The 144,179-nt window shown below is 45.3% G+C and overlaps 2 protein-coding genes and 1 non-coding gene across 4 annotated transcripts; all 3 read right to left on the bottom strand.

Annotated features, from left to right (window-relative positions):
- Nucleotides 1-48,438: 48,438 nt before the first annotated feature.
- C7BH15orf32 (chromosome 7b C15orf32 homolog) lies at nucleotides 48,439-49,831 on the bottom strand. The gene is given in 5 exon segments (XM_025391977.1): nucleotides 48,439-48,563; nucleotides 48,993-49,151; nucleotides 49,154-49,222; nucleotides 49,225-49,275; nucleotides 49,278-49,831. Coding segments are annotated over 5 exon segments (468 nt in total). The 5' UTR covers nucleotides 49,342-49,831.
- Nucleotides 49,832-52,743: 2,912 nt separating this feature from the next.
- ST8SIA2 (ST8 alpha-N-acetyl-neuraminide alpha-2,8-sialyltransferase 2) lies at nucleotides 52,744-128,341 on the bottom strand. 2 transcript variants are annotated; one of them, XM_025391975.1, is made up of 6 exons: nucleotides 128,013-128,341; nucleotides 91,336-91,398; nucleotides 87,088-87,216; nucleotides 82,876-83,133; nucleotides 76,560-76,853; nucleotides 52,744-57,365 (listed from the first exon to the last, which is right to left on the bottom strand). In XM_025391975.1, the coding sequence occupies exons 1-6, from the start codon at nucleotides 128,108-128,110 to the stop codon at nucleotides 57,080-57,082; spliced, it is 1,128 nt and encodes a 375-aa protein (XP_025247760.1). In that variant the 5' UTR covers nucleotides 128,111-128,341; the 3' UTR covers nucleotides 52,744-57,079. The 2 variants fall into 2 exon arrangements, with proteins under 2 accessions (XP_025247760.1, XP_025247761.1); XM_025391976.1 differs by lacking the exon at nucleotides 91,336-91,398 and having other exon boundaries at nucleotides 128,013-128,282.
- LOC112629628 lies at nucleotides 104,674-104,804 on the bottom strand. The gene has a single exon (XR_003120713.1). It is a non-coding gene; the product is annotated as a small nucleolar RNA U109 (small nucleolar RNA).
- Nucleotides 128,342-144,179: the final 15,838 nt, after the last annotated feature.

The raw sequence follows: 144,179 nt of genomic DNA, 5'->3' as shown, positions 1-144,179 counted from the left end.
TCTTTGCTAGAGGCTGCATGACATCTAGAGTTGTGAAGTCAGCTCTACTGGTGAGGAAACAATTGCTGACCTGGAGATTCAGAGCAGAATGATGAAAAACAGCTGTGATTTAACCAGCTGTGCCTGGAACGTCCTACCTCTGGACTCAATGCAAGATCATCAATGCCTTTATCTGATTTTTGTGCTACCTACTCCTACAGCATCCTGTCTGATAACAGGAATTATAACAACAATAATGTAACATTTGGCCAGCTGTGGTGGCTCATGCCTGTAATCCCAGCACTGTGGGAGGCCGAGGCGGCAGATCATGAGTTCAGGAGATTGATACCATCTTGGCTAACATGGCAAAACCCCGTTTCTACTAAAAAATACAAAACAAAACAAAACAAAAATTAGCTGGGTGTAGAGGCGGGTGTCTGTAGTCCCAGCTACTCGGGAGGCTGAGGCTGGAGAATGGTATGAACCTGGGAGGTGGAGCTTGCAGTGAGCTGTGATCATGCCACTGAACTCCTGCCTGGGTGATAGAGCAAGACTCTGTCTCAAAAAAAATAAAAAATAGATTTTAGGGCAAAGCAAGATGGCTGAATAGGAACAGCTACAGTCTTCAGCTCTCAGCGCGAGCGACACAGAAGACAGGTGATTTCTGCATTTTTTTTTTTTTTTTTTTTTTTGAGACAGAGTCTCACTCTGCTGCCCAGGCTGGAGTGCAGTGGCCGGATCTCAGCTCACTGCAAGCTCCGCCTCCCGGGTTCACGCCATTCTCCTGCCTCAGCCTCCCGAGTAGTTGGGACTACAGGCGCCTGCCACCGTGCCCGGCTAGTTTTTTGTATTTTTTAGTAGAGACAGGGTTTCACCGTGTTAGCCAGGATGGTCTCGATCTCCTGACCTCGTGATCCGCCCGTCTTGGCCTCCCAAAGTGCTGGGATTACAGGCTTGAGCCACCGCGCCCAGCCGATTTCTGCATTTTCAACTGAGGTACCAGCTTCATCTCACTAGGGCATGCCAGACAATCGGTGCTGGTCAGCTGCTGCAGCCCAACCAGCCAGAGCTGAAGCAGGGCGAGGCATCCCCTCACCTGGGAAGCACAAGGGGGAAGGGAATCCCTTGTCCTAGCCAGGGGAACTGAGACACACAACACCTGGAAAATCGGGAAACTCCCACCCCAATACTGTGCTTTACCAAGGTTCTTAGCAAATGGCACACCAGGAGATTATATCCCACACCTGGCCAGGAGGGTCCCACGCCCACGGAACCTCCCTCCTTGCTAGCACAACAGTCTGCCATCTAACGGCAAGGCAGCAGCGAGGCTGGGGGAGGGGTGCCCACCATTGCTGAGGCTTAAGTAAGTAAACAAAGCTGCTGGGAAGCTCGAACTGGGTGGAGCCCACAGCAGCTCAAGGAGGCCTGCCTGTCTCTGTAGACTCCACCTCTGGGGACAGGGCACAGCTAAACAACAACAACAAAAAGCAGCAGAAACCCCTGCAGATGCAAACGACCCTGTCTGACAGCTTTGAAGAAAGCAGTGGATCTCCCAACATGGAGGCTGAGATCTGAGAACGGACAGACTTCCTGCTCAAGTGGGTCCCTGACCCCTGAGTAGCCTAACTGGAAGACATCCCCCACTAGGGGCAGACAGACACCCCACACCTCACACGGCTGAGTACACCCCTGAGACGAAGATTCCAAAGCAAGAATCAGACAGGTACACTCGCTGTTCAGCAATATTCTATCTTCTGCAGCCTCTGTTGCTGATACCCAGGCAAACAGGGTCTGGAGTGGACCTCAAGCAATCTCCAACAGACCTACAGCTGAGGGTCCTGACTGTTAGAAGGAAAACTAACAAACAGGAAGGACACCCACACCAAAACCCCATCAGTACATCACCATCATCAAAGACCAAAGGCAGATAAAACCACAAAGATGGGGAAAAAGCAGGGCAGAAAAGCTGGAAATTCAAAAAATAAGAGCGCATCTCCCCCTCCAAAGGAACGCAGCTCATCGCCAGCAACAGATCAAAGCTGGATGGAGAATGACTTTGACCAGTTGAGAGAAGAAGGCTTCAGTCCATCAAACTTCTCAGAGCTAAAGGAGGAATTATGTACCCAGCACAAAGAAACTAAAAATCTTGAAAAAAGAATGGAAGAATGGATAACCAGAATAATCAATGCAGAGAAGGCCATAAACAAACTGACAGAGATGAAAACCATGACACGAGAAATACGTGACAAATGCACAAGCTTCAGTAACTGACTCGATCAACTGGAAGAAAGAGTATCAGCGATTGAGGATCAAAAGAATGAAATGAAGCGAGAAGAGAAGTCTAAAGAAAAAAGAGGAAAAAGAAATGAACAAAGCCTTCAATAAGTATGGGATTATGTGAAAAGATCAAATCTACGTCTGATTGGGGTACCTGAAAGTGAGGGGGAAAATGGAATCAAGTTGGAAAACACTCTTCAGGATATCATCCAGGAGAACTTCCCCAACCTAGTAAGGCAGGGCAACGTTCAAATTCAGGAAATACAGAGAATGCCACAAAGATACTCCTCGAGAAGAGCAACTCCAAGACACATAATTGTCAGATTTACCAGAGTCGAAATGAAGGAAAAACTGTTAAGGGCAGCCAGAGAGAAAGGTCAGGTTACCCACAAAGGGAAGCCCATCAGACTAACAGCAGATCTCTCGGCAGAAACTCTATAAGCCAGAAGACAGTAGGGGCCAATATTCAACATTCTTAAAGAAAAGAATTTTAAACCCAGAATTTCATATCCAGCCAAACTAAGTTTCATAAGTGAAGGAGAAATAAAATCCTTTACAGATAAGCAAATGCTTAGAGATTTTGTCACCACCAGGCCTGCCTTACAAGAGACCCTGAAGGAAGCACTAAACATGGAAAGGAACAACCGATACCAGCCATTGCAAAAACATGCCAAAATGTAAAGACCATCGATGCTAGGAAGAAATTGTGTCAACTAACGAGTAAAATAACCAGTTAATATCATAATGACAGGATCAAGTTCACACATAACAGTATTAACCTTAAATGTAAATAGAGTAAATGGTCCAATTAAAAGACACAGACTGGCAAACTGGATAAAGAATCAAGAACCATCAGTTCGCTGTATTCAGGAGACCCATCTCACATGCAGAGACACACATAGGCTCAAAATAAAGGGATGGAGGAAGATTTACCAAGCAAATGGAGACAAAAAAGAGCAGAGGTTGCAATCCTAGTCTCTGATAAAACAGACTTTAAACCATCAAAGATCAAAAGAGACAAAGAAGGCCATTACATAATGGTAAAGGGATCAATTCAACAGGAAGAGCTAACTATCCTAAATATATATGCACCCAATATAGGAGCACCCAGATTCATAAAGCAAGTCCTTAGAGACTTACAAAGAGACTTAGACTCCCATACAATAATAATGGGAGACTTCAACACCCCATTGTCAACATTAGACAGATCAATGAGACAGAAAGTTAACAAGGATATCCAGGAATTGAACTCATCTCTGCACCAAGTGGACCTAATAGACATCTACAGAACTCTCCACCCCAAATCAACAGAATATACATTCTTCTCAGCACCACATTGCACTTATTCCAAAATTGACCACATAGTTGGAAGTAAAGCACTCCTCAGCAAATGTACAAGAACAGAAATTATAACAAACTGTCTCTCAGACCACAGTGTGATCAAACTAGAACTCAGGGGTAAGAAACTCAATCAAAACCGCTCAACTACATGGAAACTGAACAACTTGCTCCTGAATGACTACTGGGTACATAACGAAATGAAGGCAGAAATAAAGATGTTTTTTGAAACCAATGAGAACAAAGATACAACATACCACAATCTCTGGGACACAGTTAAAGCAGTGTGTAGAGGGAAATTTATAGCACTAAATGCCAACAAGAGAAAGCTGGAAAGATCTAAAATTGACACTCTAACATCACAATTAAAAGAACTAGAGAAGCAAGAGCAAACACATTCAAAAGTTAGCAGAAGGCAAGAAATAACTAAGATCAGAGCAGAACTGAAGGAGATAGAGACACAATAAACCCTCCAAAAAATCAATGAATCCAGGAGTTGGTTTTTTGAAAAGATCAACAAAATTGAGAGACTGCTAACAAGACTAATAAAGAAGAAAAGAGAGAAGAATCAAATAGATGCAATAAAAAATGATAAAGGGGATACCACCACCGACCCCACAGAAATACAAACTACCATCAGAGAATATTATAAACACCTCTATGCAAATAAACTAGAAAATCTAGAAGAAATGGATAATTTCCTGGACACTTACACTCTCCCAAGACTAAACCAGGAAGAAGTTGAATCCCGGAAGAGACCAACAGCAGGCTCTGAAATCGAGGCAATAATTAATAGCCTACCAACCAAAAAAAGTCCAGGACCAGACAGATTCACAGCCAAATTCTACCAGAGGTACAAGGAGAAGCTGGTACCATTCCTTCTGAAACTATTCCAATCAACAGAAAAAGAGGGAATCCTGCCTAACTCATTTTATGAGGCCAACATCATCCTGATACCAAAGCCTGGCAGAGACACAACCAAAAAAGAGAATTTTAGACCAATATCCCTGATGAACATCGATGTAAAAAACCTCAATGAAATACTGGCAAACCGAATCCAGCAGCACATCACAAAGCTTATCCACCATGATCAAGTGGGCTTCACCCTGGGATGCAAGGCTGGTTCAACATTCGCAAATCAATAAACGTAATTCAGCATATAAACAGAACCAAAGACAAAAACCACATGATTATCTCAATAGATGCAGAAAAGGCCTTTGACAAAATTCAACAGCCCTTCATGATAAAAACTCTCAATAAATTCGATATTGATGGAACGTATCTCAAAATAATAAGAGCTATTTATGGCAAACCCATAGCCAATATCATACTAAATGGACAAAAACTGGAAGCATTCCCTTTGAAAACTGGCACAAGACAGGGATGCCCTCTCTCACCACTCCTATTCAACATAGTGTTGGAAGTTCTGGTTAGGGCAATCATGCAAGAGAAAGAAATCAAGGGTATTCAGTTAGGAAAAGAAGAAGTCAAATTGTCCCTGTTTGCAGATGACATGATTGTATATTTAGAAAACCCCATCGTCTCAGCCCAAAATCTCCTTAAGCTGATAAGTAACTTCAGCAAAGTCTCAGGATACAAAATCAATGGGCAAAAATCACAAGCATTCTTATACACCAGTAACAGACAAACAGACAGTCAAATCATGAATGAATTTCCATTCACAATTGCTTCAAAGAGAATAAAATACCTAGGAATCCAACTTACAAGGGATGTAAAGGACGTCTTCAAGGAGAACTACAAACCACTGCTCAGTGAAATAAAAGAGGACACAAACAAATGGAAGAACATACCATGCTCATGGTTAGGAAGAATCAATATCATGAAAATGGCCATACTGCTCAAGGTAACTTACAGATTCAATGCCATCCCCATCAAGCTACCAATGAGTTTCTTCACAGAATTGGAAAAAACTGCTTTAAAGTTCATATGGAACCAAAAAAGAGCCCGCATTGCCAAGACAATCCTAAGTCAAAAAACAAAGCTGGAGGCATCACACTACCTGACTTCAAACTACACTACAAGGCTACAGTAACCAAAACAGTATGGTACTGGTACCAAAACAGAGATATAGACCAGTGGAACAGAACAGAGCCCTCAGAAATAATACCACACATCTACAGCCATCTGATCTTTGACAAACCTGAGAGAAACAAGAAATGGGGAAAGGATTCCCTATTTAATAAATGGTGCTGGGAAAATTGGCTAGCCATAAGTAGAAAGCTGAAACTGGATCCTTTCCTTACTCCTTATACCAAAATTAATTCAAGATGGATTAGAGACTTAAATGTTTGACCTAATACCATCAAAACCCTAGAAGAAAACCTAGGTAATACCATTCAGGACATAGGCATGGGCAAGGACTTCATATCTAAAACACCAAAACCAATGGCAACAAAAGCCAAAATGGACAAATGGGATCTAATTAAACTAAAGAGCTTCTGCACAGCAAAAGAAACTACCATCAGAGTGAACAGGCAACCTACAGAATGGGAGAAAATTTTTGCAACCTACTCATCTGACAAAGGGCTAATATCCAGAACCTACAAAGAACTCAAACAAATTTACAAGAAAAAACCACACAACCCCATCAAAAAGTGGGCAAAGGATATGAACAGACATTTTTCAAAAGAAGACATGCATACAACCTACAGACACATGAAAAAATGCTCTACATCACTGGCCATCAGAGAAATGCAAATGAAAACCACAATGAGATACCATCTCACACCAGTTAGAATGGCAATCATTAAAAAGTCAGGAAACAACAGGTGCTGGAGAGGATGTGGAGAAATAGGAACAGTTTTACACTGTTGGTGGGACTGTAAACTACTTCAACCATTGTGGAAAACAGTATGGCGATTCCTCAAGGATCTAGAACTAGAAGTACCATATGACCCAGCCATCCCATTACTGGGTATATACCCAAAGGATTATAAATCATGCTGCTATAAAGACACATGCACACGTATGTTTATTGCGGCACTATTCACAATAGCAAAGACTTGGAATCAACCCAAATGTCCATCAGTGAGAGACTGGATTAAGAAAATGTGGCACATATACACCATGGAGTACTATGCAGCCATTAAAAAGGATGAGTTTGTATCCTTTGTAGGGACATGGATGCAGCTGGAAACCATCATTCTCAGCAAACTATCGCAAGAACAGAAAACCAAACACCGCATGTTCTCACTCATAGGTGGGAACTGAACAATGAGATCATTTGGACTCAGGAAGGGGAACATCACACACCGGGGCCTATTATGGGGGATGGGGGGAGGGATTGCATTGGGAGTTATACCTAATGTAAATGACTAGTTGATGGGTGCTGACGAGTTGATGGGTGCAGCACACCAACATGGCACAAGTATACATATGTAACTAACCTGCACATTATGCACATGTACCCTAGAACTTAAAATATAATAATAAAAAAAGAAAATAAATAATAAATAAATAAATAAATAAAAAATAAAAGTAACATTCGTTGAGTATGTAATATACGCTAGAAACTCTTCATAGATGATCACATTTAATTTTCACAACAATACTATGACACAAGTATTATTATTTCCATTTTACAGATGAGGAAACCAAGGTGAAGAGAGGGTACATAATGCAAGGGCACATAGTGTAACGGAGGCAGGATTTGAACTTAGAGATATGTGATTAACCCCTACACTAGACTGGCTTTCATTGAATTACCATCTTGAAGCTGTCCTCATAGGGTTAACAAGAATTCCGGATGTAAATATATTTATAATTAAGCTCGAATCCGGTTGCAATTTGACCCACTTGCTTGTAACTAGATACTGACCATTTGTAACTAGATACTGACCGTAGTTCCTATAGACAGGATTGCTGAGATGAGAATCCTAAGACTTTTGTTTTAGATAGATACGATTTCTGATCTTACATTCATAAGGCTTTTGCTTAAGAATTGCTTAAGATGTGTTTTGAGATCCAGAATTCCAGTGAAATAGCTGACACCAACTAGTTTGAAGACCCCACAGAGGAGTGGAATCAGCATGAGAATAGAGTTTCTTCATCTCCCCATCCCGTGACTTCACCCTATACTCTTCAACCAATCACAGTTTGCGGACCTATCTCCACACTTCTGGCCACTCCAAAACACTTAAAAACCTTAACCCCAAACTCCACAGGGAGATGGATTGGAGGTTTACTCACAGCTCCTCATTCGGAGGCCCTGCGATTAAACCTCTTTCTCTGCTGCAACCTGGTGCCTGGCCATGGTATTGCCGTGGTATTTACTTGCCATGCATATCAGGCAACAGACCTATTATGGTTACAGTCTGGAAATCCTTCTCCCCCACTTCCCCTTGTCATTTTGTATTACTCTGCTCTCCTCTACCCCTTCTTACATCCCTGATTGTATTAGTCCGTGTTCACACTGTTATAAAGAACTACTTGAGCCTGGGTTATTTATAAAGAAAAGAGGTTTGACTCATAGTTCTGCATGGCTGGGGAGGCCTCAGGAAAACAATTATCATGGTAAAAGGTGAAGGGGAAGCAAGACAGGTCTTACACGATGGCAGGAGAGAGAGAGAGGGGTGGAGGGGAAGTGCCACACTTTTAAACCATCAGATCTTGTGAGAACTTATTCACTATCATGAGAACAGCATGGGGGAAACTGCCCCCATGATCCAATTACCTCCCAGCAGGTCCCTCCCTTGACATATCGGGATTGCCATTTGAGATGAGATTTGGGTGGGGACACAGAACTAAGCCATATCACTGCTCTAGCCTAGGGACATGCCAAGTGTCCAAAGAGACCTTCACTCAGTGTTCACTCTGCCAAACCATTTTTCTGCTAATATTGACCACCTTCTTGGTAAATGAGTGAGAGAACAGGAAGTCTTATCTTACCACCTGTTTTGTCAGTTCTTCCTGAAATGAATAAGCTATTTCCACTGGGTAAGTAACCTCAGTTCTTAGGCCCTTGGGCACAGAATAGATGTTTCCTCCTTGGAAGAAGGATATCAAATTTATTATTTGAGAGGAAGGAATGCTTGGAATCTCTTCCTTCTTTTGAGGCACTGGATTGAGAAGGATCCTTACTCTCTTATCAGCTAGTCATGCCTGCAGAAGGCTTGGGTGAGATGGAGGGTGTGTGCTATGTGTTTGTCATTCTTGCCGTGGCAAATAAAGAGACATTAAACTCAACAGAGAAAGGGACTTTATTTCTAGATTGAGTGGCAGTGGAGGGTTCTACCTTTAAGTTAACTTGGCTTTGAATATCACCCCATGGGTGAAAAAGAAAACGTGTGATGTAAATGGTAAGGAAGAAACACCTGTGTGAGGTGGTTTTCCAAATCTCTTGGCATCCTAATTGTAGGGTTAAATTGGTGGAGAAGCCCTGTTCCCATAGGTTAAAAGTAAATTTAAAATTAGTCCAAATTAAATGGCCACAGATTCATGATCAAATGGTTTTCATTTAATGAGATTTTAATATATAGCATCTATATCTATAAATGTGATTTTTTAAGATTTTGTTTATTTATTTATTTTGAGATGGAGTCTGGCTCTATTGCCCAGGCTGGAGTGCAGTGGTACAATCTCAGCTCACTGCAACCTCCGCCTCCCAGGCTCAAGCGATTCTCCTGCCTCAGCCTCCTGAGTAGCTGGGATTACAGGCATGCGCCAGCATACCTGGCTAATTTTTGTGTTTTTAGTAGAGATGGGATTTCACCATGTTGGCTAGGCTGGTCTCAAACTCCTGACCTCAGGTGATCTGCCCACTTTGGCCTCCCAAAGTGCTGGGATTACAGGCGTGAGACACCGTGCCTGGCCTTTATCTATAAATGTTATTTTTAAACGAATGCATTCTGTGAGTAGAGGCTTAGAAGAAAAATGGATCAATAGTTTAGCGCAGTCATTGGATTTCAATAGAAATCCTCTCCAACTCCTGCCTGTATTACCGTTCCCAGTTCTCAGCGCCGTCTTTGAAGCTGTCTTTGTTTTACTTGTGGTCACAGGGAGTTATTGGCTCCTTTGTTCACCAGGAATATGAGACTCACTGTGGTCATTCCTGTGGGAACAGCTTCATCAGAAGCTTGTCTGGAGAAACTCCAAGAATGTGGTGTACTTCAGTGTCCTCAAAGTGTGCTTCTTGATGGGGGTGGGTGGGCTGGCCACTGGAGGTTGGGTGGTTTTCCCAAGCCTCACAACAGTGTGCTCTTAATGAATTACAACTGCTCCCATTTTGCTGCCATCAGGTTTTAGTGTACTTGTCAAAGAAGCACAGTGTCCCCCAAGGCTTGTCCAAAAAAGCAAAAAACAAACAAAAAAACCCAAAAACAAACAAACAAACAAACAAAATGCTCCAACCTGTTTTTCTATTTCTTTCTTTGATTCCCTTTCTGCTCAAACGATCTTGGCAAGATTATGAAATAACCGGTACTTTTCTTTCCAGCTTTTCTTTGCTGCATTCTATTTGCTCTCTGTGGAAACTCCCAAAAAAATCCATGGGGAGCTTTCCATTTTTGAGCACTTCCTAAGATTCAGGCCTGCTTGGGCAATTTATATTCATATTAGCACTCATTTAAGTTCTCTCAGTAAGTTTCTATGCTATTTTAAAGAGGAGGGAAACTGAGGCTCAGGGAGGTTAAGTAACTTTGCAGTTTCCTCCTATTCAACTCAGGTCTGAAATCGTCTCTGTGGCATGTCCTCCCCAGGCTGCCTCTTGCCTGCTCTGAGGCCCCTGATTTCTCCTCCTGCCCCCTACAGCGTCTGCTTTCCGCAGGCTAGATCTTCCTAGCCATTATCCTTTGTTCCCTTGGTTTTCTATTCCATCATTTCCCCTGATGGCAGAGTGCTGCCTCTTTAAAATACAAATCCAATCACACTCTCCCCTGGCATAAAATTATGTATAGTTCCCTATTGCTTTCCAAGAATCCAAGCCCAGCCTTTCTTGGCCTGGCCTGGCTTTTGCCCTTTACACTCCCTGCCCATTGCTCTCTCTCTCTCTCTCTCTCTCTCTCTCTCCCCCCCTCCCTCATCCCCACCAGTTACATTCATCCTTGTGCTTTGCACAGAATTACTGGCAGCACCTAGCACTCCCTCGCTTCTCTTTTACCAGCATTCCTTTGCTCATAATATTATCTCCTGCCTAAAATGAGCAAGTTTCTACCCATCCTTCCACCCAAGAGTCACTGCTCCCAGGAACCATTCTCATTCCAGGTGCCCAGCTGCCATAGGCCATACTGTGCAGGACTCCCTTACAGCAGGACAGCCAGGTCTCTGACCTGGGCTTGGTGCTGCAGATTCCCCTCCTCCAGCTGAGCCCCTGCCCACTTAGCACCTCTACCCCCTCATCTAAACCACAACCTGGCTGTCAGGATTCAGGAATTATCTGCCCAAATGGACCCAACCTGTTTTCAGGGCCTGAGAAGTCAGGCTGTGCACTCTGAGGTCAGAGAGACGGCCAAGTGGGGGTCACTTTAGGTAGAGAAGTTCTTCGTATGAACGGAGCTTGGACTTACAGACTGGATTGGACACAAATGTGCATTTGAGACCTTTTTCTGATGTCTCATGAAGCCACGGTGGGAACAGAAAGGGGTGAAGCTGGGACTAAAAACACCCCTTTTCTTGGCACTACAAACATTACATATGTCCCATCCTTACCACTGGGCTTCTTTTCCTTTTTCTTGAGAAGGGACACTACAACCTGAGGTGGAACCTTGTTACAAGCTGCACTGGAAGAATTCTGGGGGTCAGACTAAAGAGGAGCATCTAGAGCCAGGAGTTTTATTGTGTTTGAGAAAGAGTTAAGTCTGGAGTGGAAGGCCAGTCTTGGGTGGGGTTAGTCAGAACGCATGGTCAAAAGACAGTGCCTTTGAATTATTGTCAGTGCCATGAGACTTTCAAGTGGCACTTCAGAAGGTTGAGTTGAGGGCCACATCTTGCCAGGGCCTTTTGCTGAGTGCTACACCATGGAAAATCACCCCCTCAACTGCCTGTGCTCACTTCCCATGGCTGAAGCAGATATATCCCCTGCCAATACACTTTAAGAGGGACAGTGACAAGCTGGAACTTTCCAGAGTAAAGCCAACAGGAGTCTGGGTGTGTGCCATAGAAGGAGCTGGAGATGTTTGCTTGGAAGAGGAGACCCAGTGGGCAGGGCAATTATCTTCAAATCAATGTTATATATAATTCAGATGGTGAAATACTACTTAAATAACTGGTCAAAGAGTTCATGATGCACTGTGAATTCAAAGAAGCAATTTGCAGAATAGTATGCTTACTGTGTTCTCATATTTTGTTTAAAAATGTTAACAAATATATATGTGTGTGTGTGTATGTTATCTATCTATCATCTATCATGTATCTATGTATCTATATATGTATGTATGTATCTATCTATCTCTCTGTGCACCCATTGGATATAATGTTTCAGAAGTAGAACAGTTTATAAAACTCAGTTTTTCAGTTTATGAAAATGAATTTCTTAAACCTCTACATCTAAACAAAACCAGACTCTCCTTTTCTATGAGGTAAACCTGTAATCTTGCAATCACAGGGCACTTATTTCATTTCTGGCCTTAACTTTTATCTTTTGGGGGGAAATGCCAGTTAATTGTCTCTCACCTTGACACTCTCTCCATCACGTGGCATCTGGGTGCAGGTGGACTGTGTGTCTGTTTAAGGAGTTTCTCTGCTGGCTCAGTTCTGGGTGTCCTGGTGCTGGTCTCAGGATGGGAGGTGCCAACCTTCTTGATTTAAATGGACCGGGGAATGGTGTCTGTGCCTGTGCAGTGGTCTCTGCTAGGTGAAACATGCAGATTTCCTTCGTCACTTTGACTGCATGTTGAATTCCTATTGTCGATGCCTCTCAGAGGTGCCTCGTTGGCCACTTTTGGCCTCCAACAGTGTTGTGTGTGGCACTGCTAGCTTACTCTTGTGCCTTAGATAATCATTGACCCCTTGGGATGATCAAGAGAAACTGAGTCCTTTTTCATGGCCCTTGGACCTCAGGGAACTGATGGTTATTGATGTGATAGGGCAGAGTAGTCAACTCTCTCATACTTACTGGCGAGGGAGGCACTTAGGTGAGACTTCTGCATTAAAAACTCTGAAATCAAGGTTAACGCACAAGTTCCCTACATTTGGAATCACCTCTAATCTCAAGGGAGAGTCTTCTGATCCACCACTAAGGAAGGCGGGAGAGGCACGTGGCTCTTACTCTTCCTTTTCCAATCAGTAACTCCACCACCACCGTCACCACTGTATATACAGTATCACACTGTAGGAATTTATTGCAATACACCCAGGAACATGTAGGCTGTTTCCTCTTTTGTTTATTACAAGTAGTGCTCTTAAACATGTCTCCTGAGGTACATATGCAAGAGTTTCTCCAGGGCTATTATACAGTAAAGAATTTGTCTGGTCTTTGTTCCCGGTTCCCAGCACAGAGCTTCAAAAACTCTTGGCAATTCCTGAGTGATAGGAGTGTCTTTGTTATGGTAATGGAGTGACTCGGAGTGGATTCTTACACAGCTTCAGGATGGAGCTGGTCATCAAAAAGATTAAGCATTAGAGGGTTGGGGCTTTCAGCTGCCTGAGCTCTTGGGAGAGATAGGGGGCTGGAGACTGAGTTCAATCACCTTGCCGATGGTTCAATCAAACTTGCCTGTGTAATGAAACCTCAGTAAAAACTCAGGACAAAGAAGGTCAGTGGAGTTTCCTGGTTGGTGTGCTGGGAGGGTGGTGTGCCCTGACTCACAAGGAGAGGGCATAAGATCTGAGTGTGGGTCAGGGTCCCAGACCCTCCCTATGCATATTTATTTTATTATAAATAAAACTATAATTGTAAGTATAATGCTCTTAGTGAGTTCTGTAAGTTATTATTACAAATTATTGAACCCGAGGGGGGCCACTGGGAACTCTCCAATTTATAATCACTTGATCAGAAGTGTATGTGGCATCTGAATGGAGGGTAGTCCAGTGGAGAACTTTGCCCTTGGCCTGTGGGGTTTGCACAGACTCTGGGTGGTTAGTGTCAGAACTGTATTGCAGTACACCCAGCTGGGAGAGAAACAGCGCAGGGTATACACCTAGGAGTGGAATTGCTGCCATGTTGTTTTCCAAAGTGATTGACCAATTCACACCCTGATCAGTGCAGTGTAAGTGTTCAGTTAATTCCTCCTTGCTCTTGACAAATGGTTGGCTTTCTAATTTATGCCAGTCTGGTGACTCAAATGACTTTTTCATTGTAATTTTACTTTGAATTTCCCTTTTTCCTAAAGAGATCAAATATCTTTTCTTATGTTTATTGCATTCAGGTTTCCTCTTTTATAAGAAGCTTATCTGTTTTCCTTATTTTTTTATTAGATTGTCTTTTTCTTATTGATTATATATATATTACTTTCTGTCTTTTCACTTTGATTTTGATGCCTTTTGAATAATTGTAATATAGTAGTATTATTCATCTTTTTCTACATGATTTATGCTTTCTAGGTCTCGTATAAGAAATAAATCCTTACCCTCAAAGTCTTAAATTTCTTTTTCTGTATTTTGTTCTTAAATTAAAATTTTGTTCTTCACACTTGTGTTTAATCTCTATGGAATTAATTTTTCTGCATTATATAAGGTAAGGGGCCAATTTTATTTGTTTCTATATAAATAACCAATTACTCTAGCACCACTTATTGATTAGTTCTCCTTTGCTACTGAAATGTTAGGTCTGTAATAAACCAATTTTTTGTATGTGAGAAAGTTTACTGATGGCTATTCTATTTCACTGGTCCATTTGCTCATTTTGTGCTAATACCATACTGACTTCATTGGCACCTGCTAAGATAAATTATTCAAATTCATTCTAATGTCTTAGTTATTTTCAGCCCTTTGTTCTTCCATATATACATACTGGAATCAACTTAGCAAGGTCTATTAAAATAAAAATTTTGAAATTTTAATTAGAATTTTATTTATTCTGAAGGTTAGTTTGGGGATAATTGACCATTATATGATATTAAGCCTCTCAATCCATTAATATGGTAAGGCTCTCAATCTATTTATTCTTTTATAACTTTCAATATAGGTCTTGCACAATTTTTATTAAATTTATTCTTAGATACTCTATATTGATTTTTGTTGTTTAAAATTATGTACTGTTATAAATTATATTAATTTGTCAGTAATGAACACTCAGAAAACTTTTTTGACACACAAGTAGAACTACAATAAACATCTCCATGTATATTCCTTACAGACCTTCATAAGAGTATATTTGGGATCTATCCCTGGGAGTGGAATTGTAGGCTCATGAGGAATGCATATTCCTAATTTGATGAAGCTATCCCAAAGGTACTTCTGAACAGTTCTCACCAGCTACTAGTACATGGGGTTTCTGTGTCTCCACTTCTCCAACACTTGACCCTAGCCACATTCCTATTTTTTGCCAATCTAATAGGTGTAAAGGGATATCTCACTGTTATTTTAATTTGCTTTTCTTTGATTCCTGATGAATTTGAGCATCTCTTCATATACTTATTAGTTTTTTCTCTTGTAAAATGTATTAAAATATTTTTGCTCACTTTTGGGTTTCTGTTTTTTTTTTTCTTTGTGATTTGCAGTAATTGTATAGTCTAGATATTATTTCCTTGTTGATTTTAGTCATTGCAAAGATCTTCTAATCTTCTTTCTATTGTCCTAAATTAAACAGACATCTTTCATTTTGATGTAATTAATTTAATCATTTTTTGCCTTATAAGTTATATTTTTGAAAATGTTTAAAAAATCCTTCCTTTGCCTCTATTATGATCACAAAAATGTTCTGAATTTTGTGAAATTAATTTTATATTTATATTACCTTTCATATTTAGGCCTTTAATTAATCAGAAATCCACCTTTGCTTACAGTTATAGGTTTAAATTCAGTTCTAATGGCCCCTTCTTTCTAAATTGATTCATGGTATCACCTTTGTGACATACTCAATTTCGATACACACCCATGCACATGCATATATACATAGGTTTGGCTCAAACCTATAGGTTTTACTCTCCATCTTCTTCCATTGGTCTGTTTATATATTCTTTCTCCACTACAAAAATGTTTCTATTATTATATTAATATGGTTTTGTGTACTGTCTTACTATCTGTTAGGAAAAGATCCTTTATTTTGTAAAGGTTTTTGTGTTGACATGTGTTTTATTTCTTTTAAATAAATATCCAGGAGTAGGACTTCTGGATTGCAAGCAAATGTATATTTAACTTTATACAACACTGCCAGAGCTTTTTCCAAAGTTGCCATACCATTTTGCATTCCCACTAGCAGTGCATGAGAGCTCCAGTTGCTCCATATCCTTGTCAGCACTTGATATTGTCAATTGTTTTAAGTTTAGCCATTGTAATGAGTGTGGAGTGTTTGTGACATGTATTTTCAATTCAATTATTATATTTTTCATTTCTAGAAGTTCTATTTATGCTTTTTTTCAAATCTGCTTAATTATTTTTAGATACACTTGCTCCTTACTTATCTCTCCTTTACTTTTTTCCCTTTAGATTTTATTCATTTGTTTTTAACAGACTTTAGTTTTAAGAGCAGTTTTAGGTTCACAGCAAAATTGTACAGAGTTCCCATACTCCCCCTGCCCTCACACATGCACAGCGTCTCTATCATCAACATCCTACATCAGAGTTGTACATTTGTTACAATCAACAAACCTACACTGGCACATCATTATCAGCCAAAGCCCATAGTTTACAAGAGTTCACTTTTAGTGTTGTACATTGCACGGGTTTTGAAAAATATATAATAACATGTATCTGCCATTACCATACCATACCGAATAGTTTCACTGCCCTAAAGATCCTCTGTGCTCTGCCTATTCATCCCTTCCTCCTCTAACCCCTGGCAACAACTAATCATGTTACTGTCTCTATATTTTTGCCTTCTTCAAAATATCATACAGTTGGAATCATACAGCATGTAGCCTTTTTAGTTTGCCTTCTTTCACTTAGTAATATACATTTAAGCCTCCCTTACTTTCAAAAAAACATATCAAATCTGCTTTATATTCTGTGTCTGATAACTCAGTAGCTACCATGTTTACATGTTTCATTCTGCTGTCTATTTTTCATCTGGCTTTGGTTCATGACTTCCTGTTGATTGTGAACTCGTATTTCATGGAACTTTATCTGAAGAAATGTTTTGAGGGCTGTGTTGAAGATGACTTCCTTCAGATAGGGAAGCCATTGTTTGTTGTCAGGTGTCTGGGGGAACTACCAACCCAGGAGTATTTGAAACTGTCATCTGGAGGTTTTTAAAAATCAGCCAGGTAGTTTGAATTCGGCCTGTGCCTGCATGAGTATGATTCGAGATTGTAGACTCTCGAGCGAGACTATTTTCTCTTCTACTCACCACAAAAGTTTGAGACAGACAATTTTCTTTGAAATTCTTGGAGAAGTAGGATTATTTCTAGATCATTTTTTTTTTTTTTTTTTGAGATGGAGTCTCACTCTATCACCCAGGCTGGAGTACAGTGGCCCGATCTCAGCTCACTGCAAGTTCCACCTCCTGGGTTTATGCCATTCTCCTGCCTCAGCCTCCCGAGTAGCTGGGACTACAGGCGCCCACCACCACGCCAGCTAATTTTTTTTTTTTTTTTTTTTTGTATTTTTAGTAGAGACGGGGTTTCACAGTGTTAGCTAGGATGGTCTCAAACTCCTGACCTCGTGATCTGCCCGCCTCGGCCTCCCAGAGTGTTGGGATTACAGGTGTGAGCCACCGCGCCTGGCTCTAGATCACTTTTACGTGGAGGGTGTAGCGTTTAGTGTCCCAGCTTTTTGTTGGGGGTCTCCTGTCACATTTCCCATTTCGAAGAGCCCCTCAAGTTTGCTCTGCTATCAGGAAATATGGGAAGGAAATCAGATTGGGCAGGCAACTAACACTGTCCACTACAAAACACTATCTTAAATTAAAATGTCATTAAGGTAATGAATGTAAAAAGTAAGGGCAAAGGAACAGGAACAAAATCCTTACAGGTTTACCTGAAGACATGGTGTGAGTTGACTCTAAGGCCTCTTTCTGCATTAAGATTCAGACATCGTTTTCTCATTCTAGAAATGTTCCTTGTGCTTTTGGCAGTATGCCTGTAGAGGTCAACTAGCAAAGCATTTAATTTACCTTCTTTAAAAAATAAAACTATATAATAAATACATATATAAATGTATATGTTAATTCCTGCCATATTTCTAATAGTACACTAATAATATAGAATATATACTATATAATATATATTATATATATTTACTACATATAATGTATCATATATAGAATATATATACTACATATAATATATTATATATTATTAGTGTCAACATAATTACATTACAAATATTTTATGAATATATTATATGATAATATTATATCATTAACACAGAATATATTAATATATTATATGTTATATTTATCATATTCATATTAGTATTGTAATATATTAATATATAACATATTAATATATGCATAATATATAATATACCATAATGTATAATTTCTCATAATAATTCTATTTAATATATTATAATATAAAAACTGCATTATATTGTAATAGTGTTAATACTGTATTATGATATATAGTATATATATTATACTATTAGTGTGCTGTTAGAAATATGGCAGAAATGAACACACTCCAACTCTGATGTGAACAAATATCCAGGAGTGTCAGTTCTTGCCGGTACTGACAGAGACTGGGGGCTCTTTCCCCGTAACGATGCTCTGTAAGCATTCTTGGTTTCTTTCTTCTTGCTGTCTGATGAATTCATTAGGATAAATTACTGGAAGCAAAATCACAGGAGGAAATGCATGCTGATTTAAAATCTGGAGAGGTATTACCTAATTTTTATTCAGGTACTCTGTCACTAGCAGAGTGTGAGAGTTCTTTTTCTCTCATACCCTAGCCAACACTGGATATCATACAAAAAAAAAATCTCTTGCACAGTCTCTAGTAATCATGTAAGAGTTCTTATAAATTAGTTCTATCTCTCATCTATAAATATCCAACCAAAATCAATGTTCAAACATCTACTGGGCCAGTTTTTCTTCTCTCAAATGTTTTCTCCACTCTCTTCAATTTTGAAAGATGGTGTTTGGGTATGGTGAAGAAGCTATGTGATTTCATGGCAAAGCGCCTGGTTAATGGAGGGGAACTTTTGCCCCTGGATTCTTGCTGACTTTCCTGCAGAAGGTCTTTGTCCTGCCTGCTCCTTGGGCATCCTACTGGCATCTGCTACTTACCTCTGCCACAGGTGGGGTTTAGTTCTTCCCTTACCTGCACTGGCTAGGCTCCATCTAGGTTCTTGTTGCAGATCTTGAGCCTTGGTCACATTTTCCTTCCGGCCCCTGGATTAGGCCTTCCTCTCTGCAATGCTGGCCTTCCCTGGGCTCACCTTACCCCTTCCAACTGTCGTCTCACTTTGGACCTGCCAATTGTCATCCTGCACTCCCCAGTGGTAAGTGAGTGTGAGGGTTGTGGTGGCCTTCTCACTGGGGAAATATCTTCAAAGTGTCCCAACCTATATACACTTGGGCTAGGTAGATAAACTTCCCTGCACAGATATCCATCACTCCAAAATTTCTTCTGTGAATATATATCTATGGAAGGATTGGAGTTGGGGAACCTTCTCTCTCCTCTCTTCATGTTTCCAGGTGGTGGGACCTCCATTAAAGTTACACTCCAGTTTTTCTCTGATGCCTCACTTAATCCTCTGGACTAGAGGGGTTTGGAGAAGAAGGTGGGCCTGTGAAGCTCTGCAGCTCCTCCTCCTTGGGATCTGCAGTTTGCTTTGGGTTTTCTTGCTGTGAGCTTTACAAGAATAGGCTGTGGTACTGTTGAGGGAGCCTGTGTTTGTTCGATGCTGCCTGGGGCTGGGTAGGCAAGGTAATGAGTTGTGAGGTTCTGTATTGGGAAGCCCATAGTATTCTTTCCTTTCTTTCTCTCCCTCTCCTTCATATATTGTTTAATTCCCTATGGGTGATCATTAAGTTGTTTCCATGTTTTACTACTAAAACATGCTGCTTTGTAAACATTTTTGTACATATTTTTTTTTCCTGCTTCTCCGATAAACTAGTTAGGATGAATTACTAGAAGCAGAATTGCAGGGTCAATGTAAGCTAATTTTAAATTTGAGAGGTATTATCTAATTTTTCTTCAGTTATTCTCTGATCGGTACACTGTGGGAGTTCCTCTTTCTCCATACCCAGCCAACACTGCTTATAATTAATGTTTTTTTTTAAAAAAAACTTTGCTCATCTGCTAGCTGAAATATTGTTTTAATTTCCATTCGTTTTATTACTAGTGAAGTTGAACATCTCTTTAAATTTGCTTTTCTTCTTTAATTTCCTTGTGCATGTTCTTTGCAAATTTTTCCATTAGGGTGGTTTTTCCTTCTCCTTTGATTTGTGCGAGCTATTTTTATGTTAGGGACCTCAATCCTTTGTTGGTGGCAGATTAGTGTAGTGGTGGAGAGCTTGGGTTCTCCAGATGTGATTTTGGACTAAGTTACTTAAACTCTGTCTTCACTTTTTCATCTCTAAATTAATGCATATTTCATCAATATGAAATTTCACTGCTTTCTCTCACCCCCCAACCCGCCCCCATCTCAACTGTGCCCCTCCAGGGAGAGCTGGAAGAGGCAGTATTGGTAGCAGCCTAGAGAAATGGGTGGCTTATGTAACAGCAACTTATTCAGAGAGCAGGAATCGTAAGAGAAGAACCTGACCAAGTTTTGGAGGACAGATGTAAAGACAGAAGGTTGAGAGCAGCTGCTCCACTCTGTGGGATATGGGGAAGATAGATGGACTAAACATAGTTTTTGTTTGTTTGTTTGTTTGTTTTCCCTAAAGAATATATTTTTTTCCCGGATACTATAATCTTCCTTTTGCAGACTCTGACCCGTCCCTTTGCCCCTTAGAAACTATTTATTAAATAAAGTTATTTTTTTCTGAGCTTTGATTCAGAACTGTATTTCTTTAGTATCTACCTCTGTGTGGCACCAGATTTAAAGAAGCAAGAAGGCTCACTGGACTAGGCTGTTCAACTTGGCACATGGGGTAGATGAGACTCATGAGGTTCATGCTGCAAGTATTTCCCCCAATCTGTCATCAGTCTTTTTCCTACGTGTATGGCATTGTGCTATTTGGAAAAAAAAATTGTTTTAGTTTTAAATACTTAAAAACAATGTTTATTATGCTTGTGTCAGGATGCATTTGTCTGTAGGTAACAGAAGGCAACACAGAGGGGTTTAACCGATAACCAAATGTGTTGTCTCATTTAAAAGGAACTCTAGCGGTCAGGGGCCTCAGACAAAGGACTCAGATCTTTCCATCTTTCTGCTTCGTCTTTCAGAGTATTGGTGACATCTTAAGGCTGATTCTTCTTGTGGCTGCCTGCCAGTAACAGTCAGGGCTCCATTCCCCCTTGCTCATGTTTGGGGGAAATAGAAGAGGAATCTGGCTTGTCCTGTCGCTCTCTTTTAAGAGAAGAAAGTTTTCTTCCAAAAAACTCTCATTAAACATCTCACTGTGTCTCAGATGGTGTCGGCATCTTATCCCTGAAGCTGTCATTGGACAAAAAGAGGGGATTTCTGCACTTGCCTTAAACCAGGGGCGCTCAAAATGTAGTCTGCAGACCAGCAGCAACAGCCCCATTTTGAAATGAAAATTCTCAGGTCCCCACCCCAGACCTGCTGAATCAGAAACACTAAGAATGAGAAATTTCTGGTGGTTCTGATGCCTGCTCAAGTTTGAGATTCTCTGGTTCAGAACCCACTGCTGGAGCTGGGTGAATTTATACCCCTTGAATCACACCGGCTGCTCAAGGGAGAGATGAACAGCTAAACACAGCTGAGGTTCTGCAGGGAGGAGTGGAGAAACGTACACTCTGTTGGAAGGTATCAACAATGTCTGCTATGTAGGACAAATGATCCCTAAGTTAAAGGCCAGATGACATTTTAATCCTAATTTATTTTTCTTTCAACTTTTATTTTAGAATTGAGGGTAGATGTGCAGGTTTGTTATAAAACATAGATATATTGTGTGATGCTGAGGTTTGGAGTACAAACGATTTTGTCACCCAGGTGGTGAGCATAGTACCCAATAGGTGGTTTTAAAATTCTCACCCTCTTCACACCCTCCACCCTCAAGTAAGCACTGGGGTCTCTTGTTCCCCTCTTTGTGTCTATGTGTACTCAACATTTAGTTCCCACTTATAAGTAAGAACATGTATTTGGTTTTCTGTTCCTGTGTTAATTCACTTCACATGATGGCCTCCAGCACTATCTGTGTTGCTGCAAAGAACATGATCTCATTCTTTTTTATGGATGTGTAGTATTCCATGGTGTATATGTACCACATTTTCTTTATCCAGTCCACTGTTGGTGGACATCTAGGTTGATTCCATGTCTTTGCTATTGTGATAAGTGCTGCAGTGAACATATTCATGCATGTTTCTTTATGGTAAAAATAGATATTTGTATATTTTTGAGTATATGCCCAGTAATGGGATTGCTGGGTCAAATGATAGTTCTGTTTTAAGTTTTCTGAGAATCTCCAAACTCTTTTCACAGTGGTTGAACTAATTTATGCTCCCACCAGCAGTGTATAAGTATTTGAAGGTCCATTTTCAATTTTGATAGCTATTTGTAAATTGTCCCCCAGTGGAGTGGCACTGCTTTACACTCTTACCAAGAATGTATGAGAATTCCTGTTTTCCCACAACCCATACCTCATCAACTCTGGGTGTTACCACACTTCTAGATCTTTGCTTATCTGATAAGCAAAACTATTATTGCTTCAATGTGCATTTATTCATTTCTTATCATTTAAATTGGCTTTTACTCATTTGTGAGGAAAGTTGGGCAATTTTTCATGTTTTATTATGCTTAAAATTCATTTTTATATATTTTTATAGAGACTGGCCACAGAGATATTTATATTTATGTTGTTTCCTTGAAGGCTTCTGGCTTCAGCGTCATGCAAAGAAAAGCCTTCTCAACTTTGGGGTTTTAAAGTGATGCTCTAACAGAAAAAAGATTAAATAAAGCATTTCTGGAGTGATAAAGAAGGTCAAGGTGGTTCCATTTGCAAGCATTTGGCTTGTTCAGAACTTTTCAGGAATGCGTGTCTTGGGTGTAGAGTGGCAGAAGTGTATTTCTTTCCCATCGGGATGCTTGGTTAAAATGGTTGTTCACCCTTCCATTGAACAATTACGAACAGCTCCAATTTCAGCTTCTGGTGAAGGCTGGAGCTCCCTGTCTGAAGGGCGAGGTCGGGGCTCTGGTGGAAGCCCCTGTAGGATGCCCCCCTCTCTCCTGATGTTGTTTGCCACCCATTCCTATGGCCTCGTCGATCCTCTGTAGGTAGCTTCCAAATACCAGCTCCTCTGGGTCTTGTTAAAATCCTTTATCAATGCCCATCTTTCTTAGCAGGGGTGACCTTTAACTCAGCTTTGCTGTCACTACCTGACTTGGATAACCTCCAAAGGAAGGTTGCCATGGCGATCCAGCATTCAGCTCAAGCAAATCTGGCTTCTGTATCTTATTAAATGTTCCCTAAAAAGGAAATCACACCGAGACACGGAAGACGAGGTCATTCGCATGGAGCCATAATGTTCTGTCACCCTCTCCCCCTCCCCAATTATCAGCCTGTCCTCTGCCATGAGTTGAGTCATTATCCCTCTTCTCCTTTTCCTAATCTCAGTTGTCATGGAGAGTGCTTAAATTTTAGGGGGCGGGAGGGGGTATGGTTATGGCAAATGTCAATCTGCCTTTCAAAAGACATTTTTATAGCTCAAATCTAACACCACTGGCAAATGTCAGAAGTGGGTGCATAATGAGGTTGTGTTAGAGATGCTGATTGGATGGATGGATATGCTTTTCTTCTTTTTATTGTGGCGTTTTCTCCCTTTTCCTGGGGACGCTGTTTTCACCATGACTCTCATTAAATTGAGAGATAATCTCCTTTAAACTACAAGCTCAGTGCTCCTTGCTCTGGGAGAGCAGCTGGAATGTACAATTGCTGCTGGTGGCTTTCAGAAGGTTATTTTGTATTCACCCCGTGATTAAAAGAAGAGAGGAGAAGGCAGGCAATATGGGCACCCACAGAGTTTGTGGGAGGGTGGACCCGGCTTTCAGTCCTTTGGTGATGGTTAGCCTGGTGAAAGGGACAATCGGGTATCAGGGAGGATAAAGCCACTCTTGGAAAGAGTAGGGGCTGCAGTCAGTCCTTGGGCACATCAGTGGCCTTGACCTCTAGAGGCGGAGCCCCACATCTGCTCTGGGTGGAGAGGAGCCTGACCAGTGGGCAGTGCAGGGGAGGTAGAGGAGGGGGCTCTGCTGGGTGGGGGCCTTACCTCCTTCTGGAAGGTGGTCCCCATTGTATTTTTCTGCTGGGGCTGCCTTAATAATGTATTGCAGTCTGAGAGCCACCACAACAGAAATGTATTGTCTCTCAGTTCTGGAGGTTGCAAGTCTGGGATTGTGGTATCAGCAGGGTTAGTTCCTTCTGGGACCCCTCTCTCCCTGGCTTGTAGGAGACCATCTTCTCCCTGTGTCCCACATGGGCTTTCCCAGGCATGCCCATGTGCTAATCTCCTTTCTTTTTTCTTTTTTTGAGGCAGAGTCTCGCTCTGTCGCCCAGGCTGGAGTGCAGTGGTACAATTTCAGCTCACTGCAACCTCTGCCTCCCGGATTCAAGTGATTCTCCTGCTTCAGCCTCCTGAGTAGCTGGGACAACAGGCGCCCACCACCATGCTTGGCTAATTTTTGTATTTTTTTAGTAAAGACAGGGTTTCACCATATTGGCCAGGTTGCTCTCGAACTCCTGACGTTGTGATCTGCCTGCCTCGGCCTCCCAAAATGCTGAGATTACAGGCGTGACCCATTGCACCTGGCCTCCTAACCTCCTTTCTTACACGGTCACCAGTCAGATTGGATTAGGGCCCACTCTAGTGGCTTCATTTTTACCTTAACCATCTCTTTAAAGGCTCAGTCTCCAAATACAGTTCTATTCTGATATATTGGGGGGGTAGGAGTTAGGGTTAGGTTAGAGCTTTGGCAGAACACAATTCTGCCTGTAATTCCTTTTTCTTTTTTTTTTTTTTTTGAGACGGAGTCTCGCTCTGTCGCCCAGGCTGGAGTGCAGTGGCCGGATCTCAGCTCACTGCAAGCTCCGCCTCCCGGGTTCACGCCATTCTCCTGCCTCAGCCTCCCGAGTAGCTGGGACTACAGGTGCCTGCCACCTCGCCCGGCTATTTTTTTGTATTTTTTATTAGAGACGGGGTTTCACCGTGTTAGCCAGGATGGTCTCGATCTCCTGACCTCGTGATCCACCTGTCTCAGCCTCCCAAAGTGCTGGGATTACAGGCTTGAGCCACCGTGCCCGGCTCTGCCTGTAATTCCTAACTGCTTCTGCCCAGCCCTCTGTTCTGGGCCACTCTTGGCCCCATGCTGTATTTGAGGGGAATAGCCAGAAGTCTGTTCTGCAAGCATGCCTCAGCATTGTGCAAAACCAAACAGTGTCTGGGACTTCACATTTACTAGATGTCGGCTGCTGTCAAGATGAAATGCCAATAACATTTGATGTTCAACTAACACAATAATCTGCTGTTAAAAATGTAATAAAATATAATATTCTAATAAAATAATAAAAGTTGTCGGTTCGATCACTTGTTATAGTATCTCCTAGCCCTCTGTTCTTCTCTTCTGCTGCACTCCCTAGAGCCATAATACACTGCTTGTAGAATGATTAGGTTATTGCTCCCCATTTCCACTTGATTAGAAGCTTCATCCAGGCAACATCCAGGCCTGTTTTCCTCATCCTGTGTTTGGATCCCCTTGCACGGGGCCTGGTACATAGTGGGTGCTCAAAGGTACATGGTGGATCAATGGAGTGATATGCATTCTTATTTCTTCCTCTAGGAGGGAATGAATGACCACTTGCATCAGACACTTTTTTGACAAGTCAGTGTCCAGCTTCCACACATATCTGGAAAATCTACCCACAAACACCAAAGGGGCCTTCAGTTGAGGTTGAGTCCATCTCATCCAGCAGTCTGCCCTGACCCCAGAACTCAACACTGGTCCTTCCTTTTTTCTTTCATTTCCAGTTTAAAGACATTTCATTTCCTGTTATTTTTTAATTGGAAAATAGTAACTGTACATATTCATGGGGTGTAGTTATTGTACCCCATCTATTGAAATAATGATATTTCAGTACACATAATGTATAGTGATCAGATCAGGGTAATCAGCTTATCCATCATCTCAAACATTTACCATTTGTCTGTGTTGGGAACATTTGCTATCCTCCTTCTAGTTATTTGAACCTATGTAGTATATTATCGTTAGCTCTCGTCATCCTGCAGTGGTATGGAGCCCTTGGATCTACTCCTCCTACCTAGCTGTAAGGTTGTATCCTTCCCCCGATTTTCTAAAGGACCAGCACAAACATTGATCTGTTTACAAAACATCACCAAGGTTTGAAGAAATTACACAAAAGAAAATGAGACCTTAAAACTGACCCTGGGGTTTCCTTTCCATCAAAGCCCATCTCTGCTGTGGGCCCACAGCGCTTCTCACCTGCCGTCATCCTCATAGCAGTCTTTTTCCTGAGTCCAAGTTATGAAGCCTTGCCCTCCACAACTGAGTCAGCTTTGTGTTCTCATGCCCTCAGCCTCACTCCCACACACCTCACCTCTATTATAGAGCCCCCAAGCCCCTGTGGGCTTGTCTGGGCCAGGTTGGAGCTAGCAAAAATCAGCTAGCCTCAAAATCCTTTTTGGAGAGATGTCCCTGACCCTGTGGGAGTGATCGCCTTTGCCTTGATTCTACCCCGAGGTCAGCATCCCAGTGCACCATGCGCATCTAGTTGCTCATCAGGCCCAGCACGCCTGCCTCAGGACACCTGCATAGGGGCTTAGTCCTTGCCCTATAAGAGAGCCACCAGAGTGGCCTCTACTCGCGGCATGGGAGGGAGACTTCCCCCAAGGAAAACCACAGTGTCTCCCCCAGAGCCCCTGGAAAGAAATGCCTTGGTCTTTGGCTTCATGTATCGGAGCATCAGAAATACTGGGTTCGGTGCCAGAGATGCCTATATTGTAGCTCTTCTTATCCATAACTTGGGACCAAGGTGACACTCTGAGACACTAGTGGACAGTGACTTGGCCAAGGGAGGTAAGATTGCTCAGTGAGGAGTGGCTGGCACAGAAATGGCATCAGTCTCTGATGCTTATCTGGGTGACCCAGAATATGTACCGAGAAGCCCACCGATAGGCTAAGTGGAGTAGGGAGAAAGAGAGGGTTCCAGAGTCGGCCCCAGGTGGTCACTACACTTCCCATCCCCTTCCCTTCACTCCACAAACCTGGGATAAAATCAGTGCCGCTGGGTCATATCAGAAAGACAGGGCTTCCCCGAGGACAGAGGTGGTGGAAGCCCATTCCTCTGCCTCCCCTAGGCCTGCCTGCCTGGAAAGAGGGCTGAGGAACCGGGCTGAGGTGAAGCTGGTACTTGTGGTGATGGAACAGATTGAATTCTCCACGTCGCTCTCTCTCACTGTGTGCTAGGCACTACACTAGGGATTCCACACAAGTTTCCATCCAGGTCTTATGGGCACCTGTGAGTTTACAAATAGATCAATGGGAGCTTCTGGGAGGCCCAGATCACACTGCTGGGTTGAATCATGGCTAGAAGTTGAACCCAGATCTCCTGACTCCAAACCTCACCTCTCGATGACTCCCACTTCTTCACCACTCTCTCTCCTAGTGGGCAGGGCCTTGGGGAGAAGGTGCTCCTGTGTGGTTTTGAAAATCTCACACCTGAGAGTTGATGACTGAAGAAATATTTTAAAAGTATTCATAGCATCAGTAGCAGCCAACTCAACTCTCTGAGTCGCTGGAAGGAACCTAGAATTCTTGGGGCTTCCCTCCTGAGCACATGGTGAAAAAAGCCGGCAGCTGTAAGGATGGTAAGCTCCTTAGGAGCTCAGCACAGAAATGGCCAGGAGCTGTGGGGAAGGCCAGCCCTGCCTGCATGGGGAGGGTATTCTTTCCAAAAGTACCTGCTCTTCCTCCAGGTCACCTGCTGCTTTCTAAGGAAGGATCCCATGCTGTTCCCACCTTGACCATGGGCTTCCCTGTCTCCAACTCTCTCAAGCTCGGCTCACTTTCCAAGGAGGGTGGACAACAGACCACACCACCTTGGGCTGCTGCAGGGTGGTCACTGGGAGACTGGTGTCGTGTTTTTAAAAGGTGTTAACTGTTTTTGTCCCTTGATAATTCCTGCCTTTGCCTCCCATACACTACCATGATTATCCTGCATCCCACAGCAGCAACAAATCACATCCAATAAAACAAAACCAATGAGTGGGGAAGCCTGCCTGAGCCTCTGCCTGTGGGGTCCCACTGGTGACTGTGTTTCAGGAAAGGGCAAGAATCCCAGGCAAGCATCAAGAGTGGAACCTGGAAGCTGGGTGAGACAACAACCAGCCCCACCCCAAACCCCAGAAGAGCAGAGGAAGAATCTTTCATCAAGGCATGGGAGCAGGGGAGAGCAGCCTGCAGGGCATAAAGGAAAGGAATGAAGGTGGTGTTGGTAAACGTCTAAGTTGACAGCTGACATCAAGGACCCGATGGTGCCCCTGCAGTGGCACCACCTAAGTCTCAGAGTTTAGATGTAGTCACTGGGAGGCGAGAGAATCCTGCACTGACCGAGGAAGACCTTTCTCTAGCCCAGTGGAGATGGCCCCAAATAGAAATAAACTTGAGTTATGGAAAGAGGAGGCAAGTCTTATTACCCACACACTGAACTGGGGACTATGATTCATGTCAGCCACACATGTTACAAGATTTAAAGGTCCTTCCTTCAGGCAGGAGAATGCTGGGCTTGTTTGCAGAATGGATGTGGGAAAGAGGGGAGGGGCCAGTTCCAAATCTGGAAGTGTGTGTATTGGGGCGGGGGGCGGTGAATACAGGCTTATAGAGGGCAAGGGCAGAGTGGGGGCGGGGAGGAATCATATGGCCAGAGGACACTGTTTGACCTCTTGTCCCAAGGAAGGGAGTGAGGAGGCAGGGATCAATGTCTGAGCATAGAGAAAGTTTTCCAGGACATGGGCTCTGTTGCCAATTTTCCTTTAGAGGCAAGAGCTGGCTCCCAGCCTGGGCAAGCAGGCCCCTCTCCCTGGGACCATGCTCAGCCCAGCAGGGTATCCTTGACTTCACATAGCTCTTTACTTATGCACCCTGGAACTTGCCCACACTGGCACTTGCTGGGCCAGCTGCTGACAAATAGCTCCTCAGTGAAGAGCTCTGATGTGTGTGCTCTGAGATCAGGGAACCAGAAAGAAATTGTGCTAAGCCTCACACTGGGTGTGGAAATGAAGACAGAGAAGAAACCAAAGGAAAACAAACAAACAAAAAGAACCTTCAAAAATGTCCCTGATTCACCTTTTCAAGAAATCCATATGTTATTGTTTTACTTAGAATAGATACTAGAAAACTAAATAGAATCTTCTTTTAATTTCCTGATACGTTTCATCCCCATCCTGAAAGTGGCAGAAGGCACAAAGCAAGCAGATGTGACGACTTCATGACCTCCTTCCAATCAAGCAATAAACAAGGCACAGTCCCTGTGCACATGCCTTGTGGTCTGCTACAAAAGAAAGGCCACTTCTGTCTGAAGGGCTCCACTAATTCTTTCTCTTGGAAATGATTCAGGCTTGGGTTCCCTTGACCTCCACCATATGTGATTATCTAGGCTGGTATAGTTTGCTTAATGTGTGCAATTATAAAAATGGCTCTTGTTACCAATAAGCCTGGTAGCATTCCACAATTCTGCTTCCAAGCAAGAAATACGCGTCCATGACTCTGAGTCTGGCAGGACATTTACAGATGGAAGGTGAAAAATGGGTCTAAAACAGCAAATTTCCAACAATGGTGCATTCATCCCTTAAATTTCTTAGATTTTTCAGGGTTTCTCCTTACGGGGAGAAGAAGAGCCATGAGTCTCCCCCACCGCCACCTCCCTGCCTCATGCTCTCTTCAAATGAAGGAATTCTGTTTGCTAATTTCATTTGGGGAAAAATAAAATAGGTTGCCAAAATAGTCTTGAAAACCATGTAACTAAGACAACCAAGAATGGTTCGTTAGAAGCACGAAGCCTTCACTCCATATGGAAAAATGGGCAGTATGGGATTTTGGGTACATTTTGGACTTAATCACTGCTGTCTTGATCAGAGTTATGTAATAAGATGTTAAGAAACCCAGTGTGAAGATCATAATTTTAAGCTCGGTCCCATCCAGATGGGAATGGTGCCATCAAGGTCCATGCAGGGTCTTGCCCTCTTCTTTGAATAAGGGTCATGCCTGGGGAGTAGTTGCTTTTCCGGGCAGCCCCACTTTGGGCTCACTGGCACTTCAAACAGCAGGCAAGGCCAGCTTATCCAGAGATGCCACAGCTCAGGTGGGTGTTCAAAGGGACAGCCATGCCAACATTTCCTCTTTAATCTCCGCATGGGCTGTGGGGCAGGAACACCGGCGTGAACATCCTTGGCTGCCCCTTTCTGTCTTCATGACCTTGACAGCTTACTCTTTGAACTCCAGCTTCTTCATCTGTAAAGTAGGGAGGACAGTGCCAATCTCATGAAGGGACTGTAAGAATGAACTCGGACAACTGGTGTGTCACGTGTAGTGTGATGCATGGCACAGAGCGGACGCTTACTGCTTTGCAACATCTCCATCACCATCATCATCATCATCAGGAACTCAGGAATGGGTAGGGTGTAGTTCAGTGACTGAGCAGTAGCTGGGGCTGCACGTGTGTCCTTTGTGATATTTCAGTGCAACATGTGGCCTGGAGGCACAGTGCAATCAATCTAGGATGAACTCCAAGTTCTCTAGTTCTTTCTTCATTTGGGAAGGGTCAGGTCTCCTGCCCACTGGGCCTGCTGATGTCAAGTGTCCCTTGGAGATTAACTGGAAGGGCATGAACTGGTCTTCCACTCACAAGATAACCACATGAGGCAGTTTTAAAAAGAGCATCTCCTTGAATTCTCCCTCCCATCCTAGACTTGGGGTATCAAAGCAGGATCGGCTGTGTCTAGTGTTGTGAACCCCTTGAAGTCTGGCTTGTTAAAGAAGTCGAAATGCTTAATGGATTTCCTGGGGGGAATGGCTCAAAATAACTTAACAGAGGGTAGCTTGAAAGATGGAAAAAAGGCATTTTGTTCCTCAAGGAGACTGTCAAATATTCAGTCCAAACACCCCCGTAACTAATTCATTACTTTGCACCAAGCAGACATCTTTTAAATTAGGCAGAATACAAATGAGTCTTGTTTTGTGCCATTAATTTCAATGGTTTTACACAATATTTGAATCACTGGCTTTTCTTCTCCTTTGGAGGCAGACCAAATCAGGCTGAATCTACTTGCATTAAAAGCCATTCATGGGACCCAGCCAGCCCCATTCTGCAGATGGAACGCCATATGTTTTGGCTCACCCCCCCATATGGAATAGTAATATGCAATCCAGGAATAGAATGCGCTATTTCTTTACATCTGCATTCCCGGTCACCTCCAACCCACAAGCACTTTCCATTCTGGACAGAGGTAGGCAAATTAGTCAGAAAAAGATTCAGAAAGATGCCAAGCATCTAAACGGATGGTTTTGTTAATTCTGGTTCCTTCTAGACTCAAGACCTTAAATGTAATAAGCTCCAAAAGTTTAGTGCTCTATGATATGGTATTTGTTAAGTATTCCATTTTCACTTTTCCAGGAATATGTTTGGCCTTTTAACTTGAAAGCATAATATTTGACTTTTTGCTATGGTTCTGGAGGCTCTAGAAATTGTGAGTTAAGTAGTCCATGCAAAGGCATTTGAACTTGATTTGATATTTTTGGGGAAGATCTCAGGATGGAAGAGCAGGAGCATTGTGGCTCAGGAGATATTCTGTTAAAAATTGGCATCTGGTCACATCTACAACTAGAATAAGGCTTCAGTTTTTGAAAAGACTTGATGGGAAGGATGGGCCAAAGGTAAGTAAGAGGCAAGGGCTCCTTCTCCCATTAATTCAGGGTGGGGTGGTTGAAAGAGCACTGAACTGGGAGTCTGGTCTTTGTTGTTGACCAGCAGCGTGACCTGGAGCACACTGCTATGATATGATAGGAACATGATATAATGATGTTCCTCACCAATAAAATAAAGGAACTAGGTAGAACTGGTGATGGCAAGTAGATTTTATCCCTCATGCCATCTTGCATTGGTGGGTACCATTGAGGCTAGGCTCAGAGGCAGGGTGGTGAGATGAATTAATGATTGCCATGAATATGGGGTTTGAGAAGAGTGTGCTCCCCACTTATCCAGTTCAGAATAGAATGTGTCCAAGGTCCCTTCTGGCAACACCATTTTTCAAACTATGATTCAGTTACTTCAGCAGTTGACCTTAAGAAGCCTGGACACTATTTGGAAACCTCTTAATGACTGAGGAAGGGCATTTCAGCTTCCACATCACTCTGTCACACTAGGAGAGCCTCTGTAAAAAAACTCCTATATCCATCTGTCCATTGCTGTGAAGTTTTGCTTCCTGGCTAGGGAAGAGTTCTAGCAACAGACTGTTCAATGTCATGAAAACACAGATGCTGCTAATCTGGAATTCTGGTTTTAATGCAGTTGTAAACCAGAGGCGAGGGGCAGATAATGGAATTTCATTTAGTTTTCAGATTGCCAAGATGTGGCTCACATTTCTTGCAGTTCTCTTAAGTTTTAATCAGCTATAATAATGGCTCCTAAGTTACCAAATATCTATTTTCTGGACCTTAGAGATTGTGCTCTAAGAAATTTGGCTTCTGAGATTGCCTGACCTTTATAAACTGTCACTGTAACAGCATGTTAAAAAGAGACTCTCTGCTTCGCTTTTAGGCAAGATGACCAAGGCCAAGATCTAAAACACTGCAGGCACGTACCCTCACATTTCAAAGCTTGCTAAGCATCTATGCAGGACTTGCCAATGGGGATGACCTAAATCCAGTGTCCTGACCCTTAGACTGTCACCCATCTCAGCGTAAAACCATCAAAATTGGCGACTGGAAAGGGAGGAGATTTGGGGAGAGAGTTGCTAGTATGTGGTATGATTTGCTATTAAAACATAGCCCTAATCTATGCAAACGAAGGGGGGGCAAACGAAGTGAGAGGGGAGGCAAACGAAGTGAGAGAAGCCATTGGAAGGGCCACCTGGAAAGCTAGAGAGGCATCCATGGATTGAGCAGCCTGGAGTCTGACACGTCTCAGATCTACAGACAATTTTTCAGGCTGAGGCACCAGGGCTGGGAGAACTGGGGCTGCTGGGAGGCAATGTTGTGAATTTCCTCTGAGTCGAATGGTCATGAGGGGGAGACTTGGCCTGGTGGTGCCTTGAAAGGGACTTTGCCAAAGAAGTTCAACTGGAAAGATAATGAGACCCTAGCAGAGAGCATCTCCGAAGCGTGACTTCTGAGTTCCCAGAAGCCAACAACTGGAATTGTTAAGTGGCCAGTTAGAGGAGGCATCTGCCATAACTAGATGCATAGGAGGAGAAGGTGGAGCTATGAGAGAGAAAAATGGAGTCTTCCTTTCCTTTTCCACTCTCTCACACTCAGGCTTGAAGGCAGCAAAGATTAGAAGGATGGAAAACAATCTAAATTCATTCACCTATTAATAGTTTATTCCTTTTGATTGCTGGGTAATATTTTATTGTATTACTATTTCACAATTTGATTATTCATCCTTCTGTTGATAATGATGTGGATCGTTTCCAGTTTGGGGCTATTAGGAATAATGCTGCTATGAATGTTCATGTACAAGTCATTGTGAGAACGTATGTTTTCTTTTCTCTTGATTAAATTCCTAGGAGGAGAACTGATGGCTGACAGAGTAACTGTATGTTAACTTATTAATATGAGGAACATGCCGTTTGTTTTTCTGTATTGTTTCATTTCAGTACATATGCTGACAAAGTGAGCACTGCTTGGTTATTTTTGACTGGATGCCACTCATTTTCTGGAAAACTTATTTGTGAGAAGTCTTTTTTGGGCTAGGATGAAAGTGTCTTCCTCTGGAGAATGTTCACTTTGGCTTTTGCAAGGGGCTTTAGCAGCCCAGGATCACTTTCAACTACATTTATGGCTGGAAGTTTATTTTGGACTATCTGTGTGATGAACATCTGGGCTGAAAATTTACATATATGCCAGCTTTTGGTCATGATTGCTCCAAGAGGACTTCTAGATTTTTATCCCCTGCTTTGTTGAGTGCCAGAGCACCTGTCCTTGCAGACCCCTGGGTATAAATGGAAACTTTATGGAATGGATTTCTTCCTAGTCCTCTCTTATCCTGGTAGTGTAATGTTTGTTATCTCACAAAAGGAAAACTTAATTTCACTCAGTTTGGCGATGCCTTTTGTCAAAACTGACCTCAGTGTTCAATTTACCTCCCTAGATTTCTGCTTTCATTTAGGTTTTGGATGGGACATTCATTACACTCCCATTAGTGTTTTTATGTTTGTAAGATGTTTTAAATATTTTATCTAGCACTTTTAGTTGTGTTCAGAAAACTTCTCCAGATAAAAGGTATATTCCCAGATAAAAGGTATATCAGTCTTTTTTCATCCATTTTGCTGGACACTTTGTGAGCTATTTTTTAAAAATTAAAAATTAATTTATTTCTGTTCTGAATTATTTTTTTCAGTTATTTATTTGATACTTATATTTCTCCCCTTACTTTTCTCCACTTTCTTTTGGAACTATAATTATTTGGATGATAGACCTCCTATATTGATCTTAGTCTTTTTGCCCTATTTTCTGGGAGAATTCTTCAATTTTTTTTCAAGTGCTTCTATGGAATTTTATTTTTTGCTATTATATTTTTAATGATAAGAGCTCTTTTTTGTTCTGTGAATGCAGTTTTCTTTTTTATAGCATTTTTGGTCATATCTCTTGAGGGAAATACTTTATTTTACTTCATTGAAATATTTAATCTCAATGCTTAATCTTCTCTTGATTAATCTTTGTTCTTCCAAGCTGCCATCTTCGACTTGTTCTAGCCTTTATTTTTTATATTAGAGACTTTTCTCAGAACTCTGGTGATCCTCGAGTACTCATTTAACATTATGCACCAAAATGATGACTAAAAATTCTGTGTGTGTGTGTGTGGTTTTGTGTTAGCAAGGAAAGACTAGACTTATGTTTTGAAATAAACAACAACCAATTCTCAGTGGTTTAACAAAGTAAAGGTTAGTTTCTCACACAGCATATCTAGTGATGTTTTCTGTAGAACTCTACTCCACACTCAGGGGACCAGGTTCATGGAGATGCCATCATTTTATAGTTGCTTCATTTGGACCATGCAGTCTCTTTGGGCACCTCAGCAGGGACAGCCAGACAATTGTATACTTGTTCTTATATGTTCCAGTCCATGCCACTTCTGCCTACAGTCAGCTGGTCATATCAAGTTACAGGTAGGCTCCACCTAACTGCAAGTGGGTTGGGAAATGTGGAGTTGCAAATGGAATGCTTATTAACCACTGCTGCCTTTGCCACAAGCTTGCTTTCTTTCTCTTTTTCTTTCTTTTCTTTCTTTTCTTTCTTTCTTTCTTTCTTTCTTTCTTTCTTTCTTTCTTTCTTTCTTTCTTTCTTTCTTTCTTTCTTTCTTTCTCTTTCTTTCTTTCTTTCTTTCTTTCTTTCTTTCTTTCTTTCTTTCTTTCTCTTTCTTTCTCTTTCTTTCTTTCTTTCTTTCATTTTTTTCTATGAGCTTCAGTATACAGTGATCTGGCTGGCTTCTGGTATCAGTATCTTAATGGTTTTTCCTCTTGAGCTGCTCAGAAGCCTTAAAAAAAGTCTCTTCTAATTGCTTACCAAGAAGGTGAGTCCTGGAAACCAAAGTTTTGGAAGCTGAGATGGGAAAGAAGGATAGAATCTGGGTGGCGATGGGGGCTCTATCAGCATTCAGTATGGACATAGTCATTCAGCCCCTGTTTTCAGTTGGTGCTCTTGTTCTATACCTGTCCCTAGTGTTCACAGTTTTTTGGCTTTAGCCTTTCCAATGTTGGGCGTGTGAGAAGTCATCTTCCAGTTTCCCAGAGGGGAGAGGCAACCTGAAGGCCTAATTGCTCCTTTAAAGTCTTTTAATCAGTTTTTCTGCTTTTAGTCTCATCTTCATCCTCACATTCATGGGCACCTGGTGCCACCTTTCCTGAAGCCAGCTTACAACGTAGCCAAGTCAGTTCCCACTCATCCATCTGCTTTTTTTCTTCCAAATGTCTCTTCTTGTTTTCTCTCCAATTCTTTATGTGCCAGTGGATTTGTATTCCTTTTTATCGTTTTAATGGGGGTTCTGGAGGAAGTAGAGGTAAGTGGATGCTTTCCATCCCCATCTTTATACAGTCCCGCTCCCACAGTTCTTAGAAATTGGCTTTTTAGTTGGATGACTATGACTGGAATCCTACATATATCTTATCATTTAAAATTGTTTTTACTTGGAACTTGGAACAGTTTTGTACCACTGCTATTCATGACGCAAAAAAAAAAAAAAAAGCATTTTTTATTCACCCTATATTCCTCCTCATTAGTGAGGGTGATAAGCATATTTCTTAGCTTTGAAGCATTTTTGTAGATGACAGATCATGGTCAGTTGGAGGAAGCTTCATCGAAGAGGAGTATTGAAAGGAGAAAGGTAGTTTTCTTTTTCATCATCCAAAACAAAAATTTATCCACCAACTATCCCCTCAACACCTAAAACTGTTGTACTGTGACTCTGCTACCATAAGCCTTAGAATGTGAAAGAATAGTCTACCATGGCTTTATCATGGACTTTTTCAACTCAGAAGAGGCATTTTGTTGCTTAATGTTTAATAATTTCTTAATTTTTTAAAAAAAATTTATTTTTTTAGATGTTTAATATCTGTATACATACTACAATTTAGCTAATCCAAGAACAATGGTAGAACCTGCCTTGTTTCATATACGTGTGTGTGTGTGTGTGTGTGTGTATTTTTTGAATCAAGACATAATTGTACACATTTATAGGGTACATATGATATTTTGCTACATACATGTAATGCATAATGATCAAATCAAATAATTAGGATATCTATCACTTCAAACATTTATCATTTCTTTGTGTTGGGAACATTCCAAATCTTCTCTCCTAGCTGTTTTGAAATATATAATAAATTATTATTAACTGTAGTCACCCTACTGTGCTATTGAACACTAGAACTGGTTTCTTCTATCTAACTGCATTTTCATACCCTTTAATCAACCTCTCTTCATTCCTCCCTCCTCTCCACCCTTCCCAGCCTCAGGCAACCATCATTTTACTCTCTACCACCACTTTTTTAGTTCCCCTATATAAGTAAGAACATGTGATATTTATCTTTCTGTGCCTAGCTTGTTTTACTTTAACATGTGATCTTCAGTTCCATCCATGTTGCTGCAAATGACAAGATTTCATTTTTTTTTTTTTATGGCTGAATGACATTTCATTGTGTATACATACCACATTTTCTTTATCCATTCATATGTCCATAGACACTTAGGTTGATGTCATATCTTAGCTATTGTGAATAGTGCTGCAATAAACATGGGTGTGCAGCTATCTCTTTGATATACTAATTTCCTTTCATTTTAATATGTACCCAGCAGTGGGATTGCTGGATCATATGGTAGGTCTATTTTTGTTTTTTTGAGGAACCTCCATACTGTTTTCCATAATGGATGTTCTAATTTACATTCCCACCAACAGTGTGCTAGCATTCCCCTTTCTCTGCATCCTCGCCAGCTTTTATTTTTTGTCTTTTTGATAATAGCCGTGTTAATTGGGGTGAGACAATATCTCATTATGGTTTTGATTTGCATTTCCCTTATTTAGTGATATTGAGCATTTTTCTTTCTTCTTTTTCTTTTTGAGAGAGGGTCTCACTCTGTTGCCCAGGCTGGAGTGTAGTGCTGCAGTCACAACTCACTTGTAACCTTGAACTCCTGGGCTCAAGTGATCTTCCTGCTTCAGCCTCCCAAGTGGCTAGGACTATAGGTGTGCACCGCCATGCCTGGCTAAACATTTTTTCATATGCTCGTCAGCCACTTGGATGTCCTTTTTTGAAAAATCTATATTCAGCTAACATTCCATGGTGTACATACACCACATATTTTAATAGAATTATTTGTTTTTTTTTTACTATTGAGTTGTGTGCATTCCTTATATATTCTGGTATATATAAATTGTTTATGTATTCTTGGATGGATAGTTTGCAAATATTTTCTCCCATTCTGTAGGCTATCTCTTCACCCTGTTTATTGTTTCCTTTGTTGTGCAGAAGCTTTTTACAAATGTATTTATTTTTTAATTTTATTTTTCTTTTTTGAGACAGAGCCTTGCTCTGTTGCCTAGGCTGGAGGGCAGTGGCACGATCATGGCTCACTGCAGCAGCCTCGACTTCCCCGGCTCAAGCTGCTCTCTCACCTCAGCCTCCTGAGTTACCACAGGCACATGCCACCACACCCAGCTGATGTTTTCTACTTTTTTTTTTTGGAGAGATGGGAGTCTCACTATGTTGCCTGGGCTGGTCTTGAACTCCTGGGCTCAGGTGATCCTCTAGCCTCAGCCTTCCAAAGTGCTGGAATTTCAGATGTGAGCCACTGCACCAGGCCAGAAACTTCTTAGCTTGATATAATCCCATTTGTTTTGGTTGCCTGTGCTTTCAAGGTCTTATACACACAGAAATATTCTGTTCTGGCCAATGTCCTGAAGTGTTTCCCCAATCTTTTCTTCTAGTAGTTTCAAACTTTCAGGTCTTATATTTAAGTTTTTAATCCATTTTGATTTGATTTTTGTATATGGTGAGAAATATGGATCTAGTTTCATTCTTTTGCATATGGATATCCAGTTTCCTCAGCACCATTTATTGAAGAGACTGTCCTTTCCCTAGTGTATTGTCTTGGCACCTTTGTAAAAAATGGATTGGCTGTAAATGTGTGGATTTATTTCTGAATTCTCTATTTTACTTCATTGGTCTATAGGCTTGTTTTTATGTTAGTACCATGCTGTTTTGGTTACTGTAGTTTGTAGTAAACTTAAAGTCAAGTAGTGTTTCCAGCTTTGTTCTTTTTGCTCAGGATGCTTTAGCTATTCGGGTCTTTTGTGGTTCCAAATGAATATTAGGATTGTTTTTTCTATTTCTGTGAAGAATGTCATTGGTATCTTAGTAGAGATTGTACTGAATCTGTAGATCACTTTAGAAGTATGAACTTTTTAACAATATTAATTCTTGCAATCCATGAGCATGGAATATCTTTCAATTCTTGTGAGTGCTCTCTTCCACTTTTTTTTTTTTTAATCATGTTTTATACTTTTCATTATAGAGATCTTTTACTTCTTTGGTTAAATTTATTCCTAAGTGTTTTAATATACTATTTTTGTAGCTGTCGTAAATGAGATTGCTTTCTTGATTTATTTTTCAGGTTGTTAACTGTTGGGGTATAGAAATGCTACTAATTTTTGTATGCTGATTTTGTAACTTGAAAAATCACTTTACTGAACTTGTTTATCCATTCTAACAGTTTTTTGGTGGAGTCTTTAGATTTTTCTAAATGTGATGTTACATCATGTATGAACAAGGATAATTTGACTTCTTCCTTTCCAATTTAGATGCTTTGATTTATTTAAAGCTTGATGAAAGCCAAGTTGGTCTTCCTTATAAAGAGTCATAAGAGACCCCATTTCAGAAACACATTGCAATGTAGCTAATATTTCACATGGAGAATATGGCAGAATAAATGGAGATGTCAGGGGAGTGTATTGGGACACAGGGACAGTATGTCGAGATTGTAGCCTGGGATAGGCTCTCACAGGCTTCATTGTGTCTGCAGTAGAAGTGTGTCATTGTTTTGCTTTCCAAAGGGAGGACAAACACAATGCTTTGTGCTTGGGATTTGACTTCTGAACCCTGGTATAATGTTGAGAAGATTATTGGGACTCAGTTAACCCACGCCAATGTTAAGTCTACTCTAGGTGTATGTTAGGCATCTTGGACCTACCCCCTATATACACATATGTGAGAACATTTGACATTATTTAATCCTCTGGTATAGAGCCAAGGCCTTTTGAGTTAAGCCCTGGTGGCAGTGACTAGTGCCATGCATAGGAATCAAGGGCCAGAATTATAAATCCAGAACAGTTCTCCTTGCTATCTAAATCAGTTTCCTGCCTTTAGAACATCCAGGTTTGAGTCTAGCCTATGATTGAGTGTTTCCCTGGGAAACCCCATAGCAATTCCAGAATAGAAATCATGTTGCTCTCAAAATTCTCTCTCAGGACTGGTAAGGGCAATGCCTTACTCAAAAGCAGGCAGGGCTCCTCTTTGTGCCCCAGCTTCTAGACACTCGCATTGTTCATGCTATTTTAAAATAGGCTGAGTTCAAAGTCAACAGCCAGTACAGCCAGAAGTATGGCTAGTGTGTCCCATGGAAGAGTGAACCCAGAGATGAGCTCCGTTGGTGTCTATGCTGTTGAGTGTGAGGTTATAAGAACTGATAAAACAATACCATGTCGTTATGTGTCGTTATGTCTTGATTTCACCTGCTTCATCTTTCATGAGTCTTAATGATTGTCATGCCAACTTACTAAATACTTTTGAAAAGTCATAACTTTGTAGAATGGCCTTCTGTGCTGTCCTCTTCCATGACCTCCAAATAGTGGTGGTAGACCCTGGGTGAATACTCCTGTTAATACCTCCCTCCAACCCCGTACATTTCTTGTTAACAGAGAGGCAAATTGTGGAGCACCTCACTGTTTTGAGTGCTGCATTTCTTCCTGTCATTCATCTCTTCCTGTAGTCAGGAGTGAGCGCTGGCTTAGGACTTCATCACACATCCTTAATTCCCATGGACAGGGTGAGTAAGAATTATTCCTTTGTTTGGGATGGAAAACCAAGTCTCCTGGAGACTGTAAGAACTTTGGTGGGATTCTGGCTGAAGACATCATGAGATGCTTAGACTCTGCTCTTCATGTCAAAGAAAAATTCTTTTCTCTCCAAGCCAGAATAAAAAAATACTGGGTCCTGTTTTCTTGGCTTGGTTATCTATGAAGCTGCTACTGCTTTTCTTCTCAACCTCTCTTCTCTGTCTAGTTTGACTCCATGAGATAATGGCAAGAGACTTCTATTGTCCCTGAGGAAGACAAGGAGAAAGCTGATCAGCACCTCAGTGGCCTCTGAAGTTGATAATAATCCTGGGAAACCCCATAGTATTTCCTGAAAGACCAGACTGGTGACTAGCCAACTTTCAACGGCCATCTGCAGAGCTTCTGAAGAGGCACCTGGGAAGTTAGAGCCAGAGCCTTGCCAGGACTCCTCCTCTGTGCTCTAGCTTGAAGATTAACAATGTGAAGTTGAGAGTAGGCAAAAAATGTCATGCTCACAGACAGCACCAGACAACTAGGGCTCAGTTGCAGTTGGTGTTAGAGACATGCAGTGCCAGCATCAGGACCATCTGGGAAAGAACATCTAGAGAGCAGGAGACATAGCTGTATGGAAATGCTGAGAAATAAGGACACCCAAACTGCAGCCCCTGGATTGGGAGAAATTTGTCCTTGGAGATGCACTGCAGGAAGGACATGATAGGTTGTGGAAGTTTCCTAGACTATTGCATGAAGCAGGGCAGTGTTGTGGAAAGAGCATGGGCTCAGAAATCTGACTCATGATCCGTGGTTGGTTGTGCGTCCCTGGACAAATTACCTAAGAAGTCTGAGCTCTATTGCCTCATGTGAAAAATGTGGGTAATATATATAAATCTGCTCACTGTTCACAATAGCAAAGACTTGGAACCAATCCAAACGCCCATAAATGATAGACTGGATAAAGAAAATGTGGCACATACACACCGTGGAATACTATGAAACCATAAAAAGGGTGAGTCTATGTCCTTTTCAGGGACATGGATGAAGCTGGAAACCAATATTCTCAGCAAACTAACAGAGGAACAGAAAACCAACCTCCGCATGTTCTCACTCATAAGTGGGAGTTGAACAATGAGAACACATGGACTCAGGGAGGGGAACAACACACACTGGGGCCTGTCTGGGGGTGGGAGGTTAGGGGAGGGATAGCATTAGGAGAAATACTTAATGTAGATGATGGGTTGATGGGTGCAGCAAACCACCATGGCACATGTATACCTATGTAACAAACCTGCACATTCTGCACATGTACCCCAGAACTTAAAGTATAATTTTTTAAAAAATCAAATTTTTTATATATATATATATAAAGCTGTTAACATAGTGCTTAGAGAATTGTGGACCCCTGATGTACTGGATTTAGGAAACTAACATTCATTGCCACTCCCTTCAAAGCTCTTTGCCGCATTTATGTGGTTGGAATTCTGGGAACTGTTGCATTTCCTGGCATCCCATACCAGCAAGGCTCTGATTTGGACTTCACCAATGGGAGGCACCCATGCATGATTTGAAAAGTAGAAGAACAACAGAGGTCTTCCTTATTCCTGCAACAGGATAGAGAATCACCTGGGCATCAGGAAACAGTAGACCTGCTGGAGGTTTCGCCAGTGGCTTACGGGACCTCCTGCTACAGTTTACCCTCTTTGGGGTGGTGAGATACACAGGCTCTGGTGGCAGCTTCCTGAGGTTCCTGTATGCTCTAATTTCCTGAAATTAGTGGTAGTTTTTTCTGACTTTCATTCTCTTAGTTCATCCAACAATGTGGTAAGCCTCTAATTCTCTGCATTAAACCCTTTTTTTAAAAAAAATACTTGAAGAAGTTTCTGTTTTCCTGACTGAATCTTACTAACATATCTACATAATAAAATGCAAAAAAAAAAAAATGCAAAAAAAAGTGAGAATGAGTCTTCTTATATTTTCTTAGTAAGAAAGAGAAACATTTGAATATCTGAAAGATAGACTCTGGGGACTCTAATTGGAACAACTGAGGTTGCTGTAAGAATGGGGAAGACTTGGCTCACGTTTAGCTAGGAGAGCTCGAGGAATAAAGGATGGGAAATCATAGGCATCTTGGTAAGAAGTGAGATTTCAAAATATCTATAGATATTACCTATATTATCTTTATCTTATTTATAATCTTATTTATAAATGAGATAATTAAAGAAATATTTATCTTTCCCTGCTGCTGGACAAGGGATTCTTAACAGCGGAATGATCTCGAGCAGAATAAATTGAACAAAGAAAAATGTAACCCAAATGGAAAAATGATCTTCCTAGTGCTGATGCACACGAGACTGTAGCTGGAGAAGAGATGATTGAAATAAAGAGATTTACTCCATAATAGACGTGCATCCATATGACCTGTGGGGAGAGGAAGAAACCTATAATCTCAACAAAATGATAGCTTTTTAATGTTTTGCTGGACAAACATCCTGACCCGTTTTAAATGAATGTTATCCAAATCCCATTCAACTAGCCTTTTTGGAGTTTGCTAAATTATACAATTTGTCTTCCCCTTATCTGTAGAGAAGCATGAAACCCCTCCTCCTGTCCAGACCACAAGGCACTTCTCAGAGAGGGTCTTAGGTTGTACCCTGGCATAATAGAAAGCCCATAATTTTGATACATTCAGCAATGTGATTGTCAATCGGCTCCTGCTTGTGAATGTTCCCTTCGCCTCCTTCTTCCATGCAGGTTTTAGGTAAAGGACAAGCCTTATTTTAAACTCTGAGTCTTTATCTTATTTTCTACACAAAATCAATCAAGATAAGGGAGCAAATAAGAAGAGAGACTTCATCAAGTAACAGGGATGTGTCTTTTCCATTATCAGTTGATGGTTACTCAGATTGGGGTTGAGAGAAGCAATTTCAGTGTTACGTACTATCAAGTTGGTTCCTCATATCTGAGCTTTTATTTTTCTTGGAGACTTGAATGCCTTTCCTTCTGCACTAACACCAGCTGGAATGGAGTGCCTAGGCATTGGGGCCCAGGAAATTCCTGTCTTTATCCATCTGGACTGCACCAGGAATGGTTTCTTTGGAGGCTCCCGGAGAAGAGCCAGGGGTCAGCCACTCTGGGGTCCACTTGGTGTGTGGGGTCAGAGAGAAGAATCACAAGCAGACATGAGCTCGGGGAGGTTATGGCAGGGTGAGCCCAAGACGGGCAGGCAAATGAAGCCGCTGCATCTGAACCCTGGGCACAGTGAAGCTCATGGCTGAGGAAATGAGAAGGAGCAGACTCCGTGCCTGGGAAGATGGGAGGGCCATCTTGGACGTAGTCAGAGGAGCTTGTGGTTGCTGGGTTGGGCTCTGACTTTTGTGTGTCTTTTATTAGTGACCGTGGATTCCCATGCCAGGCTGCCAGTCATGACTTAAGGGTATCCAGCTCCCTCTAATGCCTACTTTTTCTGTAGGCAAATTTAGTTTTACTGAAATCTACTGTTGGGTAGATTTGATGATAAAAGCTATTATTTTGGAGGAAGCATGTATATTAGGACAAGTAATGAACACGTATTTGTTTAGAAATGATTTAAGCGGGTTGTAAAGGAATAATGTTATTTTTATATGTGTGTGGGCATAGTTCTGTTATGTTGGTAGAATTAAAATTGTTAAGTAAATCAAGAGAGTGGGTCTCATTCTATAAGGACTAGGAGAAAGTGATGTGATGAAGAGAGGGGAGCCACGGAGCAAGGCCATGGGTGAGGAGACCCAAAGCACAGGTGGATGTTGAAAGTGGAACAGAAGTTGCAGCTGAGAATATGCCAGGCAGCCCCCACCCCATGCTGGTGGTTGTGGTTAGAGACAGTGCCAGGCCCCACTTGCTTAGCTCAGTGATCTATGGAGAAGCCACCACTTTCATCCTCAGCTCCCCATTTCTGTCCAGTTCGACTCCAACAGGAGGGTGGCTGGAAACATCCATCCTCCCCAAGAAATACCAGGAGAAAACTGATCTGCATCTCAATTGCTTATGCAATTGACAGTATAGGAAACTATAGCATTCCCTCAATGGCTGGCCTGGTAACTGGTATTACAATCAGGAGATCCATAAACAAACCATGAAAACTATGATTAGAAGTGGAGCATGGAGGTCTCATTATACCCTGGGGGAAGGTGAAGAGGAAAGAGAATGAAGGCATGAAGGGGTGGACTTGGGTTGGACAAAAACAAGGTGAGACTGCAGGTCTCAACGTTGACTGTGTGGGCACCTGCCTCTCCCTCCTCTGGCATTGCTGAGACCATTATCCACAAATCAAGGGCCTCGTGAATCAAGGTGGCCTCACCCGGGGCATCATCACGACCTAGTAGGGAGGCTGGGCGATGGTAGCAAGGCTTATTTCCCTAGTGGCTTTTGTAAATTGGCCAGGGTTGGCAGCGGTGTGATAGCTAGCAGCTTGAATGCTTCTTCTGTTCCTTGCTGCCACTGAAGAGGGTGGAGATTTCCCAGAAGGGTAGGCCAGAGAGTCAACATCCCACTATCAAAATCCCACTCATTCTTCAAGGTCCAGCCCATCTATCACCTTCTCTGTGAATCCTCTGAATGCCCCCAGTTGGTTGGATTGGCATTTCTTCTTTATTTCATTCTGTCATTGGCTGTGCATAATTGTTCCCCCCTTAGATTTGAGCTTCCTGAGGCAGGGACTGTGTGTCCTACAATGTCCACAGCAGGGCGTAGTTCATTGCTGGCTCTCAGTGGTGTCTCTGAAGCTGGATGAATGAATGGAAGCACATACTCTTTGACACACACATGGAGACCTCTTCTTGACCTGTTCTTATTGAGATCTATTGGGTGGCGCATTGGTGTAGGTTGTGTACTATGCATGTGTACTATGCATGTGTACTAAACTTCACAGCCCTGGAGCTGGAAGGGTGCCAAGCTTTGGATATGGGGTTATGAGGGTCAGAGTGTCCCAGCCTTCACTCTTCCCCTGCAGTCCATGTGTCTGTAGAGGAAAGGAGAGCTCCCTTCATGGACACATGAACTACATTCCTAAGGCGTATTTCAAAGTTCTGCTTCCATTTGGCAGTAAAGATGATCCTAGATAGAATGGATAAGTTAAGGAGGAAGGCATTGAAATGGGTGAGTTGGAGAACTAGCAGCAAGTATTCAAAGGCTACTGTCTCCTCTGTGAAGCTTCCCCTGAAGTGTCCTCTCTTGTGTAAGCTCCTGCAAGCAGAGTTCCGGGCTCCTTTCTCTCTGTGCTCCCTCTCTCTACACAGCAGTGTGCCCATTGTTCTACAACAGCTCTTACAGTGCTCTCCTATGTGTCTGCTCCCTCTCCCCCTCCTACCACTGCACTGCGAGCCCCTGCAGGAGAAAACACAGGGTGTTCATATGCCAGGACATCTAGTGGACACACCCTCATGTTTCTTATGAATGGGCGAAGAAATCCCCTCGAAATTCATAGGTTGAAATCCCAGCCCCCAGTGTGATAGTATTACGAGGTGTTAGGAGGTGGGGAAATAATTACATCATGAGGGTGGGGCTTTCTTGAATGAGATTGGTGACTTTGTAAGAAGAGACCACCAGAGCTTGCCTCTGTCTCTCTGCTTTCTGCCATGGGAGAATATGGCAAGAAGATGGGTATCTGCAAGCCAAGAAACAAACTCTCACCAAGAACTGAACCTGCTGGTACTCTGATGTTGGACTTTCCAGCTTCCAGAACTGTGAGAAATAAATGTTTGTTGTTAAGCCACCAAGTCGATGGTATATTTGTTATAGCAGCCTAAACTGACTAAGATGGAGATGAATGAATGAACGAATGAATAGGCTTCAATTGCTGTATAGATTAGGGAGGCAGAGATTCCTAGAAGCAAGTTTCAACCTGAGTTTGATCCCTGTTCTGCCACTTACTAGCTATGTGACAAGCCATGGGCCTTGTCCATCAAATAGAGATAAATAATACCAGCTTCACATGGGGTGGTGGAGGAATGAACAGCCTAATCAAAGTGCTCGATGCCATGGCTGGCACACAGCACTCAACAAGTGGAAGGTATGATGGCTGGCTACTTGACTCATTTAGGGTGCTGCAGGAACACAAAGCCATTTCAACATTAAATGAGGTGCTGACATTAAATTGAGGGTGCTCTCTGTTCTATTGCTATGCTCCTAACTGCAGCTCTCAGGTAGAGGGAGACAGAGAAATGTACCTATTTTGTTCAGGCCTAGAAACTGAGGCCTGGGGAGCCCACTCGTTGAGTAGCCAAAGATGAAAGATTTTAGTAAACTGGAAAGCATTCATCCATTCATTCAGGAGGGATTCATTCATTATTGGGCACCTACTGCATGCCAGGCCATGCCTGCTTGCTTCAACAGTGAAGAAGGCAGGCTGAGCTAAGTAGAAACAGCAAAACTTACCACAAACTGGTCCTTGCCCCCTTGGCCCGAGAAAGCAGCCCCAGAGGAGAAGCAATGAGTTGCCAAGCATCTAATGCTCTGAGTGGGTGAAGAACTTAAGGCTCCTTATCTGGTTTAATCACAAGAGCAACCCAGTCCAGGAAGCTTTTAATTTCCACTTTACTCATCATTGAGTGGCTGGATCCACTCTGCTGGGTCAGGAAGCTGAGGAGGCAGAGGTAGGGCCTGGGCCATCTGAGGTCCCCTATTTTCCCTGATGCTGCAAAGGAGGGCCTGATACCCCTTCCCTGCAGTAACCCAGCCTGATGCAAACATTTAATTTCAAGGCAAGCTGTTGGAGCAAGGGTGCCGATTAGGTCAGCTGGTAGCGTCTTGCAGCATTCAAGGACGATGCCCCACACTTTTGCAGCCCATTTCGCACTCCTGCTCTTCATTCATTTGTTCTGTCCTCTGCTTTGTTGGTTTCACTTCTCACTTCCAGGCTGGCCTCTGCCAGAGAGCGATTCCACATTTTCCCAGCAGCCTGGCCGCCTACCATCTCATTCTCAGACACTGAGCCAAGTGGCCCCGTGTGTGCAAAGAAGCATGCTCAGCTTCCCTGGCAAATTCAAAAGGCAGCCGCAGCAGCCATGGGCCCAGGGCTATGCAGCCAGAGCCTGTCGCTGGTGCTGCACTAGGAGCATTCCCACTGGGTGGACCTGGGTGACAGCTGGCGTTGGAGAGGCGCTGGCAGCTGAGCCGGGTGTGGGGACAGCAACTGTGGGAACTGGCTGGATCACTCACCTACGAAGTCTAATGCCATGGGTTTGGCTTGATCTCAGGCCTCAGTTTCTAGACCTGAGCCAAACAGGTAAATTTCTCTGTCTTCCTGTACCTGAAAGCTGCAGTTAGGATCATAGTGATAGAACAGACTGCACCCCTAAATTAATGTCAGCACCTCATTTAATGTTGGCACGGCTTTGTGTTTCTGCAACACCCTGAGTCGAGTAGTGAGCTACCGTCCATTAGTTGAATGTCTGCGGTGTGTCAGCCACTGCACTGAGCACTTTGACTAGACAGCTCCTTCCTCCATCACCCCCTCTGAAGCTGGTGTTATTTATGTCCATTTTATGACCTTCATCAGCTTCAGTGGCAGCAGATCAAGGTCAAGCTTAGAGGCTTCCTTCACCACTCTGGAACCTGAGGGCTTGAGTTTAAATCCCAGCTCAACCACTTCTTAGGTTTTTGGCCTTGGGCAAGTTTATCAACCTCTTGCTTCAGTTTCCTCCTCTGCAGAGTGAGAATAATAATAATGTCAACCTCAAATGGGTAGCTATGAGAATTAAATGACTTAGCCCACGTAAAGCATCTAGTTAGTGCTCAGTGAACATGTCCTGCTCTTTTCTGGTCATCCTCTGACCCTCTTTCTGTTTCTGTCATCCTCTGGCCCTTCACTGTGTACCTCTCAGAGGCTATTCAAGGTGAGGGTTTGCTCATTACCAGTCCTGGCTGACTCTCATAAGATGCCTCTTCCAGTGCCTCTCTATGCTTCCGCAGTTGAATTTGTAATCTGTACGCACATGAGCTACACAGAATATCTGCTTTGGGTCAAGGATGTGTCCATGGAAAACAAGAGAGGAAAGCCAGTCACCCAAAGTAGCTGCCACGGAAACACCAATGCAGTGAGGCTCCGGTGTCCTGCCCAGTGGTCCAAATGCCCAAATCGGCCACCTGGCCCCTAGTTTCTTGCCTGGAGAACCTGGGAGCATGGGTGATATGCAAAGTATTTACCAACACAGAGGGACCCGAACCAATCAGAATGGACCTTGGCCACAGTGCTGGAGCACGGGGCACATGGAGGGCTTAGAGCCATGGCTCTTGACCACCTGGCAAGGAAGCATTTGAACAATTGGCATTGCTACACAGGTGTGCTCTGGGTCTGTATCTGCTTTGCCAGTGGGAAGAGCCAGGGTGCAGCAGTAGCCTATGAGGAGTCTGGGCTACAGGAAGCTGAGTTCCGTCTTCCTGTCACTCCTGAGTGCAGGCTCACTTTTGACAAGATGGTTGAAGGTTGATAGAATTAAGTGGCCTTCAGGCCTTTTGAGCTGAGGTGGTGTTAAAAATGTTGGCTTCAGCATCAAACCATCCACTCGTGAACTTTGGCATCTTAAATGAGTCTTTAATTTCTGAGAACCTTGGTTGTTTGATTGTAAAATGGGTGCAACCCCCCAACAAGGGTTAGTATACAAAGCATCTCACACAGGGTTCAGACACATGGCCTCCTTCTCCTCTTGGGGAAATCTTGGTGTTCTTCCTATTAGGTGGGACCCCTTCCCACTCTGAGGGTCAGCTGGGTGCAAGTCTTCCTTTGAAGCATTCACACTTGTTCTTTTGTTCATGCAGCAGGAGTTTATAAAGTGCCTACTCTATGCCAGGCACAGTTCTAGTGGTCAGGAATGCCTCAGTGAACACGCCAGACAAGGCCCCTGTCCTCACAGAGCGTGGAAGGGGAAGTAGAGAACATGCTAGACAGGCCTTTCCTCCCACTGCAAGCATGCAGCAATCCAGAGGCCTGGATGCCACTAACACAACGGCAGTGGCAACAAAACCCACCAGACAAAACAGAGCCTAACTTGGAATCAGGGAAGGAAACTCTCAGAAGCCAGAAGCAAAAGAAAGACTTCACACCACGGGCCTGAGAGGGGCTGCCATGGAAGTGGTCACAGAAGTTCAGGAACTGGGTCTGGGTCAGTGGTTCCCAGCTGGGGCTGCACCTCTGCGTGACCTGGGGAGCTTCAGGAGATGCCTGGACCATACGCCAGACCAAGGAATCAGACTTCCTGAAGGCCAGGCATAGGTTTCAGGAGGTTTTAAAGCTCTTCCAGTGGTTCCAATGTCCAGCTGTGCTTGTAAAGGTCTTTGGGGTGGGGCTAGGGGGTGGGGTTCTGAAGCCTGCACAACCTTGTGTAAGGCAAGGCTCATGAAATTCTCTGAGCGGGTCAAATGGGGACTGGAAAAATTCCACCCACTAGCTCAGCTAATGGGTAAAAATGCTGGGCATTTATCTGGAGCTGCAGAGGGTACAGTGTCACCCTTGGGAAATTCAAAGCTGGCCTGTGCCTATTGAGAGCACCAGGGATATGGTCACATTGCTGGTCTATTGCCAGCACCCCAAGCAGAGTCATCAACAATTACTTTGGAGGATGGCCACTTCCACCTTCCAGGGCATAGGTGACCGCTGTGGAAAACAAGTCCCCCTGGAACATCCGAGAAGGGCAGGCAGACCATAAACTAGTGAGCAGATATGTCATTGTTTCTCAGTTCTGACCGTGAGCCAGGAAGATGTCCATGATCAGCTTCTAGAGATGTTGATTAAACTTGTGTGGAGTGTGGCCTTAGCATTGGGATCTTTTAGGAGGGTTCTTGGGGTTGAGAACTACGAAACAAATGAGACAATTTGGTTTATGAAGACCACCCAGCAGGATAATGTGTCATATAATAGAAAGTAATTAGCTGAGGGAGACCAGGAGCAGGCTCCCCAGGAGGTGACATTCAATTTGAAGCATGAAAGATGAGGCAGAGGGGGCAGACAAGGAGCTGGGAAGCATATTTCTAGGCAGAGGGCACAACAAATGCAAAGGCTGTGACACTAGAATGACAGGGAGCCAGAGGGAGGAGGGCTCAAGGTCTTGGAAGCCATGGTAAGATGCTTGGAATTTTCTTGCAAGGATGAAGGAAAGCCACTGAGGGTTTAAGCAGGGCAATGATGTGATCTGATGTTGGACAAACAGAATCCTGAAAACTCATAGCTGCATACATTTCATTTGCTTTATAACACTGAGTATCCCCACTCCCTCTACCCAATTTCTCCATCTACCTTGTCCTATATTTGCGTTTTTGCAATAACTCCATATGGGAGGTCGGTAGCTGTCTTCTCCATTTTACAGATGGAAAAATACCAGAGCCAAGTCTCATTTGTGCCCTCTAGGTTCTTGTGCGGCAGGCTTTCAGATTATCTGGTAGTCCTTCCAGAGCTCCTGCCCAGAGATGGGGCACTTGTGAACAAAGATGCAGTTAACCTGTTCCGCTGTTGTTATTACAGTGAGTTATATTTTTGCCCACCTTGGCCACTGGAATGAGAATGCAGTAAAACAGCTTGCCCCAGAGTGGTCTTCCCTGCAACACACAACTTCTCTTAAGCATTCATGATTCTGAGGGCCCAGTCATCCCTTCATTGACTTTGTCCAGCAGCTCCACCATTACAGTCTCATTTTAGATAATAAAGACACTTGGAAACAAATTGAAAGGGCGTTTTCCTGCACCAATCCCACTTGACTTGCCTCAGTATGCTGCATGGAGGGCTGCACTCCCCCCGTGACTGCCTGGACCCATCATGCTAGGGTCCATGTGGGTTGCACGGCAGTCCTCCCACTTCTTGGCCATTGGGTCCTCATTTTCTATTAATTCTTTAAGGGATGGCCACTCATAGCTGGTGCTGGGTCAGTTTTGGAGAACGCTCTTAAATATTTAAAAATGTTGTCATGGCTGGAGAACTTGAGATCTTTGTTGACACGGTTCTTGGAAGCCCATAGTAGCCCCATTTCCCATCCCCCAGGTTCTAGGGAAAGGTGGCTGAAGAAGTGGTGAGGAAGACTGAGAAAGGCCACAAGGGAACTTTAATGCTCTTTGTTGGGTGGTTCTATTGGGCTTTGGCTGCAGACAACTAGGATGATTCTAGAGAAACTACGATCTGGGGCTGGATGGCTCAGTGGACTGTATATGGAAATTGCCCTATCACCTGGATTGCTAAGAATAGAAATTACATTACCCCCATCATAAATCCCCAAACAACTAAGATATTGCTTCTAGATGGTAACCACGGAAACATCCCATTGTTGTGGATGACCTGCCACCAGAACAAAAGCCTGTTTTTGTTCTGCTTCCATGAGGAGTGGCATAGAATGCTCCCCACTCCCCCCCTTTCCTGCTATCTTACAGCATTCCTCCGGGTCAGGGCTCAGGGACCCAAGAAGAAGGGATGCCACTCAGCTCTCTGGGCTCACTCTCCTCCTGGTGAATGCCAAGGGAAGAGCCCTGAAGACAGGAAGCAAAGAGTGGAGATAAAGATGAGAAGAGATGACATTCGGCAGTGTTGGTGAGAGACAGAGGCTGGGGCAGACTGTCAGTGTCACTGGGGATACCATTAAGGACATTCATGAGGCCGTATGCTTGTCTGGAGTCCCATCTGACTGGCATCAGTAAACATCCCTCTTCCATTCCTTCTGGAAAGGGAGCCTTAATTAGGCATGAAGAGGTTTATCAAATGGCAGCCCCTTGGAGTTGTTGGTCTCCCTGCCATCTGGAAGGATGGTTTCCTATCCTGCAACAAACAGCAGTGGGAATGATTGATGGGGTCCTACAGCTCCACCTCCCAGGCCTCGTAAAACCCAAATGGCTTTTGTCCTTCCCAGAAAGGAGCGAGATTTTGCCTGTGTTGATGGGGTTCATGCTGAGGTCTGCCGGGTCTCTGTGTCTAGGCCTCTGCATAGGGCTAGTTTTCAGTTTACAGTGACCCCACCACAAAGATGAACAGAAAAAGCACTGAAGTAAGGATGAGAAGACCTGGGTGGACATTCTACCAGGAAGCTATGAGGCTTCATGCAGGTTTTTGGCCTCAGTTTTACGACCTATACAATGGGGATAATGACTTCTGCTTTGGTCCAACCCACATGATTTTTCAGAGGTTCTTGTGACATTATAGATGCACAATGACTTCATTAACTAAAAGCCCTCTACAGGCATTAAGGATTTAATCCAACAAACATTTATTGAGCAACTGCTGTGTGCTATGCACCACGCCTAGTGCTGTGATAGATACAGATGAATAAAACACAGTCCCTGCCCTTGGCGAGCTTACAGTCTAAGAACAGTCATAGGACAAGTGCACAAATAACTATAATACAAGGCAGAATATGGTAAGTGCCATGAGAAAGGTACAAATAAAGTGCTACGGTGGTTCAGCAGAGGGAGAGAGCCCAGTGGTTGGTAGATCAGGGAGGGCTTCATGAAGGACGTGGTTTCCGCATGGGCTTTGAAGGGAAGAAAAGGGAGCATTCCAGGGGATGGGAACAGCAAGACCAAAGGCACAGAGACAGTAAAACGCAGGCACCCTTTCCAGGAAAAACAACTTTCCTAGGCTGACCAGGGGAGGGTGGAAAGGAAGAGTGGGGCCTTATCCGGTGGTCTGGAATGTCAGAATAGAGAACTGTACATTTGTTCATGGGCCGGGGAAACTTTTAAAGATTTGTGTGCAACGGGAGAGAAAAATCACTGTGCATGTTCAGGGTGGACTGGACAATGTGTCAGCGTGCACAGAGGTAATCTGGGAGATGAGACTGTTGCTGAAGTAGTCCACGTGACAAGTAAAGAGGTGAGGTTAGAGTTAGTGGGAAGAATTAGCAAGGCAGGACATGGGAGAATAGTCGAAGATAACGTCAGCATCTCAGACTGGGTGGCTGATGGGATCACGGGTCTTTTAGTAGAAAATGGAGGGATTGTGGGGGAAGGGGACACAGATGATCCACTTGGCTTCTGACGTGTTGAGTTGATGGTGCTGCTGTGGGAGCAGATGGGGTGAGTGTCCCCCGAGCGGGTACAATCCCAGCCTAGAGCTCAGGAGAGGGCTGGGTTGCAGAGAAGGGTTGGGGCAGGGGCAGCTTAGGGAGGTGCAGCCCGGTCTGAAGGCAGGTGTGAGGTTGCTGATGGAGAGTGCAGAGGGACCGAGGAGAGGATGCCAGTGTAAGGCATGTCCACATGGTGGGGCAAGGAGAAGAGAGGGGGATACTGGTCAGATCTACCTTGATTCCTTTGTCAATCAAAGTAGGGGTGTCAATAAATAAATCACAAATAAATAAATAAATAAATATATAAATAAATACATGGCTGAGAGGGATTGGGAAAGAAGGAGTTAAAAAACACAAGAACGTGGCATTCTGGGTGCCAAGGGGCCAGGGAGCGTCCAGGAGGGGTCGCTGCAGAGCCAAGTGGCCTGGAGAACTGGGAGATGAGAGGGGCAACGTGGAGGCGCTGGGACACTGCTGCCAGGAGCTGGGAGGAAGCTGAGAGGCATCAAGAGGAAGGGCAGCCGTGGGTGCTGGAGGCCCTTCCCGGGGCTGGTGGAGGTAAGGGAAGAGGCTGCAGGAGCCAGTCCAGGTGGAGTGAGCGTGTGCTAATGGGCAGAGGTGACAGAGGTGGAGGAGAGAGGGTGAGGGTGTACAGGAAACGTAACTGGTGGGGACGATGTTGTCTCAGAAAGGGGAAGGAGAAGAGAAGAGATTTTAAGGGCAGATCTCATTTCAGAAGGCTCCGTCTCTTCCATGAATAGAATGATGGGGGCCCTTTGGGGCTTGAGGCAAATGGAGGTCAGAACCACTTGGGTGGCTGATGGCAGGCGAACCGGGCATCTGACAGGTGGCAGGAGGTGACAGAGGGGTGCCTGTCAGCAGTGAGGGCCGGCTGAGGCTGGAGGCCCATTCTCCCGGGATGCCTGTGACTCTGCAGTTACAGCAACGGATCTGGGGGTTGGGTACAGGCTGTGTGACTCCCTGGGGCCACCCAAGGCCAGCTGGCCCACACCAGGAACTGCAGTGGAGGCTCAAATTGAACTCCGAATGGGCAGGGAAGGACAATTGGCCCCTGACTGTGCATGCCCAGATGGAGAAGGGCAATGAGCCAGGGAAAGCCAAGGCCCCTGGAGCTCTGCCATCACATGGCCAGGCCATTTTGGCAGTGCAGGACTCAAGCCAAGTCAGGGAACGGTGTACATGTTGATTGTCCTGGGGTCTCTAACCTTTCTCCAGAGAGAACCTGAAGGCAGGGTGGAAGGACTCCTTGCTCTCCAGCTCACATCAGCTTCAATTTTAGGAGCCATGACTAAGATAGGCAGAAAGAAAACCATGTTCTGGTCCCCCAAAGAGTTCTGGCCCTTTGACTCCCCTGCAAATGGATGGTGGGGTGCTGGCTTGGTGGATAGAGCTCAGGGCCAACTCCAGAACCTGACATGTGGGTTCCCCGCAGCGCTTACCATGAAACATTCTGGAATCCACCGAGGCCCTGCTGGAAATTCTACCTGCTCCCCGGGACACTTCAAGCTTTAGAAATTAAATGTCTTCTAGGGTCTTTGAGATCCTCAAGATGAAAGGCTCTGGAGATGTATAAAATATGGTACTAATTATTTCCACCGCCTGTGAGGAGTTCGAAACCACTCAGTTCCCACAGAGGCTATTAGGGCTGTTGCTTTTTAAAATATTCATTTTATAATGCAAATCCCCAATCACAGACTTCAAGCAACAACAAGGGAAAATGCAGAGATATATCACCTTCCTCACGGTTTTGGGCTGGAGTGTTCTTGTGTAAGGTTAATGGTTCTGCCGCCTCCACTCCCTTCCCGTCAACCATTAATTTAGAGCCAAGGTCCTGTTCTGCATTGCTGTTGATTAATTACATCCGGTCTCATATGCTTAGGAGCAGGTCTTGATTACTTTTCTTAACTCCCTTCACCTTCAAGATAGTAGTTTTTTACTTATCTTTCAAATATGTTTTAAAACACTGTTATCCATCAGGTAAAGGAATACAACTAACAATCAAGTCGGCTATTTCTCTACATGAGACCTGTGATTCCAGCTCCTAAGTTGTAGGCATCAAGCCTAGATTTCCCTGGGAGATTATGTCCACTATTTGGAACTGCATTTGGCTTCGGGTATTTTTTTTTAAAAATCTTAAATATTAATCTCAATAGGGGGAAAAGGATTTTGCAAAATTCTAAAATTGCTTCTGTGAGAAGAGGGGGTGCCTAGAGGTGGGGTGGACATTGGAACCTCTCCCTGCAGAGTTGAAAACCTCACTGTTGGAGCTTGGTGTGGGCTAATGTGACCATCAGGGTAGGAAAGTGACAAGAAAGTGACATTGACACAGCAGTCTGGCTGCAAAGGCCCTGCAGAGTGCAGAATGCAGAAGGCAAACAGAGAGTGGTTGCAGGGACATGGAGCTGGATGCTGAACATCCTTTCAGGTCTCACACTCTGGGGCTCTGTGAAGCACCCAAAAAGGCAATCATATATATTTTAAGAAGGATGGCATTTATCTTGACAGCACCCTTTCAAGCTCTCATTGTGGCTTCCCTGGTGGCAGAGGGGACAGTACAGTCCCTCGTGACATTCTAACAGGGTGAGACAGAGACTAACCCAGAGGGTGAAATCCCAGGGTCTCTTTCTCCTCTGTGGACTCACATTGCTTTAAAAAACACCCAAAGCAACTAGATTTTAGACACTCTCCTGCCTTATTCTAGTGGGCCCTTAGCAGGAGGTCTTGATTTTTCAAAAACATGATTCGGAACATTACTCCTCTTCAGTGTCATCTGCTTGCTTCACCCAAAGTTCTTGGTGGTTCTTGCTAGGCCAGAACATGAACCATCCATTGTGTCTCCTCCAGCCTTCTCTCTGTAGTCATGGAGGCCTGTCTGAAACATGTGAGTCAGTCGTGTTGTCCCTTGGGCAGTCAAACTCTAAGTTCTTGGAACGAGGCCCTCTGTGCCGATGAGGGCCTTGGCTTCCTTGTGCTCCTTTGTCTGGTTGAACTCTCCAACCTCCCTCTCCTCCGTGAATAGCACCCACTTTAGACTGGGTCAAGTGTCCCCTCTGGGCCTCGGCTCTCCCCGAATCCACATATCCCAGAGGCTTGGGGCAGCTGACAACAGGTGGCTCTCCATTCATCCATGAGCCCAAAGATCCCTCCAAGCCAGGAGGCAGTTTGTCATCCAAAGTCATGGGACTGGCTTCTTTTCATGTCAAGTCCTTCCACCCCCAAAGATGGATTGAGTCTCAATCTGGTTCAGGTGGGTTCTCCACACCTTCTTCCTGTGGCCTATCTGCCTAATGCTAGATGAACACCACACAGTTATAAATACTCAGGTCAATATATATATGCAGGTATAGATATATATATTCTGGTCACTGTTTTACACTTTAACAAAGAAAACCACTAGCCTGCTTGTTCTATTGTTTGTGCCACCCCGACTCCCATCTGCCTGTGGTGTAGCTGGCAGGAAATGTGAGCCACTGAGTCCTATGGGGCGCCCACCCTACGTGGCCCCATCACACTGGCCGACAGTCAGTTTCAAAGCCCCCTGCTCATGTAGGCTCTTGAGGGCCTTAAACTCCAAGGGCATGGTGTGGGGGCTGGCCTGGGAGGTGTAGCCGTACTTGAGGCTGTCATAATAGTGGTACTTGACTGGGTTCTGGTTCTGATCCAGCGGAAAGGGCCAGAAGCCATAGAGGTAGATTTGGTTGCAGAAACGTGTGGCCAGGGTATACATCAAGAGGCCGGTGGTGGGTCTTTTGATGTGGACTTTGTTGGTCAGCCAGTATCTGGAAAAAAGAACAAGTAGAAAAAAAAAAAGAAACATGAGTTTGTGAGTCATCCCTTCCAGGAAGACAAACATTTTATCCTGCCCAGCAGGCTGCCTTCTACCACTCCAGGAATCATAGGGACCGATCCAGCCACATATCCCTGGTTCCCTCCACAGAGGACTGACAAGCACATGAAGCAACTGAACTGTTCCTTAGCCTGGGTGCGGTCACAGACATAAGTTTATGAAATTCTCAAAACAAACCTGTTGTGGGTACAGATGCAGAAATGGGGCTCTGAGGTGAAAAGTGGCTTGCACAAGTTACCTGGGTAGAAAGGGGCAGCACTTGACTTGAACTCAGGCCTGTGGACAGCTCAAGCAGGAGTTGGCAACCTTTTTCTGTAAGGGGATAGATGATCAATATTTTTGGCTTTTGGGCCACAACGATCCCAATACTACTTGACCATTGTGTAGCTATAGCATGAAAGGGCCACAGACAACACACATGGGTGTGGCCAGGCTTGGCCCTCGAGCAGCAGTTTGCTGACCTCGGAGAAAACACTGGCTCTTGCGTGGTGCCTGCTGCCTTTCTGAGGGTCGCATGGGGTGTCCCCTTGCAGATCTGCATTCCTGACTCCATCCTTGCCTCCTGAGCGTCTTCAGATTTCCTTGCTGTCCCTGCCGCAGGACTCCCTCTCTGATACCCATCTCTGACTGCGGGTGAAAACCCTGGGGGCCCTGGACACTGGTTTGCCATGCAAGGCTGGGTTCTGCCCACTCTCTTTCTTCTAAAGACCGCTCACTACATCTTGGTGTATCCACCTCTGACACAGAGTCCCTGCTTCCTGCCTCAAGTCTTCTGTCAAAGGGTTATAAGAGGAAACACAGAGAAGTGAAGAGAGCAGGGTGCAGGGTGCACCTTAGCCAAGAATGCAGTGAGGAAGAGACTATGTCCATTCCACGGACTAGGAAACAGGCTCGGAGAGGGTAACTCAAGACCTGAGTGTTAGTGACAGTTCGGCCACCAACTATCTGTGTGCCTTTGAGCAAGCCACATCTCTCTGCTGAACCTAATGTTCCACATTTATGCAATGATGAGGCACAGTCTAGGTGATCTCTAAGATATCCTCCAGGTCCCAACATTCCAAGAAAATCTAGAAGTTTCTCCCAAAGTGGGAAAACATCCATTCTACTTGTCATCGTCTTACTTTCCATCGCAGTTATTCTCCCTCTGGGACTCAGAACGCATGCTCATGTGTGGTCAAATGTCTTTATTTCTAGTAAAAGCTTCCACTTACCCTAGGCTGAATCCCTTAAAAGGCAATGTGTATGCCTTGGTGGGAAGACATTTTCCTTACCACAAATTTCTTACCATTGTGTCTCTAGACCAGACACAATTCACATCTTCCTGTCCTCAAGCAAACTCCATGGTTTCCCTCCCTAACTAAAACAAAGGCCAGCATGGTTTCTGTTGACATCTCTGCAGAGATGCATGTGACTGTATTATCAAACTCACCCATTAAATTCAGGCCAGAAGTAAAGATATGTTAGAGAAAACATTTACATATTGCTGAAAGATGAAACTGTTTAATATGATTCAGTGCTTTTAGCTGAAATGTTGGGGTGGAGGGACAGGTTTTCTAGAAGCCCAAACACTTCTTGTTTTTGCAAAATTGTTCCTTTTACAGCTCGTAAAAGGAAACCCAAAAAATATCCCAGAGTGTCGACCTTAAATCCTTTTTGTTTGTGTGTTTGTAGGAGGTTTTAACCTGTGAATCAGACGAGGTTATAGATTACCAATAATCTATGTAAGTTCAGTGAGTCACCTAATCATGTAACATTTGATGAAATAAAATGCATTTCCAGAATCCTCATTCTCACACCCCCCCATCCCGACTATGGGGCTGGCATGACTTGAATCTCCCCTTCGACACTGCTGATGAAGGCTGTGGTCCTAGGTGGCCAGAATCAGAGTGAACACGATTCTCCCGGGCATGGCAGGAGCCTCCTGGGTGGCCCCTAGACAACCGCAGTTGTTTCATAACCCTGTCCTTCGAAGACCCCTTTCCTCGCACTTTCTCTGATTTCATCCTGTCTGGACCAAGAAACTTCCTGGCAGCTGAATTTTCCAACTGGAAACCCGAGGGAGGGACAAAGGCAGACACAGAACAGGGCAATGGCTCTGGCTGGTAACGGCAAACACAGCGCAGTTGAAAAATAACAGAAGCAAGTGTTTGTGGACACTGAGATCTTCGTCATTTCTTCCCTGCGCTCTCTCTCAGAAGTCTCTGCGGGGGCAGCCCATCACCGTGATCTGTCCTCCACCTAGTGGCCCCCCAGGCATTTCTCTGAAATCTCTCCCTGCTCCATATACAATCCAAGTTCCATAGTTCAGAAAGTCTGCAAGACCTGGCCCCTGCCACCCGCCAGCTTCAGCTCCCACCAACACTTGCACCCTCCCCAGAAGGTCTGACCTGCAGATACCACAGCACTGTGCTGTTTCCTAGTGCCTCCTGCTACCACGGCTCAGATCGAGACTCCTTTGAGCTTTCGCCTACCTCTGAGTTGTGCTAAGTATGTCCCTCTGGGCACCCATTGAGACCTGCGTGCCAGGGGTTGAGGTGTGCATGCCTGCCTTACACACTGAGCTGCGGAGTCCTGGAAAGTTATCTCTCCTGCTGTCTCTGTGCTAAGGCTCATGACGGCTGAAGAAGTGGATGGTTATTTTAGAATGGGAAAGGATGCTTCCCAGAAGAGGTATGTGTGTTTGGCGCTTTTTCCTCTTATATTTGTGATTCCAGGGGAACACAGCCAATTTTCTATGGGGTGGGTAGAGGGCTGGGGTGGGGTGGTACCAGTCTCCAAGAAGTTCTGGGAATGTGAGGGGCAGACTGTGGGCGGGGTGTCCCCCGGCTATGTACAGAACTGGTGCCACTCTCAAGAACTCCCAAGATGTCTCGGAGTTTTTAAGAGGCTGTGTTGCGATCAGGGTTATTAGATAACTGGCCCATGTCTCCACTTTGCTCTGAGCTCTGGGCTAAATGTCTCATTTGAAAGGCCCATTTCATGCCCCATTCTCTCTCTCCAAACCTTCCTAACCACACTCCACAGCGTCTCCCTTCCCTCTGTATCACCCAGCTGAGATATGGGCCTCTCTCAGCATCTTACCCTCACCTACCACTTTACAGGGTGTCCTCGACTCAGGCCCACACTTCAGACCCAGGTTCCACACAGGGCATGAGGACTGAGCAACCCGCCCAGATGGCAAGGGGTAGAGCCAGGTCCTCCTTTGAGGCCTTCTGACCCCAAGTCCTTGTTCTTTCACCTTCCCGAAGCAGACCCAACAGATAGGTGGGTGGCTAGGAATGTGGTTGGTCTGATGTGATTGTCCTGGGACTACCCCACATGGCCATCTGCTTAGTCATCAGCTAATATGTAGGAGGCAGGAGGGATGGTGCTGGTTTGGGGATGTTTGATGCTGAGCTTGGGGTTTTCTGGATAAGGAGCCCTTGCCTAGACCACCTCAGCACCATCTATGCTCAATCGGAAGCCCAAGCCAAGCTTGGGAGGCTCTGAGGGGCAAAAGCAGGGGGACTGTAAAGAGGAGAAGAATCCCAGAAGGGCAGCAGCTGATGCTGGGATCCTCCCACACGCCCCTGCAAAGTATTCATGCACCTTGGCTAAACTACATCCCGTATTGGGGAGCTCACCCCCTCCTAAACTAGCCCATTGCATTTTCAGCTCTAATGCAGAAGTTCTCAACCTACGCTGCACACTGGAATCACCTGGAGCCTTAAAAGCTGCCTGGATCTCACTATCATGTGTGGCCTAGACCCTGGGATTCCCACAGCCTCCCCCAGTAATTCAAATGTGCAGCTATGCCTAAGAACTCCTGTGATGACTGGTAGGTGGTTCTGCCAAAAGGACCCAAAAATGAGATATATTTAGAGAAAAAGAAGAAATGTCAGGACTATAGCCATAGAGTTTTAAAGGTGATTGGGACTGAGGAGCTCAGTTAGTTCAGCAGCCTTGCAGGGGATGTGACTGAGTGAGCGGGGATTTGGGACATGTGTAAGAAAAACGAACACCCAGCCTCAGTGTTGTGAAGGCAATAGGGAATGGTGAGGACTGGGGCATCGTGACAGGTAGCCAGTCTTACTGTTGTTGAGTATGGTGGTCCCAGATCTTCAGGTTTTTTTTCGAGTATTAGAAATTGGGATTTTTATGCAAATTCTCCAAATTTTTAAATGTTGGCAACTAATTAAAATTTTACTTTGAAAGGCTGAGGCAGGCGGATCACCTGAGGCCAGGAATTGGCTTGGCCAACATGGTGAAACCCTGTCTCTACTAAAAAAAAAAAATTAGCTGGGCGTGGTGGCACACACCTGTAATCCTAGCTACTTGGGAGGCTGAGGCAGGAGAATCGCTTGAACCTGGGAGGTGGAGGTTGCAGTGAGACAAGACATGCCATTGCCCTCCAGCCTGGGTGACAAGAGTGAGACTCCATCTCAAAAACAAAACAACACCATGAGAAGCCTTACTGGGTGATCCCACAGGCCATGTCTGTGTGGTGAATGCATGGGCCTCCTAAACTGAACTTGTCCTCTTCTGTCATTTTAGAGACAAACACGTGGGAGTCCACTGTGACTTGCTTGAGAAGAGACAAGCTTCTCAAATGGCTGGTTAGACAGCCATTTTGGATAAAACACAGGGGTCTGAGGGGCCTGATTCTTGAGCATTTTTCACCCCATGGCAACTCCCCAGGCTAGGAATAAGCTGGCTGCAGCTGTGGGCTGACATTACCCAGGGATCGTGGAGCCACCACGGTGTCCCCGCATGAAACAGCCCCCCGATGTTTACTTCCTAAGTGAATTCAAGCCCTAACACAGGCCAGATAAACAATGGTTTGTTTATTTTCTGATCGCAAGGTCTTAGTAGGGGAAGGCTTTCAGAAATGAATTTCTTTTCAGGCCATCAATGCTATGCCCAGAAAGGAGGAGACAGGAATCGAATCGGCGATGAAACATCCAAGTGGCCCATAGGTGCTTCTGAGGTTACTCAGGCATCTGCTGGGCCTCCACACGTGCTGGGTGCTCCCCTAGATGCCTTTCCCCACTGATCCCTGTGGTGAACTCTCTTTCCCAACTCCAGAAACTAAGCACGTGCATCCTATCTTCCTGGAAATATTCCCTTTGTTCTACCGTCATCTCCCCAGTCAGACTGAGTTAACCACCTCCAGCTGATTACCATCAGCTTTGTTTCTACTTCTCTTATTGTGCTTAGCAACCGAAGCTGAAAATTCATTACTGTGCTATTTCATGGCACCTCCTCCTATCAAGGCTCAGATCAACACTCCTTTGCACTTTTGCCCTGTCTCTGGGCAGCTGTGGTCACCTGCGCACCAGTGTTTTCCCCTGGCTACAGTCTTATGCATTGTGCACACTCACCTTTCCCGCTGAGCTGTGGGCTCCTGGGAAGGTCGTCGCTGCTGCCTCTGTGCTAAGGGCCTCGAGAACCATGACTGCAGAAGTGAATGGTCATTTTAGAGTTGGAAGGGATGCTTTCCAGAAAAGGAACATGAAACTGTACTGTGGTCTCCCCAAGCACAGGGACCACAGCTTACACCCCTTTGTAGTAGGATTCAAAGGCGTCTTGCTCAGTGCCTGCTGGGTCCAAAGCACTGTTGCAGAGACAACAGCACTCAACAAACATCTCCCGGCTTCTCTGACTGGGCTGGGGTCAAGTGACTAGTTCTGGCCCGATAGGCTGCGACAAAAACAATGTGTCCTTTCCTGGTTGGTGTTCAAGAGCAGGCTCCTCCCACTTTCTCTTCCCCTGCCTTGGAGAACTTCAAAGTCTCCTGGTCAGAAGATGTCAGCCTAAGATGGAAGAATCCTAGGTCCCCGAATCGCTGATTGGAAGAGAGCCCCTGCCAGCTCACATCAGAGTTTGTGAGAGTGAGAAATAAACTTCTGTTGTGCTAAAGTGCTGGAGTTTCAGGGTGTGTTACTGTAGCATAGCCTAGGATTGATCATCCTGACTTCTGTTGCACTCAGCAAACATTTGACTCAAATGGAATTGAAAAATGGGAAGATGTAGGTAAGAAGAAAGGAGGAAGCCAGCAGTGCATGCAGCTTAGTAACTGTGGCCAGCTGGGACGGGAATAGAAACGCCCAACCTCTCAGATCTGGGGCCAGTCTTTTCACCCAGAATTGTTAACTGGAAAAGGTGTTAGCAAATGAGGCTCCGGAATGAATCCAGAGCTCAGTGGCACAGAGGGACCCATTTATTTCGGATTCTGCCTCCACGGGTAAACAAGAACTCCTGAGTGATGTCTGACAGGGACACGGGAGCGCCACTTAACGAGCAGCTTGTAATAGAAGCTGACTGAGTTACACAGGAACAAATCACTCTCGATTTCCTTTCTGTCTCCTCCATTGCTTGGGCCAATTTAGAGACTGTGTGCATGGCCGACTTGTAGACTATTCCTTTCCTTACGATAACAGCTGGGTGTTAAAACACAAACTAATTAATTTTGCCTTCCCAAATGAGGTTAGCTGGGTGCATCCGGGACGTTGTATTGACAATGCACCTTTAATATCCCAGTCTTGAGATTTTAATTAGAAGGCAAAGTAATCTCAAAGAAGGCAGTAATTATTTTTCAAATTGGCTACCCCAATTGCCATGACAATTAAGCACTGTATTTTATGAGCATGGACAGCAATCAATGAGGATCGCCAAAATCATCTCCAAAGCACATTCGTCTTTTTCCCTGGGTTCCTGGGCTGGGTACGTGGAAAGAATAGTGGCTGTCACTGTTGGAAAAGGGGACCAAGAGGGCTTTCTCCAAGAAGCTAAAAGCACTGTGGGATAAAGCTGATGATGTCCCTAAGAAGCAGGAATGCCTCACAGGTGGTCATCAAGGGAGACTCAGTGATGCTTTGTGCAAGATCAGCAGCAAAGCGGGGAACAGAACTTTCGGTCTCCTGGTCTCCTGTGCTCTGCTTTGGCAGCCTCAGCCCTGATCCAGGGGCCCTACAGCCCACGGCTGTCCTTTCCTTGGGAACACTGTTGAGGGCTCTGGTGTGCTGTAGGATATCTCAGAATGAGACGCCATCTCTGCAGTATTGGAGAGCTGAGGCTTTCGTCTCCGAATTTGGGGCTGTTGGGAAAGGTTGGTCGGGTCATGAAGATGCTGAGTCTAATTCCAGTTTCCCAGGCCTCCGTGCCTGCCTAAGCCAACACTGTTGCTCAAACAAGTCAGGCTAGCCTCAAATATGGACATGCCACTGAAAACTCTCGAACGACTCCCAGAGTCCACAGGATAAAACCTGATGGCCTCCATTGGGCTTGTGAGGCCCTTGGGATCTGGGCCTGCACATCTCTCCCAGTACCCAGTGTGCACAGCCACATTGCCACGAGGAACATCTTGGTTTCTTCCACGACACCTCCTATGTGGTCCTGGCTAGCAGTCCCTTCTTAAGATCTTGGCTTTGAAGCCACTTCCTGCAGGAAGCCTCCTGGACCTCCCTGGATGGTTTTGTGTCCGGTATGTTGTTCTTCCCCTATCACAGCACCTATCACGCTACCCTGGAATTACTTGTCTACCTGTCTTTTCCTTCTCTACAGTTTTAAATTCTATAAGCAAGCGGACTGACTTCCTGCTTCTGTATAACTCCAGATCCTAGCATGGCACATGTATAAAGTGGGCAGTTCACAAATCTTTAATAAAGCAGTGAATGAAAAGCAGCAAGCAGAGGCTAGAGGCTCATTCTGGGGACATTATCAGGAGAGATAAATTACCGCAGCTTCACTGCAAGCCCTTCTTGGCAGCTGCCAGGACTGCACATGGGAAAGGCAGGCTCACACCGTCCTAGACAGCAAGTTACCAAAAGAAAGGAGAAAAGTATGGCACTGGGGGTTTTTTGGCAGGCCCTGCCAGGAGTGGTGAGACTGCTGCTCATGCCCAGGTATCACCTCTGTTCCCTGTGGCCCAGCAGGGGCTCCAGCAAGACCATTTCTTGGGGGCTTAAGCCTTCTGGCTGGATTCTGGAGTTTCAATTGACGCCACTCCAAAGAAACAATTATATTCAATCTCATTCATAATCAAAGGAATCCAATTTCAAACAACAATCAGATACCATTTTTCACTGGATTGGTAAATATAACTAATGTTGATAATACACCCGTTGGTGAGGTTAAGAGAAAACAGGTATTTTCAATAATTGTAGGTGAGGGTGTGAATCAATACCTACCTCTAGGGAGGGTAATTGGCAGTAACTATACAAATTAACAATGCAAATTGGCAAAGACTTCTAAAAAGCAAACCTATAGATGTGCATATGTTTGCAGATATCAGCACAAGGGTGATCAATGTAGCATTGATTATACTGGCAAAAAATTGGAAACACCCTCAAAGCCCACCAATGGCTTCTGCTTACATAAATTATGATCTGGACACACAGTGGACTGCCAGGCAGCTGTGAAGGAGAACGAGGTGGTGTGTGTTGATATGGAATACTTTCCAGAATTTAACAAGGTGCAGTACTTAAAACGTGTTCCGTATGTGTAAAAAGGGGGTATTTTTGGAAGGCTCCACACACAGAAAGCCGGTTTAACCCGTTGCTTCTGTGGAGGAAGACAGGGGGCGCGGAGTGGAGTTTGCTTTTTACTTTAAATCTTTTAATCCAATTTGGATTTCTTTTCACTGTATTTAAAAAGAAATTGGAGAGAGAGAGGATCCATTACACACAAATGCCAGTAGCCACCTATGCCTTAATACCACAGCCCTCCCTCCTTTTCTCTTCCATGGAGCACACTTCCAAAAAGGTGAATCTAGTTCACCTCACCCTCTGTCAACCGGAGGAGACTGGGACCAGCACGGGGAAGGGACCAGCCCTAGGGACACACTCTCTGGATTGCCACGGTCCTGTCTGGGAGGAGCCACCAGCAACCTGTGCTGGTCTCTCCCTATCTTTTTGCACCTTGCTTACTCTTTTCTCACCTTGGGCCCTCAAGTCTTTGCAGCAGGGCTTACTTTGCTGACCTGGCCCCTCTGGCCGTGGCCAGAGGCAAGCTGAATCAGTGCCATCCTAAAGCCTTAATTAGGCTCCTGGTGCCTAATTAAGCACCAATTCACAGGCCTTGTCTGCACCAGGGCCAGTGGGCTGCTTTCCTGCCTGAGGAGCCACCTTCACTGTGGGTTGCAGCCTCCTTCTATGTTGTAATTAAATTAGACCCATTCACCACCAGCTGCCTGAGGCCATACTCAATTGCCATGGTGTCCTTCCACTCCATTGCTCACCTTCCTAGCCAACAGCCAGCCAGGGCTCCGTGCCACCCCACAGGCAAGCAGAGCCAGGGGCCCCTGGGTGAGCTGCTCAGGTTGGGGCCCCTGAAGCCCGCCTTGTTGGCACCAGAGGCTGGACCCTGGCAGCTGCTGGTGAGAGCGGAAGGATAGGCATTCTGCTTGGGTTTCAGAAACATGCCCCCCTCTCCCTGCTCACTGCCTCAGATGGGCAGAAATTTTGTGAGTACACTGTGGGGGCAGAGACTCAGATGTGTTGAATGAGAGAGTCTCAGCGTGGGAAGGGAGGCCATCTAACCCAGCTGTTATGGGTTGAATTTCTCCTTTCCACCAAACTCATAAGTTGATGTTTTAACCCCCAGTACCTTGGAATGTGACTGTATTTGGAGGGAGGGTATTCACAGAGGTAATCAAGTTAAAATTAGGTCATTGGGTGGGCCTTAATCCAATATAACGGACGTCCTTGCAAAGAGGGCGGATTTGGAAACAGGCATACAGGTAGAAGGCCATGGGAACAAGAAGATGGCCATCTATAAGCCAAGGTGAGAGGCCTGGTGCAGATCCTTCCCTCACAGCCCTCAGATGGGACCAACCACGCTGACCCCTGAGTTTTGAACTTCCACCCTCCAGAACTACGAGATAATATATTCTGTTGGTTAAGCCACCCAGTCTGTGAGACGTTGTTATGGTATCCCTGATTAGCGAGCTAATCTGCCAACTCTGTATGGCAGGGATTTCCTCTCCACCATCCCAGTAATGGGGGGTTCGCTGCTGCCTGAACATCTCCAAAGATACTGAATTCACCACCTCCTAAGAGGCAGCCAAGCCCATTTCAGATGATCTTATTTGTTGGAATATTCTTTTCAAAGTCTGGATGGAATCTGGCTTCCTCCCCCAACCCTAGTTCTACACCTGGAGCCTCACAGACCAAATCTATGAGCCACTGGAGGGCAGGAGCCTTGTTTTATTGACGTTTTTATTCCCCCAGCACAGGCCTGGAGCCTATTGGTGCTTAATGAGTATTTGCCGAGTAAATGAAACTCTTGTTCCTTGGAGCCTTCTCTCTCAAAACCTCTCAGCTTCCAAATTTCTCTGCCACCGTGGCCCCTCTCTGGCCTCGCACCTAAAGAAAAATGTGATTCTCTAAGTGGGATCTGGCCAGGCAGAGAAAAGCAAGGCCATCACCAACCTCCCTGACTCCTAGAGATGCTATGCATTCATTGTTGTGACCCAAGACCACGTTATCCTTTTGAGCAACCACACACCCACCGATGGTTGGTGCTGTTCATCTCTCTGTACTTGTACACATGTTTTGAACCTAAGTATGGAATCTTGCATTTGTCCATGTCAAATTTTTTCCTCTTTGGTTGATTTGGTTCTAATTCTGAGACCCTAAATATGGAGAATCCCCCAAAAGTCACATCACCAGTGAATGTGCTAAGCAGACCACTGATGCTGTCATTTAAGTTATTGGTAAAAATGGGGACAGAGACCAAGCCCGGTGGCTGGTTCAGAGAGGTCTCTCTGTGGTCCACATTAATCTAATTAATTAGCATCCTTTGGGTGTCAATGGTCAGCAGATAGTGGTTAAACTATCTGTCAAGGATACAAGGAAGTCACAGTGCAGATAGTAGAGATCACTGACGCCTATATATGTGGATTTAAAATTCCAGCTTCCTTCCTCTCATCTGCAATTTACAGAAGGGCAGGCCTTCTGTTTTGGTTTCAGAAACATGCTCCCCTTTCCCTGCTCACTGCCTCAGATAGGCAGAAATTTCATAAGTACACTGTGAGGGCAGAGACTCAGATGTGTTGAATGAGAGAATCTCAGCGTGGGAAGGGAGGCCATCTAACCCAGCTGTTATGGGTTGAATTTCCCCTTTCCCCCAAACTCATATGTTTGATGTTCTATAAATTCCAACTGGGCAATTTACTTTGCATTTCTGACCCTTAGTTACCTTATGAATAGAAAGGAGAGGAAAATAATATCTATTTTATCAGGTTGTTCCGAGAAGTTAACATTTGTCCCATTCAATTCCCTAAACTGTTCGTCAAGTTCAAGTTGCCCATGAAATGCTTTGTCAAGGTAGCTGACTTATGTCCAGATGTGAAATGACTATACTGATTCCTGGTCTACCTGTCCGCTGCCTGCCTCACAAAAGAACATCAGAACAGTGTGCCCAGGTATCTTCCAGTTTTACGTCTCCATCTTTAAGCATTCATCAGCCATAAGACTGATAACCTATTTGAAACTCTGGCTTGGTGTTGACATTAAGCTCACCGTTGTCCATCCTTTCCTCATGTTTAGAAAATTGGGACAGAGATTGCCTGATTCTCTTCTCTAATTCTGCATGATTTGGAGAAGATCATGGCCAGCTTGCTCAGTGGTCTGACTGCAAGTTTGCCCCTGGGAGGTTCATTGGTTTTGACTCTGTGGATAGCAGTTGTTCTCAAACTTATGCTGTGCAACCAGATTACTTGGAGCACAGTTGAAACACACATTGTTGGGTCCCACTCCTAGAGTTTCTGATTCACCAGGTCTGGGGTGGGCCTGAGAATTTGCATCTCTAACAAGTTCCCAGTGATGCTGATGCTGCTGGTCTGGGGACCATGAATGTTAAGAATCACTGCTTTAGAGCAGGAAAGTGGGACTGTCAGTAAAGAACCCAAAGGCCCTGTTCTCCTATCCAAGTAAAAGACTCATCTTTGCTGAAAAAACAGATATAGGAGTTGAGGAGTTCATTATACGTTTGCCCTTCATAGCCCCAATGCCATCTGCTCCTAACCCTTTGGTTCTTACTTGAAATATAAAAAGACTTTTCTGTTTTTCTTAATATTTGCATAAACTCAAACCCATCCTGACTTTGGCCTTCCTGACATGATTCTCCAGGGTGCCATCACTATTTCCTAGTTATGTGTAATGGGGGCAAATGGATAGTGATCAGGAGGATCAGGAGCAGGGAGGAGACCTGGATCTGTCCCTAACCAGCCATGGGACCTTGTGCAAGTTACTCCTTAAGGCTCAGTTTTCCTATCTTTAAAACAGGGATAATGGCAGTAGTCCTCTAGTGACACGAGATAATGCTTAGCATGGCATGCGGCATGTAAGCATTCACTACGGTAATATGTACCCCTCAGCTGTTTTCCTACATATCCTGTTGCAAGCCATTGAGAGTGGCATGAGGTGTGACTGCATTTCTGAGCCTTTCTGAGTCACCACCCAAGGATGCCTGCTTTTCTTCTGGGGGGAAAAAAAAAAAAAAAAAAAGCCTTTGTTGTGAATGGGCAGCCAAGCAAATTAAGAAGAGCGAAACCAAAGGCACATTCAAGGGCAAGTGGCATGGAGAGCCTCAACTGGGGTTTCAGCACAACTGTGTCATGCCCAGGTGCTGGCTGGTGTTTGATGGGATGCTGAGGACCTCTGACCTTTCAGCTTGTTCTCCCTGATAAGGCGCTGCCCCAGGCTCTGAACAACTGCAGTGTGCACGTGTAGCCTTGATGCGCTGCTACCTGCTGTTGTCTTCTAACACCCCTTCTCCAGTGTGGCAACTCCTGGCCCACTCAGCTCATTGCCATCTGTCTCTAGCCCAGTACTAAATGAGTGCAAATTTCTGCTGCACCTGGTGCACAACATTAGAGTGAGACAGTGCAGTTCAGTTCTCAGTTGTGCCACTTAAATGCTGGGTGGCCTCATACAAATGACCTAACTTGTCCGAGCTTAAGTTCCTCTTTTGCAAAATGAAGGTAACAAAATGAAGGTAACAAGTTAACATTTGTCCCCTTCGATTCCCTAAACTGTCCGTCAAGTCCAAGTTGCCCATGAAATGCTTTGTCAGGGTAGCTGACTTATGTCCAGATGTGAAATGACTATACTGACCCCTGGTTACTGCCCTAAAAGTGAATTCTCATTTGAAATTCCCACCAGCAAAGCAGAAGGGTTCCTATTTCTCCACATCCTCATCAACACTTGTTATTTTCTGTGTGTGCGTATGTGTGTTTACTAATAGCCATGCTAGAGGGTATGAAGTGATATCTCATTGATATGGTTTGGATCTGTGTCCCCATCAAATCTCATGTCGAATTTTGTAACTCCTAATGTTGGAGGTGGGACCGGTGGGAGGTGATTGGATCATCAGGGACAGTTTCTTGGGAATGGGTTAGCACCATCCAATGGATGCTGTCCTCATGATAATGAGTGAGTTCTCTTAAGATCCAGTTGTTTAAAAGTGTACAGCACCTCCCTGTCTCTCTTGCTCCTGCCATGTGAGATGCCTCACTCTCCCTTTGCCTTCTGTCAGAACTGGAAGCTTCCTAAGATCTCCCCAGAAGCCAAAGCCACTATGATTCCTGGAGAGCCTACAGAACTGTGAGCCAATTAAACCTCTTTTCTTTACAGATTACCCAGTCTCAGGTATTTCTTTACAGCAGTGTGAGAATGTACTAATACATTTATGTACTTAATTTGTATTTCCCTTATGATCAGTGGAGCATCTTGCCCTGTACTTATTGGCCATTTGAATATTTTCTTTGGAGAAATGTCTATTCCAAGTCTTTTGCCCATTTTCAAATTGAGTTATTTGGATTTTCTGTTGTTGAGTTGTAAGAGTTCTTCACATATCCTGGATGTTAATCCCTTATCAGGTATAGTATTTGTAAATCTTTTCTCTAATTATATGAGCTGTGTTGATACACTGTCCTTTGACACACAAATGTTTTACATGTCTAGGTAGTCCAATTTATCTATTCTTTTCTTTCATTGCCTGTACTTTTGGTGTCATACTTAAAAGACCATTGGCAAACACAAGGTGATGAAAAATTTCTTGTAAGTTTTCTTCTAAGAGCGAATTTCTTCTAAGTGAAATGTATAATTAACAATGCTTTAAATGCAGACAACCTACAGAACAGAAGAAAATATTCACAAACTATGCATCTGACAAAGGTCTAATATCCAGAATCTATAGGGAACTTAAACAACTCAACAAGCATAAAACAACCCCATTAAAAAATCGGCAAAAGACATGAACAGCCAATTCTCAAAAGAAGACAAATAAGTGGCTAAGAAATACCTGAAAAAATGCTGCTCATTGTGAATCATCAGAGAAATGCAAACCAAAACCACAATGAGATACCATGTTATACCAGTCAGAATGGCTACTATTAAAACGTCAAAAAACAACAGATGTTGGTGAGGATGTGGAGAAAGAGCATGCTTATATATTGCTGGTGGGACTGTAAATTAGTTCAGCCACTGTGAAAAGCGGTTTGGAGATTTTGCAAAGAAAGAAGAACTACCATTCCACCCAGCAATCCCATTACTGGATAAGTATCCAAAAGAAAACAAATCATTCTACCAAAAGACACATGCACTGGCATGTTCATAGCAGCACTATTCATAATAGCAAGGACATGGAATCAACCTAGGTGCCCAGCAATAGTGGATTGGATAAAAAAAAATGTGGTACATACACACCATATTAACAATACCCATTCACAAGAAACCCTCCCCGATGATCTAATAACTAGAGGCCGTAATCCTAAGTGAATTAACACAGGAATAGAAAACCAGATGCCACATGTTCTCACTTATAAGTGGGAGCTAAACATTGGGTATTCATGGACATAAAGATGGCAACAATAGACACTGGAGAAGAAGGGAATGGGGAAAGGGTTGAAAAACTGTTGGGTACTAAGCTTAGTACCTGGGTGGTGGGATCATTTGTATCACAGACCTCAGCATCATTTAATATACCCAGGTAACAAACTTGCAGAGGTACCCCCTGAATATAAAATAAAAGTTGAAAAGGAAAAAAAATCATTAAAATAGTAAATTTTATGTTATGTATATTTTATCACAATAAAAGTTTATTCATACCTCCCCCATATACCCTATAGACAGGGGGTTTATTGGGCAACACATCTTAACATAGCAAAAAAGATTATTTTGCAAACTGCAGTCCATTATTGGGACTTCAAGGTAAAGAACTCATGAGTGGCTGGTTTGACTTAGTCCACTGCTCTGACTACTACAGAGTCCTGTCTTAAATTCAGCCTATTGCACTTTCCTTCTCACAAGGAGGAAAGTCCCTGGAACTCTTGAGTCCATAGGACAAGTCTTATGTCTTTCCCACATTGTAGCTCTCCAAGTGGCAGGTGGCAGCTGCCACAATCACAGTAGCCATGATTGATTGATTACATGTATACCCTGTGGGGCTCTGGGGGAAGGGGGAAGGCAGGTGATACAACCAAGCCAGTCATGGAGCTGGGGTCTGGACCTTTTGGAGGTATCGCTACTGCCAAAGCCAATGGTTTTGATGCTAGGCCACAGTGCCTCTTGGCCGGATTCCTCCTCAACCTTCCTCTCTACAATCCCTTGGTCTTTTCTTGTGTGACTTTGTACTGCATCCCTCCCCAGCCCATTCTTCCACTTGCAGTGAACACCAGGTAAAGTCCCACCAAGGCAAGGGCTAAGAACACATGCTTCCTACCTTTTCATTGGTGTCCTATTAGACCCAGCACCCTACAAGGTCCAATGGCCCCACGGAGGGAGAGGATCATTGGCAGAAATCCATTCCAAACCCCCTTCTCCCCTTCTTTTCCCCCTACTAAAAGCAGAGGCTAACCTCACCCATCTCTCCTGCAGTATTTCCTCCTGGGGGCTCCTGCAACTGAAGATGCTGCAGTCTCAGGATGAACAGCCTGTTTGTTTAAAGGGTTTATTACTGGTGCTTAATGCTATTTTGACAGATAAAAGTGAGTCAATTATAGCTGGAAATAGCTCTGGCTGCATCAGTTTCTTCCAGGTGGTTGCCCATTCCCCATTCAAGGGACTTTTTCTCTCCTTAACAAAAGGCAGTGTTTCTCCTCTTATCCCCAAGGACTTCAGGACCATCTCAAGAGTTTCCTCCTTCTAGGAAGAAACAATATTTAATATTTAAACAGTTCATGAGAAGAGGGTTGCCACTGCAGACCTACTCTGACAGGGATGAAGTGAAAAGATGGTCCTGACAGGCCAACCTCCAGGATAAATTATGTAGCCCCGTTGAGCTCCGTGTCCATATAGGTATCATTCTGGCTCCATCAGACACACATGTGGCTGCTCCTTATTGAATGTCTCTCTAGGGCTTTCTTGGGGGCAACGGGTTTTCCCCGTTGATACCCATCTTAATGATGCCAGTGTTGGTCACAGGCTTGGGTGACCACAGTCACCTTCATGAGGACAAGAATCCTTTGTGGGTGGCTCAGAAGGCTTCCCAAGGTCACACTGAGTTATGCTAAGGCCCCAGTGAAGAGCATCCTAATGCCCCTCAGTCAGTGGGGAGTCTGTACACTGGGCGCTCTCATGTCCCTGCTGATCTGCCATATGGTTGGATGGGCAATTGGGTATAGGGCCTGACCCCAAGCTGGGAGGTCAGGAGTGTGGTAGGGTATATATTTGTAACAGGCATCTCATACTTCATATGCTCAAGAAAGAACTTCCTTCCGCAATGCCCCCAAACATGTGTGGGCTTTTCTAAGCTCTTCTATCACAGAATATGGCACTGCCATATTAAGCTTGTTTGCTTGGGCTTGTTTGCTCAAACTCTAATTCTAAGAGTCATCCTGGATTTTTCTCTTTCTCTCCCCCATTATGGTCCTTAAATAGAATCCACCAGTAAATCCTGCTGCCTTTACCTCCAAATTTTATAGCAAATCTGACCAACTCTTAGCTATCCCACGCCATAATCCTAGTCTAAGCCATCATTATTTCTTGCCAGAGCTATTGCAACAGCTTCCCAACAAATATTCCAGCTTTCATTCTTGCTGGAGGGATCTTTTAAGATACAACTCAGATCTTCTGCCTCACCTCCTTCACTGCCCCTCAAACTTAGAATCAAATCCAAACTCTTTACCATGGCCCACAAACATATGTGCATTCTAGTTCCTATCTCTCTCACTAACATCATCTCCTCCCCTTTCTCCTTGTTCACTCTGTTTCAACCACATTTGTCTCTTGGTTAAACCTTGAGCACACCCTCCCACCTCAAGGCCTTTGCACTTAAGGTTCCCTCCACCTGGAAGGTTCCTACCCCAGATCTGCACATGGCTGGTGCTGTTTCATCCCTTGAGACTTAGCTCAAACCAACTTCTTTCCAGAGAAGACTTTCCTGATAGCACTATTTAAAAGTATCTTATTTATTTGTTTACCTGTAATTTATCTTTCCCTATAAGAAAACATAATTGTTAATGAGATCTGGGACTTTATTTTATTCACTACCATATCTTAGTGTCTAGAACAGAGCCTGGCACATAGTAAGCACTCAATAAATATAGGCGGAATGAATGTGTGTAGGTTTTAAAACGCATCTACAAATTGGCACTTTCCCATTGAGAGGCAGGGTCTATGTCTATTTCCCTTGATTCTAAGCTAATTTAATGACTAGATGGCTAGTAGATGATAATAGAAGTGACACTATGTGGTCTTAAAATGTGATGCAGCTTCTGCCTTGGTCTCTGGGCCACTTGTGCTAGAGCCTGGGCCACCATGTACACGTCTGACTACTCTAAGGCTACCATGCTATGAGGAAGCCCAATTTAGCCCATGCAGAGAGATCATTTAGAGAAACCCTAATATAACATAAAGAGAGGGAGAGAGACGCATGGTTAACCCCAGCTGCTTCAGCCCCCCACTGTTTTACTTCTAGCCAATCTGACTGCACCTGACCTAAGAACCATCCGGGTGAGCCCTTCTCAGATTCTTAGCCAATAGAAATTGTAAACAATATAAAATGAATGTTGCTGTTGTTTTTTTAAGCCATTAAGTCATGAGATGATTTTTACTGCAACAGAAAACTGGAAGAGAGTGAATTAATGATTAATATTAAACTATTTTTCTTGTGGCTGCTCTAATGGGCACTAGTAAATTCCTAGCGAATTTACTGATCCAAGTGCCAGGGAGATCTATGCCAGGTCACATGAATGGGAGGAAACAAGGAGGAGATTGGGAACTACTACTTGTTTGGCTGGGGCTGTTTAAGAATACCATCCAGGTTGACATGGACTTCTTGATATGAATAGTTCAGACCCTCCTCAATATTTCCTATTTGTTTTCCTTAAGTCTTGGAATCTCTTTCCTGGAATTAGAGATCCAGGCCTAACCAGGAGAATCCTTAGCTAATTAGTTACATCAAAACTCTTCTTAAAGAGAGTGCATTCCATTGCTTTAACTCTCCCTGTCTCTTTCATATTGCCTAGGTAAAGTTCCCTTCCATCTTAGAGAGAAGAGCGTGTGGACAAAAACATCCTAGGAGACGCTCCTTTGAAGATCTCAGCCCAATCAACAAGATGTGCTCTGCAGAGTTAGAAAATATTGCACTGAGACATAAAGATGGCGATGACTGATGATAACATTAAGTGTTTCTACCGAAATATACTAGGCATTTCACATCCATTATCTCATTTAGTCTTCACATCCTCCAATGTTACCATTCCCACTCATATTTCACTGAAGAGGCAACTAAAGCTTAAAGAGATTAAGGTGAATTACTTGAAGTCAAGTGCATCTGATCCTGATTTTCTTGAAAATCACACACCTGGGATGGTATGTGACTTGCCAGCCACCATCTCTCTTCCCATGTTCATGGCATCTGTTCCCACTGAGCCTCGAGACAGCCCCACCCCCAGGATCATTCTCAACTCAGCTCTCTAGGCAGGCACTACCCATTGGTCAAAATGCCAGATGAAACTCACTTGCCAAACCCCCTCATCTCTCAAGGAATGGAGGCTCAGAAAGGCCAGGTGACTTGCTGAGGCCATCCAGCAAGTGTGTGGTGGAGCTGCGGTGGAAATGCACCTAGGAAAGGGATACTGCCTACCAAGAATCCCCCACACTTAGTGACGGTCCTACTGGCCTGTAGGGAGGCCACTCACCCACGAACAGCGTGCAGCAGGCGCAGCGAGGGGTATGCAGTGCGCACATTGACATGATGCTTCAGGATAAGCTCGTTGACCCACTCAACACGCTCCTTGCCGCCTCGGGCCATGAAGGCAGGGATCCACAGGATGCTGCCATTGAGGCTGTGCAGCCGCTGCAGCAGCTTCTCCCGCCATGTGGCGTTGACCAAGTCCTCAAAGGCCCGCTGGATGACCGAGGGGTTCATGGTTACCAGGTCTGTCTTGAGCCCCACATCCCGGGCGTATTCCTGTACTGGGGCCAGGTTGCACCTGACGGAGAAAAAGGCAACATGATCCTTTTGGGAAAGCTGGGACCCCTTCTTCTATTTAACTTGATCCCATCCTTTGCCTCTCCTTGCTTCTTTTTCATCCTCAAACAAAGACCCAGGGCATCTCTCCACACTCACAGGCCCCTCCCGTCATCCTTTCTCCTCCTTTTTCTGCCACAAATGTTTACTGAGCTCATACCATATACCCAGAACTTTGCTAGACCCTGTGGACGTAAATGCCTGTCTTCTGGAGTTCAGGATCTAGGAGAGGAAGAAAGAAACAAGTAAGCCAGTCCTCAGTCCACAAGATGATGACGCTGTTGCCAAGAGTGACCTGGCCCATTAGGTGACAGAGTGAGGGATCCGAAGGCAGACTTCCAGGCTCTAAACTCGCTTTGACACTTTCTACCTGTGTGATTCTGGGAAACTTGCTCAACCTCTCTGTGATTCCTGAGACCATCCATTACTTTAGCTATGATAGAGATCACAACAGCATCCCTCCCAAGGATTAAAAGAATTGCTACACGCTCAGTACTTAGAACACTACTGGATATAGTAAGAGCTTGATAAATGCTAACTGTTGTCATCATTTTTATGGGAAGGAGGAGTGTCAGGTGGACTTCCCTGAGGTGGTGACCACGAAGCAGAAGTCTATTAGTGGACAAGGTACATGAAAAGGTGGTTCTCCAGTTTGCCAAGTCAGAAGAATCACCCCAGGCACTCATTAAAAATACAGATTCCCCAGTTCCTCACCTGGCGATTCTGATTCAGCAGGTGAGCCTAAGCATTGATACCGATTTTTCACAAGACCTTCCTCTTCAGGCAGTGTTATAGCCAAGCAGTTTAGGAATACCACGCTATAGCACTGTGGGCACAAGAAAGGTATCCAAGGGCAGAGAGGTGGGAAACAACATGGGTGTTTAGGGAAAGGCAAGTGATTTGGTCTGACTGGAGTATATTGTGTGGAGGAGATGGGGTTTGGCAGGCAAGCAGAGTGAGGTATCAAAGGACTTGTGTGCCAGGGACTTGGTTCTGAGGGCAATAGGGAGCCACTGAGGGTTCTGGAGCAGGAGAGTGACAGGGACGGTTTAGAAATTTTGGCCACAATTAGAAAGCAATGAGATGAAGTTGCAGTATGGATTGGAGGGGATGGAGTTGGGTACTGGAGGGCAAACTAAGAGGCCACTGCAAACTCATGTTGACAAGTCAGGCTGCTTGGGTGGGCAGCCTCTGCTATTTAACCTGACGACTTCCTTATGGGAGACCCAGCCTGGGTGTGCATACCTGGGTTTCCTGCCTGTGCCTGGGACTGGGATGGCAGCAGAGGGCACTGCAGGGGAGGTCTGGCTGCTGTCTGGCACAGAGGATTTAATGGTGGAAAAGCCCTTTGACCAGTGAAAAGAAGTCTGAGAAATCCAGTTAAGAGTGTAAAAATAGAGGCTGGAGACATGAAGACAAGGGATCGCAAGTCATCATCAAATGAAGAAATCCAGGAACGCACCATTTATCCCTCCCTTTAAGCAAGGACTTCCCTTTTTCAACAACTGGGGAGAAAAAGTGGGTTAATCAGAAAGAAAACTCCTATTTTTTGAGCCCCTGGTGTGTGCCAGGCACTGACCGGTCCTTTAACATAGGTCAACTGATTTTATTGTGACCCAGTTTTAATCACCATCCTGTTACAAGTGAGGAAATGGAGGCTCAGTGTGTGAGAATTAACTTGCTCAAAGGCCTGGAGCTGGAAAGCGAACCACCAGGAGTCAAACTCAGGTATATTCGACTCAAAGAGCCTGTTTGTGATTTCGGACTGAACGCCCTAAAATATTCCCTCTTCCCATCCCTGCCCCTAGGTCTTGCTATCTTTGACTGTGACTAAACACTGTAAAGGGATAGGATTGCCCTGGGTCAATTCCCCTTCAGGAGCCCTTGCCACAGGCCTCAGAGACTGAGGTGTCACTGTAGTACATCAGTCAGTGTGGGGCTGCCCAGGTCTCAGTTACTCCTATTGCCTTGAAACCTGGCCGAGCCAGGCTTCCAAGGCTTTCCTGAGGGTCTGGGGCCAATTCTAGGCCAAGCTCCAGGTCCTGAGAGCAGGGCCAAGTGGACTCCATGCAGTTCAGATGGACTGGAAGCAACCATGGGGCAGTAGGGGCTGTGACAGAGGCAAGGAGAATGAAGGGGATGTGGCACCTAACCCTGGCGGCTCACAAGGTGGCCCAGAAGGGTGAAGCAGGAAACACACTCCCAACTACAATGTTGGCCAGTCTGGAATGCCACCTCCTGGAAGATGTTGTGGGCAATGGGAACAGGGGCTGTGTGCTCCTTGCAGGCAGGCCCCAGCCCTCATTCAGTATAGGACTCGGCTCACAGTAGGGGCTCCATACCTTACCTGCAGAGGCACAAGAAGAGGGAGGCAGGGAGGGGCTGTGAAGTCCAAGCTTTTCCAATGACTATGCCTCAGTGAGGATGCTGGGGTGGGGGAGCTCTGCCCTAAGTGGACTGTCTAGACATCTTCCTTCCCCACCAGAGGTGAATTGCTTCATTTAGGCGAGAAGGAGGCGTTAGGAAGGGGTTCAATCTGATCTAGGCTCTCTTTTGTCCAACAGTAGGCCAGGCCTCCCAAAGTGACTTCTGGATTGGCTTGGATCCAGGCAGGAGAGGAGTCACTCCCTTCCAGAAACCACCACACCCACAGGTACACATTGAGGAGTACTCTGCAGGGTGAGACAGGCAGCTTGGGCAGGCTCTGGAAGCCAACTACCCGGTCCACAGCCTGGCTCCAGCCCTCACTAGCTGTGTGGCACTTGCCTCTCTCTGCCTCAATTTCCTCACTGCAAAGCCAGGATAAAAACAGAGCACTCCATACACAGTAGTTGTGAGAATTAAATAGGTTAATAAACATGAAGTGCATGGAATAGCACCTGGTACATTCCAAGTGGCCAACAAATAGTAAGGGATAACAATCATGATAATGTGGTTTATCCATGGAAGAGCATTTGTTCATCAGATTCTCCTTATGGAAGAAGTGCGTGCGTGCGTGTGTGTGCATGTGTTTGTGTGTGTGCCCATTGAAGTTCTGATCCCCAAACATCTGGGAGCTTATACTCTGCACACAGGATCCCAGATAGACACAGTGTCCTTAGCCTGGCATTGCAGGATCATGGGGCTCTCCTGGGACCAGCTTCCCACCCATTGCCAGCAGCACTTTGTGCAGCTGATGCTTGCTTGAGCAGTGCCCTGCCCGATCCATGCATCTGCCTTCTTGCTTCCATGCCTCTCTTCATGCTGTTTCCTCCTCCTCACCATTTTCACTGGTCAAAGGCAACTCACACTCCAATGCTGCTTCTGCCGGAAGCCTGCCTTGAACTCCCTAGGAGGCACTAGGTTTTGCAAGATCATTGCATTTTGTGTGCCATGTGTCCCCCCAGGACTTACAAGCTTGTCTTCCCCACACAGAGTTTTCTGAGAGGGGGTGAGGTCTTGCGTGTCTGTGCGTTTCTCCCACAGAAGAGGCAGGGTGAACGGATTGAAGATGTGGACTGGCAGAGACAGAAACCTCTATCAGGAGTTTCACAGTGTCTGCCATTCTAGCAAAGCCACACGGAGGCCCTCCTCTGGCCTGGCACAGCCTTGGACAGGAGGCCCGGAGATGGACACAGCCACTCTGCTCTGGAGGAGCTCACCACTTGGGGGTGAGGTGGGTGGAGTGGAGACAGAGTCCCCAGGAAATTAACACTTAGTGTCCCTGTTGTGTGGGAGACACCATCCCAGGCATATTCCCATATGCCATCTCATTTAATGCTTGCAACATCACGCTCTCTTTATTGTTAGTGTGGGGCTTTGGCCTGTAGCATATTTCCAAGTGCAGGGCATGGAATAAACTCCTAGATGGGAAGAACCCAGAGGAACAGTCCCAGCGGGGTGGAGGAGCTAGTGCCACTACTGGGTACCGTATCCCTGATGTCAAACGTTAGTCTGTACACAGTAGGGCTGCAAAATCTTGTCCTAAAACACCCCTCAGGTCCACCCCAGAGACCCGTGGGAGTTTCAGAGCCATGGACATAGGCCTAAAGGACAAAGAACAACTGCACTTTTTGAAGTAGCTTGCTCCTTGGCATTTTTGATCCATATTTTCCAAGTATGTGTGGATGGGTGTGGACATGACTCCCAGGAGTGAGGCAGAGCACACCCCGGCTGCGCCTCTCCACGCGCAGTCACGCACCAGCGGTGGCGTCCCCTGGGGTGCTTGTTAGAAATGCTGAGTTGCCGGCCCCACCCTAGACCCCAAAACTCTGCATGTCCATAAGCCCAGGAGACTCCTATGCATGGTAAAGTCTGAGAAGCACTGGGCTAGAGCACAGACCGTATTCATAATGAAAGAACCTCAAGGCCAGCCAGTCCACCCAGCCCGTTTTACAGATGATAAAACTGAGGCCCAGAAAGGCAGAGAGATACACCCCAAGTCATGTGACAAATGGGTAGCAAAGCCAAGGCCCAGCTTTGAACTGCACACTGCTGACTATGTGAAAGGGTTCCAAAAGGAAACTGTGGCCAAAATCTGCCTCTAAAAATTCCTGGGTCAGGACTTCATGGGCTGTGTGAAGCTCACTGTGGGGACTCATGACTTGTGACAATGGAAGAGGCATGGCTTACGTGTATGGCATTAGGTCAGAAAGCCCCCCACCGGATACTGCTGGGCACTCCTGGAGGGGATCCGACCCCCTGGGAGGAGGCCTTGGCCCCCACACCCTCACCTTTAACGCCCAACCGTCACTCCTTCTCTGACTTCCAATCAGACAGACCTGCCACACTTCCTTCTTCCTTTCCCCTCCCCTCACCCTCCCTCCACTAGTCTTTAGACTAATGGGCTCTGAAAAGCAGGGACTGAGCTGTTGGATGTGCCAGGGCCAGATGGACCTGGCAGAGGATGACAAAACTCTGGCTGCCGGGCTGCAGTAGCATTTCAGTCCCAGCGGATGCAAGAGTAAAGACACGGTTTCTTCCCATGTCCCAAGGTTTAGGGAACTCTACGATAAGGTGGCTTCCCAAAGCCCCAGGACAAGGCTGTCTTTGCCTCGAGTTGGTCCCCACAGAAACATGAGAATGTATGCAGTTCTGCCAGGGCTGGGGAGCCGGCTGGAATGAAACTCGAGGCCCTGCATGCCCTAATTTTGTCCGAGAGACAGCAAAGCCTTGTTTCCATGACTGTAGTGGGTTGGGGGTCAGGTGTCAGGGCCAAGGGCAACCTCGTGTGCAAATGTCCCAGGCAATTGGAAAATGAGAGCAGATATTTTCGAGAAAATAATGGTCAGGTACAAAATCCAAGTTTCTCTGTTACTCCCGCACTTCCCAGATTTTGAGAACAGGGTAATAAAGTCACTAGTAGGGCACCCCCTGCCAAGACACTTACAAGAGTTTTGCAAAGTTGAACCAACAACTAGCTAGCCCAGGAGATTTTCTTACCAACCTTTTGTACCAGGCTCTACCTCAGGGGATCAGCAAACTTTTTCTGTAAAGGGCCAGAGAATAACATTTTCTGCTTTGCAGGTGATATGATCTCTCTGTTGTGACTCTGCAATTCCACCCAATGACTTAACCGTGCCCAGTGACTCCACTCTCTTTGTAGTGAGACAGCAGCCACCAATGATATGAAAATGGGTGGCGTGGCTGCGTTCCAACTAAACTTTATTTACAAAAGTAGGCTGCGGGCCAGCATCTGCCCACCTCTGCTGTGGATCAGTGATTCTCAACTTTGGCTGTAAATCAGAATGACCTGTGCTCCCCGGGTTGCCCGCACCCCTGCCACGCCTGTCTTCCCCTCTCCTCCATTGATTTAATTGGTATGAGGTACATTCTGGACATTGGAGGTGAAGCTCCCCAGATGATTCTGATGAGCAGTCATGGTTGAGAGTAGGGGCTAACTCTGTCAAGGCCTCGTTTCAGTCTCTTGGGACAACTGGCAATGCTCCACTGAAACACAGCGTGCCCACCACTCGGGCCCCAGAGTGCCTGCTGGGGCGTGTTACCTGATGACGAAGCTGTGGGCGTCAATCTCCTGCCCACAGCCGCTGTTTAGCAAGACCCCAGAGTTGCCCACGATGGCACAAGTTCCAAAGTGCTTGTTCTTCAGTGGCGAAGTCCTGGGGAGGAGCTCGTAGAGGTTCTGAGACACATTCATGGTGCTGTCTCGATCGAAGATGTAATGAATAATGTCTCCAGGCTTCAGGGTTCCCTTTAGGACAGAAATGTCCTTTTCAGCATCCAAGAACTTTAAAATTTGCTTCCTGTGAAAAGCAAACATGCGTGAGGAAAGTCTCCATGGTGCCAGCTGCCCTTTGCCTGCCCAGCTTTTCCTATCCGGGGTCGCCCTGCAGGGTGGCTGCAGCCCAGCCAACACACAGAGTATGCTGAGAGTTCAGATGCCCTTGAGAACGGGTTCCAGGCAGGGACGGCCAGAAGTGGCCCAGAAGCAACTACGGTGGTGGCCAATACGGGGGTTGCCAGGGTTACACCCTCTTCCTTTGCGAGGTGAAAACTGCTTGGGGAAATCACTCCATTAGGACTGGAGGTGAGCTCCTCAAGCGGGCCCCAGAAGGAAGGGTGGCCCATCACCCCAGTTTCCCCAGGACTGCCTGGCCTAGGCACTGAAAGTCCCATGTCCCTGAAAGCCCCTCAGTCTGGGGCACACCCAGACATTTGGTGACCTTACATTACCCTCACTCTCTTAGGGGGATTTAGGGCCACCCTGTGACAGGGATGAAAATGAACAGTTAGGTACAAAATCTAAGTTTCTCTTGTGCTCCCACACTTCCTAGATTTTGAGAAAAGGATACTAAAGTCTAGGAGCAGAAAGCCAGATGACAGGTGCCTCTCACTCCTTACTGGCCCATTTTCTTCCACGGAAGCTTTCTCTGGGCAAAGGAGCTTTCTGGGGGGATGGATACTGTGACGTGTATGGACATTTTCCGCCTCTGAGACACTGAGAGGATGGCCTGCCATCCTGCAAGCTGGAGCATGTCCGCTTGCTGCCCCCCTCTAGTTGCTATCTAGTGTTTATGGGTGGGGGGGGAATCATAAATATGGACCCCTTCCTGGTCCCACAGAGAAGGGCTCCTTTGTGTTGTTTCAGAGCAAAGGACAGCCCTCTAGACTCTAGGGTAGCTTTGATTTAGAGAAAGTTCTCGAATTGAATCATCTAGCAAAGCACAAAGAAAAGATTGAGTGGGGTCAGGAAAGGGATGGGTGTCCTCTTGGACTTGCCAAAAAAGCTTCACCTGAAACACACAGCCTTCCCCTAAGGAGCCTGAGAATCCTAGCTGGGGGTTTTACTTAAGGAACCGTTTAAATCACCCGAGATTTTTAGAAATGATTCCAGTCATAAAGAGAAAGAAATTGGGTACCTAGATAAGCTGAAATTAATTTCATATTCTGCTGCAAATTCCTATCTAGAACAGATACAAAGATGCTGTTCTTTGTTTTCAGAGTCCTGGAGGTGCAGAATTTTTCATGCCCTTTGCAAATGTGAAACGCTGCAGGATGGCTGTCCCATCTCACAGATAGTAACACTGAGGCCTGAAAGCCTGCTGGATTTGAGATGTTCACAACCTGTGGTACATTCCAGCAGGCTGCACATTCAGTCACTTGGGGAACCTTTAAATACTTCAAATCTCCAGGCTTACATGTGAGAAATCTTGATTCTGAGCCAGTTCTCAGCATTGCTCTCAAAAGCTCCCCAGGTGACTTTAATGTGTGTCCAGGTTCAAGCGCCTCTGGGGAAGTCAGGGGGCAGCTAGAACGCTTGGTAAGCTTGATGCTTCTCATCCATTATCTTTCCTTATTAATGACCTGCATCTCTTGCTATCATGTAGGGGAAACCACCCTTGCAGAATAATTCGTATCTGTTGATGGAAAACAGAGGCATTGTTTTTATTTACTGTGCTTTACCAAGGATTATATGACTTGACAAACTAATATAGTTGGGAAATTGCTGAAACCTTTGCAATTACTTACCCCAAGGTATTTAAAAACAAAGAGAGCCCCTAGAAAGCCCATAAATAAACACCTCTGTGAGTGAATTAATTTCTAACTAATTATGAGAAATTACCATCAATTATTAAACATCATTCCAAATCACTTGCAGAATCTTTTATTATGAATACTCTTGGCGATTAATTGAAGCTGGAGGAAATTCTTTTTCCCTCTGGGTGAAGGTATGTTGTTGCTGAGGGGACTGTGTTTGCAGGGTCTTTATGAAGGACACAGTCTTGTCTTCACAAGGGGTCGGGGAGCTATTTCTCTACCCAATGGTTGGAGAAAGGGACATTGGGGACCATGGGTAGCTCATACTGGCAGGAGGATTTCATTCACGGTGGTGTAGTGGGGAGAATGGTGACCCCTCTAAAATATATGTCCACCTCCTAACCCCTGGAACCTGTGAATGTGACCACATTTCAAAAGAGCATCTTTGCGGATGTAATTAACTTAAGGATCTGGAGATGAGATTATCCTGGATTACCCAGGTGGGCTCTAAATTCAATGACAGGTGTCCTTACAGGAGACAGAAGAAGACAGAGGCACAGAGGAGAGGGCCACATGAAGATGGAGGCAGGGGTTGAAGTTCTGCGGCCACCAGAGGCTGGAAAGGGCAAGAGAATGGGTTCTCCCTTGCAGCCTGCAAGGGGGTGCTCAGAATTCTGGCATCCAGAGCGGTGCAAGCATAAATTTCTGTTGTTTTAGGCCACCGTGTCGGTGGTAATTTGTTATAGCAGCCCTAGGGAACCAATGCAGTTGGGGTTGCTGACTCCACGGTGCCCCTGATCAAAGGGGGCACCTGTTTAGGGCTTTATGAGGGGGATGGAGAGCCACCAGGAGGCCTCTGAAGAGGCGCTGAGTAAGGAGTGCAGGGTGGCAGGGAGTCAGCTACTTCAGATGATTTCTCAGCTGCCAGGTCCCCAGAGCTCATGCCTTTCAACTCCCCAGCCCTGCACAGGTCCCAAAACCAAGCTTCAAGAACTAGGGTGCAGGGGCGTTTCCATTTTGATAGTGAGCCTTGTGGCAGGGGCAACTCCCTGCTCTGCGTGGCGCCATTGCTGGTGGCTGCTCTCCTCTCTCCCAATAGTATGGCCTGGGATGGTCATCAAGGCCTTCCCCATCTGGTCCTGGCTACCATCCCAACCTCACCCTCCTATTCCCTGCCCCCTGCTTCCTGCTCCTGCAGCACTGTTCACAAGCACCAGATCACAGACTCTGCCTGTGGGAAGCAGCTTGGTGAACTTCTAATTACCCTTCAAAACCCACTGCTCCTGGCCAGCCTTTCCTGACCAGTCCTCTTAGTCTTTTTACAAAATGAATGACTCTTTGCTCAGCATGGCCTCTTTATTTCCATCTCTATATATGTAAGATGCAGCACCACCTAATGTGTATGTCATACCACGTTGTCTTGTCTTTGCTTATATTCGTGTCCCCACCTAGCATGTCTGATTCATGTGAGCACCCCCGGGGCCCCAGCATGATGCCTGGAACTAAATAGTTGGATTATACTTACAAATATTTGCTGGGTCAATCATGGCTACATCTAAACTAAGTGTCCAAAATGCTGAAGTTGTAATTCCTTCTCTATGGTTCCCCATTGCCACTACCTCGTGACGCCTGCAGTGCTCTGAAATAGATCAGGGCGAGAGCTGCTCTCTGGCTAAACAGACCTCTGCTTTCTTGTCAGGTGTCCTGTCAGTTCCTGGGTTCTCCGGATGCCCCTATGGCTCTAGGTTTTCCTTTTCATCTTGCGGGGGAGGAGCAGCCTATGCAAGCCACAAAGGCTGAGGGAGGGAGCAACTTTCCAAGAACAAACTGGAGGACTGTCACTGAAAGGGGATGTGAATCCCAGGCAGGCCCCAACAAGTAAGGACTCTTTATGCCTGGGAAGAAGCAGCCACCTGTGGCTTCCACTGCCCAGGCTCCCTCTGCTGCTGACCCGAGACTCAAGGTTTGCTGCTTCTCAGTCCAGGACCTCTGCGGGTGTTCCTGCCACCGCCTGGCCCCAGTCACCAAATGCACAGGCTGGGCCACTAGGCTTGTCTGGGGTTTTTATTTCCAATTGATCACTTACAGATGAAACCTGCCTCAGTGGGAGGTAAACATTTTACTTCTATCCTGACTTCTTTAGACGATGAAGAGCGGCAATTTGCCAGTGTGTGCTGAAGACCAAGTCTACTTCTTGTCCTGTAGGTAATTACCAGTACCTGATCCTCAGAGAGAGTGTCTGGTTATGTCTCCATTTGGATGAGGCTGGCTGGATGTTGTGCTTGATGCTTTCATTACTTCTGTCAACAACAGCTGGTGATGAGGAGCCGTTTATTACAACTTCAGCTCTGGAAGGAGAAAAAAAAGGAAGAGGGTAGACATGATGTGTTAGCAAGCCGATGACAAGTCTAATAGTTTTGTTTTTGCACGGGCTTGAATGTAAACTTCTCCAGAAGAGCAAAATTGCAGTTATTACCTGAGAAGAGAAGGAAGTCTATTTATCTTCCAGTAATGCACAAACTCTGTCCCTCAGGTATAACCTACATACATTCTTGGAGACAGGAAGGAGGGTGATAAACCTATTTTTCTTCCTCCGCCCCCAGTGATTTTTTTTTTCCTGGTAAAACCTGGCAGTCTCTGTCAGAAGAGTAATATTTCTTATTCAAGCTATTGATAAGAAACTCTACAAGGAGCAGGTATATGAACCACAAAGTATCAAATCAAGGGCTTCCAAACTTAAAGAGAAAACAAGAACTCATACCAGGACAATGTAATTGTAGCCTGTGGCTTCCCCCTCCTCCCTGGCGGCCCATCACTCTCTTGAGGGTAACTCTGAGATACTCCTTGAAACATGGACCTTGTTACACAGTCATCTGTGCTGTGTCTGTCCCTCACAGGAGACTGTAAGCAAGGGATCTCCAGCATTCATTTTATATTCCCTAGTGGTCTCACATAGCGGGTGCCCAGTAAATAAATATTGTTGAATTTAGGTTGAAATCGATCCTGGGGGAGCCTCAGGTGAATGAAAGAACTGGCTGGCTTCATATTCCCTGGGTGGATCATGATTCTGGGTAAACACCCCCTTTCCATCTGACTCAGGAACACCAGGTATTATAGGACTGGTTTGAATTCAGAGGCTTGAAATCTATGCTAGTAGGTTTCTATAAACTAGGTTACAATTCTATCTTTGAAGGCAGTGTAAGAGTCAGCCGGCTTGCTGCCGGATGCACACAGATGTATGTGGGTCACATCCAAAGTTCTTTTTGTCTGTGCTGACAGCAGATTCTCCCAGTTAGAATAAGTGGATTTGTGATGACAAATTCTGAAGCTTTAAAGAGTTCAAACCAAACATCTATGTCCTCTCCATTTATCTTGAAACAGCCAAGTTAAAAAAAGATGAAATCCTGTTAATGAGTTCTAAACCCGACGCTCTCCTTTTTTTTTTTTTGGAGACAGAGTCTCACTCTATCGCCCAGGCTGGAGTGCAGCGGCACGATCTCAGCTCACTGCAACCTCCCCCACCCAGGCTCAAGCAGTTCTCCTGCCTCAGCCTCCTGAGTAGCTGGGATTACAGGTGAATGCCACCACACCTGGCTAAGTTTTGTATTTCAGTAGAGATGGGGTTTCACCCTGTTGTCCAGGCTGGTCTCGAACTCCTGACCTTAGGAGATTTGCCTGCCTCAGCCTCCCAAAGTGCTGGGATTACAGGCATGAGCCACCATGCCTGGACCTACTTTGACTTTTGTAGGTAGAGAAGGAATTCGTTTAGGGGTGCATGTTGTCTCACATGTTCCCTTCACCTACCCACCTCCATTCCTCAGTATTTCTGACTCCTGGCTGATATCACTTGTCTCGAACTCAAATATCTGTAACTTTGCAGAGGATAGAGAATTGATGAGTTTTGAGTAAGGCAGAGGAACTCTTCCTAGTATGCAGACTTAAGGGAGCTTCTGAGAGGGTACACAAGACCTAACCCTTTGGAATTTTTACTGTTTTCATGCAAGAAACAGAGGGTACAGTGGAAAGATTTCATAAACTGTGTGACTGTGGGTCAATCATTTTACCTCTCTGAGCCACAGATTGCCCATTTATAGAAACAGGGTGTAGAAGAGACAGATATCCATCTCGTGAGGTTCTGGAATTTTCAAAGGAGCACCAATGTTTCTGGCATGATCCACTGGCTGCCACCTCATGAGGCTCTAGCAGGAGCTGGCATTGCTGCATCCTTTTGGTACCACCAACTTCTATGCAGACCACAGGCAGGGGCACTGACCTCAGGGACACAGAATTAGCGGCTTTGCCCAAGCTTCGTTGAAGCCTACCTCAGTAGGTAAGTGCGTAGGCATGCACAACAGAAATGCTTTAATGTTGGTGATGAGGAGTTATCGTCCTAAGAGGCTAGCTGATGTGCTCATCAGAAATCAGTGATTGGGCCCTGGCATCTCATGGCTTAAAGTGGGTTCAGTCTAGGGCGATGCTTCTCAGAGACTGGGGCACACTGGATGGCACCAGGCTCTCAGGAAAGAAGGAGCTGCAGAGGAATTCTATTATGGATACTTGGAGAGGGCACCTGCTAGGAAACCTCCAGGAAAGGTTTCCAGACTTCTCCAGGACACAAGATGGTAAAGGTTGGAAAGGGAGAGAGATAAATGCTGGTGTGGATAATGGTAAAATTTCGTTTCTCTCTCCACCTTCCAGGGTGAATTTGGATGGCATCCTGCATAGCCCGTTATGGTCTTAAGGGATTTTAACCCTGGCTCAGTTGCAGTCTACCTTGGTGGACTTGGAAAAGTCACTTCAGATTTCCAGCCTTCTTATCTGTAAAATAAAGGGGATGGATTAAATAACTCCAGGGTCCACCTCGGTTCACAGGTTTTACACGCTCTGTGCTGCACAAACATGCTGGATTGGTGAGTTGAGGTATTCCTCTTCAATGAATATGTCCTTCTGTTTCCAGTCCCTTCCCCCATTTCCAAAATGACACTAGAGGTACATCTCAGGCTTAAGTTGCTTCACCTCCCAACTCCTGAACTTCACCCCCAGTGACCTTCCTATGATGCCACAGATATATCCACAGTGGTAGTAACAAGCATCAAATAACTACCTTTAACATATCAGGTGCTGGGCTAGATAGATCCTTATATTTGGTGGTTCTAATCCTGAAACACTCCTCAAAGACACTGCAGTATTATTCTAATTAAATGGGTGAGCCAAGGCTCAGAGGGGTAAAATCGCTTGCCTAAGGCCCTGGCTAACAGACACCAGGGGTGAAGCTAGGGCTGCCTGGATCCCAGGGCTGTTTTTTCCACTTCTCATACTTGATTAATATGAGACTGTGGCCCCTCAAGCTACCACGAGGACTTGGGCTTCAGGGGCAGGATCTTCTTTCTCCAAAACAGGGCCATCATTTCCTAATAGAACAGAGAGGGACTTAGGAGCACATGGCCTTCTTTCTTTCTGTCATATTTGCATTTCACCTGGCATAACACAGGCTTCATTGATAGCTCCAAGGTGGCTAAGAGGTAATTAGAGAGCTAGAAGCAATGATGTCAGGGAAAGAGGGAACAGTTTCTCGAGTCAGTCATGCAGGGTCAGGGACAGATGTACTTCACAGGTCTCATACAGAAAAGAGATCTAAAAAAATATGGAAGGGCAAATAATAGACTATCCTCTGCATCATATGGACCTCTTATTCCTACAATGACCAAAATAAGATATTTAGAAAGCAAAACGAGCCCCTGATTTTGTGGAGTAGCCTTTGTTTACATCATATAACTCGGCACTTCCTTCCACTGCTCCTTAAGCTCAGGCTTATAAGACTACAGGTCATAGCTATGGGGCACGTGTCATTGATGGAGAATGGGGACTCAGATGCATGGCGCAGCCACAGCCAGGGGCAATCCTGGCTTTGCGTGCTCTCCTGCATCCAGCTGTCCCCTGGCAATGACTGTTCTGCACCATTACATGAAGTAGAAACACTCAGAATTTGGAGCATACGTTCAATAATCGGGGTTAACATTACTGTGTTGACTCCCTAAATATTTTAAGAGGTCTCAGCAAAGTTTCTGAATGCTTTATTTTCCATCTTAACCTCCTGGACAAACCATTTACCGCAATGAAATTGAGTGAAAATCCTGGTTCCCTTCAGGGTCTCCATTGCTTAGCAAACATGCAAGTTTGAGTAAGCTCATTGGCGTCCTAGGCATTGCAAAGTGGGTGGGCTCTTTTCCAGAAAGTGACTCTTACCCATCTGCATTTTCCATCTCTGCAGCCTCTAGACCTTGGGCCATTTCATGTGATCTTCCATTGACAGCTCCCCCCAAAAGTGATTAGGGAAATGCAAAGCCAAAGTGAAACGAAACAGATCTATTTGCTAAGTAAGAAGGGCACCATCCAGCAAAGAAGAGAAGCAGATTAATAGCTGCCTTACAGCAAAAACAAATGAACACAAAATCTAATTTACAAACCTATTAGATTTGCTATGTAAGCTGTTCACAGCTGATCTGATTGTACCTCTGCCTCCCGAATTCCTGCAAGACAAAGGAAATGCATTATTTATAAACCCAGCGCATCTTTGCAAAGCCCTCTTCAATTGCCAGGAGATCCCACAGCCCACCAGGAAAACTACAGAGGGAGGAAGAGACCTCATTCTGGACTCTCCAGAATGGGCAAAGTCCTGGCCCCAGACACAGCCCAAACATTTTATAGGGTGTGGACCTCCTGGATCCTCCCCTGCCTCCCTCCCCACTTGAATATTCTTCCAATTAGTACCCAGGTTCTCATTTGAGACCTGCATTTAAGACAGCAAATAAACTCCCGGGGGATTAGTCTCCCCTAGTGAATCCCACAGTATAGCAAGATTCAACATGACTCAGCATCTGCTCTAGCATGACTCAGCACCCACTGGCTGTCTTCTCTTGCTTTCACTCACATGTAGTAAGCTGTTGTCCATTGCATTCTCTCCAACTTTGAGACTCCAGAAATTCAACAGAGGCAGCAAGGTTAACTCAATAGTGCCTCCATTCAAAAGTGATCGCAATTTGCTCTTTGGTGGCAAACGAAATAGTATTAAGTGGTGTCACTCTGCTAGGAAGTGAGAAGGGTGTATGTGGGTCATGAGATACCTTGTTTTTTCCTCTGTAGGATAGGCTTTTGAAGTAAAAGCACTCTAAGGCCCTTTCCAGCCCTACTCTCTATTCAGTTCTGCCAAATCCCATTCTGTCTGGCCACATGGTTTCATCCCACTTCACTGACACATTAGGCGTGGGGAATAGATAAATACATGTGCCTTGAGAACTCCCCACTTTTTGCCCTGCATGTTTTAGAAAAGTTGTATGTGAGATTCATTATTTTTATTAATTTAAAAAATGACAGGGTATGCGGTTTGGGGAGGTACTGGGTGCTTTTCTCATTTTTAAAGTTCCATTTAGCCTTTCAGTCAAGGTGTTGGCGGACTCCAAAGAAATAATTAAAATCACTGGGGAAGCTATGTATTGAAAGGAAACCTTGTCATTAAATGAGAACACTGCAGGGGGAGTTAGTACCTATCCACACACTGGTTTTAAGTCTGGAGTTTTGTATCTGATTTCCTTAGGATTCGCATACTTGTATATATCACATTGTGTGTGCACACACGTGTGTGCATGCTTATATGTACATGTCTTTTCCAGATAAATTGTCTTTTCCACATTATTTGGCAACAGGCTATATTCACCCATTTCATAGGCAGATAACCAGACAACCATCAACCAGAAAGGGTATGATGACCTACCCAGTTTCTCACTTTAGTTCTCCTTTACTTAAGGTTCCAAATATCATCACTACAAATCTATTTCTCAATTACAAAGAGTATCATTGGGTCTTCTCATTTTAATTTGATGCCTAATATTTATCTTTGTCCCTCCTCATTTCCCCTTGGAAATATCTCCTTGGGATAACAGCATTCTTGTACTTCCACGTTGGGGTCTGGGAATGTCGGGTCAGCTCCGGTCCTGTAACCCGCATTCATCTGGGTCAGGTCCCAAGGGCACTGCTGGATGTGCTATGGCCCATGGGTCACTGTCTGCTCGCATGCCCCCAGCTGGACCCTAGAACTCCTTGTGGGGAGGGGAGACTTGCTAGGCCAGACATTAAGTCAAGCACAGTAATTCAATAAATGGTTTGGAATGGTTGGTTAATGATCTGGTAGTGAGTTGGGAGAAAAACAGTTGAGTGTTACCTTACTCTAGACAGAAAAAAATGGATTTAACAAATGTTTCCCAAACTTTAGTAATTTTCAGATCCCTATCACCAGTTTTTCATATTTATCAACTGCACGCACTATTATCCACTATTATCCACTTAAATTTTAAAACGGACCCATCTTTAAAAACTTACCCTTACCCTAAGCAATATCGTCTGTGAAATACAGGTTTGATGTCTTGATTACAAAGTTATTAACAAAAACCCTACACAACCATTACCACAAGAATATTTATCAATAGAATTCCTAAAATCATCTTACATTATCACAAGGAGTACCATGGATACCTGCACCACCCTCTGAGAAAGATAGAATGAAAGTTAATTTTTTTTTTTTTTTTCTGAGACCGAGTCTACCTTCGTCGCCCAGGCTGGAGTGCAGTGGCGTGATCTGGGGTCACTGCAACCTCTGCCCCCCGGGTTCAAGTGATTCTTGTGCCTCAGTCCCCCAAATAGCTGGGATTACAGGCACCTGCCACCATGCGCAGGTAATTTTTGTATTTTTAGTAGAGACAGGGTTTTGCCATGTTGGCCAGGCTGGTCTCAAACTCTCAGCTTCAGATGATCTCCCCACCTCGGCCTCCCAAAGTGCTGGCATTACAGGTGTGAGCTACTGCACCCAGCCATCCTGGCCAAAACAGTTGAATATTTAAAGAAGGAAACCCACGAGAAACTAGTAAGAACAGAGAAGAGGATATTCATCAAATCTTTGATGAGGGCTGAGGAGTGTACGGGAGGGACTTTGTAAATTTAGAAGAATGAGAAGAAATTACCAAAAAAAAAAAAAAAAAGTCAACAGATTTAACTTATAAAAATCCAAAATTTGGCTTATACTAAAAGCAAACCTCAACTAACCAAACCCAGTTTCTGTCATGAAATCTAAGGTGGCTCTGGATGAGGATAGCAACATACCTAAATAATTTATTTTCTTATTCATTAAACAAAAATATTTTGAGTAATATTATATTTCAGGCTTTGGCCAAGCTAGATATATATAGTCTCCATGCTCTTGGAGTATAGCTTAGGAGACAGTAGGGATGCATTAATTTTTTTTTTTTTTTTTTGCCAAGTGCCCAACCTCCCCCCAGCTTTATTAAGACATAATAGACAAACAAATTAGACAAATTGTGTATATATACTATGTGTAACATGATGTTTTGATATCTGTATACATTGTGAAATAATTAAATGAAGGTAACTAACATATGCATCGCCTCGCACACTTACTTTTTCTTTTTGAGATGGTGTCTCGCTCTGTCACCCAGGCTGGAGTGCAGTAGCCTGATCTCGGCTCACTACAACCTCTACCTCCTGGGTTCAAGCAATTCTCCTGCCTCAGCCTCCCAAGTAGTTGGAATTACAGGCGCCTGCCATCATGCCCAGCTAATTTTTGTATTTTTAGTAGAGACAGGGTTTCACCATGTTGGCCAGGTTGGTCAACTCCTGACCCCCTGATCTCAGATGATCTGCCTGCCTCGACTTCCCAAAGTGCTGGGATTACAAGCGTGGGCCATCATGCCTGGCCCATACTTACCATTTTGTGTGTGCGTGTTAAGAACATATAAGATCTACTTTCTTGGCAATTTCAATTATACAATACAGTATTATTAACTGTAGTTACCATGCTGAACAGACCTCTAGAACTTACTCCTCCTGTCTGAAACTTTGTACCCTTTGCCCAATACCTCCCCTCCTCACAGCCCCAGTCCCTGAGAGCCAGGCTTAGAGGAGACCAAATGCCTTGAAATAGCTGGTTCCAGCCTTTCTCTTCTCCTGCTTCCAGCCAGGTCCTGGAGAACATCGAGTCCTGCTGACTTGGGATACTACAAATCCATGCACTTTTTCCATGCCAGTTCTTACTCAAACTCAGGGGTTCTTGACCTCGGCACTGGACATTTTGGTGGAGATATTTCTTTGCTGGTGAACTCTTGTTTTCTGCTTGGTGACTCTCAGAAGAGGAATTCCCCATGCCTCAACCCCGGCCCCACAAGCCCGCCCATCCACATCACCTTTCCATGCCAACTCCCTAACCCAGCATCGGTGCCTCCCTTCCAAACCATCCCAATTTTCAATTCTCAGCCACCATTTCCTTTTTTTCCCAGAGCACTCAATTCTATTACAGCATTTGCCACCTTCTTCTCGTATTTAATTACTTCATGGAATTGCGGATGGGAGGCTTTACAGAAATCTTGTCATTTACACAGTCTGAACTCCTCCTCATACAATCGAAGAGACCAAGGCCTGGGGATTTGTGTGTCAGGTTCAGCTTCCTCCTGCGGGCCACAATAAAGTGTAAGTCCTTGGGTGGGGCGGGGGCGTGTTAACCATGTCTTTTATTTTCTGTATTCCAATGCTTTGACATCTGGGGCTTTTCTGACCCTGGAGAAACTTCCCCTCCCAGGGTTAGCCAGTTTCTAGAGACAGCAAACAACTGTCCTGGGAATGCTTCTGTCAAATTGCAATCTTGAATCCACGCCCCTACTGTCTCATTTACTGGGGGCCAGTATTCCCCTACCCTAATTACCCCTGGCTAGGTACCATGCAACTAGCGACAGCTCCTACCCTGCAGAGCCTGCTGAAATTATTCAAACTAGCCAATCCTAAACCTGCTCTGACCCCACCTTGCCCATTCTTTCCTGTGCAAACCACAAAAAAGGCTCTTGCCAGTTTCCCCCTCCTCCTGCCTCCAGACCAACCCCAGTAACTCCTTATGTAGAGCCCCGTGATGTGAGTATAACAAACTGTCTTCTTCCTGGCAGTCATCGCTTCATCTGTTGGCCGTGACATATGTAAATAATAACAGAACCTATAGTAAAACAGGATAGAAGCCTGTCTTGTTCACTTTCTTAGCCTTGCACAGTGCTTTGCCCCATTGGGACTCAAGAAGAAAATCAAGAGTTAAGTGGGGGCTTTTCTTCTAAAGTCGTCCCTGCAGTTTTTGTGCTGTGTTCCCGCATATTGTTTACACCTGTACAAGACACCGCTTCACCTCTCAGTTGTTCATAGGACAGGGGAGACTATCATTCAAAGAAACTGGGCTGCAGATGTTTGGCTCTAGAATAAATCACAGGAATTGATGAGGGATTTGTTTTTTCTAATTAGGTTTTGCCTCAAATGTTATTAAAATAAGCTTATATTCCTTGTGATGGGGAACTGCTGATACCTGCCGGGTTGATTGATAGAAGACGATCGGGTAAGAAACATTTGCTAAAGATAATTCACAGAGTGCTGAAATTGTAGAAACAGAGATGCTTAGATCATCCAAATGAGAAAATATGTGGGGATATACTTTGCACACTATAAAGAACTCTATAAAATAAGGTATAATACTAGTAATAACAACTGTCCGTTTGACCCTGCTACAATATTCTCAACCATTGTAAGGGTAGAGGTTGACGACTTTAAAGGTCTACATTTTAGAATGCCAGTTTTCACTTTGGGAGGCCGAGGTGGGTAGATCATAAGGTCAGGAAATCGAGACCATCCTGGCCAACATGGCGAAACCCCATCTCTATTAAAAATACAAAAATTAGCTGGGCGTGGTGGTGCGCACCTGTGGTCCCAGCTACTCAGGAGGCTGAGGCAGGAGAATCACTTGAACCCAGGAGGCGGAGGTTGCAGTGAGCTGAGATCACCACTGCACTCCAGCCTGGGTGACAGAGCAAGACTCTGTCTCCAAAAAAAAAAAAAAAAAAAAAAAGGATGTCAATTTTTGTTCATACTATGGACATTATATTCTCTCCTAGTAGAATGTATACAGTAAACTGTGATAGTAAATAAAAATGGTATGTTTAAAAAATGTAAAACAAAATCACACCACACACAGCTGGATCTATTCTGGTGAAAAGCAAGTAGCAAAACCTGAAAACTGCATTTTTGCTTAGCCTCTTCAATCAAGCCCAATCGTTTATTTTTATTTTATTTTTATTTTTAATAATTTTTTAATTGAAAATTCATAACTGTGTATATTTATGGGGTACATCATGATGTTCTGGTACATACACCAAGCCCAGTTGTTTATAGGTAAGGTAAGGTCCAGTGTGCTGGAACCTCCTAGCTGTGTTAGAATTTCCCATGTTTACAGTTTCTCATGGGAGAGTCAGGCTCAGAATGAACTTTCAGGAGCTGACAATTTTAACTGAGTCTAGACCCAACTTAAACAGGTGATTAGTATTGAGAATAGAAGATGAAACTAAAGCACAATGCATGAATTTGCAGATGGTTCTTCCTTCACATTTTTGGGAGACTACTGAATGCTTTCTTTCAATGTGCACCTTAAAACCACTGGGGTTTATGCCCAGGAACAAACTCCAAGGACACATAGACAGGAGAAAAGCGAGGAACAGGATGACTTGGGGTCGGTCACATGACTAGAGCCAGGGCTGTCAACAGTGGTCGAAGGATTTTGTTTTAAGAATTCTTCCCCCGAGAACAGACATTTCTCAAAAGAAGACATTCATACAGCCAACAGACACATGAAAAAATGCTCATCATCACTGGCCATCAGAGAAATGCAAATCAAAACCACAATGAGATACCATCTCACACCAGTTAGAATGGCGATCATTAAAAAGTCAGGAAACAACAGGTGCTGGAGAGGATGTGGAGAAATAGGAACACTTTTACACTGTTGGTGGGATTGTAAACTAGTTCAACCATTATGGAAAACAGTATGGCGATTCCTCAAGGATCTAGAACTAGATGTACCATATGACCCAGCCATCCCATTACTGGGTATATACCCAAAGGATTATAAATCATGCTGCTATAAAGACACATGCACACGTATGTTTATTGCGGCACTATTCACAATAGCAAAGACTTGGAATCAACCCAGATGTCCATCAGTGACAGACTGGATTAAGAAAATGTGGCACATACACACCATGGAATACTATGCAGCCATAAAAAAGGATAAGTTTGTGTCCTTTGTAGGGACATGGATGCATCTGGAAACCATCATTCTTAGCAAACTATCATAAGAACAGAAAACCAAACACCGCATGTTCTCACTCATAGGTGGGAACTGAACAATGAGATCACTTGGACTCGGGAAGGGGAACATCACACACCGGGGCCTATCATGGGGAGGGGGGAGGGGGGAGGGATTGCATTGGGAGTTATACCTGATGTAAATGACGAGTTGATGGGTGCTGACGAGTTGATGGGTGCAGCACAGCAACATGGCACAAGTATACATATGTAACAAACCTGCACGTTATGCACATGTACCCTAGAACTTAAAGTATAATAATAATAAAAAATAAAAAATAAATAAATAAAAAAAGAATTCTTCCCCCGAATCCCAACTTTTAAAATTGTGGTAAAATACATATAACATGAAATTTACCATGTGCTATGCTTGAATGTTTTGTTCCCTTCAAAATTTATGGTCGAATAGGAAACTTAACCTCCAATGCAACAGTGTTAGGAGGTGGGGCCTAATGGCATGTGTTTAGGTCTAAGGGCTCTGCCCTCATAAACAGATTAATGCCACTATAAAGAGGACTTTTGGGAGTGGGTTCACTTTTTTCTACCATTCTGTCATGTGAGGACACAGTAGTCCTCCCCTTTGGAGGAGGCAGTGCTCAATATGCCATCTTGCAAGCAAAGAGACTTGGCCCTGCCCTGCTGGTGCCTTGCTCTTGGACTTCTCAGCCTCCAGAACTATGATAAATAAATTTGTTCTTTCTAAGTTATCTAGCCCGTGGTGTTCTGTTATAGAAACACAAAATGGACTAAGACAACATCTTAACCATTTTTTTTAAGATGGAGTCTTGCTCCATAGCCCAGGCTGGAGTATAGAGGCGCCATCTCGGCTCACTGCACCCTCCACTTCCTGGGTTCAAGTGATTCTCCTGTCTCAGCCTCCTGAGTACCTGGGATTACATGAGCCCCTGTGCCTGGCCCATCTTAACCATTTTTAAGTGTACAGTTCAGTGTTGTTAAATGCATTCATAATGTGCAACCATCACCTGTCTCCAGAACTTCTGCATCATCTAAAGAGAAACTCTGCACTCATTGAGCAAAAACTCTCCCTCTCTACATCTTTTCCCCATAACTACTATCTACTTCCTATCTTTATGAATTTGCCTATTTTAGCTATTTTATGTAAGTAGAACCACACACTATTTGTTCTTTTGTGTCTGGCTTCTGTCACTTAGCATATGTTTTCAAGGTCTCATCTGACACATAGCATGTATCAGAGGATGTGGCATTTGATGCAAAAGTTGATACGGCAGTTCTAAGGAGGCAGAACATCACAGAGATGAGCAAGGAAAGACCCCTCCAAAGTGGTAGTGTCTAAAGTCTTGAGCACAGATAATTAGAATAGCAGTAGAGGTCCTACGAGTTGACAAGTGCTTGACTGGCTCAGGCATTCACCTGCCCCAGAACTTACTTGGCTAGGAGCTTTTTGAATTTGTTGTCTGCAGAACAACCAAAGGTGCTACCCATCTTCTTTTCCACCTGAGGAGCTGGCTGTACTTGGCCAAGTGCTCAGATGGGCAAGGGGCCCCAGCCTTGGTTGACCTAGTACAGATCCTCACCATGAGTTTGGCAATGCAAAAATCTTCAGTCATCCCAACACAGTGGGAAACAGTGCCCTATCCTTCGGCCTGGGCCACTTTGCACTCCTGAAGAGATTCCATCATGGGGTTTCTCTGATTCACCTTGAGTAGGAGGCAGTTGCCTGAGTCCTTGTCTGTAGTCTTGGTAGTTCCTTTCCGGCTGGGCACAGGGAGATGATTCCCTGTCACATGGATATAACCTGCACTAGCAGAGAGCTGCTGCCAAGTTTCTCAGTTATCCTGGTCCAAGGCATCTTCAGTAGACACCATTGAGTAGCCCTTGATGAAGGACTTGTACCTGCCTACCAGCTGGTCAGAAGTGATGTAACTGCTAAGGACATCTGGAGGCTTGAACTTCAAGGTCATATTTCCCAAACTGTAAGAACTAGAGGCTATTGTCCATGCCACTCACTACTTATAATATAGTCAGCCTTTCTAATCACATTCCATAGCAGCTCCAGGGTTCTGTATTCTCTAGGACATGAGTCAGCAAACTTTTCCAAGGAGGCCAAATGTAAATTTTTTAGGCTTTATGGGCCAAGAGGAAAAACAGACGGTACTATGCAGGTACTTAAGTAACAAGAGAGAAAATAAGTTTCCACCATTATTTATTGACAAAATTTAAGCTATAATAATAATTGAGACCATGTTTTCGTCATAAAAAACTTCATTAGGACTGCTAATGAGAATAATGTAATTTTGCAGGGAGGGCATATGATTTTGCTTATTAGGATTCAAAGTTAGTATCCAGCCATCATGATGGAAAGGTAGCCTTGTTCTTCTACAAAGCTTGCTTTGTTCCTTGCTTCTCTGAGACACTGTTATCTTCCCTCTTGTGAACACACCAGAATGTGATACCTGAATCTCTCTTTAGGAACTTACCCTCTACCTTTAAAGCATTGGGGAACTTTTCATACAAGGAAGCAGGTTAAGAGAGTAAGCTCTGAGCTAATGCTCCCTGGGTCTGTAATTATAGCTGAACAAATCATTATCTGTATGATCTTTGAGTATTACTTAACCTATCTAGAAGCTTCCATCTGTTTTCTCATCTATAGAGTAATAAATAGTATCTACTTCACGGGTTCGTTGTAAAGATCACATGAGTTAATGAATGCAAAGAGTTCAAGCAGTGTTCGATGTATTGTAAATCATTTGATACTAATGTTATTCTTCTTTTGAATTTTTCTATTTTTGACTGGAGGACAAGCCATGTAATAACAAGGAGCTGGCTGGATTTCACCTGTGAGCCAATGTTTGCTGATTCCTGCTCTAGGACGTGAAAAGCAAAACACCCCTTGTCCTCACTAGGAGGAATCTTTGCCATATTTCTGCCTGATGACATCCTTCTGGTAAAGCATGACTTTCCTGAGGTTACGGTTCCAGCAGGGAGAATCACGAACTCCTGCACTGCCAGCTCATTACCAGTGTGAAAACTACCATGGATCTTGCTGAAAGCTGGCATTGGCTACTTTTGGATTGCCAGCCAGGACCCATTGTGACAGTACAGGTGGCTCCTTGCAGCAGCTTCAACATTACAGACAGCAAGCAGCACTTCCAGTAAGGTCTTTGCACCCAATTTAGATGTGTTCCCAGTTAGATTTGAACTCATGCCTTCTTCCAGTTTGTTACTCTCCCCCAATTTCACACACACAGCTCTTGCTCCCCAAGACAGGCAGAATAGCTTTAGTGAGGTGCTCAACAGACTTTGAGATACTTTTCCTATATAGCAAGTCTTAGCCTTGTACTGAAGCTCTTGAACCTCATAGATACTGAGACACCGCTGGGCACAGCAGCTCTGGAGATCCATGTTGGTATCAACCTTGATAGTGTTGTTTCCACAACAGTTGCCATGTCTGGTATTGGGCTTCTTAGGGTGTTGCAGGGGCCAATTGGGGAGAATTTTGGGTGTCTCTCTTTTTATGATGACCCCTGAGCTCTCCTTATTGACTGCTCAGTTATTTTCTTGCCATCCCTTCTGCCTTCAATTTAAATATTAGCTTGATTGGATTTATCCTTTTGCTTTGATTCCAGTAAACTTTTGCTTGTTAATCAGCTTTTATTGGTGTACAAAAGGTACCAGCTCACTCTCGGCTCTCTCCTTTGCTCAACTTCAGAAAACATCCCTAAGAACTTTGGGCTTTGATTATGTTCCAGTCAATTTCCCTAGTCTTTACATAAAAGTACTTAGAGGCATCTGCACATCAAAATGCAAGTAAACAAGTCACTTGGATGCCAAGCATTTCTCACTGCAATTGTTCCTGATCCTTCCTCTTTCTCATAATGAAACTGTGGGTCACCTATAACCAGCGGGGGACAATATAACTTATCATCCAAACCAGAACACTTTTGGAGTGAACAGAAATGCCAACCAGAGAGAATTCATACACAGGGACTACCAACTGAAGCAGGACTCGTCCTCTGATCTGCACCCATCTTATAAAGGAGACAGACTTCAAAATACAGACTTCTGGCTGTGTGCAGTGGCTCGCACCTGTAATCCCAGCACTTTGGGAGGCTGAGGTGGGCGGTTCACAAGGTCAGGAGATCGAGACCATCCTGGCCAACATGGTGAAACCCCGTCTCTAACAAAAATATAAAAAATTAGCTGGACGTAGTGGTGCATGCCTGTAATCCTACCTACCCCAGAGGCTGAGGCAGGAGAATCACTTGAACTCAGGAGATGGAGGTTGCAGTGAGCTGAGATCGCGCCACTGCACTCCAGCCTGGTGACAGAGCAAGACTCCATCTCAAAAAAAAAAAAAAAAAAAAAATCAAAACCGAAAACCAAAACCAAAACAAAACCAAAAACAGACTTCTAAGATAATGCTGCATTCTGAAATCCTTAACACTCAAAACCCCAGAAACCAAAGCAATTAAAACCCAGGACAATATATATATATGTATGCTGTTGGTTGAACTGGACCTAGTGAAAAGCTGCTGGCAGAGAGGACTACTTCTCTATGGTGCTCATGGCTATAGAGCCTTTGCTGAGTTCCCCCATGCCGATTTTGGAGCTCCCTGCTATACAATGAGCCTGGGCCTCTCACCATGCCTCGATGTCCGGGACATACCTGCAGAAGGGTGCCCCCTATATTCAGCCACTATTATCTCTATGCATTCGGCTTCAGCACCCTTTCCCCAGATCATGGCCAGGCACAGGACCCGGGTCCTGCTCATCTCTGCGTTGCTGTGGGAGGGCGTATTTCCTGCACATCCAGTGTGTTCTAGAGAGGACCACTGAACGAAGCGATGAGCCCAAATCACTGAAGATGACCCTCTTCTGTAGAAAAGAGGATTCAGAGATGCCCATATTCCCCTCAGCGACTTCTCTCTCACCAGCTCTTTGCAAACTTTCGCAGGTTCGTCTATACTAGCTGTCTCTGTTTCCTCACTCCACCCCTGCTTCTTCCGAGCCTGGCTGGTTTGTGTTCCTGTCACTGTACCAAGAGAGCTCTGATATGGCCACCTTGCAATGACATTCTTCAGCCCCCAGATGGCTCGAACCGCATCGGTGTTGGATAAGGGTGGTCACTCCCTCCTTCCTGGAGAGGTGAACTGGGGCTCCCTGGGTCTGGTTCCCAGCTTCTGCCCAGCTCACACGTGGCCCTGGAGAGACCTTGTCTCTGGGAGTGGGGAGGCAAATGTTCCCTTGGACGCCCCCTGGAGGAAACATGAGGTGGCTGAGAGACATGACAAAGGATCCCAAGTGAAGGGATGGCTTAGAGTCCCCAGGGCATCTTTAAGAGCCTTCTGGCCCAGAAGATCCATTATTTTACGTCATCCCCTAGCAATATTTAAGACTTCATTTAAAATGGCATAAAATTCCTCCTTGATCCTACTGTTCCCCTGGCAGAGGTGCCACAATTAAAAATTGTGATTTTTCTCTATATTTACACCCAACAAGATTGTGTTCAGCATTTCTTTCTACAGTTTTTCTTACTAAATGAAAGTTTTGTAAAATTTCCAAATACAAAACACCGTTTGAATATATACATACATATTTTCAAAACAGCTTCTCTCCCCTTCAACCTAAGTTCACTCTGTAAGAGTGATGCCTCCACCATCCCAAGTGACCATTCTTGTTCCAGACAGGACAAAAATTCTCTTGCCTGTCTCTTCCTTAGACAGGGATGCAGATTCTAAGACATCAATTAAAAATAGGAAGAACTTCATTCCCTTGAGCCCCTCCATGTGCCAGGCACTCTACCAAAGGCTTTTTTTTTTGAGGCAGGGTCTCACTCCTGTCGCCCAGACTAGAATGTAGTGGCGTGATCACGGCTCACTGCAGCCTCAACTTCCTGGGCTCAGCTGATTCTCCCACCTCAGTCTCCCAAGTAGCTGAGACTACAGGTATGTGCCACCACATCCCACATTTTTTTTTGTTATTTTTAGTAGAGATTGAGTTTTGCCATGTTGCCCAGGTTGGTGTTGAACTCCTGGGCTCAAGTGATCTGCCGGGCTCAGCCTCCCAAAGTGCTGGGATTATAGGCGTGAGCCACCACGCCTGGCCCATAGTAACTTTCTTACTTCTGACTTGATTTTAGAAATAGGACACCAGGCTCAAAAAGGTTAAGTGATTTGCCCAGGGTCACCCAGCAAGCAAAGCAGCAAAGCTTTGATCGTGATCTGCATGAAGCCCAAACTCCTATGTCTGCAGAAAGTGGGCCCCTGCATCCTGCCCTTCACCTCCTGCCCAGGAGGATTTAATATATGTCGAGGAGGCCCCAGAGAATTAAGAGGAAGCAAGGGTTACTCAGCAAATAGTTGTGAGATGGCAAGTTAGCTAAGTGGGAAAATATTCAAGCTAGACTCTCCACTCACATTACACTATAAGGATAAGATGTGACCCAGCCATTCAAAGCGATGCATAGGAGCAGTTTTGTATGAAAATTCATGCAATCCTCCATTGCTCAGTTATTCAGCGTCCATTATTGACAGTCACTGGGCCTTGCACTGCAGATACATTGTTAACCTCAGATGTTATTTTTCCTTTTTTATTATAGGAGAAATATACTACACAGAACCTTAACCAAGAGGTTGGCAGCACTGCAAACTCCTCATTTCATTCATGTTGCATGGTATGGATAAATCCATGCTCTTTAAAGAGAAGCAGAATGCCCATCCAGGATGCCATGCTTTGCTCTTGAGCCTGCCACGAGGGGACTTGAAAGACCTCTGCCTTCAACCTGGCTTTCTTCCCTCTCTTTTGTTCCCTTCCTGACGTACCTGCATTCAGACACAGCATCCCTGTGAATGTCAGCTGCAGCCTCTTCATAAGAGAATTTCTGGGGGGCACTCAGTTTGGGAAGGACTTTGAAGTCACTTTTCTTCTGGGTATTTGATGTGTCCCCCTCCCCACCTGCCCGGTTCTAAGGCAATGGCCACTCCCTCTGCTCCAGCGGCCATGGTGGTTACCATTCAGGAAGCCTTGGTGTCAGATGGAAGGAGGATGGATGGGACCACCAGGAGGGGACTGGAATTCTGGTTCCTGATGGGTTCTAGTTTTGTAGCCCTAGACCTCTCTCAGTCTTGATGTCCTCCTCTCTTAACTGGGATCCTGCTGTAGGATTAAAATAAGAAGGACTGGACAGATGTGGATGTTAGTTGCAGTATTGTTGAAGGTGATGGCTACTGCCCTTTGGAAAGGAACAAACCAGTTGCTGCCTGTGGAGTTTGACAAGTCCCCTTGGAAGAGCTGTCCTTGGGGAAGTTGATTTTGAACAATGCAGTCCATTAGGGAGAAATAAGAAGCAATGGAGGAGAGAAAGTGGAGTGTGCTAGCATGGTAGAATCGCACTGCCTGCCGTTGCCCCTGTAGTTTTCATGGATGGAGTGCTGGGGGCCCGTTCAGAGGCGGGCCTGCTGGGGACTGGACATGTGCATTTTCTTTTCCTCAGCAAAAGAGGCACATCTGAAGATCACGTGGCCAGGAGGTGGGCGAGGCCTGCCCACAATCCACGGGGCTGTGCAGGACTGAACCCCGGCGGTCCCTGGCATGGAGACCCTTGCAGCATGTCTCTATCTCTCCTGGAGCGGGTCCAACGGGACGTTCTCTCTGCTCTGCCAGTGACCTAAGCACGACCCCGAAGTACCCCTTAGGCCATAGACTCCTGCCTCCTTCATCCTCTGGCAACACTTTCTCCAGGTTTTCTTTGAACTTCTCTTTCCCAGCCTCTCAGGATGCTGGGGTTGGTGTGAGCATGCCCTTTGCATGCGCCGCTTTTCCAAACCCTGCTTCCATTGTCCCTCTGTGTCTGATGTGCCTCTGGACACCTCACTCCTGGTTCCAGTCACAGCACATCCTGGCTGCCTCCACACACCTCCCACCCACCTCCACGCCTTCCACCTGCCTCTCCCGGTGTCCTCTCAGGGAATGGCAGCTGCCCCTAGTTCATTCAGAATCAGGGTGATGTCCACACTCCCCACTCTCCCTCACCACACCTCCACCTTCAAGAGTCCCCCAGCCTCCAGATTTGAGCTCTCCCACCTGAGGAGGGTGAGTGCCAGTGTCCTCGTCCCTCTGCCCTGAATCTCTCCTGTGCCTCCGTCTAATCTGCCCATGTGCAGAGACTGCTTATCTACCAGCCCCTCCTACACAGACACAGCTTTCCGAAATGCAGTGTGCCATGTGCCTCTCTCTCCTTTAAACTCTTCAGGGTCTCTTACCGACCCCTGCAGCTTTCAGAATCAGGTTCAGATTCCTTAGCATGGCACAGAGACCCTTTCTGAACTGCCCCTTCAGCCTCATCTTCTTTTCCACACATCCACCTCCTACCCCAACAAGGCAAGGGGCAGTTTCTGGAATGTGTGACTCAGTTCACAAGGCTGTGTCTTTAAATATCATGCCCTCTCTCTGGAATCCCTTGTTCTATTTTTCATTTGCTGATCTCAGAGTTTATAAACTGCCAGTCCTGGGTCATATCTGGCCTAAATATGTGTTCAGGCCCTTGCATGTTCAACCTTTTTAAAATCAGAGGCTACTGTTTAAAACTCAAGAGACTAGTCGTTATAAAATATCCTCATTTCTGGCTCCTTTTAAACAGTCAAAAGATCTGGTAACACTGAACTATAGTCATTGCTGGAGTTGGGAAGTATCGGTGTCCTCTTGTTAGGGGGGCAGGGGAGGGGTGCATATGCTACATTTTTCTACAGTCCGCACTACTCCCTATTGTCTCACTCCGAGCGTCATTACTTATGTCTGTGACTTGCCTGGATCCTAAAGGCATTTGAATTTAAGATCCCTAGACTCATCCTCCTATCAATTACAAAATTCAGCTCATGTCACTTTCTCCACAAACTTCCCTGACTCAGAAGCCCCTCCTGTACCAGATTCATTAGGACTACAGGCCCTAAGGAAGTGGCAGAGGTGCTAGTTTCTTGCCCTTTCTCAGTCTCAGCTGACCAGATGCTTATTGATAAAATCAAGCAGAAGCAGGAGGAAGAACACCTAGGGGCATGGTCCTTTTCCCTCTGTGATGTTCAGAAACAAATGCTTAGGAGAAGGAAATTCAGGAGCTCCATGCTTCCTAAGATGCTTGATGAGGCTGCTTCTTGAGCTTGCTGATGACCAACAGATAGAATAGGAAGAGGAAGCCAGCCCTGGCCTCTGGAAGGATAAGAGTCCCAGGTGTCTTCTGGCATCAGCCATGACGTCTGTCCCCACCTTTCCCAGCCCAAGAACTTTTAGGAGCCCAGGGCTCTGGGGAGGAAAGGGGGTGGAGGAGAGGTTCTGCCTCTTGGGTCCTCCCTGTGAGCCACGTCCTGATTGGCTTGGGGAAAGTCCAAAGATGGGTTCAGGGTGGAAGAAATTAACTCCAGCCATGTTGATCTAGGGCATGGGAAATGGCTGCATCCAACTAATGCCACAATAGCTTGTGGTGGGTGATGGGTCATAGAGAGGATGGTGGCCCCAGGGATGTGACCCGCTTGATGCTAGAATCAGGTGTCTGGATGCAAACATGAGAAGAACCTTGCTCGGATGGATGGATGTTGAGAACAGTAATTATTACCAGAGTTAATGCTGCCTTGGGCCCTTGCCACATGGCAGTCCCTGCTGTGGATTTATTCCTTTCATCCACGTCCCAACCCTATGAATTGGGCATTTTTCTTCCTCCAATTTACTTAGAGATGTTAAGCATCATATGCCAAGATTGACAGTGAGGAGGGAGCTCCACGTGGAATTTGAATACAGCTCTGTCTGACAGATTGTCTCCAAATTGGGAAGTAGGTACAAAGTTGAGGTTGGGGTGGGGGCTTGTCAGAACCTGAGCTGAGTCAAAACTGGAATGTAGTGTCACAGGAACAAACTGACAAGGGAAGCCAGAGGACAGGGCCAGGCAGCCAATGTACCTGGGTCACTACACCTGACTCCAGACAGACGCCAGAGCTTCACCCAGCCAGATCCGAGAGGCAGAGGTACGAAGCCAGGTCAGGGCAAGGGGAGTGTGTGCAGGGACCTGGGGTTGTCCCCTGTGATTTTATTCCTATGCCTTCCTTCTTGGCAGTTCTGGCCCTGTGCTTTGAATATTTCCAGCAGATTCCATCAGGACATTCAGGCTGTGCAGAAGGCAGGGAGGCTGGCTTCTGTTCTGAACACCCACAGAAGAGAGGTACAAAGAAGAATCAATGGGTCCTTCTCTCCTTTGCTTTTCCTGTTGCCCTGAATGCCAGCACAGACTCCCACTTTGGGCTGAGCCTGGAGGGGGCATGAAAGTCACAGCCTATTAGCCCCCAGGGTCTGGGCTGGTGGCTGTAGATGGTGCCCTGAAGGCAATGGCCGAAGGTGTCATTGAGGGCGTCACATTCGGGGCTGCCTCAGAGCCTCACCCTCTCCCCACACTCCTGCCATCAATTTCTTATAGAAAACTTCAGGAAAGAAGGCCAGAGTTCTCTAGGGATTAGAAGAATCCAAAGGCAGAGAGAATTCTTCCCTGCTGACTTCTCAACATGACCACAGGGGCCGGACAAGTGGACAGGAGATTTAACCCTTTTGTCCTGGGCAGATCACATGCATGTGTGAAGCACCCTGGCACACACAGGGCTTCCTGGGGCACATCTGGAACAGGGCAGTACTTCAGTAAGTGTGCCGTGAGGATGCACAGAAACTACCCACCCCCTGGCCAGGAGGAGGAGGGAAACGGGATATGGCCTCCCTGTTTTCTTGACAAACATGCCTCTTTGATACAATACTATAAAAATAAAATGAGGTGCAAATGAGAACACAGGCTTCAGTGTGGTCCCTAGCTCCACCTTAACCCGCAGAATATCCAAGACTGAGTTTCCTCACTCCTTCAGAAGGGTGAACTGTGAAGAGTAAAAGAGGTAATGAAAATACATCAACAGCTGGCAGATGCTATCTTCATTTTAATGTAATTATTGTTCTGATTAAAAGTTTTTGAGAGGAGGATAGGTTATGGCTGAGTTCTACCTTCCCTTCTTTTTGTTTCAATTAACATGCCTTTCTTTATTGAGCATTATGGAGCACCTACTCTGCAACAGGCAGTGAGCGGGGCTCTGGGATCACAGTGGGAATGGAGACAGATAGTCTCCAGTTTGAAGGTGCTTAAAACAGAAATTTGGGGACATGAAACAAACACACACTCACTGCCTCCCTTGACCCCCACCCACCCCACACCAGACAGCAAAGGAACAGAGCTATAAACACCTACCCATTACTGGGCAATGCTAAGAAGAAAACAGGCAAGGGCTGGGTGCAGTGGCTCACACCTGTAATGCCAGCACTTTGGGAGGCCAAGGCGGCGAATCACTTGAGGCCAAGAGTTCGAGACTACCCTGACTAACACGGTGAAACCCCGTTCCTACTAAAAATACAAAAAATTAGCTGGGTATGGTGACATACGCCTGTAATCCCAGCTGCTTGGGAGGCTGAGGCATGAGACTTGCTTGAACCTGGGAGGCAGTTGTTGCAGTGAGCCAAGATCTCACCACTGCACTCCAGCCTGGGAGACAGAGCAAGACCCTGTCTCCAAACAAACAAACAAACAAACAAACAAACCGAAAACACAGAGGCAAGTGGTGGTGGATACCAGACCGCATGGATACTTGAGAGCGGACAGGAAGGGCTATTCCAAGAGATGGCATTTGTTAGAACTCCGAAGGAAGACAGGGAGCCAGCCTTGCAAAGGGCTGTGGGAAGAATATCAGGCAGAGAGGTCTGCATGGGCCACAACTTGAAAGGCAAGAAGAGCCTAATGGGTTAGAGGATCTTCCCTTTAAAATTCACCATGTTTCCAGGCCCTGCTCACCCCAGCAGATGGTCTCTGAACCTTCATCCCTCTTCTTCCCCTCCCCACTTCTGCCATTTGGTCTCATTTTCACCTGACTGTGACCGTATCATCGAACCTCTCCCCATTTCCTTCCCCTCCTCTCATTTCTTTATTTTTACAGATGAACTATTTTATTTGTAAAACATTCTTCTCCTGCCTGCCTCTACCCCTCACCTGCTTCTACTTCCTTTTCACACCTCCCACAAGGCCAGTCTGCCCTCACTGGCCCCTTTATCAGGGACCTCTCTTTGGAATCTCACTTCACCCCACAATTCCAAGAAAGGAGGTCTCTCAAATGCCACTGGGGATCTGCTGACAACCTGGCCTGAGGCCCTCCTCTGTAAGGACCCTCCTGCCGGGAGCACCCGCCTGTCTTGCCTTGCTTCTTCCCCTTGGTTGTCTCGTACTTCTCTCACTGCCCTTCTGCATGGCCTTTGCTACCTTGGTTTTCCGTTTCCAATTCTCTAAATCAGAGCAAAGACCCAAGCTTAATCCTGGGGTCTTTTCTACTTTAGAGATTTTATCTACACTAAGAGTTTCAATTACCATCTCCCCCACATGGCTTAAGATCTCCACCTCCAGCCTAACTTCTCCTGTTACTCTCTTATGAATTGGTCCCCAGTTGCCCACCATCGAGTTGACTGTGGAGAAGTCACTTCCTGTTTCAGGGCCTCAGTGGCTGTACCTATGAAATGAAAGAGGGGTGGTTCTGCTGCTCTCTCATCCCCTAGTTGCTCCTGCAAGTGGTGGCTTCATAATTTTTAAATGTCTTCATTTCCACATAGATAAACTCGGCCTCTTAAAATCATCATGTTTAAAACCAAACTCACTACAGGACCATAACACACAGCTTCCCCTCTGATGTCCTGCACCCACAGTGGGCTCAGTTGTTCACACAGGCGTTACTGACTGTCCCGAGAGTGTTGGAGAGCTGTCATGTCTTCTTCATAATCATGGCTTCCTAAGTCCCTCTTCCTTTTCAACACCCCAGCCCAGCCCTCAATGCTACTCCCCTGGGTGATCTTCCCAGCACCTGCCCCCTCCAAGCAACTGACGCATCGTCTGCACATACCTTTGGTCAAAGCACTTCAAGGACCCCAACTGTCCACAGTGGCTCCTCTTAGCTTTTGTGGGTCCCTTTGGGAATCCTTCGAAATGTCTGAATCATGTACTCAGAAAAATGCCTACAATTTCAGGGGGTTCGTGGATCTCCTGAACCCCATCACAGATTCTTCAGAGGTCTCTGGACCCCATGTTAAACCAAAGAAACCCTCAAAGAATCAAGTCTGCGTTCTTCGGCCCTTGACAGCCTGGCTCCAAGCCCTCTGTCCTCCCCCACTTTCCTCTACCTCTAGGCACTGCCAGAGTCTGTGGCAGCCACATCACAAACGTGAGAACGGCTCCTCCTTGTACACGGGAAACTTCCTTGGTTCTGGCCATTCTCTCCATCTAGGTCACCAATGTCATTCTTTTCCCAGCTTAAGTCCTTGGGCCCTTCCTTCAAGCCCCCAAATCCTGCCTTCTCTCATTCCCAGTCCTTGGTGGGGAACCCCCGCTTTGGAGCTCCTATGGTATGAATCATCAGTACTACGAGCACGCTATTGTTGTTTTTGTTTTTATTACCTGTCAGAGCTCACCATGGGAGGTCAGGGATGGCATTTAGGCTGATATACTACGCTCATAAGATGTTTGTTGGTGATAATGAATTTTCCTGATAGGTAAGTGAAAAAGACTTCCAAAATCACCACATTTAACTATGCTTGAAAAGAGCTTTTCTACATCCCGTTACATGCACTCATGTGCTTTTCTAAAACATGGTATACAGGACATCATTTGACAGGAAAACCAATCCTGCTGTGATGCAATTGTCCTCTAAGTGGAACTGAGGGGTGCAGCAATGATGATGCTATTACTCCCCGTCCTGCAAGTTTACCAGGACATTCCATTGAGATGTGAAAATGTCAAATGCAGTGCCTGGCAAACAGTAGATACCCAGTATATTAGCTTGTCTTCCTCTTGCCATATAGCAGCTTTCTTTTCTTTTTAATGTAGAGCAGGTGGTAGGTGAAAATAGACCAACACCTATTTATTGCCCTGCTCTAAAGTTTCAGGGCAAGGAATTTAGAGGCATAGCAGCAAATGGATTTGCTATTTCCAGTGAGGCTGAACTCCACTCCACAGGAAAACGCCTTGAGACAGCTGTCCAGTTTTGTTGCTCTAGAGCAAGTGAAGACCTGTGGGTTCATTGAGTCCACTTTTTATAAATGGGAAAACTGAGGCCCAAAGAGGTTAGGGCCGGCCCTTAGGGCAATGGCCTGGTGGTGGCAAATCCACAACCAAAGCCCAGACACCCAAACTCTCACCTCCAGACACATTCCTCATCATCGTACAACAACTCGCTCCCCCACCAGATCACAGGCTCCATAAGCACCTTCCCTATGCTGTACTCATCTTTTCAGTTGTCAGCACCCAGCACAGGGCTTCGAATGGATTGGATGCATTTTGCTCACACACAGTTTGCAACGACTGCACAAAGCTCATGGTAACCGTCACAGAAATCAAGCACCAGGAACCCGTCCTGATGCCTTTCTCCAGGGGCACTGTGAGTGCCTTATAAGGCTGCTGTTTTTCCACCTAATCGGGAGAAGATTGGCTTTTCCAGCAGGGTGGCTCACGGCACACAGTCTGCGCTGGTGACGCTGCAATGCTGCATTTGAGAAATAGTTACTGAGCATTTGCCAGGTGTCATGCACTGACTATATAGAGATGAACAGGAAAGAAATGGGCCTTTCCCTCATGAAGAATCATCGAGTGGAAAATGGAAAAAAGCAGAACAAAAGTAAACAGACCACCCAGTCCAGACAGAACAACTCCCTCCAGCAGCTAATCTCTGCCTATTTCCAAGACAGAAAACAAAAACAATACACACAATGGGACTCTGATGAAGACTAAAAACCCCAAAGTCAACACATTTTACTTTATTTTATCTCAATTGATCTCAACTCCCAAACGCATGAGCTTCAAAAGGTAAGATTAGGTACGATTAAGCCAGCCAGACCAGCATTGATTTGAAAACCCTCCTCCCTAATACAGGACTGAGGAGGTTGCAGGCCCTTATTAATCTCCTTGTTATCAGCTTGATCTCAGCCTGCCTGGAGCCAGCTCACCTGATTCCCAATTCTGGACACATCCCTCCAATCCTCTGGCTTCTGTGCACAAGACCTCAGAGCCCATATAGAACTGTGGATTAGCCTGTTAGGAATACTTACTTAAACTGTGGGCTGGTCTTTCTTCATGAAATGAGGGGCAAAAATGAAATGCCTGTAATCCCAACACCTTGGGAGGCCAAGGCGGGCAGATCACGAGGTCAAGAATTCAAGACCAGCCTGACCAACGTGGTGAAACTCCATGTCTACCAAAAATAAAAAAATTAGCTGGGCACGGTGGAGCACACCTGTAATCCCAGCTATTCAGGAGGCTGAGGCAGGAGAATTGCTTGAATCCAGGAGGTGGAGGTTGCAGTAAGCTGAGAGCGCGCCCCTGCACTCCAGGCTGGGTGACAGAGCGAGACTCCATCTCAATAAATAAATAAATAAGGAACTCAGTGAATTTCAAATCAGACAATTGCACAGAGAGCTAATATAGACCCTACCACATTTTTTTCTCTTTTGGCCATAGAGAGAAATATGTAAGTGATCCCAGAATATCAGTAACTGGGGCCTATCTCAACCTCCCTCAAGGAACTTATTCCCTCCCCTTCATCCCTTCCCTCCTTCCTTCCCTTTTTTCTCCAAAAGAGCACCTACTCTCTACCAGGCACTGTAGCAGGAGCTGGAAGTACAACGGGGCACACATCTGAAACAGTCCTAGCCTTCAAGGAGCTACAAGCTAACAAGCAGAAAAGAAACCATGCAACAAACATGGTGTGGGGAGATGTGCCAGAGAGAGGCAGGGAGCTTCAGAGGACGGTGAGATGAGGGTCTAATCTAGTGGTGTTGCCGGGGTGATAGGTCTTCTTGGGCCTAAGGCATCCTCTCCTCTTGGTGGGACCACCAAGGTCTCTTGGAGGAGGGTTGGTGTACACTGTTTCAATCATTCATAAGGCTGTTTTATTCAACGATTCTTTTGTTGTGTGTTGGGCCATTTCCAGACACAGTTATAAATGGCTTCCGTAAGTAGGTACTTTCTGAAGGATTAACTCACTCACTCTGGAGAGAAGTTCTGCAAGGAGTTGTCACGAGTTTGCTGCCATCCAGGGCAGATAATGACTATGGGGAAGAAGAAAGGCTGGGACGTCATTGCATAAACTTCAAACATTTTCCGGGTCTACCTTCATGCGTTTTGCTAACTAGACATTATTGACTTAATACTTTCCTTTAAATTGACTCACTTAAAAACTTAAATGAATTTATCACAAAAGGAATCTTTATACTACTACCATAAATAGAATACCAATATCCCTTGCCCTAAATAGAAGGTAATAGCAAAAATAAATACAGTTAAATTCTTGGCTTCCAGCCTGCTTGGAGGCTTTCTTTATCTGGAAGAGCAGATTGGTATTAAAAGGCTCCCCTAGACTTGCCTTCCGTCACCCCTAGAGGCCTCCCCTCTCCATTCCCCTGCTTTTTATAACTGAGAGTGGAGTTTGGAATTGGACTGCAGGCTGGGCAGGCCACCAGATCCACTCAGGAACCCCCAGAACTCTAGGGAACTGTGACTACGTACGCCAACTGTGAAGTGGGGCCCTGTGCTGTGTGAATGATCACATCCTAGCCAAGCTCATTAGAGGGCTTAATGACACAGCTGATGAGCGCTTTGCTGTCCAGCTTCTCTAGAAATTTCCTTCAAGTGCTCCAGCACCAGGTCAAGCTTGTTTCTGGATGCACTGTATCCTCCTTGGACTCATGTAATAAATCACTTCAACCCTTGGTTGAGATTTCTGCTCTCCTCATCTGACGCCTTGGGCCTCATTTGGGAGGACAAAGGAAGAGAAGTAGGCTAATGGCTAAAGGCTAAACCCCTGGCATCTAGGAACAGAGCCAGCTAGATCGCCAAATAGTTTAAGTTCTTTTTCTGTTTCGTAAGCAGTCACTCTATCTGAGTCTCAGTTCACTTGTCCATAAAATGGGTTTTGAAGGGGTTTTATAATAAATGTGTGAAACAATGTATAAAAAGCTCATGGCATACACTCAGGAATCCAACGAGTGGCTGTAATAAGAATCATCATTCATTTTTATTTGTAGTTTTTTTTTTTGAGATAGGGTTTCATTCTTGATGCCCAGGCTGGAGTGCAATGGTGACATCTCGACTCACTGCAACCTCTGCCTCCTGGGTTCAAGTGATCTGAGTAGCTGAGATTACAGGCACACACCACCTGCTTCAGCCTCCTGAGTAGCTGAGATTACAGGCACACACTACCACGCCCAGCTAATTTTTGTATTTTTGTAGAGATGGGGTTTCGCCATGTTGCCCAGACTGGTCTTGAACTGCTGGGCTCAAGTGATCTACTCACCTCTGCCTCCCAAAGTTCTGGGATTACAGGTACGAGCCACTGTGCCTGGCCAAGAATCATTATTCATTTTTCTGATATCCATTTGGAGGTCACTCTAGGCTGACTCTGTGATGGGCAGTGGAGCCACACTGACAGGCTACCCCTGGTGTGATGGGCCAAGGTCACTGCTTAGGGCAGAGGCTCTGTAGAAGGCAGGGAAACCAATCATTCCCCCAGCAGAGTGTGCATACATTTCACCTGGGAGCTTGTTACTGAGCAGATTCAGATTCCGCAGGTCTAGGGTCTGGAGTAGGGCCTGAGACACTACATTTCTACCAAACATCCAGATGATGTCCATGTTGCTGGTCTGAGGACCACACCGAGTGACAAGGCTCTAGCCCAGTGGTTCTCAAGGTGTGATCCTGAAATGGGCCAGCAGTGTCAGGATCGCCTGGAACCTGTTAAAGATGCAAATTCTCAGGCCCTGCCCCAGGCCTGTGGAAACAGAAACTCCAAGAGGTGTCCAGCGTTCTGTTTTCAACAAGTCCTTGAGGTGACTGTGATGCTCTCTCAAGTCTGAGAATTGGCTTTGGCATCTCAAGCCTCCTGGAATCCACCTTACTTGCTCCTTCCTGCGGTATTATAGAGATTGTATGGCTTGAGCCTAAAAGGGAAGAGACAGCTGTGCCCTACCTCTTCCCAGCTCAGCAGGAGCCAAATCTTGGGATCGGTATCTTGGACTCATTTCTTTTCAGGTTCACCCTTGAGCCAAAAACAGTTTAGAGGCCACCCCTAGGCAGGTGATAAAGAAAGAGACTTCCCAAAGCTGCGTCTGGGAGGGAGGGGGCTCTGGACTGTCTTGGCCTCCCTCCCCCATCACTCTGAGCCCTCCTTGCAACTTAGGTTTTGGCAAAACCTTATGGGCCCTTCCACTAAACTTACATGGGCAGGCCAGCCAACAAGAATTCAGAGTGGCCACATAAAAGTATGCCTGCACTTTCCACAATCCTAAATCCCAGATGTTGGGGATGTGGGCCGCCTCCAGCTTGTGTGTCCAAATATACAACAAAGTGATGATTTGTATTTTTCTAATTCTGTGTCTATAGCCACACCTCCCCCCTTTACTCCCTCCATTTCCTCTGTATCTGCTTTTCAGCACCGTATTATTTTTAAAATTAAATAATACCCACACTGATGCTGCTTTGTTTAAAATCACAACTGTGCTCTTAAAGTAAGTCAGCGTGTCCTGAGCACCTGCCAGGCACTGTTCTGGCTGCTTGTGCTTGTGTGTGTTTCAATTGTGGTAAAATACATATAACATACAATTTACCATCTTAACTATTTTTAAGTGTACGGTTCGGTGGCGTTAAGACATTTATATTATTCTGCAGCTATCATTACCATCCATCTGCTAAACTCTTTTCATCTTTCAAAACTGAAACTTTATACCCATTAAACAAATTCCCCTTCCCCAGATCCTGGCAACTGTCATTCTACTTTCTGTCTCGATCAATTTGACCACTCTAGATGCCTCATATAAGTGGAACCATACAGTATTTGTCCTTTGACTGCTGGCTTATTCCACTTAGCATAATGTTCTCAAGGTTCGCCCATCATATAGTTTGTGTCAGAATGTCCTTCCTTTTTAAGACTAAATAATATTCCATTGGATGTATATAGCTTTTTTTTTTTTTTTTAATTTTTAAGAACAGGGTCTCGCTATTTTGCCCAGGCAGCTCCAAACTCCTGGGCTCAAGATATCCTCCTGCCTCTGCCTCTCCAAGAGCTGGGATTACAGGTGTGAGCCACCATGCCCGGCATCTACCATATTTTGTTTATCCGTTTACTCATTGATGGACACCTGGGTGCTTCCACCTTTTAGCTACGGTGAATAAGGTTACTATGAACATGGGTGTACAAATACCTGTTTAAGTCCCTGTTTTCAATTTCTTTTTTTTTTTTTTTTGAGATGGAGTCTTGCTCTGTTGCCCAGGCTGGAGTGCAGTGGTGTGATCTAGGCTCACTGCAACCTCTGCGTCCTGGGTTCAAGCGATTCTCCTGTCTCAGCCTCTGAGTAGCTGGACTACAGGCATGCAGCACGACACCTGGCTTTTTTTTTTTTTTGTATTTTTAGTAAAGACAGGGTTTCACCACGTTGGTCAGGCTGGTCTCAAACTCCTGACTTCAGGTGATTCACTCACCTCGGCCTCCCAAAGTGTTGGGATTACAGGCATGAGCACCACACCTGGCCCCTGCTTTCAATTCTTTTGAATATATACCCAGAAGTGGAATTGTTGGATCACATGGTAATTCTATGTTAAATATTTTGAGGAACTGTCATGCTGTTTTCCATAGGAGCTGTACCATTTTACATTCCCACCATTTGTATTTTATTTAATCCTCAGAACACTGGAAGTTGGGTATTATTAACCCCATTATACAGATTAGGAAACTGAGACTCAGAAAGGGGAGGTCACTTGCCTGAAGTCACACAGGTAATGAGTGTTCCACTGAAGACTAGAGCCTTAATCTTCCAAGAGTAGCTCTCAGTTTCTCCAAAGGTATGGCCCAATGTCCTGAATCATATGCCATGAATCCAGCTCTGGCAAGAACTTGTCAGTCCTTACAGATAAAAGTAAAGCCCCCGGTTGGTGGCAGGGAGAGATGTATGATGAATGCGTGAGTCATTCTGGCATTCTGCTGGAGGTTAGAGCTATCGTGGGCAGTTTTGGCAGGTTGGGGAAGGGCCTGTGGAGCCCTAACTGGCTTTACCACCAAGGCTGGGCCATCACGGGTCTTTCTTTGGGATGCCATCTGTCAGCACGTTGCTGCCTTTGTGTCCAGCTGGCCTAAGAGGTTCCCTGCCCGGGCCAAGACAGGACACCACGGGGAGTTTCTCTCTTGCCCTTCTCTTTGCTTCTCCTGGGAACTAAATGTTTTGATTAGCGTATAATTTGGGCATCATCCTGAGTCCACCTAAAGTCAAATCCCAAACTGTGGGAACCTCAAGAGATACAGAGGGAGGGCCTTTACTGCTTACAGGAAAATAGCGAACTAAAGTCACCTGCCCTATCAATTTACTAATTCACTTTCTCCAGACATCATATGCCTCCCGCCTTCATTATTTAAGCTACTCTGGCATTTACCAAGAAGGTGTGAATTAACCCTGGGTATCGCTCCTCCACGTGCAGCCGGTTTTCAAAATTAGAACTGGCGAAGCTCAATAACAAGTGCTCACACCTCTCTGGGTAGGGTCCAGGTATGTCTGCCTCTTCCACAGCCTCCGCTGAAGTGTGGTGCCCAATGGTGACAGATGCCATTGTGTTTGCGAAGTTATCTGACAATGATGAGTCTATTCTACTGTCTCAAAAGTTTCCAGCATCTCTGTGCAAACTCTCTGCATGGTACAGAAAAAGGAATAAAGTGTAGGAGGCCCAGGGCAGGAGGCATGAGGAATGGGGGCGAGCAGCCAAGTAACCGCAGTATAAAAAAGTGGCTAAGACCAGATGGACCATGGAGTCAGGCAAACCTGGGTGGAATCCCAGCTCCATGTTTACTAGCTGTGTGACCTTAGCAAGTCCCAAGACCTCTCTGAGTCTCCATTTCCTCATCTGCAAATGGGCTAACAGGGTGCTTGGGAAGGTTGAGTGAGGTGATCCATGTGAGTTCTCAGCAGAATGCGGTTACCGTAGGAAAGGGGGCTCCCTGGGATGTGCTACCTCCTTGCATGAACCTGGCCCCTCCCTGAAGGGCTCCCTCCCTCACTCCTTCCCTCCCTCCCTTCCTTGTCAGGCTCCACTGACCTGGGAAAGCTGACAGCACCAACCCTTCTGTCTTCCCCTAGAAGAAAATTTCTCCAGGCCTTAATCATTTGTGTTGTTTTTCTCTTCTCTCTCAGTGTCTCTCTCTCTCTCTCTGGTAATGAGATGGTCAAACAAATGCCATGCTCTGGAGCCATTCTGATGAGATTCCGTGGGGGGAAGCGGGTGTGAGAGGAGAGGAAAAGAGGGGAGGCAGAGGCAGAGGCAGAGGCAGAGCAGTGTGCCTCTGGCCCTCATTCCGCATTAAGGTGTTTTGGAGCTGGCAACCCTAAATTGTATTGATCTTTTTGGCTGCCATGTCCCATTATGGCCTGGGCTCCAGCATGCTATCCCCTAAGGTTCCTTCAGTATCACTACATCCCAGGGTTCTCATTCCCACAGACCTTTGTGTTCCCAACGCTTATTCCTTGAAAATACAAGCACGCATCTCTTCCCCACTGGATGCCATTTAAGACATCGTTTTTGGAGAATTCTCCTTGTTCCCTGGAGCCTGGGTTTGAATCCCAGCTCTGCACTTTACTAGCTGTGTTATTTGACTGTTCCGGGCCTCAGTCCACTAATCTGTAAAAGGGAGATAATAATAACATAGATAGACCTCCTCAGACTGTTGGGAGGATTATAGGTGTTTAGATAACGAAAGTGTTTAGAAAATCATTGGGACCCCAGCAGACACAGACAAAAAATGACTTTGTTATTATTCTCTGCTGGCATCATCTCCATGGGGAAGAAAATATGTGAGGAGTGAGGCTATTTCCTGAAGTGAGCTTTTCAGCGTACCTTGTGGATCCAGACCCTAGACTATCAGATTTCAAAGACCCATAGTATTTCCAAAACACTGGGGTTGGAGACTCATGAGGTTACCACCCTCTTCAGCCAAGGGAGAATGTCATAGCTACCATCACCCCCTTTCATAAAAGAAAGGACATCTTAGTATCCCAAAGGAAAAAGGAACATTATCTCCGAATATAGAAGAGTTCTTTCCAGGCAATGGCAGCTGGCAACTTGAAACTATTAATAATCATGGCTACGTTGTGCTTTTTTTTTTTTTTTTTTTTTTTTTTTTCCTATCTCCTTTCAGATCACCACTCATCTGTGGCTCACTATTTGGGAACCACTGACCCAGGGGTCCTTTCATTCTTCGGCCATCAACTAAGAAGCTGGAGGAGGGAGAGGAGGAATTGTTGCCCTGAACCTTAAAAAAGGCCCAGGAAGCAGAGCTTAGTCCCTCCGCATTCCTCCGATGATAACAAAAAGGCTCTGGGAAACCCTGTGACAGAGCTGAGAGCTTCATGCTTGCAAAGCAGTTTGGGAAGTCAAAGGCACACCCACACAGCAAGGCGGGATGCTGGATTTCCCAGGGGAGTGAATCGGGATCCCAAGTTCTCGAAGGTGTCAGGAGGAACCTTGACTGCCGATGTGTAATACAGACACATGTCGTGTCAGGGCCACTGCTCTCCCCAGTTGGAGCCATTCCCTCATGGCCATTGTCGCGAAGTCAGTGACAGCCAAAGCTGAGAAAACACGGGGACACACAGGTCCCGTCAGGACACTGGGCAGCCTCCTAGCCGGGTGATGAATTGCAGGAGACTGGGGAGAATTTAAAACCAGCCCAGATGCCACCTAGGAGAGTGACTAATCTCAACGCTTAAGGACCTGCCTCAGCTCTGGAGAGATGGTGAGCAAGCCCAGGGGCAGTCAGCCAGTCGGCCACAGGGGACAGTGTCTCACCCCGCAGCGCCTCTCCGGAAGATGAGCCTGTCCCCACGCCCTGGCAGGAGACAGCCACCTGACTCGCTCAGCTGGTGGCTTTCATGTTCCTGTCCCTCCCCTGGCCGTTTTCACTGTGTCCTCCCATCTGTCTCTAACTCATTTCTGCTTGAGACAGCTGAGAGAGATGAGGCGCCTGACCTCATCTAGGATCCACACAGCTGCCCCAAGTCTTGACCCATCAGCAGGATTCGCTGGTTTGACCAGTGTTTTCAAATAAAAACACCACTAGAAGGTGCTTCATAAGGAAAATCTTTGAGACGACACATCCCGACCTGACCTCACATTTCTTACTCTGTCAACGTCTCTAACACTCAGCTTCCAGCATCCTACCTGGGGACCAGCCCTTGCAAGGAAACAGCTGGCCCTGCGTTCCTGGTCTGCTCTCAACGCCACTACGGAAGCCCTGAAGGGGATTAAAGTAAACAGGACCGGCTGTCCTTCCAGGCAGGAGGGGACAGCCTCAGCAGCACCGTGGGCAGTGGAGGGCTGGAAAGGGCTCTCTGGAGAACCAACAGCCGGCAGAGGCTTGGCATCTGGGCCCTAGATCTTTGGTTTTTATCTAAACTGGCAGGGGGCAAACACCACTGGGTGTTTTTACAAATTAGAAAGGGGCTTTTATTTCCATTGGCCCGAAACATTCCACAATGGTGAATAATGTCATAGCCAGACTGTGCTCTTCACCGGGCTGCACTTCCATGCTAGATACATAGGAAAAGCAGGGGCTTCCAGATCAAGTGGAGGGTGTTCAATTGTTAGAATAGTATGTACTTTTGGAAGCAGAGAGGCTGAATGCTTATTTTTGCCATATCCTTGGTCAGAGTTTGTTCATTCAAAAAATATTTTATGGGCTTCATTTACTAAATCATGTACGTATCACCAGGGGCTGGGGATAAAGGATAAATAAAACATAATTGTGAAATGTATCTCCATGGGGTGCTGCATGATGGGGTGCTAAGCGTGCATACAGGAGGCGCAACCAATGTAGATGTCTCGGGAGGGGACGGGATCTAGGAGATACCAGACCTTAGCCTCGAAGGAGAAGACAGAGCAGTGAGACAAAGAGCAGGAGCGGGATGTACGAAGGCACAGAGGTATGAAATCCTAGGACACTTTGGGGAACCTGTAAGCAATACAAAATGGCTGCAGCCCAGGCCGGCTACAGAAAGAGGCAAAGGTCAGATGATGCATTGCTTTGTATGCCCTGCGAAAAGCAATAAGAGCCTTTCTAGAATCCCCTCTCTCGAAGAAGTATTTATAATTTGCAATCTACAACATTTCCAATTTGTAAAACCTAAAACATGTTTAAAACCTAGCAACCCTGCCTTACAGGAGGAAAGAGGCACTGAGTGGTGAATTGGTTTCTAAGATGGATATCTATTTACAATTTAAATGTGATGTTTGGAACAGTTGGCAACAAGGACTTGGAGCAAGTGAGTTAAAACCAGACCTTCTTTCTCTCCTATTTTATCTTCCAATCATGCTTATATTTCAGTGAATTACACCAGGACTAGGGAGAAGAATGGGCTTTAAAAAAAATTGCATTGTCTTGAGCAAACATATGCACTTCTTATAGAGTGCCTGGACTGTGACTGCTCAAGGTCATTTTCTTTCCCATCCACGTGCACTCATCCACTAAATGATGCACCTCACCTCACTCTCCGCTGTTGGCAGTAGTTGCTGCCTGCTCACAGATCTCATCATGGTTGATGATCAGAGCTAGCCTCTCCTTGTCTAGTGTTTTCCCAGACAGGGCCTGGTGTTTGGCTGGTGTGCACTAGGGCGCCTGGTCGTGGTGTACTGGATGGCATCAGTTCTGATGGGTCAGATGTCCATTCTAACAGGTTGGTGCTGGAGAGGTACCAGTTGTTAAACATCTTTACTATCTCCCCTGCTCCAGACACCTAGATGCCCAAACATACAGCATGTAGTATCGAGGCAGGCCCCTTCCATTGACATCAGAATCAGGTTTGCAATGGAATAGGAGCTTTCCCTCCTCCTGTCACTTTAGCCCCAGGCTCCACCTGAGAGTCTGGAATGCTCATACCCATGGCAGGTGACCTTGTGTAACAAGCTGGGGTTAATGCCATTCTGTCCTCCAGCATGGCACTGAACTTAGCTGGACTAGAGGGACATTTTGGGGAGATGTGCTCAGAGTCCTCCTCTGGTCCTCCTCATTCACCTTCTCTCTTTCTAAATGTCTGATGGAGCAACTACTAAGGCCAGACCAGGCTCTCAGGAAAACTCTGGGCCTTTGGAAGAACCACCAGGGATGAGTTAGTCTTCAGATGTATTCCCTAATATTAGCTCAGGGTGAAAAAAATAACTCAGAGGACAGGGCAGTCTAGCATGATGGTCAAGAGCATGCATGGGTTTTGGCCTTCCACACAGCTGCTTTATCACAAGTTTATCAGCAGGGTATACAACCTCTCCAGGCCTCAGTTTCTTCATCAATAAATGGGGATAGAAATGGTACCTACCTTAGAGGGTTCTGGTGAGGATCCAGCAAACATGTTTGAAAGCAGTTAGCATAGCATCTGGCTCACAGAGCTCTACAAACAGTGCCACTGGTAGGTGACCACTGGATTACCATGAGGCTGGAATGTGTTAACACCTATAAAGCACTTGGAATAGCTCTTGCCTCTTAGGAAGCACTCAGTAAATGCTAACCATGATCATCATCTTCACCATTGTCATAATTGCTATTGTTATCATTACTAGTTACTCAACTTCTCTTTAATAAGATTTCTGTAATTCCTTTATGAGTAGAGGAACTAGTATGAGGATTAGTGCATTGGGTTACAAAAGAGGAGACCCGTGCAAGCCTGCCCTGCCCTAAACCAGCCAGGCTGTGATCTCAGATTAGTGATGTTACTTCTCAATGTCAAATTTACCCTAATTGATAAAAAGGAAAGGTTTCTACAGGGAGAGCTTATGCTCTCTTCCTGTCCCAAGGCTCAGTGAGTTTCTTTCTTTTTTTTTTTTTTAATTTTTTTTTTCTTTTTTTGAGATGGAGTCTCACTCTGTTGCCCAGGCTGGAGTGCGGTGGCGTGATCTCGGCTCACTGCAACCTCTTCTTCCCAGGTTTTAAGCCATTCTCCTGTCTCAGCCTCCCGAGTAGCTGGGATTACAGGCACCTGCCACCACATCTGGCTAATTTTTGTATTTTTAGTAGAGATGGAGTTTCACCATGTTGGCCAGTCTGGTCTTGAACTCCTGACCTCAGGTGATCCACCTGCCTCAGCCTCCCAAAGTGTTGGGATTACAGGCATGAGCCACCGTTCCTGGCCAGCTCTGAGTTGCAACTTTGCCCAAGGATGCCGTGTGTGCCCATCATTGTGCCAGACTCAGGAAAATATTCATCCAACAGATGTTTATTGAATGCCTTGTGTCCCTAGTTCCATGGACACCATGATAAGCAAGACAGCGATGCCTCACAGTCCCCTAGTGGAACTTACATCAGGATTAAAGCCCAAGAAACAAGCAGAAGATTTTAGCTTACAACTTGGTCGAATTGGATCTAAAACTTGGGAGCGTGCATGAGTTGATCAGGGGCTGTTTTACGAAAGCTCCACCCAATTTCTGACTTAGAATTTGAATTCACTCCTTGGCTACCAGGCAGGACTCTCTAGGTGCTTTGTAGAGAACTTATCTTTCTACATTTTGTTTTCTTATTCAGCTCCAGCTGAATGAGAGCAAGAGAGTCAGAAATGGAACTTTTGAAAATAATCACTAAGGAAAAGAGATGTGTGTCTCAGAAAACTCCCCTCAAAGAAAGTCCTGCCCCTCAATTCATGGCGCATAATTTTTCAGGCAGGACAGGACCTCTGAGACCACCACATTAAAAGCCTCATTTTATAAAAAAGAATCAAGAGCTTCAGAAAACTAAATCTCAGTTTTATTCCTCCAGATAATACACATGTGATTTACTTTCTTCTTTCACTTTTTAAAGTTCCCTAATCCTTGAAAAAGTTACCCCCAAAAGCGGTTCCTTCTATTTTTCCTTCCTTCCTAACAGATCACAGGGTCCCACTGTTCATTACTCCCCAGAAACAGCCATCCTTTTACAGAGCCATCGCTTTCTCCCAGGGGCCAACACGGGCAGATCATCTGTAATCCTCCCTAGCACAGGTCCAGAGCAAGTTGGGGATGGAGGGGCTGGGCTGGTGCAGCAGACTCGTGTTCCTAAGTATGATTCCAGGTCTCCAGGAAGGCATATGGTGAGGAAGGCGGAGCCCTCTTGACGCCCCTCACTGGCCACTGTGCCAAGGCTCTTATTGGGCCCTGAGCCCAGCTGCTCAAAGTTGAGGTAATTCCAAGAATGAATTTAGTGATAAAACCTCACTTGTGCCGGGAGGGGTGGCTCATGCCTGTAATCCCAGCACTTTGGGAGGCTGAGGTGGGCAGATCACCTGAGATGATCGAGAGCAGCCTGGTCAACATGGTGAAACCCCATCTCTAATAAAAATACAAAAATTAGCCTGGTGTGGTGGCACGTGCCTGTAATCCCAGCTACTCCGGAGGCTGAAACAGAAGAATTGCTTGAACCCGGGAGGGAGAGGTTGCAGTGAGCCGAGATCGTGCCACTGCACTCCAGCCTGGGCAACAGAGTGAGACTCTGTCTCAAAAAAAAAAAAAAACAACAACAACAACAAAACAAAACAAAAAAAACCCCTCACTTGTAAGCAGGCAGAAGGTGCTGTTGGGATTCCCATGCTCTGCCTGTGTCTTTCCTTCTCCAGCCATGGTGAATCCCAAAATATGCCTCCATTCCTCTGGATTAAACACTTGTGGGGCTGACGGTGAGTGGGGCTAGAGTGCCTGTCCCAGTCGAAAGGCATGTGTAGTGTTGTTCTAAGGCAGCTACATCAGCCTGGGAGAGGGGGTGTCTCAGGCCTGGTCAGGACTGGTCAAGCCAGTGGTCAGCCTGGGACGACAGAGAAGGAAGATGCCACAGGAGGTGACGCATCAGACTTGTTTGACAGTTGTTTCCTAGGATTGGCCCAACAGAGACAGGATAAAAAGAAGTAGAGAGCCCTCAAGTGAAACAAGTCCCAGGGGTGTGTACATATATGGGAACAACCTGATGTGGGGAGCGCAGGCTTCACCGTGCATTTGGCAAGAAAGTGCAACATTATGTGCAAAGTGATCTCCTGATTGCGTTTTAAAAATTAAAAGTTCCCAGCATGTGGAAGGTATTTGCTAAGAATTCAGTGAATGGTTGACTTAGGGGTGCCTGGATGACCACAGCACTTGTGTTTTTATAGCAGAACAATGGGCAGCGCCGTGCCTTCCCTCTCACATGGGCAAAGATCAGCAAGTGATCTGGGCCAGGCAGTGCCCACATCAGGAATAAGAAGCCGAAGAGCCCAGAGGAAGGCCCTTCTCACCGCATCTTCCATTACCCCAAGACGTGACTTGCCCGATTTCCTTTCCGATCCACGTTTCTGAGGCGAACAGCTATGAAAAGTAGCATGTTTATCTTTGCGTGAGAGATGGTGGCACGTTGTGTATTAACTGCACAGCATTTGTGAAAGTTTTCAGAGCTCTTGGGGAAACCGAGAATGAGAGGAGACAGAAGCAGGGAGAGGGGCTCCTGAAGCCCAGTGGGGTTCACAGAAGGAATTCCGGGGAGATGGGCAGGGGCGGGGAGCAGGGCAGGGGCGGGGAGAAAATGAGAGCAGGAAGCGGCACTTGTCCCAAGTTTTGGTCCTTGGGGCCTCGGCATCCTGCTTGGGCCCAAGACTGGCATCTCCCATTTGAGGGACTGACAGCGTGGCGGACCCTCAACTAGCACAGATAACAAATGAAGTAACAAATGGGACAAAGGAGGGGCGCACGCGGCGCCGGACTCGAGAAAAGCGCCTGGCAGGGCAAATCCCACAGAGGAAGAGACCTTCTGCGCTCTCTGAGACCTCACCTTCCCCTTACCCAGGGCCAGGAAGGTCTCCTCGGGCCTCCTCAGAACGCTGGGTGCCTCCCCACCTGTCGTCTACCGCCCTTTGGAGGTTCTGGAGAACGGCCCGCCCTGACAAGCCGAAGGCTGCGGGGCGGGGCGCGAGTCTCAGCCTCTGGGACACACAGCTGGTGCGTCCCGCGCCTTAAGTGCGCGCTCCAGGAAGTCGGGAGCCGGGAGGATCCGGGCTCGCGGTCCCGCCCTACCTCTGGAGAGGTCGGGAGAAAAAAGGGCCAGATCGTCCGCTTGAGGGCCCAGAAGCCCACCGGGCGGCAGTACAGACTTTCCCGAAATGTCTCTGTCTCCGCGCTGCGAGCGCGCAGGAACCCAGGGTCGCCGGGGTCGCCGTGGCTTGGCTGAACGTCCAAAGCCAGGCGAGGGCGGGGGTCTCAGTCCAGCTATGCGAGCCCTTCTCTAGTGGTGCCAGCTCCTACGCCGGGCTCCCGGGCCGGCGGGAGGCGCGTGTGCCTGTCTGTGTGTGCAGGGGACATTCGGCTTCCCCGTAGCCCATGCAGAGCCCCCGCCCTCCGCTCCGGCCCGGGGAACCCCTCCCCCAGCTCAGAGATCCCTGCGCGCCCCCTGCCCACTTTGCCAAGGCGAGAAAGCGGCCGTGCCGGAGACAAAGAAACTCCTGCCTCCCTCCACTCTCGGCCCCTCCGCCCGCCGGAGACACTCCCCGGCGCCCTCCCTCGACCCCGGTGACACTGCGCTTGGACACGCCAGGCAGGGGGGCAGGGTGGGCGAGCCCGCTTCCCGACGCGGGCCAGCTGGGGGCTTCCCGTGAGCCCCGCCCGGGGACACCCCACGGCAGCCGCGCCCCCACCCTCCTCTCCCCAAACCGTCCCGGGCCCCTGTCACCGCTACCTTCTGCCAAGCCGTCCCTACCTCTCCAGCGGAGCTACGGAGGGGGGTGGGGGCGCGGCGCACACAAAGGGGGTCGGAGGGTGGAGAGTAGGGAAGGAGGGAGAGATCTCGCCAGGTCTCGTGGCACGGGCCTGGGCGCAGCTATTTACCCGATTTCTTCTTCGATCTCTGAGATGTCTGCGAAGATGAGGAAGACCACGAGCAGCGTGAGCGCGGCCAGCATCCAGCTCCGGAACTGCAGCTGCATGGTGGGTTCGCGTCCGCCGGGACCCACGCGGGCCGGCGCGAGGAGCAGGGGCTGGAGGGCGCAGCGGCAGACGCCGGAGCCTCCGCGCGCCGCGCGCAGCTGGGCAGATACCCTGCGCTCGGGGCGAGTCCGGGCCGGCGGCGGCAGCGGCAGCGGCAGCGGCAGCGACAGGCAGGGGTTGCTCAGGCGCGGCGAGCCCGCCTGCTCCCTTTCGGCTCCCGCCTGCCCCTCCCTCCCTCCTCTCCCTTCCCCCGCCCCGCGCCCGGCTCCGCGCGCAGTTTGACAGCTTTGCTCCGCGCCTCTGCTCGCCTCCTCCCACCAACTCCAGCGTCCAGACCTGCTAGCCTTTGCTTCTCCCGCCTGGCTTTATTCAGCTCCCGAGGGCGCGGGGATGCAGCCGGAGGCTGCCACTCCTGGCCTAGAGAGGCTGAGCTCTGGCCACCGCGAACGACCGGGTACTGAGCTGAGCCCAGGGAAGTGCGCGCACCGCCCGGCGCACCCCTCAGGCTGGCAAACGCCCCCCTTCGCCCGCTCTTTGTCCAGCTCCCTCGCCTCCTCGCAAAGTTTTCTCAACACAAAGACTAACACCTGAGGACAGCCCCCAGCGCGCGGCGAGAAGGCGGTTTCAGCCAGGCAGATGTTTCAGCAGTTGATGAATTAGGAGGGGAGGTGGAGGAAGGGGAGGAGAGAAGAAATATCCAAGACAGGCCAACTTCGGTGAAGATGCTGACTACAGTTTGTGGGCGAGGCTTTCTCGAGAAACCACTCCCTCCAGGTGCTTATCTTGGTCTCCATTTGTAGACCCGATGCTAGGTCCGGAGAGCTCTCCGAGCTGCCCCTAGGTCACGAAATCCTGGCTGGAACCCTCGGCTAGAACCCCAGTGGGAGACTTAGCTCCTGTCTTCCCTCCGCCCTCGCGGTACTGACCCCGGGTGGCCTTCATCTCCTCAGTTCTTGGACTCTCAATAACCCCAAAATCAATAACCCTGGGAGTCCTGTCTTGATCAAAATGCCTTCTAGAAAAATATGGCTCCCACAAGGGGTAATGTCCCCCACTCTTCCTGAATATTTTACACTTTCACAGCCTTAGACAGTTTAAGTCAAATTACATTTCACACCAACCATTAGCCAGGGATGGGAAGGGCCCCATTAAGTTTTACTGGAATTAGATAATTCCCTTTTATTTTCTTTGCACTAATTGGAACAATTCCTGAAATTAAGAAATGTAACTTTCCAGAAATGATCATCTGGTTTATGAAAGGGTCCTTGGGGTTTGAGTGTGGGGAGGAGTCCTGTTGGAGAAGCTATATGGAATGTCCTAAGTGCTGGAAACCACAACCCAGTGAATGGGAGGGGCGGGTTGGCCTTGTTCCCTGGACCACTCAGAGGAGTTTGGGGAGGGGCTGGCAGCAGCCAAGTCCCTTCATGGCGCCCCCGGGGATGTAAGAGGGCCTTCTGATTTCCCACCAAAGCACCGCTTGTGCCCAGAGCACTTCTGCCTCTTCGTGTGTACGGAGGAGCAGGAGGGAGGCTTCCAAGCCAGGGGCTACTGCCCTTGTTGACCCTGGGAGCCAGGACAGGCTCTCCCCTGCAGGAGGAGCTCCCATCACCCAGCCTGGAGAGCAGATTAGGGAAGCAGCACAGCGGCAAGGGAGAGCTCTGCATCACCTCCTTTGAGGAGTGCCAGAAGCAGATGTCTTTTATCCAGAGGAAGAGTGGACTAATACCCGCCTCAGCGCTTCATTTCCTTCCCATCCCTTGGCAAAGTCAGTGCACCCCTGCTCCTTTTACAGTAAGCACTTCGAAAATACCACGTATTTTTCTTGGGGTGAGGTTTTTCTGATGTCGAGAACAAGGTTGGACGTCACTCTCCCTGTCTGTTAGAGGCAGGGATGAGATGTCAAAAGAGGGTTTCCCATCAGTGTGACTGGCACGGGGTCTAACTTTCCTTATTTCAAGTTTTCAGAAAGCCAAGATCTTTCCCTTTGTCTTGCTGGAAGGGTGGTTTAGGAGGTGTGGAGTGGTTTTTGTCACCATTTTGCCTTGTTTTTCTGAAGGGAATGGTTGGGATACCTGAATAGGGAGAGGAAAGTACAGGATGCTCGTGGTGTGCTGCTCAATATTTGAATTGCTCCTCTATTCACTCCAACTTGCAAGCAATATTTAACCTACCTTGTACCAGGCTCTGTGCTAGGGACTAGAGACACCAAGTGGAGAGAGACGCCTCGGGTTTCCTGCCCTCTAGTGGCTCACTGTTCAAAAGGAAGACAGACATTTAAGTGTCTAATTATGATAGGGGATTTGAGCTACAGTAGAGCTAAGGTCTCCTGGCTCACTTATAATTGATTAATAAGATCCCCCAAAAGAGCAAGAAGAAGCTGACTGACCTCTCTCTCCTATGTTCTCTGCTTCTCTACCTACTACACTCTTACCATGCAGAACATCATGGAAGTGTTGCCGTGATCCTAAATTCACCAGGTCAGGTCAACCTCATTGCTGCAAGCATGATTACAACAGAGTCTATTTCCATTTCCTGTTAGGTGATCCACGATTACAGCAGAATCTATTTCTGTTTCCTGTTAGATGGCCCATGTTCTCATCCCAGGCTCAGTTTTCCTCCTTTTCACCCACCAGAGAAGAGTCATATGAGTGGACAGGAAACAGTGGAACCTTTGTTGAATGGTTTGATTCCATATAGAGAAATCCCTGTAATCAGACCCACAGAGCAATGTCTCGCAAGTATGCCTGCTCAGAAGTAGAGCTAGCTTCCTCACGTAGACGCTGTCCTTGCAATGAGAGTTTCTGAAGAGGGATTTTTCTTGAAGGGTGATGGGGCACCCTTGTGATCATTGACTATAGAATACCTGCTGTCTGTGGTCACTTAGGTTTGGGTCTTGTTGGGCCAGCTCCTTTAACAAGTGATCTGTGTACATCCACCACCCATTGCTGCCTCTGCAAAATGAGTTTGTTCCTGGAATCTGGAAAGAGGAAGACTGATGAGATTGGCAGAGAATGTCACACTGGTGATGTGAACTGCCACATGGGCACATGCTTGGCTTGGCCACCCTGACCCCTCCCCTCCTGCCTGCCCCTCTGTTTAAGTAAGTCTCTTTTCCTGCCTTGGATTTTCCAAGAAGCTGGAAGGTCCCATAGTCATCACTTCTATAGACTAAGTCATTGAATGTTTGGGTTAAAATGAGGGAGTGGTGGCAAATTAAAAGCCATTACCACCCATTAACATTTTAACTCAAATTGATTGAGTATATAAGCTATTCAGGCAAGTGGTAAGGCCCTGGGCCATTTGTAGTAATGAGGGACAGAGGGCCAAGAGGCTTTTCAGAAGCTCAAAGGAGCCCAACAGGGTCACACGTGGACACCCCTTCCTTGTGTCTGACACTGGCTGAGGGCATGTTTGTCCTTCTAGCTGCAATCTTGAGAATGGGGAACCGCCCGAAGCCTGAATTCGTGGAAACTCTAAAACTGTATCTACCATTTACACATAGGGCAAAACTCCCCCTCTCCACCCCAGCTATGCAGAGTTTTCACCTGAGCCACTTCTTGGGAGTAGTAAGGTCAGTATTGACAATAACTTGTCCAAGTGACTGGCTGGAAATGGGGGCAAGTCAGATGGGGGAGGGAGCAAGGGGGAGTGGAGCTAACATTTGTGAGCGCACACAAGTTCAAGGCACTGACCTGGGCTATTTCTCTTATTTAATCCTGGCAATCCTTTCATATAGATATCATTATCTCCCTTTTACATTTGAGGAAACTGAGACTCAAAGAAGCTGAATTCCTACCCTGACCCCTGCAACATGTGGGACTGTGGGATGGCCAATATCCTCTTCTGCACTTGGGGCAATTCTAAATAGATTCGTAAACAGGCATCTTCTTTAATTCTGATTGTGTGCCCTTAGTTCTGGTATGTCAGGATTCTGGGAACAAATCTATCTTCACTCACTGCACACCCTTCATCATTTGTGAGACTATAATCATAAATCTCTGTTTTCATCTTTCCACATGGAAAAAAACTAGTTCTTTCAATCAATTCAGATTTAAAAAAAAACTTTAAGAATAAATAACAACAATCTCATTCAAAATTCTGACCTAACACCTTTGAACTCGCTCCAAGAGCAATTTAGAATGTGAAATAACTACAAAGTGGTAATGGTCTTGCTTTCTCATCATCTCTGAAGGAGGAACTGTGTGTGTGTTGGGGCTGGGTAGGATGGGAGGGTGATGTCAACAGGTAGAATATCATAGTCGGGATAGATTCATTGACTATTGTGTTTCTGCACTGCTAATAAATGAGAGAACTTGCCTTATCTTGAGAAATTTACATTAAATTTGAGTATTCTCACAAATGCAACATTTTCCCCTTTAAAATCAGACTCAGAGTGGTAAGAATATTGAAAAGTTAACGGGCACATTTGCATTCCATTTGTAACTTTTTTAAAATAGCAAAATTATAGTTTAGCCAAGGAAAGAAAAGAAATGTACTCAGGCAATTGCTGTAAATATTTCCAAGATTATCAGCAAGAGATCTTGGGAGGGGTGTGAGAATGAGCTCCACAGTGAGCTAGAAGTGGTAACAGGCAGGGGGATGGTTCAAATTTTTTTTTTTTTTTTTTTTTTTTTTGCTGGGATTTTAACAAACTCTTCAGTTGGGATTCAAGGCAGTATTGAACCAAAGCATGAAGTCAGGTACCAGACAGCAGAGAAGAACAAAAAGGAATGTCGACTCACGATTGTCACCAGGGCTTGGAGGAATGATCACTGTGATCTCGAGTCAGACTTCCTGGCTTGCCCAACTTCTTGGCTTGCCCACCTTTGCCCAGAGTCCAGCATGGCCCCTTCCTTGTAGGCATCTGAGGAAACTGGCCCGTGTTGTCCATCCCTGGCTCTCAGTCTTGTGCCACTTCTGTTAACCTTAGTTTGGATCACGAACCTCTGCATTCTCAGAGCTGGAAGGGTTGGTGGAGATGGTGCTTTCCCACTCATTCATTCACTTGACAAGCATTGCTTTGTTGCCTCTTACATGTCTGGAATTATGCTGGAGGGCTGGGATGTGGCAGCAAATGGGGTAGACGCAGCTCCTCCCCTGGTGGAGCTTGGAGTCCAGTGGGATTTTCCAGATGAAAAATGCTGTGACTGAGAGACCAAGAGACTTGCCCACAGTCCCACCACTTGTTTCAGAGCTGAGAACAGATTCTAGCTCTCCTGCCTCCTAGCTGAGTTCAGTTCTAGTTCTCCTTCATACATAATATTTTATTTCATGTTTGTGATACTTCAATGAGATTGGAAACTGCGAAGGGATGGGAACTTTTATTCCTCTCTGGCCCCACATTATCTAGGAGGAAAGAACCCCAGTCAATACCTGTTCCCATAATGGTCAATTTCAAACCATCATCATCACGTCACTGAAGGCAGAGTTAGGAAAAGATGTGAACCGCCCAGCATGACACAGTATTCCTACCATATTCATACAAGAAACAAGATAACTTCAATAACATAGATCATGGTCAAGGGTGGAAAATGAAATTAGGAAGTGATGAGTTCTGAGTATTTATTGCCTTTGTTTTTGATATGATTTATTGAACTTCAAGTTGATATATTTCCATTTTTAATAATGACTGTATTGAACAGCCAGCACGAGTCACCTCCAGGACAAAACTAGGGACCAGTGGCAACAGGAGGTCACCACAGTCACAATACCTTTGTGAGCATGCTAGGTGAAATACTGTTGCTAAAGTAAACTCCAAGCGGGATAGTCCCCAAAGGCATGGCAGCATTCATCAGGATGTCGACCTGCTGGGATGTTGGCACCAAACACTGGACAGAGGAAGGAGACTCTTGGTGCCAAGTCAGTTTCTTGTAAAATGTTCCTTTGGGAATCCTCTTCCACTTCTCCCCTGCCTCAAATGCAGTCTGTGTGGTTATACATCCTCTCTTCCCAGTCCTCAGATCAGATTTGACAGAGCAGACTAGGGAAAACTGGGAGCGGGAGGGTGATCAAGAGACCAGTTTGGCTGCATGAGTATACTAGTTTGGATTGGATTTGGCTGCAAGGGACAATAAACCCCACATGCCAGTGACTTATTTGAAACAGAAGTTTATTTCTTCTTCATGTGCCAGTCGTCCAGCAGGCAGCCAACACTGGTTTTGCTGTGGTTAGTCTGCAAAGTCCCCAGGGATTCTGATCCTTTCAGCCTCCTTTCCACCATCTCCAAGATGAGACTCTTTCCTCCTGGCCCATCAAATCCAGGTTCCAAGCAATAGAATGGAAGCAGAGATAAAAAGGAAGAAACAGGAAAGTTCCTGACACCTCCAGCGGATGCTCCCATTTACACCCCGCTGTCAGGACCCTGTCCTGTGTCCCCCCTAGCTGCAAGGGACACAGGGAACAAATCCGTATTCTGAGCTTCTGTGTGCTCAGCTGAGACTCAGTTTTGGAAGAAGGGAGGGAAGGGGGCGGGCAGGGGTGCGGGGTTTGGGACAGCCAGTAGCATCTGCCACAGTAAGAATGGAAAAGCCCATCATAGGATTTTTCTCTCCCATCTTCAGCTCTACAGGCAAGTCCTCACGGCCCTGTCTTATGCTTGGGTGGAGCAAGGACTTGCCAAAAGTCAGTCACCATTAATGACCGAGTTTGTGAGCAACAAAGCTGTTTCTGGAGCTGAGCTTCATAACGCTGCATCTTCCTATTTCTTAGCATCTTACTCGGCTACATTGATTTCTTTGTTTTCACTGCGGGGAGGCAATATAATGGTTTAGAGCAATGCTTCGGAAACTATTTGTGGCAAAGGACTGAATTTTTTTCTCCTTAAATCTCCAATTGATTTCAGAGCGAGTGTCCTACTGCCTGACTGGTATTCAGTTCACACTAGTTGCCCCTCGCCAACCATGCAAGTTGTATGCCCCCATACCCTTCATCACTAAGAGTCAGCAATTATGTGCATCACAATGTGAAGCTGCCTACAAAGGCGTCTAAATGCTTGTCCTCAATTCCTATAATTATCTCAGCATTGACCAGTAATGTACAGTTCATGGATCAGTACTGGTCCCTGGACAACACTTGAGTAGTTCTGGTTTAGAGTTGATTTTGAGATCACACCTATCAGGGCTCAGAATTCATCTTTATCTTTCGCTATTTGTGTGATCCTGGTCTGTTTTAGTTCCTTGATGTTAAATGGGGACAATAATAATACTTAATTCACAGATTTTAGTAAGAATAAACTAAGTTAATGTGTCTAAAGCACTTAGTAGAATGTTAGCATAAAGTAAGTGCTCATTTCATAGATAACTTTATTATTTATGATAATGCAAAAATAGAAAGATAAATATATATTTATTTATAAAACAGCAATTATCTCGAGGTAGTACAATTTGCATTGATCTTGATTTTCCTTCATACTTTTCTCTGTTTTATAAATTTTCTACAATGATCATAAATTACTCTGTAATCAGGAAAAAAGTTATTAAAATTTGTTATGCCTGTTTTCTCTGCACTGAGGTTTTTTTTTTTTTTTTTTTTTTTTGCCAGAGCTTAATATTCTTTCTCAATAAACCAACATAAGCACACATATTTAGTAAAATTAGTTTTGCAGACAATTTTCAACCTTTCTTTGATGTTTTGTAAGCATCTACCTAATACTCATATCGCAATTTTCAGGGGAGGAAAACAGGTTGCAACGCATTCCCCGGCTGGGCCGAAAACCTTGGAGAAGCTTCAGGGCTCCTTTCTTACATTCTCTTCACCTGATGACGACCTCATCATCACCCAACCTGGACATCTCTGTTCATAGCTAAGAATCACAGCAAACCCCCAGCTTTTGGAGCGAGGGGGTGATTCCAAGAAAAGACACAGTGGCTTCACATCCACTTGGTGTCCCAGTCTCACCAGCAAACACAGGCAGAGGGGGCTGTGTCCCAGGCTACCTCACCATCGCTCAGACACCAGTGCTGGTGATTTCGTGCAGGAAGCAGCACAGAGGATACATTAACACCGGGGAGGGGCAAACAAGTATGAGGATCATAATAAAGAGAACTTTCCTTTCCAAATCTCAACAAATAAAGTCTTTGGTGAGGTCTTCCAGTCATCCCGCACTGCTCAGCTCTCTGTGAGAAGAATTATCTTCACCTTGAATGCAGCAGCGTGAAGACTACTACATATTTTGGAATAACTTTTTTTCTTTGCTAGGAGAGAATTTATTGAGATAAAAAAGACAACAGTAATTTAAGTTTCCTTGGACGGCTTCTTAGAGATTTGTAAAATCCAAATGGTCTCAAACTCTTCCAAACTCTAAGAGGGCATTCTAACTACTTAATATTTATTAGTGTTAACATTTGTTTGGAAAGACTATCTTTATGGCCTAGTAGAATTGCATACTTTTGTGTTACAAATATTCCCTAGGGTACATTGAAATCCCAGATATAACTGAGGCTTAGAGTAAATGTTTACTAACAGGGAGATAATTTTGGCAATTCTATATAGGGATCTATAACTGTGTATCTGCCTCTGTGTCAACAAGTTATAATATGGTAATAGCTATGATTTATTCACTTCCAAATCCTTGGGCAGTAACAGAACCCTCCATTATATCCTTGATCCAATGGAGAAAATACAGTCCATTTTGGAGATTTCTGGAAATTCACTGAGATGACAAGAGGGCACTGCATTGCTCTTATGACCTGAAAGCAGTTCAGTAAATTTCCCTAAGTGGCCCTGGGAAAAGCCATGGCCTCAAGCTATCTGACATCACTGGGAGGTAGACTGGGCTCATCCCAGCAACCCCCTAAGTTACTCACACACTGAGTCAGAGAAATGCATGTGACTTTCCCAGTGTAGCAGAGCATGGGCTGGAGGGAGATCAGGAAGGCCAGCTTGAGCTTCTAGTTTTCTTCCCAAGGGAAAAGTCCTGGGGTTTAGAGGAGGAAAGGCTCCAGAGGTGGTTATCATACCCCTCCAAATCCCCATAAGATCAACCAAACTCTCTCAATTTTACTGGAGGGCCCCACAGGCTCAAGTTCATCAGTTTTTGGCTGTATGGGGAGAGTTCAGGAATGCAGAATCGGTGACAGATACCCTGGAGGACTTTCTTAACCGAAGTCCTTCTCTTTCCCTTTTTTTGTTCTGTGTGAATAATCCACATTTGGGCCAGCAATGATACGTTTGAGAATACTGCATTTATGTTGCAGTTTTGAAGGTATAAGGGACTTCATCTGGCATGAGGACCTCCCACATTTTCTAACATTGTCATTCTACCTTTCCAACTGGATTGCTAGCTTCCTGACTCTCGTGTATGTTATAAAGTTCTTATTTTCTGTAGTGCAGCTCATTTCAAAAGATAATATTCACTTGTGTCTCAAGGCCTAGCAAAAGGAAACCCATACTCTCCTTCCCTTCTTTCCCTCTGGTTTCCAGCCTCTAGGAGGAACAGACTCCTCCCTGCAGGATGAGTGCCCGCAGCTCAGACCACAGCTGGCCTCTGGCAGAGGTGTGCCAACAAAGGAAGAAAACAAAAGCCAAGCTGCATTCATTTCAAGCTCGATTAGGGACATGCATTGGGTGAGGAAATCAATGGGGAAGATGAAGCTGGCAGAAAAATAACTTCTTTTTCTCAGTCTCTACAATGGAATTGACCACAAATAATGGTAGGGCAGAAATCACTAAGCAACACCCATTTTAAAAATAGAGAAATTTAAAAATCACATCCAATAAGCATTTTTGGGGTCATTTCCAAAGCATAGCTTAAAAAAAGATAACTGCCACTTTGTTCTTTTCTTCTTTACATGGCAAAATACCAGCCAGGACCCAGGATTACAGTACCCAGCCAGCCTTTGTGAACATCAGATGCTTTGTGTGAGGTACGAATTGTTGTTCTGAGGTTTGCTGCAGCCATTTGAAAGGATACTCTTAAGTATCAATAATATTGATGATTCATCATAATTTGCCAGAGAATAGAAAAACATTTTATAGTTTTGCTTTCAGAAGCCAGTAAAGAGAGAGCTTCCTTAGGGAATGTTTAACCACTCAAAAGTCCTCCTCATGCCCTGACCAATACAATATAAAGGGTATTTTGAGAAAAGATATGAATAGAAGTATAGTTTTGATGTTTGTAAATAGTCTCAACAGAATCAATTCTTACTCTGTTTTCATGCAACTTTTAAATCTATGGGAAGTTCCACAGAAGGAAAATTTTTTTTTCTCTCTTTCTTTGATTCTCTATATCGATCATTTGCGTTCTTTTATACGGTTAATCTTGGCTGTCTTCATTTTCACTTATTGGGTAGGTTTTCCCCTGCTGTTGTTGTCCTGCTGTAATAGCGGAGGGGGGCCACCAGGTGGCACTGTGCTAGACGAGGGGCCCCCGGAAAGATAGCGGACTTGGTCTGAGCCAGTGCCAGGTAAATCCTGGGGCAGGGAGGGGTCAAAGGAGAAAGTGAGAGAATGAGAATAGGAATTGGGAGAGGTTACAACCGACTGGAGGACAAGAATCTTGCCTTTTGCTTATCGACTAACCCGAACTCCTGGAAACCAGTTTCAATCACCATGTAATTGGAACTGAGATGAAAAGTGGGCATGTTGTCTGTGGAAATCAGTTCAAGGCAAACAAATTGAGGGGAGATGCACCTGGATCATCAAAAATTGGTTGGAAAATCCAGGTAATCTCTGCAGATGGGTCCTTTCATTAATGCTCCTAGCCTTGGTGAAGAAATTAAATTTGAGCAGTTCTTCCAATAATCAATAATGAAAATCAGTAGCAGATTGACACCTTGCATGATCAGCGAAAATTAATAATACATTGATACTTTGCACTCTCCCTGATTTGGGCACAACCAGAGTAGGTGTGCATTTTTAGCTGTTTACATTTAAAAGTTAAAAAATATAAATTATCTCCACTTTGCCCAGTTATCCTTATATAGTATAAAATTAGACCAACTGTCTTTCTCTTAATGCCCCCCCATCTACTCTCCAAAGGAAGGTATATAAAACAGTAAATCCACTCTCTTGGGGGAGGAGGAGGAGGGTTACATTAACACAGCATTTGTATTCATGAAGTCTGCACCAAACATCAGGTAGTTATTAAATATCTTCCCCTTATGTGCCCAGCATTGTGCCCAGCACTATGGTAGTTAAGAAATAGAAGCCGTAACTTTCCCTCAGAGTTTTTGCAAAAGATCCCTTATTGAATTATGGGGTGATGCTTGTCACATGTTGCACAGATATAGCTGCACCTAACCCCTCATTAACTTAATGGATTCCTATAGTCAGTTCTCCAGGGATGTGGAGTTGAAGCTGCTGAGATTCACAGAAAGTGTGGGTGTATTTATAAATGCATCTCCCATCACTCCTAGGTTCTCAAAAGGAGAGAGCTCTGTTCCCATAGCAGGTAAGGAGAAAGTGAACACTGTAGCAAGAAGCTGTCATCATTTGTTCATTCAGTTATGCTTTTTATGACACCTGGTTTTGCATCCCAAGAAGAGAAAGTCTGTTCATTTTTGTGTTCTTTGTCCATCTTGGAGTACCTGATGGCCCACTTTATATGACTTTTTATGTAGTAAGGACTGACTGCTTTACTACACAAGGTCACTTGTATGAGCCAATTGGCTTTGCTTAGGAAATGCTTTTGCTTCATGATCAGAGGTAACAATTCTACTTTTTAAAAATTACCAATTGTTTCTTAAGAATAAGTCATGGATTATAAATTCATAGCTCACATGTAATCTGAGTCACAAAAATATTTCACTGGCCCAGCAATGTGTTTAAAAATGTTTTTGGGTATGAAGGCCTTTAGTGGGCCATAGACATTCCAGTTCTTGACAGGGTCCCCACTTTTTGGTGATTTATATCTAGTCTGACTCACATATGAGAGGTTTTCAAAATGTTCATGAAAAATGCATATTATGAAAAAAACTATGCATGGATTTCAAAAATTTGTTGCACAAAAATAAACTCACACTAACTTGTTATAACGTATCTGAACAAGATCTAGATTGAGGCGCTAAGAAAGAAGACCTCAGTTTGAAAAGAGCCCCTTTCAAAGCAACATAAATTCTACCAAAATTGAAGCAAGAGCAAGCATCAAATTTATAGTGAAGCTTGGATGGAAGTATGGCAAAATAACTGATGCTTTACAAAGATTTGATGAAGCTGATGCCCCCAAAGAAATCAGTTTACAAATGAATAACATGTTTTGAAGATGAAGTCTGCAGCAGCAGATCATCCACATCAATTTTTAAGGAAAAAAGTCAATCTTGTTCGTGTCCTAATTGAAGTGGACCAATGATTAACAGCCAACACCAAAGACATCTCAGTTGGCTCAGCTTACACAATTCTGACTGAAAAATTAAAGTTGAGCTAACTTTCTACTCAATGGATGCCAAGATCATTGCACCCAGATCAGCTGCAGACCAGAGCACAGTTTTCAATGGAAATTTTAAACAAGTGGGATCAAGATCTGGAAGCATTTCTTTGAAGAATTGTAGCAGGAGATGGAACATGGCTTTACCAGCATAATCTTGAAGACAAAACACAACCAAAGCAATGGCTACCATGAGAAGGAAGTGGTCCCATTAAAGCCAAACATGGATCAGCCAAGAGTGAAGGTCCTGGCAACAGTTTTTTGGGATGCTTAAGTCATTTTGCTTGCTGTCTCTTTGGAGAGCTAAAGAATGATAACATCTGCTTATATGAGAGTGTTTTGAGAAAGTTAGCCACAGCTTTAGCCTAAAAACCACTGGGAAAGTTTCACCAGAGAGTCTTTCTTCACCACAAAAATTCTCCTGCTCACTCCTCATCAAACAAGGGCAATTTTATGATAATTTCAATGGGAAATCATTAGGAATTCACTTTTATAGTGCTGATCTAGCTTCTTCTGAATTCTTTTTGTTTCCTAATCCTAAAAAAATCTGTAAAGGGCACCCATTTTTCTTTAGTGAATAATATAGAAAATATTGCATTAACAGGTTAAATTCCAAGGACCCTACATTGTTTAGAGATGGACTAAATGGCTAGTGTTATCACCTACAAAATTGTCTTGACCTTCATGGAGATTATGTTGAGAAATAAAGTATATTATCTCCTTCTCCTCCTCCTCCTCCTCCTCCTCCTCCTCCTCCTCCTCCTCCTCCTCCTCTTCTTCTTCTTCTTCTTCTTCTTCTTCTTCTTCTTCTTCTTCTTCTTCTTCTTCTTCCTCCTTCTCCTCCTCCTCCTCCTCCTCCTTCTTCTTCCTCCTCCTCTTCTTATTCTTTCTTCTTTCTAGAGACAGGGTCTTGCTATGTTGCCCAGGCTGGTTTCAAACTCCTGGGCTCAAGTACTCTTCCTGCTTCAGGCTCCTGAGTAGCTGGGAATACAGATGCATGCCACTATACCTGGCTTCTATTTTTATCTTTCAGTTCCATTTTTTCCATGAATGTTTTGAAGACCCCTCACACTTGTGATCTCTGCCTGGCTCCAGAGGCATCTTGGAAATGGATCAGCATAAAACCCACATATGTGCTTCATTAAGGATGGACCAGCACCTTCTCATATAACAGATCTAAAATAAATGCGGATAAATCCCATACACTGTTCACAGGATGGTAAATTGGAACAACTTCTCTTGAGGACAATTTGGTGATATAATAGAAGCCTTGTTATATGGGGTTCCCATTATGTAGGGTGAATTGATAGTAAGAATGGAATATACAGACCCACCAGAAGGAGGCTGGCTTTTCCTGCACATAGGCATGCCCTGGAAACAGAAGTATGCTTTACCACTGGGAGGAATGGAGGGCTCTTGCCAATCTAACAAATTCTTTATTTGGAGATCAATTAAAAACATTTCATAAAGTAATAAGTCTTTAAAAAGAGCATTGTCTTCAAATCAACAATTTCACTCATCTCTAGGAATTCTTTCCCAAGAAAATATATAAATGAGTGTGGAAATGTTTACATACAAGGATGTGCATAAGAGCATCACTTGTAGAAATAAAAACTGGAAAAAAATCTCATGCTCAGTAGTAGGACTTGGTGAATAAATCATGACAGTGATTCAATGGAATACTACGCAGTCACTAACAATGATATACAGATGACTGTTATGGATATAGAAGTCATTTGCATTTTAGAAATTTGAAGAAGATTATAAAAGAGCACAATTCCACCTTTGCAAACATAAATATGCACATATTTAATGTGGTGGGCAGCCTCTAAGATGGTGCCCAATGACATCTGCCTCCTGGTATTCACAGCTTTATGTAATCTTTTTCCCTTGAATAATTTGTTTCTAACCAATAGAATTTTGCCACATTGAGGAAATGTCAACTCCATGATAAGGTTCCAGATTTGGTGACTTCCATATTGCTCTGAGACTCCCTCTATTGTCTTCTTGGCTTGCTCACTTTGATGAAGCAGCTTCCACGTGGAAAAGGCCCTCATGGCAAGGAAAGGAGGGTGGCTTGCAGCCAACAGCCATTGAAAATGAGGTTCCAGTTCAACAACCCACAGAGGGGAACTGAATCCTGCTCATAATCACTGAGTGAGCTTGGAGAGGGATCCTTCCCTAACTGAGCATTCAGACGAGACTCCAGCCCAGGGCAGCACTTTGAATGCAGCCTTACAAGAGGCTGTAAAGAAAATAACCCAATTTATTAATGCCAGATTTCTCACTCACTACGAGATAATGTGCGTGTTGTTTGAAGCTGCTAAGTAGGTGGTAATTTGATACATGGTAAGAGAGAATTGACACCCAGGTCAAGAGGTCTGGATACTACAAAATATTGGATGTCATTATGTCTGGAAGACGTAAATGTAGAATTCTTAAAATGTATGGGGGCTATGGATCATTTACATATGGTACTGGCAGGCTTTTATATTTTATTCTGATGAAAAAATTGAGATTTTGACATTGTCATTGAATAAACGGAAGGGTGACTTAACAGTTTACAATTTATTTGGCTGATTTCATATTCTTATGACAGAACTATCATGTCTTCAAGACACACTATATTTACGATGGTAGTGGGGGGTTGTGATTTGAGGTGACTTTAATTCTCATTATTTTTTTCTTTTTCTTTGGCACAGGTTGGGTTCTCTAGAGGTAGACACTGAGACGAAGGAAGTATAGGTTACAAGATGTTTATTAGCTACCAACACCTGTGGAAAGGAGGGAGCAGAAGCAGCATTGAGTGGAAGGAGATCAGCCTTTCTTACAGGGGAGAGCCACCTCTGAACATCTTAGTGATGCTAGTGCCCCTAACTCCTCGCCTTAGAAAATGGTATCTCCTTTGAGTCTTTCTTAGCACGTCTGTTGAACATTGGAACATCTGTTGTATCTTCTGGCTGTACATGATATATTTACTCCAGAATGCCTACTTCGCAGAGCCTTTTAATCCCTTCCTGCAGCATCTGCCGTGGCTATTCTGGTATTTCAACTTCACTTCGCATGAACTATCACTTGTTCCATGTTTCTAGGGTCCCTCATAGTAGCAAGTTTGCATCATTTCCCAGACTTCTTGACAAAGTGTATCTTGGGAGAGAGCTCCCAAATCAATATACTCTGACTGAGCCATGTTCTCACCCCGTTGATTAAACACCCATGGTCACTGATTAAACACCCCGCCTCCTGCTAGCACCTGCTGGCTAAAGCTTTCAGCCTGTTCGGGATATAGCTCCCTTCCTCCTATATCAGGCCCACAGACTGGTTATGTTGTGACTTAGCCCTGCTACAGGCCTAACGGCCAGGAGAGGAGGCAGGGGCAAATCCTGAAAGGGGAATATGTTGTCTAATGGGGAAGCAGCTTCTGCATTGAACCTTAGACCTTCGTAGGGAGGGTTAGGACTTTTTTTTTTTTTTTTCCAGACATGGAGAATTCAGAGGAATCTGGGAATTCAGAATTCCAGAGGCATCTGCCTAGGTATTCTCATCCCAAAAATGTGGGCCTCATTTTTCCCTTTCCAGGACGCTGACTTTGGCATAACAGAGCTGTCTTGGTTGAGGACTGAACTTCTCTGGAGTTTGTCTGCTCTTACTATGAAGTCCTGAGCCTGGGCCTCAGCTTTCTCTGTCCTCCCACTGCAGGAGATGAA

Source organism: Theropithecus gelada, chromosome 7b, assembly GCF_003255815.1.
Source record: "Theropithecus gelada isolate Dixy chromosome 7b, Tgel_1.0, whole genome shotgun sequence".
NCBI classification, from domain to species: domain Eukaryota; kingdom Metazoa; phylum Chordata; class Mammalia; order Primates; family Cercopithecidae; genus Theropithecus; species Theropithecus gelada.
This window is presented reverse-complemented; position numbering and strand designations above follow the sequence as displayed.

Excerpts from the sequence above, each read along its gene's own strand:
- ST8SIA2 (XM_025391975.1), bottom strand. The coding sequence starts at position 128,110 with ATGCAGCTGCAGTTCCGGAGCTGGATGCTGGCCGCGCTCACGCTGCTC. Across the intron at positions 91,399-128,012 it reads GAGATCGAAGAAGAAATCGG|GAATTCGGGAGGCAGAGGTA; the intron begins GTAAATAGCTGC and ends TTTGTCTTGCAG. Across the intron at positions 87,217-91,335 it reads TTACATAGCAAATCTAATAG|AGCTGAAGTTGTAATAAACG; the intron begins GTTTGTAAATTA and ends TTCTCCTTCCAG.